General features: G+C 40.0%; 3 protein-coding genes and 1 long non-coding RNA gene across 5 annotated transcripts; all 4 read right to left on the bottom strand.

Annotated features, from left to right (window-relative positions):
* Positions 1 to 28,524: 28,524 nt before the first annotated feature.
* Positions 28,525 to 30,518, bottom strand: LOC117960796 (dickkopf-related protein 1-like). The gene is made up of 4 exons (XM_034898984.1): positions 30,084 to 30,518; positions 29,806 to 29,950; positions 29,486 to 29,620; positions 28,525 to 29,373 (listed from the first exon to the last, which is right to left on the bottom strand). The coding sequence occupies exons 1-4, from the start codon at positions 30,297 to 30,299 to the stop codon at positions 29,108 to 29,110; spliced, it is 762 nt and encodes a 253-aa protein (XP_034754875.1). The 5' UTR covers positions 30,300 to 30,518; the 3' UTR covers positions 28,525 to 29,107.
* Positions 30,519 to 32,955: 2,437 nt separating this feature from the next.
* LOC117960504 (cGMP-dependent protein kinase 1) lies at positions 32,956 to 109,691 on the bottom strand. 2 transcript variants are annotated; one of them, XM_034898446.1, is made up of 18 exons: positions 109,016 to 109,691; positions 98,637 to 98,803; positions 80,671 to 80,784; positions 59,861 to 59,966; positions 56,463 to 56,526; positions 54,246 to 54,323; positions 52,393 to 52,487; positions 44,713 to 44,778; positions 42,184 to 42,258; positions 37,531 to 37,627; positions 37,277 to 37,416; positions 36,633 to 36,722; positions 36,307 to 36,448; positions 35,695 to 35,858; positions 35,388 to 35,510; positions 35,231 to 35,293; positions 35,049 to 35,115; positions 32,956 to 34,920 (listed from the first exon to the last, which is right to left on the bottom strand). In XM_034898446.1, the coding sequence occupies exons 1-18, from the start codon at positions 109,270 to 109,272 to the stop codon at positions 34,822 to 34,824; spliced, it is 2,007 nt and encodes a 668-aa protein (XP_034754337.1). In that variant the 5' UTR covers positions 109,273 to 109,691; the 3' UTR covers positions 32,956 to 34,821. The 2 variants fall into 2 exon arrangements, with proteins under 2 accessions (XP_034754337.1, XP_034754336.1); XM_034898445.1 differs by lacking the exon at positions 109,016 to 109,691 and adding an exon at positions 105,252 to 105,872.
* A 13,947-nt stretch (positions 109,692 to 123,638) lies between these two features.
* On the bottom strand, positions 123,639 to 132,274 carry LOC117960053. The gene is made up of 2 exons (XR_004660060.1): positions 131,931 to 132,274; positions 123,639 to 125,187 (listed from the first exon to the last, which is right to left on the bottom strand). It is a non-coding gene; the product is annotated as an uncharacterized LOC117960053 (long non-coding RNA).
* zgc:91976 (uncharacterized protein LOC492359 homolog) lies at positions 125,560 to 143,920 on the bottom strand. Its single transcript, XM_034897575.1, has 6 exons — positions 143,689 to 143,920; positions 130,940 to 131,825; positions 130,712 to 130,829; positions 129,394 to 129,547; positions 128,556 to 128,722; positions 125,560 to 127,353 (listed from the first exon to the last, which is right to left on the bottom strand). Exons 2-6 carry the CDS (start codon positions 131,548 to 131,550, stop codon positions 127,177 to 127,179), a joined length of 1,227 nt encoding a protein of 408 aa, XP_034753466.1. The 5' UTR covers positions 131,551 to 131,825; positions 143,689 to 143,920; the 3' UTR covers positions 125,560 to 127,176.
* Between the last annotated feature and the right edge of the window lie 259 nt (positions 143,921 to 144,179).

Below are 144,179 nucleotides of genomic sequence, written 5' to 3'. Positions count from 1 at the left end.
TTTCTGAACTAGCAATTGTGTAACAGACCTGTGGATGTAAATCATGACACAGAAATACTGCTGTGATTCACAGAGATTAATGCATTTTGAAAGAGTTTATGGAGGGTTATTATTCATACACTGGGGAGTCTGCAAAGTTAGTAATGCAATGTATGCACCAAACAATGGTACAGAGTCTTGCTCTGTCTCTAAGCTAGTTTGTGACAGTGCCGTAAACTAATCCATGTATTCAGATATGTCTGGCGCCCCTTTAACAAGAGAATAAATTCATTGCCTTGCTCAGGGTGCAGTGTCACTGTAGCATATAGGGCCACATAGTTCCTGATATGTTAACATTCAATTTGACAGGAAGAAGAAGTGGCAGCAACTTTACAGCAAGATTATGCATCAATATTAGATAGATATTGTAATTAGATATCTATAGTGATTGTAAAGTAGAAACATAAGCTCAATAGCAAGGGAGAATCTATTTTTTCTTTTTTCAAATATACAAGTGTCAGTAGTCTGATATATATTCACCTCATGAAGTAATGATTCCCTGCTGGCATTGTATGAAAACGTCGTATTGCATTTGATGTCACACAAATTATGTTCTGTAGAGCATGCCCAAAAAAGGATTATCTTATGTACTCCGGATGCTATTGCAAAGAGTGTAATTCTTTATTATTACCACTAATTTATAAAAACAAAATGCACATTTCAAGAATGTTTTGCACATTGGTTATGATTCCAGTAGTAGCTCAGTCGATGGGGGATTTGGCTTGGGCACCAGAAGGTTATTGGCTCAAGTCACCGTACGCAGCAAGTATGGAGTGTGGACTAGCAGCTGGACTGGTGCCAGTTGGCCTCTGGCATGGGGTGCCATTTGAAAAGCGTCTCATGCTGAAAATAACAGCAACAATTTGTCACATTTAGCTTCAAACAATGTTTAAAAAACTGCTATGAATTTTTAAGGGTCACTTTTTCGTACATTTACAACAGTATTTGGCAAATTAGAGATATTTAAAGTAGTTAAATCCAAATAATAAATGTTACAATTAAATGTTAAATCTAAATGTTCAATTTCAATCTAAATCTAAATGTTAAATCTAAATTTAGACTTTTAGATTTGTGACTTTGCATTCTAGTTAAATTTATAATATTTAACATTTAACATTTGGATTCAACATTTAGATTTAGATTTAACATTTATATTTACCATTTAACATTTGGATTCAACATTTAGATTTAGATTTAACATTTATATTTAACATTTATATTTACATTTACATTTAACATTTAGATTTAGATTCAATATTTGGATTTAAAATTTACATTTAGATTTAAATGTAACATTTAGATTTAGATCTAAATTTAAGATTTAGATTTAACATTTAGGTGTAACATTTAATATTTGGATTTAACTATTTAAAAAATCTCTAAGTTAGCAAAAATTCCTACCAGTTTTTTAAACATTGCTTGAAGCTAAAATGTTGCTGTTATTGTCAGCGGGAGCCGCTTTAAAAACTGCACCCATACTCTGGGCACTGCCACTGTGCCCTTGAGCAAGACACTAAACCCTAAAACAGCTTCAGCAATCTGCTATTTACCTTATTGACAAAAAAGCGAACTTTACAATTTTAAAACGCATGATTCAAAAGACATGTAAACTTCACATATACTGCATATATAGAAATACTGATTGATAATTGTCCAGAATGAATGACCTCATAAAGACTCTCAAAGTTTTTGGATTGTCACAAACAGTGTGGACACAGTCTTAGTAAGTTTAATGTTTTATTTGTGCGCCCGTTTTTGTTAATCTTAGCTCCTGTGTGTGTGTGTGTGTGTGTGTGTGTGTGTGTGTGTTTGTGAGTGAGTGAGAAAAGGAGAGAGGAAAAGAAAATACAGCGGCCACACCAGCTTTAGCTATCAAACATCTCTTTACACATGTGTAAAGAGATGTTTGATATCTAAATCCGTAACATAAGCATGCAGATTTGATTCTCTGTGTGCACAGGAGGAGTGGCTAATGCAGGTAAGCACTGTTCTCATTTCAAGTCCACCGGCAAGCCTCCTGAGTTTCACCTATTAGCATAGCCTATATAGGATATCCTGGCCTACAGCAGGCAATATGGTAATCGACCCATGACTCATTCTAAAGGAGATTATCACAAATCCCTAACGGAGGCAGGAGAAACTCCTCATAATACCTATCCGTCACCATTGCTTATTGCATGCCCAGACCTGAAGGGCAGGACTCTTCGTTTCCTCTAAAATAAAATTATCCAATTCACTATTATAGACTTTCAGGTCACATATTCATTCACTTTTGCAAAATCAGCTGAGGATAGGAAAACAACTGCAAAAAATATCATACATTTTCTAATCCTGAACCCAAATACAGAGGCAAAGAGTTGTGAGTTTTGTGTATACACTCCACAGCTTCTGGTGAAATTGCAGCTCATGTCATGCATCCGATGTGTCATTATTTTTGCTATGCAGTGAACTCTGGCTTTTTACTCATTAAACTAGATCGGATCTGCAGCTGGCAAAGGGGCAGATGGGAATAGTTCAATACTGCAGGGCAGACTGGGGCTGTTTGCAGGTTGGTTATTACAGCGGAGCCACATTAGAGGGTGCTGTGCAATACTGTTTGTTCCAAACACACCATCTGGCATAGAGGTCAGCTATTTGATACACAGCAAAACTGTGAGGTGAAGATCTTTTCTTTTTTAACAAGCTAAAGCCTTGATGATTTTCTTTGAACAGGTGCTTGCTAGTTTTCCTGATTCTGGGGTTCGATGCACACACAGTATGTAAAGGATTCTCTGATTACCATTTAAATGCTAGGTTGCTGTAGCCAAAAGTCATTAATCGGTCTACAATAATGAGCTTATAATGGAATATTAAAATGTGAAATGTAATAAATGTGTATAAAAAGTATGTATGTTGAAATATTATGTTACAGAGCCAAGAGTTTTATGAATTTTAAGACAAATTTGAGTTTTTGCCATTCCAAATATAGAGGAACAATTATCTCTGGTACTCAGGGGTTTCCAAGCTAGGGGATGAGACCCCCACAGCTGGTCACAAGGTAAATCTGCAACCTCAGTGTGATTAACAGGACAGGGGCCAGAAAAGTCACACAAAATTGGCTTTATTTTTTACCTCAAGAGCATTGCTTTTCTTATTTCTGATCTGGCCAACTTTAAAAATGTTTTGTTGGTATGATAGTGTCCACACAGAAACAGATAGAGACAGTGCCAACCAACTCATCAATATGTTAATAACTTTCTAATCAGTTTACAGAGAAGCTTGTAGTTTTAAAACAGACGTGACCCTTTTCCCTTTAAATTGGGCTTCACCTCTCTTTAAATGTAAATTGCAAGTTTAAATATGATTCTACAGGTTGATTTGCACCTTTAATAGAGCCATTATAGATGGTCTGTTTTGATTCCATGTTTTGTGGGACAGGTGATGTACTGGTGTTGAAACTCAAGGATAAGACTTGGATATTAGTGGAGATGAAAGGCAGATTTTATGTTACTATGTAAATGCTATCAACAGTACGGAGTCCCAGAGGTAACATGGAGGGGGGGAAAGAATTAACAAAAATATATATATGTACTGGGGACAAACACCTTTGCGAGATCTTGACTTTGTTTTGCAAGATATCAAGTTTTATTTGCAAGGTCCCAAAAAACAAAGTCAAGATCTCGCAAAAGTGTTTGTCCCCAGTACACGTATTTTTTGTTAATTCAGTTTGTTTGTTTTTGTTTTTGCCCCCCAACCATGTCACCTCCAGGCCTTCGTACAATAGCGATTAGATTGTCAAAGACAAAATTAAGGTTCTGCCTCTACTGTACTATTGTGTGAAAAATACATCTTTAAACATACCTCATTCAAGTAAAACAGATATATCAATTTCTGCCAAAGACCTTTCTTTAATCTGTGAATATGTTTTTTTTTTAATTACAGAGCCTCTGAGATTGCCCCCTGACCTAAACTCAAAACCACTGAAGAAACAAACCCTAGTGGTCTATCCTCCATGCACACAGCTTTAGAATGATCAGTTATCTTATCTCAAGATGAAGAGCAGAGACACAGGTATGTGTTTTTCTTGCTTCATCAGTGCCAAAGGAAGTTACATACTGTGTTGTATTGTTCTTGTGCGCTTACTGAGTTTGGTGTTTTTACTGCTTTTTATAGCTCATTAATCCGGCTGACAATTGATGGTATTGTAAGAGCTTCATTAACCAGAGTCCAGCATATAAACATTCTTCAAATTCTCTCAGGGGCACTCAGAAGCCACTAATTTCAGTGGTGATCAATTTGGCTCGCACCTTTTTAGTTTTGCCCTGAAGCTCAGCCACCTGTTAAGATTACACTTAACCCTGCTTCTTCACATTTTAGCACATCATTGCTTTCTAATTAGATTTTCTAGATAAGAGTGAGATGGAGTCAAAACTCTGAGCGGGGAGATAGCAGAAGAAGCCAACTGAGAATAACTTTTAGGAATCCTTGCATGACCCTGTGGAAGCATCTGAAACTGTTAATCCCAGAGAGAGACACCCTGAGAAATGATAAAAGTCCAGCAAGAACAACATGAGCTAGACTTCCTTTTTTAAAGGAACAAAGTGTTGTTTTACTTGTAGTATTAAATGTCATAGTTATGAAATGTTACAATCTCTCAGTCACTGTGAATTCCTCCCATCAGCCAAACAGAACATTTGATTTTAACATTATGAAAAGGATTGCAGCAGAGATGATAAGGAGTAGTGGTGCCATTTCCTTCCAGACACATTAGTCATTATTACATATACCAGTGCCTAGCTGTCATTTTAGCAATGTTTAACTCTGTGATACATTAGAGAGAAAAAATAATTGCTTTGTGAACACACATGTTGTACAAGACCACAAGATGGCGCCTAAAACTCACAGCTGTGGCTTGACATTTGCCTCTGAGATGAAAAAGCAAATGAAGTGATGACATTTGCTTATAAATAGGTGGCACTGACAGAGTTGAAATTAAAGATTAATCTTTTTGACTTGTACTTGATCCTGCAGTGCTGCTTACTTATCTGATGTGGGTTTATTTCCCCACTAAGTGATGGCATGCTGTAAATAATGACACTGATAAATTATCTTTGACCAAAATAGGAACATGAAAATGGTCAAAGAAGTTATTATTGAATTAAAGTAGGTCATATTTTAGGAGTGTTTCTAAACTAAAACCTTGTTGTTGATGTTGAGCTATTTGTAACTTTTTTAAGCTGCCAATTAAATGTTACTCATTGTAATAAAAATCAAGTGAGATTTTTTTGCTTTTGCTCTATAGAAATATAGCCATTAAGGTACTGTTAACATCAGTCACTTGTTACAGCTCACGCCTGCCTTATTAGTTAACATTTCTTTCAATCTGATTATTTCTTCTTTCTTTCTGGCATGTAGAGGACAACAGATCTCTCTTATTTTCAGAGAGCGGTGCTTAGACAGAGGGTAGATTCAAGTCCATCATCATCTCCTCATTTCCTGTAGCTATTTAAGACTGCGTCTCTCTAAAATAGGCACCCGATGACCGCAGCCAAAGCTATCTGGGGACCTGCTTTCAAACTAATTTAAGGATATTAGGATGTCTCTGAATGTTTTGTTTTGACATTTCTATACCTTCGTCAACCGTCGTGTGTACAAAGCCTGTGCCATCTGACTTAATGCCATTTTAGAAGTCATCTCAGATGCTTTTAGGTTGTCTTAACTATATATTGTACATCTTGAGTGCTTTATAATTTCTATGCTGCACATTGTTATTTTGGAAATGTACTCAAACCCCAAAGTAAGGTTTAACTGACACAGACAGGTCATACACACACACACACACACACACACACACACACACACACACACACACACACATTGCAGCTTAGTGAGCCCAGTCCGTCGACATCCCGCCCAAAGGTTATATTCTATCCGAAATGTTGGGTGTGTAGCAAAATACATGCTCCACACTGTCTGGCTCTCCTAATGAAGGGTTTTTTGACTGGTAGTCCTGTGTTTGTACCATGTATCATGCACCACTCTATCACTGGATACAAGGTCAGATTACATCTCATCCTATATCTGCCAGCAATGCAAGTCTGCAATAACAGCTTAGTCTATTAGAGACAGTTGCGACATCATTCCAGGACATGAAGCCGCTATTTAAAAAAAAAAAAAGATTTTGATAGCTGTTGAGGCATAGAAATATGATTGAATGGTTTTTGGAGGGTTTTTTGGTCTCATTGTTCATAATGTTATAAACAGCACATAATGGGTTATTTCACAAAAAGCCTCTCTTGTGTTATTCTGAATCAGACGCAGCTGTACGTGGCCAGACTTGTCAGACTGCAAGCTTTCAGCACCCACAGTGTTAATGTATAATGTCAACGCAGTAGGGAGCCTTGTTAAAAAGCAATTAAGCCAAAATGATTTAAACATTGTGCGGTTTGGCCATTGGCAAGCCTTGAGGTACACACTGTGTTGTTGTCTTAAAATGAGAATTTCACTGTCTGCTTACACTGAAAACCGCTATTTGAGTGAGTGTAGCTCCAACCACACTTTCCCACACCCACCAAACCATACCAAACCACAGACTTCAGATGAGTATGCGCACCACACTCAAACACAGACACACACAAACACACACACACACACACACACACACACACACACACACACACACACACACATTCACATGAAGAGTAATTGAGGGGTTTGACTAGTTTTTGGTGCATTAAAACAGTAGCTGTTTTAAATGACAGGGGCTGAGACATGCTTGCATTGATGTCTGTGAGTCTGGTAAAGATGGCTGATTACTCAATGAGGACGTGGCATTCAGTAACTCTTATTATATTCCTCTTTATTCAGTGGAGTTGGGCTGAATAACACCATTTAAGCTGTTCCTGACTGTAATACATTCTTAATCCATGGCTTTCTTGCTAGGTACATTCATTTCTTAAGTGATTTCAGGGACAAGCCTTTCTGCAAACAGTTTTATACTTGGTCTTATTTTTGATGATCAAAACATTACTACTGACAATTGAGAGTCTTCAACTGACAACGTAGAGCTATTGAATTGTTCGCCCTGTTTCCAAAGCAACAGCTCATCCCATATTCCATGTGATAATTTGCCATTATGTGTGTGTCTCCCAGTAAGTCTACAAGAGTTACATAAGCAGCTTCAATTTTAGCTCCAGTGGCCGTTGTCTTAGACTAAGATTAGTGCTAGGCCATATAGTCAGACACATTTTAGCTGTTGGCAGATTGTTAGCTAACACTGTGTGCAAATGTGCTCATCACAGCCAGACTGCTTGGATGTGGTTTGGAACATCTGTGTGGTCCCTACTCCAGAAGAAGACAGACAGGGGAGAGACAGAGTGTGAGGAACAGAGAAGGGGAGGAGTGGTGGGACCCCAGGCTGCTCAGAAAGAAGCCCTCAGTTTTTCCATCACTGCTGTCGCCACCACCATGGTGGCGGTGTTGCCTGTGAGCAGAGCCAGGGGACAGTGAGGCAGATGCAGTGTGTCTGTGTGTGTGTGGGGGGGGGGGGGGGGGGGGGGGGGGGGGGGGGGCGAAAGAAGAAGAAAGCAAGACGGGGACAAAGCAACTTGTGGGGAGCCGTCAGTCTAGTCGATGACTGATTAAGTTGAAGGTTAGGTCTGGCAATTCACGGAGCTGCTGGCGGGGGCGGGGAAAGGAACCTTGGTCCAAACCTGCGGTTGGTTCCCCACCACCAGCAGCAGCAGCACCACAGCCCAGCTCCCTGCCTGTATGCGTGTGGTGTTTATTTACGAGCCTGTTTAACCACGGCGCGGTCCCTGTGGTGGACTGACACAAGATGACAGCAGCCTAAATGTCTTGCCCTTTAAATCCAGCATAATGGTCGCTTAGTGCTATGGAGACAGGCACTGGGATAGGCGCCTGGGGTCTTTTCATAGGGGCCCTCTGAGTAACACATCAGCTAACACATCTATGGGCCACCATCCTGAGCCTTATTACTACCTGCTTCTGCGGCTGTGGCGCCACTGATTTAGCCATGGCTATGTGTGGGGGGACAATACGAGCATGGGAATGTAGACACTATCCACCCATTACAGCTGCTCTAACAATGATTTGGGATGTGAATGTATTTTTAATATCTGGGCCTGTGGCGTTTGGGACAGTTTGAATAGCTACTGGATGGCTTGTTATATGTAGAGTTTAAAAAACAGCAATTTAATATAATGTTTGGGATTCCTGCGCTCCACAAGAACAAAATTCTTAATTCTGACTTTACAATTTAACATTTAGAGCACAAAAAATGTGGTCTTTTTTGTTGTAGTTATTGTTGTTTTCAACATTTCGCTGCTGTTCAGACTAGAACACAAAGAGTTAATCCCTTGTGTTTTTGCCTGAAGTAACCATGTGGTAAGTTAATAGTAGACGTAAGTGTTATTGGGCAAATTATATGCAATATGATAGCAAACATCCACTTCACGTTAAAATGGCCGGCGTAAACACACCATTCATAACTGCATACCATTCTGTGTGGGCTTGCCAGCCAATGCAATTAGACGCTTTCTGAGAGGAAGAAAAGATTATCATCCAAAACCTTGTGCCTTGCTCAATTCGTGTGAGAAAATAGATGTTTATTGTGAATCAGATTCTGCTTGTCAATAATCCACTACAGGTCTTAATTAAAGTCATTCTGGTCACACCTCTGGGATCTATGAGAGGAAACAGGCAAAGGAAAAAAAGTTGGCCACAAATCCCATGGGAATCAATCTCTGCCTTAGCGTCTTCTCCTGAATCACCTGTTGGCCTACCTCACTGTTGTTAGCCCAACCTCAACTTGTTGCTCAATGAAGTAGACACACACACACACACACAACCACACACAAAGACTTTGAGCTTCAATCTGCATGCTTCGGTCCTGTGCAAACAAAGATCAGACCATACTCATTGGGCCGTGTTTCTGGCACTCATCAGGCTGTTTGTACTGCAATTTCCTCCCTGCTCTTATCCATGTTTTGTCCACTGTCATTCCAACAGGATTATGGGATGCTTTCATCATGCAGGAGCCCTAACTGAGGCAGTGGGGGAAATGCAAAGGAGGCATGTTGTTTTGCTCCTCTCATCACACGTAGTGTTATCATCACATGCCATAATGAATGCTGCAGTCTGGAGTTATCCCTAGAGCTTATTATTATTTTGTTGCTGCTCTCATGTCCATCTAAACAAATACAGTGTTTAAAGCAAACTCATATTCATTCCACCTCTTCCAATCATTGGCAAATGCTGAAGATATTGTATAGCATGTGTCCTTAGAGGCTTAGAGAAAGAGTAATACTTTAGTGATATTATAATTCACGACCTCATTCACACATACATGCTTTTTTAGCAACAAACTCAAACATATTGGGCCTCATTTGAGAAATGTTTGTACACACAGATTTGATCTTAACTTGTGCATTAATTTTGTAGGATTCAGTTTTCTTAAATTGTTAAAAGAACACAATTTGCAGTAGTAAAAGCAACTGATGTGTGAATGGTAAGCATCTTATAATGGTTTGTGGTTGATCATTGGCCATAAAATAACAAATCGCAAACACAAATTGATGTTTTAATTTACTTTTAGTTATGTTTAGTCATGTTTCCTTAATCAAATGGACAGGTTTATCATTGTGTCTCTTGTTCAGTATTTACAAGCAAAATTTAAAAGAAGAAATAAGAAAACATTTGTGTTTGAGCCCAATTGTCACTGCCTGTCCATCTACGTTCTTATTGCTTTTCCGCACTGAATGTAACAAAAAAAGACAAATAGTAATGCAACCAGTTCCATTAAATTAATGATCCAGCCTGAAGTAGATACTTGTTCCAACCAGTTGACTTTTATGGAGTAATCTTACGGCCAACTCAGTTTAGTATTGATGTAAAGATTTTACTGATCACCTACACAAGGCTTGAATGTCTTTTAAAAGCTTGTTTTTGTAAACATGCTTTTTGTGCAACAACATTAGTTTTTACTGTCAGTTGTCTGTTTATTTCAGTGCTATTTTAAAATGTACAGGTATACATACATACATCACAAGTTTTATTTTAACATCATCTTGTTTGTGCACTTTAATTGTGCTACTTGTAATCTTCCTAAATCAATGATGTCAATATACTGGTCTGCAAGGTCCTTAGAATAAATCATCAGAGTAGATTAAGGCTCTGTCTAGACACAATCTGTGCTTAGTTTTGTATTTTCTCTTTATTTTAACTAAGACTTTGGTGAGGTTAAGATTATCCAAAGACATTGCTTTGAGGCTTTGGCCACTTGTGCCTCTAATCTGCGGGGGGACAGTTTAGTTGATTTAGTCTTTGATGAGGTGACCTCCGTCAATACTGATGAGCTGTTAGTCGTCACCACTGCCCAGCCTTGCTGCTGTGGTCTAGGCCTGCCGCCTCCCTTCTATCCAAGACCCTCATTCATCCCAAGACAAACAGACACAGTCATTACAATTAAGGAGTGCTATTAAAGGGACAGGCAACTGGTAGATTAAGAGAGGAGAAATGAACTGGCTCTTGGTGTTTTTGCAAGCAGTCAGCTAATTGAAGTCTAAATGTACTTATTAGCTTGCATGTGGGTATTGTGCACAAATTCACGCTCCTGGAAAAACAGCTTTGTGAGTAAAAATGTTTTTCTAAGTTAAAAATGCACTGCTTCTGCGGCTTTGTATCTCAAGAGCAAATAAAAACAGGCCAGTCAGAGGAGACACTGAGGGCTCAGACTTCGTTGTTGAGGGGCCTTGAGACTTGAAGGATTAAGATTATGGGGGAGGTTCTTTTGAATGACTGATAGCACAAAGTGAGAGAGGGAGCATGGCAGGGCAGGGCAGGAGTCTGTGTGGCGGACCAGCAGCAGCTTTACTCTTCAATCAGTGAGATGAAAATTGCCACTCCTGTCAAAGTAGAGGTGTTTACTGAAAGGAGGACAAGGGAGAAAAAGACATAGAGAGAGACCTCTTGAGAGGGAGAGTTATGCAACCTGTATGGTCCAAGGTTCCCAGGGAGCAGGGCTTCTACATATGGCCAATGAAGGCTAGAGTTGGTAACTCTTAAAGTCTGAGGCAGACATAGCAGAGGTGTTGAGAAGTAGGATTGGGTTGATGACCCTTCAATGATCTATATTGACAGAAAACAAAATTGCACATGAATGTGGCTGAAATGTGAAAAACAAAAACAAACAGAATGACAATTTTCCGGGAACAAAAGTGGAGCATCATAGTGTTGGACAGCAGTATGATACACTCTATACTATCTCTTAGAGAAGGCTTTCTACAAGATATCACTAAAAGTGAGACAAAAATAGCAGCATTTGAAGCTCCAGAAAAATGTTGAAGGCTAAGAGAGGCTGTCGACATGTAAAATGTCACTCATGACGTCAGCACGTAATCATTCACAGGGGTTCGGGCATAAGTGATTCCCATTGGAAGTAGCCTGAATCTAAGTTTGGTGTGGTTTGTATCATGGTGGTCTCAGTGGTGATTTATGATGCAGTAGGGCCTTGTGGCAATGCTGCCCGCAGTGTATTCTGTGTCTGTGTAGATTTCATTGATTGGTGATGGAGAGCTGCAGCCAGGCCACTTTGTCGAGGCGGGACGTCATTGTTAGGGCACTTGAGCAGTGATGAGGATCCCTAAAGTTTTATGATCTCCGTGGTCCTAGTGAGTTTCCTTTAAATTTAAACTTACTTTTAAACTCTGCCATCATGTTAAAGAACTTTGTGGCCTTCATAATTCAGAGCACCAAGAAAGGCTGCTAGATTAAATGCTCATCCATTTATCTTTTTAGGGAAAGTGGATCATATTTTTTGTGGAGTGCATTCTGACATCTTCATAAATCAACCTAATCATAGGGTTGTGGTACACCCCTGCCTTGTTTGTGTCTTTGTTAATGCCATGCACATGTGACCAATAACATGCTTGCATAGATGAGTGAGCGCCAGTGCGCTCTCTCAGCTGTAGAGGCGGTTAGATGTCTGCTCACACTCAAAAACCTATTGTGGTGGGAACATGCCAGACGTTTGGATGTTTTGCTGTGGGCTTTGGCATAGAAACAGTCCTCTACACCGTAGGTAACCCCTACAGAAGTGTCTATTATCTTTCCAATGTGCCTACATTTTAGCTTCAACTTACCTTTAATCATCTGGCATTGCCAACTTTATTTTTCTTTACATAATGGCTTACTACATTGATCATAATGATGTAATATATAGATCTTGCCCTGTCATCTTATACAGCAGAATATATGAGTTTGCTAACATAGAAGCGCACAAGAAGCACCTTTATTGCAGCCATATATTTTACCAGGAGGAACTTGCTTCAGGCTAAACACAGCTGGGCACCATATGCCTCATATCCTTGGTGCGTTCCATGAACCGTTCAGAGACAAGATAATGCTGCTGTCTTTGTTTTACTTAACTGGATTCTCATCTATATGTGTCTCTTTCTCTTGTCCTAAGATGTAAATAATTTACTGTATCTACAGGCTGCACCCATCATCAGACACTGCATTTAAGTTTTCTTTAAAGAGATACAGGCTATCTAAAGTGGTGGCAGATCTTGTTCAGCTGATGAACGCTGGAATGCTTTTGGTCTTATCCAGTTGTCGTCCCGATCTAGCCACAGTGTGCTGTGCCCGAGCGATGCACAAGTGAGACACAATGTCATCTTGAACTCAAAGGTTTGCACAATGCTGTGAATTCCGCTTTAAACCAACATTTCCTTGTGCTGGTTTTACAGCTTCATGTCACCCATTATCATCTCCAGTGAGAACAAGGGTGCAAAGTTTCAGATTTAGAAGTAGATTTCTGCGGGAGCATCTAATTTATGTTTTTGTGTTAAATAGCTGTGTTTTGGTTCACAATCCAAACTAAATAGCTCTTTGAAACATCTATCTGTCATGTGCTGAAAATGTGCTGCACTAACTGTATTTTTCCTATGAGATCTATTCAGAACATTTGGGAACACTTTACTTGAAGGTGTCTACATAAGAGTGACATGACACTGTCATGACACAAGAACCCTAACCCTAACCATAACCATAACTTGTCATGACAAAACCGAATGACACTTACTAAAGAAGAAGCGTCATTTCATAGACGTGTGTGACTTGTTTATGGCACGTTTGTGACAGTTTCATGTCACTCTTATGTAGATACCTTAAAGTACAGTGTAACTAAACATTTGTATCTTGTCAGGCTTATTATGGACCTGTTTGTTGTACCAAGTGCTCTTCAGTATTTCCTGCCCAACTTGGCAGTTTGTGAAATAGTCACGTTTTTTAATCTATTGATTTGTGTGCAGGTCACGTTAATGTTGTTATTTTCGTTGTCAATGATGAATTTTGACATGATGCATTTCAATGGGAAGCCTCCTTCGTGACCAAAGAACAAGTACGATAGCGAGCAGTATGGAAAAGCCAAAAGTCCGCAAATGTTGGTCAGGTTGGTGGATGGGTCAAACAACACAGGACTTTCACCCCGGAGAGTGGGGATCACGTCCCGTGTGTATTCTCTTCTTAACCACAATCATCTTGTAGTTGTCTGCGTGTCCAGCGTGTGATGTTGTTGACCCGTTGTTGTGGACGGCTTGGGGCGTTTCATTTCCCAGTTGTTGCATCCCCCAGTGTCATGGCAGTTCGTGAAATGGTCACATTCAAAAATTGTGACCTATACATGAAATAAACGGCATTAACGTGACCTGTGTAAGAATCAGTAAATCAAAAAACGTGAAAATTTCACGAACTGGCGTGAGACCGGGTTGCTCAGTTGGATGTCCCAATGTGCTTGCTACATACCTTTATGTTTTCCATAAAGGTATGTACTATAATCACTAATTCTAGTTTCCCACATGAAGAAAACAAAATAAGAAATCCAGTGAGTGAACACATTGTGGTAACCATCAGCCCAATCATTGAAATATAGCTGACATTTCTTTCATACCCAGAGCACTGGTGACACAGGCGACAACAGTATGACTGGCTGTTTCCAGCAGTCGCTTGTAGACTACGGTGAGCACAAATCTGGTTGTGATTACTATAACGGAGACAGTAAATCATGACGCAGCATGAGACTAATTTGTGGTGGGAAAAAAAAAGACCCGGTTCTTTTTTTATGGAGTCGCAATTACCTACAAAAGACACATTAATGTGCGCGGGAGAACGTTTCAGTGGCAGAAAATGGGAGAAGAGGAGCAGCTATGAAAATCGACTATTGTTTTATGCTAATGAAATGATGTACAGACATATTAAGAGAAACACCAACATGTCTTATATGTCTTAGTAAGGTTCTGGGCCACCATGAGCCACAAGAACAGCTTTAATGCTCCTTGGCATAGATCCAAGATCAAGTATGTGAGCTCTGCTAGAGCAATGAACACCACTGTTTTTAAAGATATTCTCTTATTTCATGTTTTGATGATGATGGTGGAGAATGTGAGTTAAAGAGCTGTGCCGTGGCTGCCCCACTTCTTCTCAAATATAACTGCACTTTGGGGCTATGGCGGCTACATGGTGCCACAAGAAATATGATTGGTGAGTTTGGGCTTCTTGTGCTTTCTCATCCAATTTTCTGATGCTGGAAGACAGAATGTGAAAGTAACACACATCTGACAGAGACCCTTTGTGTCCTGTATGGAAGCATCTGTGTTTGTTATGCTTTGCCAATCATTTATGCAGGTTTTCCCCTTGATGTGTGCGTGCGTGTAGGGGTGCGTGCGTGCAGGCGTGCGTGCCGGCATGTGTTCGTGCTTGCTTGCTTGCATGCTTGCTTGCATGTGTGCGTGTGTGTGTAGGAAATTATAAAAAGCCCTGAGACATTACTCAATCTCCTTAATCGCATTACACCCAACAAGAAAAATTGGAAAAATGCAGAATGAGTAATTTTTTTTCGATAGCTCACCTGTAGATGTTGTGCATTCATACAATAGTGCCTCTGTCTCAGATGCAGATCAAACTGCATTTAAGTCTGAATTTTCCACTCTGGTAGGAGGCCTAGTGAGTCAGCATCAATAAAAACTTTAGGGCCATCACGCCTTCTTTGAGCCAAAATCTAGCGTTACAAACAGCATTCAGATAAAAATGCCTTGCATATCATCTTTCTAGGACAACGTAAATGTCTTATTACGACACGTGATCCCTGTCTGTTTGTTTTGGAACAAAAACATGTTTTTTACTGTAAAACCACAAAATATTTAACATAGCCCACAAGAGCATCCTGCCAGAGAGAGGTCTATGGGATAACTAATAGGCGTTTTAAAGACTCCTTAATTTTTCAAGTCTCCAATATAACACAAACAATATTTAGAAGTGCTCAGTCTGCCCCTTAATCTTTGGCTGTTGAGATGTTTTTGTCTCTGCTCTACTTTTCAGTTGTGACTCCTTTGAATCTCACTCTCTGGGTCAAATGATTCCCTGGCTTCACAGCAGTTCTGTGGTGGCTCCACTAATGGCGCTGTAATTTTGCATCTCTTTGAACTTCTCCCCGACCGTTGTGTTACCTGAAGTCTGCTCTTCTCTGAGGTTTTGGGATGGGGCAGGGTAGCTACCCTCTGCAGCCTAATTAAATGTAATTGCTCCATTTTGTAGTGGTGCCCGTGTGGAGAGGGGAAGCCTTGTAATAAGGGAGATTGCGTGAAGGGTCCGAGGATCACAGACGCCAAAGAGGAGCCATGAGGAGACGATCGGAGACGCTTCCCCCTCTGTCGCCTCCTCTGTCCTGAGCAGAACTAGTCATTACCCCTACCACTCTTCTCACTCGGGCTCTGTCTCTCCTTTCCTCTCTGTTTTCATCACTCTGTCTTCCATTCACAGTCATGCACGTGCACATTTCAATATTCCACTCAGACACATGCTTCATATGCAGTTGATTTGTTGTTCTCCTTGATCTTAAATTTTGTCATCTGGACATGAAAGAGATCCATGTTGTTGCTGAAAGATAAAACCCAAGTGTGCACAGGAAGTGTCTGGAATGATGCCTATGGTATTCACTCAGGTGGCGTCACAGTTGTGGGTGAAAAAGCTGGAATTCTTGGAATCCTTCAGGCACCTCTGGGACACCGTCACTGAGTCAGACACCAAAATGGGCTGTTTAGCCTCCTGACACTGACTGGTGGAGCGACAGGAGACACATTCTTTCCGGGAAAGAGGAGAGGAAAAAAAGGAAATTACAGAGTAGAAGAGAGACAACATGACACACAGAGAGAGGCAGCGCCAGTTTGACCGTGACCCTGTGGGATGACAGGCTGATATAGGATGTGTGATGATGTGTGTGCTGTTGGTGCAAAGGTGACTTAGATCGAGGGATAAGCATCATTCTCCCTCTCTGTTGTCTCTTTTTCTGAGGAGGTGCCAGAAACCCCTCCAGTGGGGAAGATGGCATTCCTTCCTGCTGCTTTAGCTCCACATACTCTTCCTGTGTGAGGGTGTCCGGCGATTTGGCAACCTCATCTTCCTTCAAGTCTTCCTCCTCCGCCGCCTGTCTTCTCCGTTCTATGGTGCCAGTGCGTCTGCCACACGGCCCGTTAAGTCTAATGCGACACAGGCTCCGGATCACATTTCAGTCTCACATGAGCACCCCCTACTTCATCTCCCCCCATCTTTGTCCTCCACACCCTTCCCATTTCCTCTCTTTCAAGCTGACCAGACCTGGTGAAGGAAGTATACATTTGAGGGCAGATCAATGAAATCTTAGGATCCCAAAGCCTTTGTGTTTTATGATTCAAGAAAGTGTCAGCTAAATTTGCTTATTAAAATAATTTTGTGAAGCTGGAAAAGGGTGGCAGTAGCCAAACTTCTGCTGAGATGGAGTCGAATCATGGGTAGGGGTGGGGGGAGGGGGGTGTCTCTGTGTGTGTGTGTGTGTCTGCTTTCCTGACAGTGAGAGTAGGGGTCTCTGATAAAAGTTGAGAAAGGAAACATCAAAAGTGTGGTGGGGAACGAGTGTGGTGAGATCGCACACAGTGCCGGGCCTGCTGTCTCTCTCATGACCTCCCTGTCATGTGGCTTCCATGAGAACCAAACATCCAGCCACAGTTGTTTCCACACAAAACCAAGCTGCTTTGGTGATCTGAACGCTTTTTTCTTCTTATTTTTTACTACCACAAAGCTAATTGTTTGGCTGTTTTTCGGTTTATGTGTGTGTGTGTGTGTGTGTGTGTGTGTGTGTTTGTGTGTGTGTGTGTGTGTGTGTGTGTGTTTGTTTGTTAGAAAGTGTCAGTATCACATACGGTGGCAGATTTAATCGTTCTCATTTGGTGTAAAATGTCACAGCGATCTGTGTCAATGCTTTATTGCAAGTCAAATTCTCTGTGCTATGTGGTCAATCGCTTTGTCACACACACACCTATTCTGGTAAACACTGTTGAAAGATACCAAAAAAAGAGCTTCTTAATAATGTGTGCTACTCCTCCATAAATCTGCCAACCAAATCACGCTCCTGTTCTAAACAGGGGGCATAACCAATTAACGATGCCTACACAGTAATTCGCTGTCTGCGTGTTGAATAACTCTTCACTCCCAGTTCCCATTAGTGGCTTATAGCTGCAGAAGTTCATAATTATACCATGAATTGTATATGTGCTTGATTCATAATTATACCATCTGTATAATTATAGATGCATGCTTCCTTTGAAACCTGTTTTGACACATATTTTGTGAACTCTTGTTATCAGAGCTATTGGTGTGTAAATGTTATTGAGTCAGGGATTGCAGTAGATCTTTTGGCAAACACTGGGTAAAAACAAAGGTTTTGGTGTTAAAAAGTGGAAATGCTTCACCTCCTCTTCTCTGAGCATGAGACTATCCATTGCGTTGACAAAGCCGAATGGTTCTCACTTCTAAGGAGGCCAATTTGTATTCCTTTATTTTCTATTTTTGGCAAACATGTTTTTTCTGGGTTGGTACAACTGGAGTCATGCAGTATTCGCAACATGAAAACGCATATTTTCTAATCACGTGTCTGCTTATAATTACTGCCTTTTTCCTCCACAGTCATGGTATAGTCGTTTCCCTGGAATTAATGTAATTGTTTGAAGTGTAAAGTGTAAAATCAGCGTCAGATGGCGTTCACTTGTGAGCTTATCAAACCCAGATGGAGCTATATTTTACTCAGCATGATTCAAATATCCATCTCTTTAAGTCTGTTTGCAATTAAACTATTCAGTGAACGTTCAACAGCCTGAGAAAAAATCCGGACTTTTTGAATCAGTGGGACACAAAGCAGGGTGAGCTGTTAACACCGTGAAAGACCACCCCAGATTCTGACTGTAAATGATATTATACGTCCGTCAGGGCTCCCAGTCCTACATCAAAGCAAAGCAACAATACAACTGTGACTGTTTTTTGCCCTGTGTGAGAAAATCAGGAGTGTTTTGAGTGCTGTATAGGTAATCTCTTCTTTGGATACACAACAGCAATGGCATTGCTCTGGAGGTACATTGTATGAAACACAGCCAATCAGGTGAAAAAGGGAGAGAGAGCCAGAGGACCAATAAAATGTTTTCCCATAGTGCACTATGGGAAAATCCAGATGTTTGGTGAGATTGAGAAAAACAAGAAGAATCCCTGTCAGAAGTTGCCCTCGAGTAACATGGAGTTGTAATTTCAACCCCATTAAGATACATTAGTGTTAATTTGTTTAAAGACAAGGAGCTGTTGTATTGTGAGAAGAAAGCCTATTGTGTTGATAGTGGGGTGTGGACAGAGCCAATTAGATTTATCTGCAATCGTTGGCAAACGTTGTTTTTTAACTAATGGAAAATATTTGTGTGCAGTTTATGAAACAAGAAAACTGAGATTAAACCCACAGATACAATTAATAATTGTGTGTTTTGTGGCTAAAGAGAAGAAAGGCAAAAAAATATGTACACAATTTGACACTAAGTGTAACCAAATGACAGAATGGGGACTGCCTGTGATACAGATCATCTTCCAACCACACAATGAGATGGTATAAACGTGTTGCTTTAAGATGACATGGCTAATCCTAAAGACAGCAAATCTGTTGTGTATGTTTCTCATGAAGTTCAAAAGAATGAGCTCCTGATCAGGTAACAGGTAGCTCAAGGGGTTGAAACTTGCATCAAAGTCTTTCTTTGTTTCCCTTTCACTTTCAAACATGTACTGTCGCTGGAGTGTAAATAAGGTTAACCAAAACGTTGTTGTAATGTCATTTCTTTTTATTTTATTAATTTGAGCAGAAAAAAATTGATAATTTGAGTGCTTTTAGACTGGTAAGCTTCCCACAGGGACTGAGTTGGACTACTGAACACTGAATAAGCCTCCCTGGGGTCAAAGGGGCAAGATCCAAATGAGAGAAAAAATAATATACGTATTTGCCTCTCTCATTATAGTGCAGTACACTGTGGGGACTTCCTGGGCTAATAACTGGGATGGGGTTTGCATTACTTTGTGTCTTAGCAGCAGGAGAGGAACACAACCCTTTAATACAGCAGCTTCAATTACACCACATCAGGAAAACGTTGTCCTCTTAGATCCCATTAACAGAAATAATACCCACAAACTGTGGCGTGTGTGTGTCTGGTGATGTGTGTGTTTGTGTATGCCAGAAGAACTTTGGTGGGTTAAATTAGGCTTCTCAACTCACAGAAATGCATCAGAATTCATACATATGTCAGAGCTGTCCTTTAGTCAGCGTTGGAAAGACTGATGTGTTCAAAAGTGCACCAACATCTGTTCAATTGGGTTCCATTGATAATCATCTCAACTACTGGCAAATTGCTGCATCTTATCGTAGGCAATTAACAAAATACGGAACTTCTAAAACACCCTCTGGCTGTCTTTTCTCTTCCTGAAATTCTCTTTCTTTCTTTCCCTCTCTCTCTCTCTCTCTCTCTCTCTCTCTCGCTATCTCTCTCTCTCTCTCTCTCTCAGCTGCTCAGACATATGTGCCCTCATGTCAGGGGGAAGCCTCTTGTAGTGAATGCCCATTGAAGGAAGCTATTTTGTCAAATGCCAAAGCCATTGAGTTGCTTCATATCCTGTCAGATAAGAGGCCACAAAGAGCTCTCTTTTTTTTTCCCGGATTCCAAACCATTCCTAACATCTCAACATCCTCCCCGCTCCCCTCCTACATCTCTTGTTAGTTGATAAAGAGCGTTGTAATGTCAGGAAGGACACACATTCCTCACAATGTACTCACAGATCTCTGAGGAGCAGGGGTTTGCTTTCTTGCAATGTGTCTGACCGATCAGAAGCAAGAATAGAGAAAAACACAACATTTTAGGGGGACTTGGAAATATATGTTGTAACAGAAGGGGAGAGAAAACTTTAAAACACACACTCAACTTTACCTTAGCTATTCTACTCTGTGGAAAAACTGAAGCTCTGAGGGCCAAACTTGGCACCGTGCTGATCGTAATGTCTCACAGCTCTAAAGTGTACCAAGTTAAAAGATTAAACTTTATGTGATTGCACCGCAGGAGTCAACAGTAGCAAGTTGTCTAAGTCCATCAGTTTGTAAATTACATTCACAGAACAACAAAAAGCCTCTGGGTCTCCAACGAGCCAATGTTTCAAAATCTCCCGTGTGGAAACATTTGGACGTCTCGCAAGTAGAATGCTCAATAAAAAGCAGGCCTGGTACTCAGCCCCAAACCATTAGTAGTGAGCTGAGGCACTCAACGTTCTACACAGGCGTTAATTGTCTCGTTGTCTGTAACTTTTTTTGGAATCCTTTTTTAATGCTGTTGTTTTTGTAAACAAGATTGTTTGAAAAGGGTTGTAAACACCTGTGTGCTGGGAAATATTGCATGTGATCGGGGCTGTTGGACGCTGAATATAAAAGCTGCCGGTGTGTTTGTTCACAGGCTGGTGATCCGTGTCATCTCACAGAAGCTTGTGGCTCTTGCTGTCCAATCAAGGATCTTTATCACTATATTCTCTTTCATCTGTAAGCCATGCTTTGGTTTCTGACTCATTTTCTATTCCAAACCTGAAGCTGATCTCAAAACTGTCTCCAGATGCTCTAGTTGTCTCTGACTCTGTTTGTCTAATCAAGAATACAAGAGAAAACTGCCCAATTTAAATGGTGACGTTATTACCTCCGAGCATCATCATTCTTGAGCTACTGATAATAATGTTTTTAACGTTTTCACGTCATGTGGATTGAAAAATCACTGAGTTTTTTTTTAAACCTTTTGTTCTTTCATTTCTGTTTAAGTCAACGTTGGCTTTTGTTCATTAGATTTACAATCCATAACATTTTACAGTCTATTGCCGTCTTGAATTTTTTACATTTTATTTCAACATTTTCAATTTGTCAACATGAACTGCTATCAATTTAGTTGCTCTGCTGACTCTTCAGAAAAGGCTGCTATATGTAGCGCAAGCAAAAACTTTTACATACGAAGCCTTCCCAGTTTGGCTTCTATCAAAATGGCTGAGATGCTTGTGGCTTCATGATTAAGCTGCTGCAAACCACACAGCCCAAGGAGAGTAAACCCAACATTTAAACCAAAACCCAGATACAGGCAGCCTGGGCAACAACAGTGGCATATTAGTAATTACCCCAAGACAAAATGTCCGTCATTTGTGTGTAACCCACATTCAGGCAATTCGGCTTCTCAGCACATGGAATTAAGTTTAGGAGGCTTTAGGGGGTTTGGAAAGCGTATTATACAGCTATTTGACATCCCTGAATTGTCTGGAGGAATTGAGAAAACTGCCTCAGGTGATTGATGTTGAGATTTTCAGCTTGACTATATTATTGTCCTGACTTTTTTCACATTATTTTTTTCTTGCACATTTTTCATTGTTCTTTTAGTCAAATACAGATCACCTGGTAGTTGGACTTCAAAGGGAGCAACAATTGTATATCAAGAGCACAATTACTTACCAAGTCCCTGTGAATCCCCTTTCTGGCCAGTGGGACCTTTTCTAGAGGGGAAAATAACCCATCTGTCCGGCAAATGCTTCCATATGGACATAAAGAGTGGGGCACATTCCTGTGGAAATGAAAGCAGGTCCTTTAATCTAAGAGACATAATCAATAAATGATAAGGCCTGAAGCCGCTGGGCAAAGCGGTAGTTTGAAGATAACTTAAGGCAAGATTAGTGATGGGACAAAATGGGGTGGTGGGGGGGCGATGTGGAATTAAAACATTATGCATGGAGGACTGGAGTAAGTTGCTTGGTAATCATGGGTTCCTATCAGCTCTTTAGATCACTTCCTGTGAGCTTAGCTCAGTCGTATTCAAGTGACCATTGTTTTATCTGGAAGGAATGCTAATTGGAGTTGTAGTGTAGCCAACCCTTGCCAACATCACCAAAATACACTTTGTGGTCAGTTAAAATGAGACAATAGATGCTTTCACAAGAAGTATTATGCAAAGCAGACATTGGAGTACCAAATCGAAATTTTTCACAGCCAAAGACAGGAAAAGCAGCCTGAAAGACAGCTAGCATGGCTAATGACTCAATATAGAGAAGGGCTGAAATGTACATTTCAGTAAAAGGGGGTTAGACTGAGGCTTTGGAGTGTGATTCAAGCCCCTCGGGAATGTGCTGAGTTGGACATTTGATGTACAAGATAACCAAAGTAGTGAGCATTTTCAATCAACATGTCAACCCAAATTTCAGTAGAGATTCAAAAATAACACCAAAGATGGAGGGATGGTTTTAGGCTTGGCTTTGATTTCATGGTACTATAGGCAGACCAGAATTCTATTTGTGTGCCAGGAGAATTTGTTCATCTCTGGAGCTGTTTCTAATGATATGGAGTGACCCAGACGAGTGCTACTGGTCTAAAAGTCACTAAAATAGAGATGCTTATTTGCAATCCCACATTTGGACCATCCACACAGAGAATTGCAAACTGTGACACCAGGCAGGGAGTCTAATTTTCCCTCTTTTGTAGTTATTGCTGAGAATTCACTCTAACAAGGCTGGCAGCCTTTGAAATAATAAATATGGAAATATGTCCTTTGACATTTGTATTACTGGTGAAGAACAACAGAGACACAAGAGTTGAGGGTTCGTGACATTCATATTGTGATTCAATCCAAAAGCAACTTTTCAATTGTTGCTTTTTTCCCCCAGAATCCTTTTATTTTCTTCAATCCAAACAATATCTTCCTACTCTTTTCTTTAATGTGAGACCTGCGGCTTCAGGGTGATGTTATATTCAACAGTGGCTTTTTCCAACAGATGCATGTGTAGTTTGTGGTTTGTACCAGCAGGGGTATTTGGGAACGGATCCTTTCGATAGCCACAGTTTATAAAATTAGGTAAAAAGATGTCATGCACGATAAACGTAATACTTTGTCTCTGCCGTGTGTCTGTGTGTGTGATTTATACCTTTCTCTAAAATGTCAGCTGTGAGAGTGACAGTAATATAACGTTTCCCACCCACAACGGGGGAACACACACACAGTCAGCAACCTCAACATGGCTGTTTGCTGAGGCTATAGGGTGTTCCCAATCATTTCCTTACCCACAACATAGACAATGAGCATGCTGCACTATTAAGGTTTGGTCCTGTGATTGGAAGAACCAAGTAGTAGTAGATTTCAGTCAGGCTGTAATTTGTGGAAAACTTTCTGTTTGAAATTAACATCAAGACTTTTTAACTTGTCCACTTGGGGTGGGTGTAACAGTCAACATTTGCAGTGATGTGGAGAAGAGCTGTGCAAACGTCTGTAAAAGGAAGTGAACTTGACCACTTCGCTCATTTACATTCACTGGGTGTTGCCTTTTGTCAGTTCATTTAGGGATCCTCAGATGTTGGCGTGAGCAAATCAACATTTAGATAGTGTACTAATGTGTTGCTGAGAAGACCTTCTGAAGATAACTACCTTTGATATGACCCCCTGCGACTCACACTGTCCCCAGCTTAGCCCCACCAGCAGGGGCAAGACAATCCATTTACCCCCAAGAGAGATCAAAGCCCCGGCCTCCTCCTTTTCATTCTATTACTAAGGACTCCACCTTTGCAAAGTCCCTACACAAATGAGATTGTGCATCAGCCATTTTCTTTGGTGGGGTTAAAGACAGTGTTTTTTTGAAAGGACAGAAAACAAGCAGGGACATAAAAGAGTTTGGTTGATGAAAGAAAAGAGATGGATGGGGAGAGGGGGGGGGCAACTTAAAAGGAGGTAGCGAGTGGCGAAAAGGCTCTGATTAAGGCCTGATGACTGTTAATGGGACAATGGTCGGGCCATTACTGTGCCATTGTCTGTTTGGGTGCTTCCCTATTGAGTAAAGGTATGTCATTGCACAACATCCAGAGCTTTTGATGTTCTTGCTTAAGCACAGTGATATTTGTCCATGTCTCAGACAGGCAGGCTCATCTTCTGTGGACAATGTTTTATGAAATTAACCGAGGGGTCGAGAACACCTACTATATTTCCTGCCCCTCATAAAATGTAGCCTGCTTTGAGCATGCTGGATTAGGCATGGTAAACACCAATGGCTACTGATGGTGTACACTCATACTGGGGTTTGCCTCTCATCAGTACCATAACATATTTTTGAAAGTATAAGATTTTTGCGGTCAGCTCTATTCAATCAACTATGCTAATTGACTGTGACTCCAAAAAGCCTGCCCTCTTTGACTCTTATATAACTATATACTTTCATTTTTTTCTATTGAATAGCAACTCAGTTTGTGTTAGTTTTCCATTGACTTTCGTACTCTGCAATATATATTTTCTTTTTCTTTCAAGCATCTACGTGAATAATGAGCAAATTATATGTGAGAAGCAGCTTTGCGCAATGTGGTTGTGGCTCAGGCAGACTTAACATAGCAGCCAGGAGCTGAGCCAGCTCTGGCCCTGGCCCTTGTCCTAGCCCCAGCCCCGGGCCGCCAGCAGCAAGCTTCTGGACCTGCCATAATGAAGAGTAGGCATTTTTTCCCCATCTGTAGTTTTACCCCCCTCCTGATGCATCTGTTCGCTTCCCTGCTCTTCCGGCAAAGCGGGCAGACATAGCATATTGGGATATTATTTGTATAAACAAGGGGCAGATTGTTTGTTTGCACTGAATTGGTCACAGCTGTGTAAGCACTGAGATATGTTGCACATGGAGGGACTGGAGAAAATGAGGGAAACCACCTGAAGGATACAGGTGGTGGAGGATGAACTGAAGTGCCTACATGGTCCTTGAGTCCTGCCACCACTGGCTTTGCTGGAAACAGTACACTCATGTACATTCATGAGTCCAGAAGGCAACAAAAACACAGGGTATTGTGGTCAGGTATCTCCTTACTTGGACTTCCATGCAATGTTACTGTAACATGCAGCTTAGGCAACATAACATGACCACTTGTTTTCATTTTAGCCCAACACACTTACCAGCCAAGCCTGTACAGCTAAAGTCATCACAGAAGCGCTGGGCAACTAGATGAACTGTTCTTTGTTCTCACCTCACTCTGGGAAAGATTGTGCTTTAAATTGGGATCAAATTTATGCAAAGATAGAGAGGTAGATGGGGAGAGAGAAGTGAAATACAATATACAAATACGTAGGAGGTGAGTGAGAACAATTGTCCCTGGCAAATTACCTGGCACGTAACATGAGACCCAATCAAAGTACAATATGTCATCACCTCACTCTGTGAAAAGCCCTTGTTTTCCCTGTTGTGTTGACATCACCCCAAAGTTAAATCAGTGGAGCAAACCTGTTTTCCACCTGCATTCACACACCCAACGTATTGTACTGAATAAGTTATCCTTTGTTTAATTATTATTTCACAAGGACAGGGAGATTTTCCCCCTAGTGCTCAATCAGGCAGATTGTCATCCCACAGAGATGAATAGTGAGCATTGTGCTTCTTTTCTATGTTGTGATCATTGCCAGCACCCAGAAGTTTGACACCTCCCTGTGAAATTGTGTTTACATAAGAGCTTGATTTGGATCCGAATGCTCATTCCAAAAGTATGCCATCTCTTTCATCTGACAAAATAGCATGCATTGCCTCTGTGTACACTGTCTTGTTTCTTTGCCCTTTCATCTCTGATGGTTCACTCATGAGTAACTCAAGGATGTCTGCCATGGGTGTTTGGCAGTGATGTTAGAATAACAATGGCAAATATGCCAGTTACTCCGGCAGAGAAAAGCTTTATTATACCTCTTAGATTGTGATGTAAGATAGTAGATTTTAAGGCAGAAGTATAAACAAATATGTTTGGGGCTTTAATACCCATTAACTGATGTAATAATACACCCCACTTGATGAATATCAATCCAGCTAGGCCAGAACATGGTTTGGTTTAAGTGTGATAACAAAAAACACATAAAATGCAAGTCTTAATCAGTATTTTCACAAATTGTTGCATGCATGCATGTTGTCATGTTGTCTGTGGTTACATGTTACTAGTTTTTGGATGCATACAGTAGCATGAAAATGCATGTCGGTGGAAATGCTGATTCATTTTTGTAGCATGACAACATCAAATGTTGTTGGTTAGGATGCCATCGCTTTGGGGAGTATGTTGTAAACTACACACCTCTCACACCCCAAGATTCGACTCTGCAAGGGTGTGTAAATGTGTGTTTACATGTGTGGACATGTGGCATGTGTTTGTATATGTGTATTCGCTGTGAGGTGGCATGTGGGGACACGGTTGTGTGCGTCTGTTGTCTTGGATGAAGTTGTTGTTGCTGTTGCTTCTCTGGAGTGTGTGTGTGTGTGTGTGTGTGTGTGTGTGTGTGTGTGTGTGTGTGTGTGTCATCATTACACCAACCACAGGCCACAGGCATCTGCCCTAACTCAGGAAGGCCAGTTCTCCCCCCCCCCCCAACAAATACACACACACACACACACAGATTCCAGGACCCCTACAAACATGACTTGGCTGAACCTGCATGGTGTTTTGAACTGCTGACAATGCTCCCAGTACTCTTAATTACCATGACTAATGGACACCAAATTGTTTAAATGGAGCGTGTTCCTGTATGTCTGCGTGCCTTCTCGTCAATGCATCTAACCTCAACAATTATTAAGATCCTTTACGTAAAAGTAGCAATATCACAATGTGAAAAAAAGGTCATGCATTGAAAATGTAAACAACTTCAATGACAAATTGAAAATTACAAGTATCTTACTCATATTGCAACAATTTTATATATTTTAAAATCTTTATCAACAGAGTAACTGGTAAGAGCAACTACCAGATACATGTGGAGTAAAAAGTACAGTGTGGGCCTCTGAAACGTAGTAAAGCAAAAGAACAATGGGAAATACTCGAGTGAAGTACCTTTACAATTATACTTAATTACAGTAGTTGTGTAAATAGTGTTAGTTACTATTCAACACTGATCTTCAATAACAGTTAGAATAAACCTCACCTCGTCTTCCTTTGACAAACATCAAATTTACGTCTATTAAAGCAAACAGATAAAGAGGTCATATGGCTCGGTCAGATATCAAGAGTGTCTTGTGCTCCTTTTGATCAGACATGAGAATCAAGCAGAAAGTACAGTAATTTACTTGCCATCTTCTAATCTAAGCAGGTCTAATTACAGGCACCAACGTGTATTTGCGTGGATTCATAGCCTATACATTAGAGCACATCTATTGCAAAACAGCCAGGAAATGGTGTGTGCAGTGTAATTGGACAGATTGAGAACCAAGATCCTCCTTTTTTTGGAGTTGCATCACAAAACCTGTGGTGCACCTCATTTCATGAATCCTTGTGTAGATTGAGTAAGATGAAGTAATTAGAGGCTTTAGTTTGGATAGCTAGCTATCTGCTCTGCTGCACATGAAGGCAGGGATGTTATAATTAGAAACTAGCCAGCAACACCAAAGGGTTAGGTGGCAAACACTCGCCAGGACACACATACTTTGTTATTACCCCTTTGCAGTTATCATATAAGATGGCAACATCCTGTCCTGTTTTTCATGTTTTTCTGATGACATAGCACCAATAGACCATCATCTGCTTCTATGGCAGGATGTGGCCTGTTAAGGCTCCAGTATTGACTGATGAAAGTTTGTTGCTTCTCGTAAGCATGTTTTGTGTGTGTGTGTGTGTGTGTGTGTGTGTGTGTGTGTGTGTGTGTGTGTGTGTGTGTGTGTGTGTGTGTGTGTGTGTGTGTGCATATTCCAGAACTTGTGTGTAATGAGTTGCATTGAATTGTGTAATGAGATATGAAAAGCATATCTGGGCCAAACATTTAAACCATCCACTCAGCCTTAACCATTGATTTGTGAATACTGGGCTACGGGTTTAAGACCTCCAGGTGAATGTTCAAATAACTCTTGCTTTCCAAAAGGGAATGTTTGTTATTTTGCAAGAGATATTTCCCACTTGTACCAACCGTTAAGTGAATATTTAGACTTAACGGTTTAGACCCTAACTGCTGAAGGATAATTAATAAGTAAGGCATTTTGAGGGAAACCTCACTAAAACCATTTACCAAAAGACTGTGTGTGTTTTTGTAGCACTGTAGCTCAGAAAAGACACTATTGCGAAAAACTGATGGGCAGACAGAAGGACTATGGTTATCAAATGATGTTTAATAAAACAAATATATTCCATTTTTTATATAACATTTCCTTATAAAACAAAATATATAACACATTTACAATGCATGCAGCACCAAGTCTTTATAATACTGGTGTTGACAGAATTCAATAGCTCAATTAAGTGCCACCTTAAGGATAATATTTACAATACAGTAATTTACTGCAATAACTGAGGCTTGAAGTTTCATAAAAAGAGAAACAAAACAGCTCTGCCATTACCGACAACATAAATCAATCTTTCAAGACTTCTGAAATGTCACTTCCTAATTTCCGACTTGTCATCTGTTGATAGGGAATTGGATCCATCTTGCACTGGTGCATCCCTCTGGGTGTATCACTTTTCCAGGAATCACGTCTATCCTTCCGGATGCTGTTTGTGTCAGCAACTTTGGCAGGATTGAATGTCTTAGGTGTTGGGTGTGTGTCAGCATCTCCGGTGTATGCAAGGCTGAAATTGTTTGTCAGTGTCTTTGACTTATTTGTGGGTTTGCTGTGTGTGTGTGTGTGTGAGTGTGTGTGTGTGTGTGTGTGTGTGTGTGTGTGTATTTTTGTCTCTGTGCATGTCCACGCTTTTGAGTCAGCGCCTCTGACAGATGTGTAGGTTCCGGGCTGCAGTCCTGCTGACATTGTGGTCTCGCTCCCCTTTCTCTGGTCGGCAGGCCAGACTGTCGCCACAGTCGCAGCGCTGGAACAGCTCCAAGCCGTGGGTGCCTTTCCTGCGGTGGCGTGTACACACCTGACCCTCTGTCAGCACAGGCTTACAGATGCGAGACCAGAAATGTCTGGCACAGCACAAACTCTCAGAGCAGTCTGCGGATCTCAGGCAAGTATCCCCCTCCTGGCCTGGAGATAGAGGAAAGAGAGAGATGGAAGTATGTTACATGAACCAGACTTTGCTGAAACCTGTTGTTACTGGAACCTCATAAAGATTGATGATTCTTCAGGAGAAACTCACCTTTTGCAGCATTAGGCTGATTGCTGTGCGCAGTGGTAGGCTTTTTGGCGTGATGGTCCATGGTGTTGTTGTGTTTGTGCCATCCTGTGATAATGGCTGCATCTGGACCATCTATGTCATTTGCCTGGCAAACACCTAAAAAGGTAAATAGAAACAACTAGATTTAGGGTCTGTAACACTGGCACAAATTAGACTTGGATATTAGTAAACATGCAGACAGTATGACTACAAGCAAACAATTCCCAGTTATCAGAATATCACCAACAACTTGGTACATCATAAATGTCAGTATTTATTTTAGGTGGGGTGCCTCTGCTCACCATTGCTGCAGCGGTTTCCAGCACAACACATAGAGTCCCGTGCGCAACGCTTCCGGTTCTTACGGCATGGCAGACAGGCGCCTCGGACGTCGTTGCAGAATTCATCTCCTCCGCAGTCTTCATCATCCGTGCAAATACTTGACTGCTATAGTTTGATTAAAAAAAAACAAATGCAGCGTATCATTGAACTGTTGAGATATTACATTCAAAACGTACACACACTGCATCTTTGACGGTGGCGCACAGAACTGACTTTTACGCACGAGAAAGTTCATTACCTGCAAGGTGTCCACGGGTAATTTGTGTCCCATGCTACCGGAGGGAGAGGTGCGCGGACTCGGACTGACGGTATTGGTGCCTTTGCCAACTGAAGCACCGGGCAGGTTTTTGATAGCATTTGAGTTCACCAGGACTGTCCCAGTGTAAACGTCCCCAATGTATCCAAACAGCGTGAGATACACAGCCAATAAGCGATGCGCTGGCGGTATCTGCATGATTTTCCTGTTAAATGATGCTGTGTGGCAAACACACGGAAAAAAAATCCCTTCTCTTTTGCTGAAAAGGATAGCTGTGTGACAAAGTCCAAAGCGGCTTGAATCCTGAATCACAAAGTTTCCAGAGAGTTTCGGCACGATGCTTTCGAAGTCTCCTGACTCACAGTCCTGGGATGATCTCTTTATACATGTGTCTTCCCGCCCCTCGCTGTGCACAACAAAGGCGTAGGGGTGGAATTTCAAAGAGAGCCCCACTGTACGGAAATGGCCATCCATTCTCCACGCACAGGACTGCGTTTCACAATGTTTGTAATGATAATGACATGCAGAGTCGGAATGCCCATCACTACACTAGTAACACATATTGGAAATAAAGTATTCCACACTCAGAACTTTTCTTCAGCTTATATATATGTAGGCCTACATATATATGTGCTGCATTTGTGTAATTTTTTTTGACGTTCATAATTTGGAAAACAAATGTGATATTCTAACCACATGTATACAGTAGTTTATAAAGTTTACTAATTTTAATTTAAAACAGTTACGATGAGAGAACAAATAATTCATTTTTTGGGTTTATAGCTCACTAATTTAAATAAACAGTTTTTTTCCCCAAAATAACATTGATGCCAACAGTTCACCATTTCTTGTGATATATTTTATTTGAATGACTTCGGACTATTACAGCCGTAATCAATCTAAAATAACGCACGTATGCCACATTTATCTGCTAAAAACATTGCAGCATATTTGATCTGTTAACTGATTATCTTTATGACAGAAAGTCACCAGTGTTTCTCCAAATAAGAAATTTAGTGGGTTTCTTTCTTCATGAACTCCGTTATCTTACTTTATAAGAGGTGTTTGGTTATTCCAGTTTCTTTGACATTCAAGTAGGCTAACTGCCCTTTGGCTGTGTGAAGACAGTGATTGAAGTCACTTGCGTCGATTAACTACTTCATTTGATCCTTCTGATTGCAAAGGAGGCAATTATCCTCCAAAGTGTGCTTGATTACACCAGTGGCGGACATCAATGTGTGGTATATGCAGACCATTAAGGGGTGTGAAAAGTTTACCGAATTAATAGACTTCCGTGGCGAGGCCTTTCAGGGTTGGCTGGCACTTTGAGATTAAAGGCAACTCTGATCTGTCCTACTCTCTGACACTTCGGGATCCTCCACTGTAAGAAATGTACGCTCTAAGGGCAGGTGAAATACTTGTTTTACTTTAGTCTATCAACCAAGCCAGGTAATGTCACCCTTATAACAGTAAACAGTTGACTCATGGTGAATTTGTTTTCTTGAATAAAGTCCCAAAGTGCAGTAACATGTTCTATGTTCTAATCAGCCCTTTGAAGTGATTGAAACAGGTGAAAGTGCATTTTGTGACTCGACTTGTTTCCGATAGGCCGAGAAACAAAGCAAACAGGTGCTCAAGTGCGTGATGGAAACGAGCCCTTGAGTTTAAGATATCTTGGCACTTGGACGTCATCTGCTGGTCACGTAGCTTATGTTTGAGTGTGAGGATGTGTGTGTATGTGTGTGTGTGCGTGCATGAGCGTGTGTGTCTGCGAGAGAGAGAGAGAGAGAGAGAGTGAGAGATGCGCCATAGACACCTGACAAACACACTGTAGCACTTTGCGCGTTTGAATTGCTGTATGTCTTTTGAAGTAGCGCTTTTATCTTCACTTTACTAAATGTCAGTGCTGGTAAGGTGAGCTCCTTTGATGCACTTTGATCCTCTTTGATCTCGCAGAGGTGTCACCCTGCTGTTACGGCTGAAGCCATTTCCCTGTCCCAACCAAACAGATTTGTTGTGCGAATAACACTGAGACCAGAGAAGCTGAATCAAGAAAAGCTAAATCATCTGCACTTACCAGTAAAGTGGATGACATTAACTCTAGGACCGATTATTAGATATCAAGCAACCAGTTCATATCAGGCTGAGGCTGCTGGTTTGAGAGAGATCGGTCTTACCTGCAGCTCCCTCTTGTGGCAGGCACAGCAAACTGCAAAATCTCCACAGCACAGGCTTTCAAAGTCATTTCGAATTGTTAAAAAATAACTAAGAGACAAACACAACTCAAAAGTATTGTTTTTACTCTATCATTTTAAAAATCTTACAGGTGGCACTCTGCAAAATGAATTTACAGCAGAATAAACAACATAAAACAAGGCAAATATCAGGAAACATTACAGAAGGCGGTCAATATAAGACTTAAAACCAGTGGTTTGTAAAGTGATGGCATACATAAGGCTTTGTGATAAACATTACCTGCAGCAAAAATACTTATGGTATGCCCACCAAACTAAGATTTATTCTCAGTCAACATCACGATGATTTATATCATTTGAATGTAAGTGTGTCACTCTGTTTGGGATGAAATATGAGTTGGGCTGTGTTAAAATGAGAGTGTGGATAATGATTTTGATAGATGCTATCATACAGTCAAAGATTGTCAACAATGGTGAAGAGGAATATTGTTTTCCAATTTGTAAAATGTTCAAAACTGTAAATCATTCTTGCCATCTCTACATGCTATGATTTATAGTTCACTTAATATCAGGCCAGTTGTGGCTGACTTCATATCAGCATTCACAGAAGAAACGCCATTAGACATTACAGCAGTATCCGGTATGATACTTTTTTAAAAATCATTTTGCTGTTAGTAAATGTTCCTGTGAGACAAATCAGAAGGGGTAAGCAGAAAAAGGATTTCATTTGCAGTTTTGTCAGCCATCAAATGACTTGAAATTCTCTTTCCATGGTGATTAATGTATTTATTAGATATAACAAAGGATGAGAAGCAGCCATCTAAGAGGACAAATAGGTTTTGAGGTGTATATGTGTTCATGCAGCATCAAAAAGGGACTTGTGATGTTAAATTTATATGCCATTGATTTAAGGCACTTACATTTCTTTTGATTTTCTGCTCTGATTGTTGGACATGAGAGTGGGCGATGAGCTGGGTGAGAGATCATGGCGCTAGTGGTCAAAGTTGTGAGTTTCACACAACATAATCTCCTTTGTCGCTGTTGGTCTCTTGGAGACGTTTTCAAATATCCACAAGATGAAGGTAAGTCAAGATTGTCTTAAGATAATGTGAAGGTGGTCAATTTTTCCTCCAAAGAAGAAGATGGTTGGTTTAAATGGATACACTTAATGTGTCTGAAAACCTTGAGACTACAATTTAGCACAATGCAAAATGGTGTCAAGTCATATCAAACAAATCTTCACTCAAGATTACACATTGACACAAGTCTCCAATTTTCTAAATAAGGAAGTCAAGTACGATACAAAGAAAACGAGCACAGAAAGAAATCACTTTACAAAAACAATAACCAGTACCATCATCTCACCACCGCTTATTATAATTTATCTATAACAGCACCAAAGACATTGAAACCATGTTCACAGTTATGTCAGAACTATACAGGGCTAACTGAGGATGAGGCATTTGGGTGATTTAAAAACAAATTTAAGAAGTTTGTAGGTAGAGAATCATTCATATGTGTGATTAAAAGCGTAATAAAGAACAAAAAAAGATCTACTGGAGCTTAAAATGAGCTGTAACTGCTGTTTGTTTTCAGTTCATGGTCTTAAGTACATGAAACATTTGCTTCATGGAATTGCTAGCTGACATTTCATGTGTGTCGGTGGGTGATTTATTACATTGGAAGCAGGGCCCTTTTAAGAGTCACACATCTCTTTCCACTGAATGCAGTGTTTGTGCTTTTCAAGGTAAGTTATTCTTATATAGTCCTAAAGGGTACTAAGTATTTCCTTTTACCCGGGTTGTGTTCATGTGTGAGAATGTAAATTCAAAAACTATGTACTGTACATGCTGTAGGCCATACGGATGTTAAATAAGAAGAAAATCAGTGACATTCAGGTTAGTCTTGAGCACTTGATACCAGTTTTACTTGCAAACTGTAGTGTAGTGTGTAGATCTCTGGAAACTATCGGAGATTGCAGCAAGCAGCTGCATGTCAAATACCAGGGAGCAACTGCAGTAACCTCTTAAACCCTCCCAAAGTCCTCCAAACATTTCACCAAATATTGCGGAGAAAAAAACAGAAATAAAATGAATCATCAGCCTCCTATCATTTTTAACACTCTTACTTATCCCAGAACCAAAACAAACTATAGACGATCAATGGAACACTCATCCGCCCACCAAACGTTCCCTGTTACATGGGAAAACCTGGCTCCATAATTAGCCTCTGTTGTTTTGTGTATGTATGTGTGTATCCCTGCACTTCCCTTGCCTTTGCCTTTAGAGCCAAGTGTAAGACAAGAAGTGCTACAGCAGTCCCATTATAAATGCTTGATCCAGAGCCACAGTGAAATAAAGGCATATCGGTGACCCAGAGGGCTTTGCCATCCATCCGTTTATCTTCTTTTCGTTATCCTCTCTTTCTTTTTTAAGCAGTTTTTTTACAACACAGCCATGTCCTCAAGATGGCCTCCAAGCCAACAAAAGAATAGTTTCTTTTGGTTTTAAGTTGAGAGGAGGACTTCAGAAATCAACGTCCCAGCCGGAGTTGTCATCAGGAGGCGGGTCCTCGTTGTCCTCAGGGAAGCTATCGAAGTTACTCGTGTCAACTGCTGATGTGACCTGGTGGAAAGAGAAGAATCATTCAGAGAAAAACTAAGCAAGCAGACAAAAACTGGATTGTAAGAATGAGATTGACAACAAAAGAGTAAGTAGAAAGAAAATCATGAGTATCAGCAGTGTGTACTTACATTAGGGATAATAGGAGGCGTCAATGTCCCCTTCTTCAAGCCCTCCCAGTTAAAGCCCTCAAACCATCTGAAGAACAAACGGCATTACTTCTTAATTTCATAATCATGTTTTACTACACAGTTATAACCAGGAACCAAATTGTATAAATAAGATGACCATATTTATTTAAAGACATACTTACTTGTGCTTCTGGATGTCTTTGACACCATTTTTCAAGTTTCCCAGTCGTTCAGAAGGATTATCCCTGCAGTAGAATAACAAATATGGTGCTTCAGCATACAGACCACTTCAATTAATGACTAAGAGTTTAAATTATTTCTGGAAACACAGACGCTCACCTGCATAGCTTTTTAATTAGGTTGGCAGCATTTTTGGTAATTTTCTTTGGAAATTCGATCATGTCAATGCCTCTCAGGATGATGTTGTAGGTTTTCATAGGATCAGGGCCAGAGAATGGAGGGCTACATAACAGAGGCAAAGACAGTATTGAGTAAAACAGGTTTATATTAATTTGTAGTATTTTTATATTTAGGTTAGTATTTCATTTGTTGTAGTTTTGGTTGTTGTTGTGTATGATAACAGATATGCTATCACTGGGAACACTTAAAACGTTAGTTTTATGGACATGCCCAGGCTTGTGTGTACCTGCCAGTTAAGAGCTCAAACATGAGGATTCCTAGAGACCAGTAGTCAGCTGAGATGTCGTGGCCCTTGTTCAGAATGATCTCTGGTGCTACATACTCCGGCGTCCCACAGAAGGTCCACGTCTTCTTCCCAAACCCGATCTTTTTGGCAAAGCCAAAGTCAACCTAGGCACAAAAAAAAAGATTTTGAACTATGAAGTTGAATAGGAATTTGAATTTATGTCATATCAACTTGGTCTTTTTTTGTATGAGATCATGTTCAATTTTATGTATAATAATGAACTGGAAATTGTGTAAACATTTCAGTAGTACAGTTTCTTGATGCTTTGGCATGATGGATAGAAAAGCATTGAGCAGCTGGTTGCAGCTCCGCCAAATGCTACAAACTGGTTTCTCCAGCAGGAGAGTAGGGAATGGCGGCACCCCAAAAAAAACATAATCCGACTTAACCTCAATTACACTATAATCATACTTTTGTTTACTGCCAAGATGAACTACCTTAACGTTTCATTTGATCTTTCATTGTAGCATCATAAAAAGATGAGATTTCTCTTGTTTGCAGTATTTCTGACATTCAGTTTCTTTGGTTGGTTATCCCTTACTGATCTCTTACCAGTTTGGCATAGCCCCTGTGGTCCAATATAAGGTTCTCTGGTTTGAGGTCTCTGTAGATGATTCCTTTGGAATGCAGGTAGGCGAAGGCCTCCACCACACAAGCTGTGTAAAACCTGGTGGTTGAGTCCTCAAATGAACCCCTGGAAATACAGCAGGACAACAGATATTTGAGGTGTTAGGAATATTACTGTAACTGAAACTCTCTACATGCTGTAGTACATACTTTTTACATCACTAGCATTGACAGAAATGTGACACAGCTAATACCATTTAGACCAAATGGTATTAGCGGTGTCACATTTAGCTGTGTGAAAAAGAGCTTACCGGTCACGAAGAATGGTCCACAGCTCTCCTCCTAAACAAGCCTCCATCAACATGTAGAGGTACTTGCTGTCCTTGAATGTTCTATAAAGTCTGAAAAGACAACATAGATGTTATCTCAAACTGCTTTTAAATTAAAAAATATATACGCACAGGACATCTAAATTTAAAATGGTATCTGTATGAATGCTTAGAAATAAAATTATTTAACCAACACAAATACAATGCACAGTTGTATTTGAAGCAATTTTACATCAAAGTCCCTATCTTTTAAACATAGTTTATGGTCAGAAATAGAGCCAATTTGATAATAATTCTACACCTTTATATAGACATTTGTATACGTATACATACTGTATAGTGTAGCATAAACATAATAAAGTAATTATGCTCCTTCTTTTTTCTTTCAGAGTCAAAAGAAGTGGAGCATTTTCCAGCACACACAGAGAAGAAAACACCAGAGAATCTTAGGAACATCACAGGTAGACACCCAAGGACTCGCATGTATTCTGCACAATACACTTAATGTGCATGTGTGATAAAAAAAACGTTATTAGCATGACAGAATCAGGTCCTTCTGGTTCTGAGGTAATACAGTGCTGATTCTTAGATTATTTATATTCAGTGAAGTTGTTCATGATATGTACCTAACAATGAAGTCAGAGTGGGCCTCCTGCATAATGAGTTTCTCCGAACGAATGTGCTCCTGCTGTCTTGTGTCGACAATGTGTCTCTTCTTCAGGATCTTCATGGCAAAGGTTTTATTTTCATCGCTCTTGAGCTGAACCTGCAGTGAGAAGAAAAGAGAGAAATTCAAATACAAAGGGCGGCCTGCACTTTAGCCCGCACAGTTTGTTAGACAATTGTGAAGATGTTACTGTCACAGTGCAGTGCCCCCTACCAGCTCAACACGACCAAAGCCACCAACTCCCAGAGTGTCGATGATGTTAAAGTCAGCCAGGTTGAGATTAAAGAAAAACGCATTTTCTGCTTCATACCTGTGGTGCCGGGAAAAGGGGAAAAAAGACAAAATGGGAACAGGATTAGAGATGAGATGAAGGATAAAAGAAGAGATAATCCACCTACAGCAACCTGAGACAAAATATCCGTCTCTCCTTTAGCTCATTTGTTTGCAAATCTTAGAGGATTTAACTCATAGTAATCTATCAAGGGTGTAATGGAGGATGTGGAGAGTATACATGTGGACAGAATAAACAGAATGTGTTGGAATTTTTTCCTCTGGTGAACGATGTTGACCTCTCTTTAAACACATAGTCTGTCCCTATTCTTGATAGGAAAAAACAAAGATGGAACAAGTTTAGTCAGCTGGCTCTGAAGACATGCCTTGACTCTGCCACTGAACACTCCGACATGCCATTGCAGACCGGCACATTTTGGCAGTGCAGATTGTTTCCACATGTCCATCCCTCATCCCAAGATGCCCCGTGTCTTCTCCGGTTATTGTTTGATCCAGACAGACAGAGTTTCATCAACTCACCCTCTGGATCAGTAGGCTTAGGACTGCCTTTTCTGGGTCACTCAGAACAGACAATCAACCTCAAAGGCCTTTTCTCACACAAAAACAGTAATGCTGTAAATGCTAATGACAGACATTTATCAAAAAATACCGCAACACGGAAGATTGGTTTAGATAAATCCAACAGTCTTTCCTCATGATGCAGCAGGGATTAAGTTTATGTACATGAGTTAAACAAAGTTAGTTTTATGAGTATTGTTCCGGGATGGAATTTGATGAATAAACTGTCAAATGAGACTTACTTCACTCTAAGGTTTTTCGGCTATTTGAAATTTGGAAAGAGGATTTTACTCCATCAGATCCACCAGATACAGTGCATCAGTTACACTACGAGCCAGAACAACAGAACATTTTCCCTAAACTGCATACCAGTGGGCACAGTGGGGGCATGTGTTGGCAGGTTACTAAGCCAGGGCGCTTCTCAGAAACACATTAGGTTACTAGGACAATCAGTGTTTTATTTGTGTATAAATAGGCCCTACTACTAGCATTTCTATTCACAGGTAATCCTTTCACAGATTCACAGGTAATCCTTTCACAGATTCACAGGTAATCCTTTCATATTTTTCTCCCCTCCATTCATCTGGAGAGTGGCCCAGAAAACACTACAAATCCCAAAATGCTCTCTGTTTAACAAAAGGATAGAGACATGTAACCAAGAGTACATTCATTCCTGTGTGTGGGAAGGGATTATTAATAAGGCCATGGTGCCAGACACGTGCGCATACACAGACTTCGGAGTGCACATAATGAGGGAGGTCTCAAAAACTCTGTCAGGATCATTTGACATCATGCAGGTCTTAAGAAAAGGTTTTGAAGTAGTATTATCATTTGGCCAACAGATGGCAGCGTTGCTCCATTTGAAGTATGAAGGTAAGGCGCAAACACTTGAAGCTAATGAACAATAACTCCAAGCATTTCAAAGCTGAACCAAAAAATGAAGCTATTGTATAAGGTGACAAGAATCAATCCATATATTATATTTTGTGCAAATCATTAACTCTTCTTGAAGCGAATGAAATAAGACAACCTTGAATCCAGTTGGTGAAGTCATCAGTTCACTGCGATGAATTGTATTGAATAGTTTTGTTACTTAAAAAAACACTTAATGTTGTTCTAACCAAGGACACTTAGGCTTCCTGGGAGTGGATAAATAGAATACTAAAGCGGCAACACAAATACTAGATTGTGTTTTTTAAGATGGGAAGAAAACAACACTTGTTTATGTTCATGGCTGAAGCACTCGTAGGAATATGATACTGACAAGCAGACCAACTGGACTGGAACCATACATACACCTTAAACACATGTCTTAACCTGACCTTGAATAAAAAAGTAACACAGAGCTCAGGTGCATCCAACAATGTAATGGAACCCCAGTTAGTTATTTGAGTTCCCCTAAAAAGTTGAAATTATATCTGAGTTATTACTGTTACATGGCAAATCTGTTACCAAGGAAAAGTGTTCCTATGCTGGTCAAGTAGCACCCCAGTGGGTAATAATCTATATCAGTGAACGAATGAGATCATAAAAAATGATGCAATCCCCATGTGTCCACCTGTGTGTGAGTGTTTATATGTGTGTGTGTGTGCGTCTGTGTGCGCGCTATTGTCTTCATTTCCTTCGGTCTAGCCTGACTCAAGAGAGACTAAGGAGGAGAAGACAGCATCTCTGACCTTAAAGCTGACTCATTAAATGTCACTTTTATTTATCAGTAATTCTGGCTTTTTGAACTCCTATACCGGCTCAGACAGGGGATGTGCTGGGTCATACTGGGTTCCTATTTTCTCATAATTCTTTGTTATGCTTAATGAGCCATGAGTGGAAAGTAAAGTATTTATCCTCAATACAGGACATCTGCAAGTTTCATAAACATAGACTTTCTTCGACTTTATTGAAAGGAAAATTAAATTAAATTCCTCACAAAAAAAAGTAGAAAACAATAGCAGCTGTTGATCTATCAGAGGATAGTTTAATGACTTATTGAATTGAAACACCAGGAAACAGAAGGTTTTCTAAACAATTCTTTGCAAGGAATTTTAGGCCTTTATAAGACCACTGTTAGGGCATGAGGGGTGAGAGACTTTAGGAATGATATGCAACAATGTCTCTGACCAGACGTAAACTAGGGACATTGCAGTTTATGGTCACTGCTGTAACCCCCAGGCCACCAAGACACCCCAACAGAGCTTTAAAGACTTCTGCAACTGTACTTAGGATATGGGAGTTTAGATAAATTAGCAAACATATGGACTCTCACCTCGCATTCCACTAGCCTCACTCAGGTTGTCGTTTTTACCTATGCTACGAAATAGACGTGCCAGGGATTCCTTTATTCATGTGGCTATTAGGAACCTGAATTCACCTGAATGACATCTTATGAAATTTTTATATAGTATATGTTTATTTATTAATGTATTTGAGTCATTGTTCCTTATGACATACTGACCTGGGGAGTGTCAGATTGGATTCAATCAGCATCTAACATTAACATGAATGTGTTGATGTGTGTCCTGTGTTGTGTTTACAATGTTGTTGACATATGGCGGTGCTTTTTTCCTGTGTATGTGTTTTTTAGATATCCTGCTGCACGCTAAATTTCCTTTTCGAGGGATAAATAAAGTGGAATTTGAACTAAACAAAATACTTAAATACGTTTTATGCATACAAAAATACAAGTAAATCATTTCAACAGAGACAAATGTATTGGCTTTACTTTGTGCATAAAGCTGCTCCTGCAGAGAGAAAAAGAAATGTGCACATATAGCACATAGCAGGGAGGTTGTCTTTGAAGAAAAGACCTGTCAACCTCAGACAGAGCAGCTGTAGTTTGCTGTATAGTTACAGTACTCCTGCATAGTGCTTATCCGCTGTGACCAATTAGAGATAGTTTCACCATGGGATCCTGACTCAAGCTTTCCTCACCCAGAAACAAATGTGCTCTGCTGGGCGGGGAGTGCCAGCAACAAACGACGCACACAGCATGCAGGCAGGGAAAGCTACCTTAATCAGGGTGGAAAAGGCTTTGCTGCGAGAGATTTGAGGGAGCAGAGAAAGAGTCGCTTTATTTTAAGAAAAACTTCTGTAGAGAACAGGGTAGATAATGAGGTTACAATGATGGCCATGATTTATTGCTCATGTGCATGAAATCAACCTTTCTAGCTTTCCAACAGAGTGCAAAGAGAATGCACACTACAGGTGTCATTCTATCACAGACGTTTGCTGGCAATCACTAGCGGTAGTGAGCCATCAAGGGGTACCTGGCCAGCGCTGAATGTAAGCCAATGCACTCCATCCCATAACACCCTGCATTGTTTCTTGCAAAAGATGACTGACACGCTCAGCGGTCAAAGAATCCAAATACAAAGCATCCGACAGAAGTCCAGTCTGATTTATCACCCGTCTTGTTCTCTCTCTGTCTCTGTTCACTCAGTCCATCTATCTACATCTTTTTTCCCTTTCTGGTGCGATAAGCTTCCTTCTTTCTCACTCTCTGTAATCTGTCATAAACGGGTTCTTGTTTCTCCTCACCTTGACTCGCAACATAGCACAGAGTGAGCGAGGTATCAGATTATGCCAATGTGTAGCTGCCTGTACCCCAAGATGCCCACTTTAATGCCAAGGTCCCTTCAATAGTGCTTCTATTGTTTCCATAGTGATGATAAATAGAGTACGTATTAATTCCTCCAGAAATAGAGGCAGAGGTCCTATCTTCTGCTGGCCTGCCACAGCGGTATTGCCTTGTTATATAACAGACCTAAAGGCACAATGCACAATGCAACAGTTGGTCTCGAGCAAGTTTACCCAAGAAAATGTTCCAGCTGTTGGGCAGTCAGGATATGGTACAACATTTTACAGATTTATTGAATGTGGAAATTAATTTGCAGAATTAATGAATGGATTAAAACAAAAGATAAACAAAACGGAAAGCAAGCACACAAAAAAAGCAAAAAGATATACATGAACAGTGTGTGTTTTAATTCATTTGTACATGTCAATGCATTATAATAGTCTTACTTGGCTTTGGCATCGGCATCCTCATGGCCTTTACTGGACACATCCTCCAAACCTCCAATCAGGTGCTTGAATGAACTGCAAACGTAAAACAGCAAATGTTTCTGTGACCAATTTGTTTGTTCAATCAATAATCTACAATTCAGCCCAAAGCAATGCACATGTTCTCCACTTACAGTATGTAACGAATGCAGGTGATCTACATAAGAAGCTGGTGCAATATATGGCCAGACCGTCGTAAGAAAACACTGCCAGTTACTATTAAATATTCATCAGTCTGCTTTCAGAGACAAGCCTGTAAAAATCACTGTAGGACAGATGAGATGACAGAGCTACCCTGATACGGTGTAAAATAGTATGATAGCAGATGGGGGAATTTTAGAGACAAAGGGAGGTTGTCCACAATTTTTTTAATGAATACATTATCGAATAAAAAACATACTGTGCTAAGTGACAAAAAGTCACTAAGTATTTTGACAGTTATCATTTTGACATAAAATTCTCTTGACAATATTTCTGTTATTGTAGTACTCAAAGCCAGTAAAGTCATGTTCTTTTCAGGCAACTGTTAATTCATCAATTTTTGCAGTGGATATACCAGAACTTATTAAGTATCAGTCTGATTACAGAGGATATGAAAATGAAAGACAAATTACAATGTGATGTTGCAGAATAATAAGCTACATACTATGCTAGTAAAATTGCACTCATGGGGAGATCTGGTACATGAAAAATAACAACTCATTTCTTCTTTAAAGTATGGTTGCCAAAGCAGAATATATCCTGAAAGAACAACACTGAGACGGTTTTCATGCGAGGCTCATCAAGCTGTCAGCCAGACGATGTAATACATCTGGTGTTTTCTCTCGTTGAGAGCATAATGCCTGTAAGCTGCGGCTGTTTCAAAGCTGAGCTTTTCTTTAAATGTTTGGCTCCTTACAGTGTCTGTTGCCCTGAGTCTGTGACTCCCTGCCATTAGTTTTTGTTCTCCATCTTTCCTTCATTTTCCTCCTGCACAGCTCTTGCAATTAACCTTATTTGGCGCTGTTTTGTTTTTAAGCATTACACATGCAGAAAACGAATAAATGCAAGCAAAAGGTTCAAATGCTAATAACCTGGAATCTGCGCTAATACTTGCATGGTTGACACAATGACTTATACTTTTGTGGGCTGTGACAGCATTAGCTGCTTGTATGACAGCAGGGTGAAAGGCAGTGATAATCACCTGTGCTGGATGACTCACTCACTATCCTCTCTGCTAGCTTTGAGGATGGCCCATTTGTGCTTGCTGTGTTCCCTGAGGCTAGAGTGAGGCCCTGGGTAAGCTGATACCGTCTCCTCCCTACGCCCAATCCATCTGTCTCTCTATTCTCAGCACACAGCTTGATGTTAGAGACAGAGACGTTCAATGACTAACCATCCTTAGATAGAGACCTGATATAAACTTCTTTGCATCTTCATTTTTAAGTACCAGAAAAAAACATGAAAAAGTTTGCGTGAAAATGTCAAACCATGTCACTGCAAAGTGAAGTGAATCTCCTGGCAAACATTAGTGAAAAATTGTGAAGTTGATTTAAGATAAGACACAGTCTTTCATGACATCACTTAACAAGCACAAGTTTAGTTGTTTGTCTTTAGAAAACTTTAGAAACTAAAAATTTACATGAGAATTAGGTGAGTCCTGAACAAATACACTGAATTAAAAAGGAAACTTTAGGTGATGATTGGATTGCCTTTTATGTAGTCTCGCATTGCCAGACCTATCTATCCTATTTATGATTTCTTGTATATTCTGTATGTGTGCAGTGTGACTGATATTTTGCTAATGTAGCACTAAAATTTCCCAATATGGGATCAATACAAGTCTTTCTTATCTAATCTCCACAGCTAGTCCACACAGCATTCCAGGATAGGACAAAAACGAGCTCTGGTTTATTGGCATTTCTATAAACCAATCACACTTGTGCGGCACCACATACAATGTTAGTGCTTCTGCAAATAGCCTTGATAAGAAATTTGATTTGGTGGAACATAGTCTAGCTAGCTGTCTGGATTTACCCTGCAGAGATTTGAGGAGCAGTTAACCATAGTCCCCATAAACCAATCAGAGTTTAGAATCCCAACACAAAAAAAGCGGAAGGTGTGAGACATCTGGTCTTTATCAGAGACATCCGGCGGATGTTCTGGCGGCGCCGGAACAATCCCTTAAATGAATCATGGTCAAATCAGACTATCTTTTTACGTCTCCCAAACTTTGTGAGCAGACATCCAAACAAGACACTGTGAGGAAATGAGGTGAAAGAGAAGCATTATCCTGCAAATGCACTCCATTTCTCTCCTCAATTTCCATTCAATTAATTTATTGGATTATTTAGGATAAAACTGACATTTCCATGAGAACTTGAATGTTTTTTTTTTTTAAGTAATGACAACTGACCTCTTGTACCACTTTAATGCGAGAAAAAAAAAGAAGTAATTAACAATGTAGAACAGTAATTATGTTATTTGGGTAATAACTTTATTGATACTCACTCTCTATCGATGACTAGACAGGTGACTGCCTCTGCTGCAATGACGTTGGCCGTCCTGATGTCCTCCCTGGACAAAAGATCATACAACACAATCAGGCACAATAGCAAAATTGGCACATTTGATCCAAGGTTCACAACCTGTGGCCATTATTAAATCACAATATTATTTATGTTAAATAATCTAGAGTGGTAATGATGGAAACAGTCTAAACATAACACCTGCACATCAGTTATGTCTTATTTAACATTCAATCCTTAAATGCCACTGCCACACAATGAAAACATTACTCTAAACAGGCAACACACAACACTTGGCATTACTCTTTATTATAGTTGACATCATGATCTGATGAGGATGCTTCTTCTGAGGAGTCGCCCCAACTGCATGAGTCCTCTGAGTCTGTATCCCAAGAATCCATCCTTCACTGTGAAAGATTTCTGCACAGCGATAAGCGATAAGCTCTAACTCTGAACCAGTGCACCGCCCAGGACAGCCCTCCAACAAAGACACCTCTGTTGTACTTTTATATAAATCTCCAATCCAAGTGTCGTTTATCCACTTTGACGCAGAGTCAAATATTACAAAGAAAGTATACTCTTCAAGGGATGTTCCATTAGCAGATTATATTGTGCCCATTTTTTTGAAAAGAAAAAAGATCATACTCTGGATTAATTTAACATTACAACATTACAAAAATTGAGCAAAAAAGAAAGCTTAAACAAATTTTGCTCTTGAATTGAAAAGAGTGATTCAATTCAATTTAAGTGCTGACAGTAGCTGGCAATCTGTGTCTGATCTGAACTCACATATGGCAACCTATTTCAATGAGCTGAGGTGACAATTCCTCCTCGTGCTATGTCAACTGCCTTTCCCTCTTCCAAACACACCCCTCCTTGTGCACAAACTCACACACACACACACATTCACGCACACGCACGCACACACACACACACACACACACACACACACTGCTTCACTCTTTCTGCTGACCCCTTACAATAAAGGTCACAGCTGGTAGGGGAACAACCCATTTTGAAAGATGAGGACAACAGAGGAACTGGGAGCAGCGGAGAGGTTTGTCAGGGGCAAAGGATATATTAACAGATGACTATTGGGGCTCATTGCTCATACCGTATTTCCTTTACCACTGATAAGCTCCTGTGGCCTGCATCCCTGCTCTTAACGCAATACTCTGGCAAACACTGCTCCACCTGTTCTTCTGTTTACCCACAACAGCATTCAATGCCATGTACATAAGTACATTTACAGTATTAATAACCAGATTAATGGGTGAAAGAACATCAAATCTCCCAGTTTGGATGAAGACACTTTGTTACACCGGGGTTGTTCCTATTGATTATGTAATAATTTATTTGGGGAACAAGAGTTGAGATTAGAGACAGTCCGTGGGAATGATTCCTCAATGATCACAGGACTGAGGTGGGAAAAGAAGAGAATAGAAGGGACGTTTTGGGATTTGTGTAAGTTCTAAAGGGAAGCACAAGAGACCCTCATAACATAGGTATAATTTGATGATTATTCAAATATTCAAAACCTGAATAGGGGGTCAACTTGCTCTGTTAAGGGCTGTTGAGGGAAACATGCTTGTGCAGTAATGTCCCAGCTGTGAATGTGCAGTGACAATCCGCCAGCTGTAGATCACAAATTTACACACACACACACAGACACACACACACACCAGTTTCCTTATTAATTATGATGAGCTACAACTACAGCAACACCCACAATCTGTTAATTTCTCTTGCAAAAGGAAGTGAACAGTGTTTGTGTCATTTACTAACCATGGTGATACAACAAAACCAGGCAACACTATGGGCTATATTAAATAGTGGTTACGTAAGCATGAATCATCCTAAAGAGATCTCAAGGGTTTCATATTAGAGAGCAGCTTGTTACACCTGGCCCCGGCTGCTTGACTCGGGGAAAACAACTTACTGTGACATTGCGTTGATACTAGCGATGTTCTATGTGAAACACAACCGCTAAACAATATCTGTCAGAATGATTCCTTTGCATGCTGCGGAGCCTAAGACATTCGTTATGCCAAGATGGCTCTGCATTTGTTAATTGCTGCACAGAAAAGAGACACTCACAAGCAAAGACACACTAAAAACAGCTGCATGCTGTGTCTGAAATGTCCTTTGGGATTACACAGGAGGGAGCCTGTGGTGTTGATTTCCAGTAGATATCTGAAATGAACCTGGTAATTAGATGGTTATCTGGTATCCCGGGAAGGGGGGGTTATGAAAATAACGTACATGCTTGGAGGCTGAGAATTGGACAGCAGCTATTATCTGTATTGAGAAAAGTAAAGCCGGAGTAAAGCCTCGGGCAAGAACAAGAGGTGGCTGTGGGATGCACAGCCATTGATTTGTGCTTTAATTCTGTGACCGAGAGGTATTCAGGTGGGCTTAGATAGCTGTGTCACAGGTTGGTCTTAAGGTACTTTATTTCCCATTAACTGCAAAATGTATGAGTGTGACCAATTTTCTAAAGTATACCAGATATTTTAACATTTATTAATACATTTTCCCTACGCTTTGAGGCAACCACTTTAGATACACTTCTTGATCGGTGCATTTGTGTGTTTTTTTCTTTTCCAAGCCCAAACATCCAAGTCTTCCTGCTAAACATTGTTTTAGTCACAAGCTATGTCGTAAGAAGAACCAAACACAGTATGGAAAAGATAATGTGGAAAGGTTACTCTCAAGTCTCAGATGCCACAAACATATTAAAACACTAACTGGGTGGCCGGGTTGGCTCAGTGGGTGGAGCAGGTGAACATGTACTTCGATGCAGAGGTCCAGGTTTGAATTCAACCTGTGAAAATTTCCCGCATGTCCCCCTTTCGCACCTGTCCGGAAAAGCCCCCCAAAAAATTAAAACACTGACTGGAAACCCCTGTTTAGCATGTATGAAAATTATTTTAGTGGCCTTTATTGGCAGTGTTTGTATTCATTATTATTCAGTCTGCAATTGACAGATCATACCGCCAGACTGGTACATACTTGTGAAATTGTTAGTTATTTTGTGCATTCTGCTGCAGCTCACTCGCAATGCTTAATGCTGTTTCCAGCTTTAACACCCCTCAATCCCCCTTGTGTTCCAACACCTAAAATAAAATGTTGGCCGTAGGGGTATGTCTGAAGAAACAGTCCTGCATCACAACACAACAATTGTGTTACCAAAATAAAAAAGGCAACATGGGATTCACTTTGAGAAAGTGTTTTTTAAACAGTCTAAAAAAAGATTCAAATCTTTGGTTGCTGATTGTCATGCTGTGAAAGTATGAACTGAGAGCAGTAGCTGTATAAAATAAGCCATGTCTTTGTCTTTCTTCTAGAAACGTATGATGATAGAGCAAAATAAAATGTACAGAGGATGCACACAGGAACATCCAACAGCAATGTAAAATATACAGATTTGTAGTTAATAGCAGATGGCAGCCAATGCTTTGACTCATGGGGGATGAGCTATTAAAAGACTGAGGTATGAAGTGAAGGGAGATGGGTGATTCTACAAATCATTCGGACTGAAGAGCACTTCAAAAAATGTGGAAAATGAGCAAAATGTTTTGTGCAAGCGCACCGACCAGGTAACAAGACTCTACAGTCATGCTATTGCCTCTTTTAGCCTGAGATAACTGTCAACGTAAGCAACATGCTAACATGCTTAAAATGACAATATTACAATATTACCATGCTAATGTTTAACAGGTATACTGTTTATCATGTTTTTCATCGTAGTTTAGCGTGTGACGTTAGCATTTTCTTATTAGCACAAAACAGCAAGTACAGCCGAGGCTCGTGGGAATTTCATATTTTGTGTGTAGTCATGAAAGTTTTGGGCAAATTAAATGAGATGAAAAGTTAACAATCCGAAGATTGTTTTTCTGTGACTGAGGTGGCCCAGTGGCTGGCACTGTAGCTCACAATGCTAGCCGCTGGGCCACCATGCTGCCATGTGAAATGTATTAGGATACTTTGTCATGGGACCATGAATGTCTTTCCAATATTTCAGGGTAATCCATCCAATTGTTGGATATTTCAGTCTGGGTCAAAGTTATGGACCGACTTACACTGTCATCCCTTGAGCCATGCTACTGGCATGGCTAAAGCCTTGCAGCATGTTCCTTGTAGCTGTGTGCTAATTCTACTGTTTCTGTCACTGTTTGAACCTGACTAGCTTTGTTGTTGTGTTAACTCTCCAGATTTGCTGAAAACCCTTCCACAAATGAGTAAAACATCATGTGCACATTTGATATTTTATAAACCTTCAAAGTGGACTTCCTGGTTGGTTTAATCGTCTCACCGATACCTATGGCAACACACCCACACAGCCATTCACTGAGATTTATCAGAGGATCTGAGAGTAGTCACTGACACCAATCACATTTCTGTCAGTGACATCACACCTTTTTCTTTATAATAGTCGCTCATCCTCTACTGGAACCCACATACACACGAACTAGACCAAGGAGAGGAGGTAAGGACACACGCCGTCTGTTATTTTGATGGATCTACATCTCAACTGAAAGTTTACACTTCACCAGTACAGGAAGAATGTAACATGAGAACTATTCCTGAAACATCCACCAACTGTACTTGAGTATTGATTAAGGACTAACCCCTTAAAGAAAACATGTAATCGGATATTTCTTCGGCTGCTTTAATTTACACATATCACACACCAGCATTCACTAAAGCTCGAACAAAACCATTATGGCTAGCAGGAAAGAACAGACTTTGATTTGTAAATATGTTCTCACGGATCAAAGGCAACCTCTTCAGATGGAAAGAGTAGCCTTTAAGTAGGGGCTATTGAGTTTCATGAGCAAGGACACAAGCAGTTAACTTCTAATTAGAAAGATGGCCCTGCAGAAGAGCCCTCTGATCAAAAGCCTAGTTCGAAGATTGCCAGCATCTCAATCATTTAAATTTGTGAGACATGCTTGACCATCAAAGGTGTTGTTGAATAGGCTTCTTCAACTCACGACACTCCAAGACAAAAGACGTTTGTGACAACAGAGGATGAACAGCAGATGCCAAGGTGGGAAAAGCACTTTGTTTTAGTGGGATGTAGAAAAAATAAGATTTTCTTGATTAAAAGAAGCTTGGGGTGTTCTTATTAAAGAGCATTACTCCAAATTAAAGAGCATCACTCTAAGTGCTAATGCTATCAATGCGTTAGCTGAACTTATAATGCCTGTTTACTGTCGCCTGTTTCGTATGGTGCTTTTACGTAATGTCGTTTTTTTTTTTTTTTAAATGTGCAACACCAATAGAGCCACAGTGAAATTTTGTCTTGTGTATAGTTGAAATGCAAATTAAACACATTTGAGTTGACTTGACTGCCTCACTGTCTATGTCAGTAACCACAAGGTGTGGCTTGGTAGTGGACTCGTAGGGAAGCAAAGCAAGTGCATTCTGGGAGTCGTTTTCTTTCATCCACATGAGCCAAAAATAAATTTTCTGCCTTTTCTCTGTCTAGAAGGCTTCAATAAAAACATTTCACATTGTGTGTGTGTATGTGTGTGTGTGTGTGTGTGTGTGTGTGTGTAAATAGGTAATCTTCAGCATGACACATCAATATTTTTGCAGTTTTCCTTTTAGGGAACAAATACAAAAAAATCACTGAATTACTGGATAATTTGACCCAAAAGTAGCCCATGTGCTCCTCAAACCATTATGAATGAATACTTTGTCTCATGCTCTCTTTCATCAAACAACATGTTTTCTACTTATCATTAGTATAAAAGGATCAAATTTAAATTTGGAATAACCTTCTCCTCCCACTGCCAAGAGATCAAGCTTTCCATGCCTCACATGTTTTGCATGCATATTAATACTTTGTCATCTTTCATATCCTATGGTCATTAGCTTTAAGATATGGGAAAAGCCAAACCATCTGTGCAATTCCAGCTGTTGCCTGAACATCCCATCTAGCATCTGGAGTGTTCCTTTTGAAAATAAAAAGAATGACTTATAGTGTGTTTTTACAACACATACGCTGCCATTTATTTTTAACAAGATACTGCTTTGATTCAGTCTGATATAATAATATATTATACAGTATGCTTTGAAGGTGTGAATTATGTAGCTATTTAGGGCTTGACAGCTAATTTATGGCGGCTTTCACATTTGGTGGCCACAAGATGGCGACATCTCCATTTTCTTTCATGTTGACAGTGTTGGATATGTGCTTGCACACCTTTAAATGTTCTTTCAGAGCATATGGTCTCTGTTTCTACCTGACCCCTCACAGACATAACACACTCCAGACTATTTTCTTTATCTCTCCCCTCCCTCTGTTAAAATAATACATTGTGCACTGAGGCTCACAGTCATGACAAGACAGGACAAACAGCAGGGTAAAAATAAAACCTCTGGGCCCTGGGCTTTGGTGCCAGAAGCCATAGAAAATATTTTTATTACACTGAAGTGTTCTTTCAGTGAAAGTAATTCAGGGGATCAAAAGTTAGCAGTAGCTGTGAATCATTAGATCCCTAAAGTATATACAACCTGGTAAAACTTGTCTCTTGAACATATTCACACCTAGAAATTCCTGGCACAGGCGTACATAAATGTTTTTACTATTCATGCTTGGCTTATGTCTGTGTGTTACATGTTTATCTCTATTGACATGTGATGTGATGTCTTAGTCACAGCTACTATGCTCACATACATAACACAAATTTTTCATAAAAGTCAGTGATAATACATGTAGAGGACAGCATTAAGATGTCCTTGATATCAGGATGCCCTGGGAACCAAGACAGGAAGTGAAAAGTAAAGACAAATGAATCTAAAGAGGTATAAAGATAGTATTGTCTCACTAAAAGGAGTCTTCAGCTGAGAGCATATACCACTGTCATACATTGGTAACATAAAAGTGCACACAAAAGAAGTACTTCTTACGTCCTCTGTGTTTTGTGGGACATAGCTGTGTGCAAAAGATAGCACTGATAGATTGTTGCTTGGAGTTGTGAGGAATCTACACTGTCAGTTGAACATAAGTTTTTTTTCTTTTGATCGGGGCACAAATAGAGCTTGACGAAGAGCAGCACGCCAGAGCAAATGTGTGCGCCTTTATTTGTAGAATCTGCAAAGGGAGTTGGAGGTAAAATAGCTTGCATATTTAGATACTCCTGCTGTCTAAATCATTTTGGCTAGGAATACAATATGTAACCAATCATTTAAAAATGTTTGCTGAGAAAACCTGATCTCAGCATATTATTTCAGTTGCAGAAAAAATCCTATCAGATAAAAAACATTTGGATTTCTATGACAGTCAAGACTTTTTCTTTATGATTAGTTCAAGTGTTTTTTGGTTCAGAGATGGAATATTTGTGCCTAATCTCAAAAGCGTGCCTGGAACAGCTGCCGTAAATCAGGCCTGAAGTTGAACAATGTGCAAAGCTAAACATTTAGCAAGTTATCATGCCTCTCAGAAGAAGTGAGTGATGAAAAAAATAAGGACAGATAGGAGCTGGAGGCTGATTGATAGCAAATTAGAAAGGATAGATGCATGCTAAGTATAAGACAGAGGGTAATAAAAGGTTGAGAGTGAAAATTAGAAGAGAAGTGGGTGAGAGTGAAGGAGAAACAGAGAACAGAAGATTTAAATTGGAAGAGGCAGTGTTATTAGAAATAATCTTACCCTTGCAGTGCTTTCTCTCCAAACCAGTCCCCTTTTCCGAGGCTGCGCAAGTAGACAGGCTCTCCGTTGGGCAAATCTTCCCTGGTCACATTAACCTAGTGAAAGGACAGAAACCAGGCCAGGCAGAGGAGAGTTAGAGAAGAGAAGAGTGGTGTGACAGGGAGGAAGATGGGATAAAAAGTGAAAAAGAACGGGTGATTCATCATAGTAAAAAGATGTGTGGCGAGTAAATGAAAGTACATTTCATTTACACATAATTCCAAAAGAAGGTGGCATATTTAATCTCCTAAAATGGCAAGTTAATCAAACTACATTATAAACAGTGGAGAAGACCCGGTGCCGGGGGGCCAGATAGCTCAGTTGGTAGAGCGGACGTCCATACATAGAGGTTTAGTCCTCGACGCAGTGGACAAGGGTTGACTCCAACCTGTGGCCCTTTGCTGCATGTCATTCTCCCTCTCTCTCCCCTTTCATATCTTCGGCTGTCCTGTCAAAAAAATAAAGGCTTAAAATGCCCCCAAAAAATATATATTAAAAAAATGGGGTATGGGTAATCTGTCAAAAGAGATGACAGGATCTTGGAGGTGACACTGGCCACTTATCAGCCAGAAACCATGTGATTGATGGCGCTGTGCTGGTAGACTTTACAAATCAAAGTATTGGCACTTGAGTAGATTTTAAAGGAAGTGAATGGAGATGGTCGTTTTTGCCTAATGAAGGATCTTGTTTTCATCCATTACTCAGTTCTGGGCAGTGGTTTCAGTTTATCCAACACCAGCACAATGTAATGCTCCCAACACCTGAGTGACAGCATAATTATTAAAGATCTATTATTATCACGTGAGAGCAGTAAAAAGGAAAGAGAAGAAGATGAGGGATTTAGAGAAGGTAAAAGGTGTAGGCCAATGGCAGATTATGTATGTGTTGTGAGATGCTAAAATTTGGTGGGATTTCTTCTAGACAAAGTGCATCCTCAGTGGTCTAGATGGAGACAAAGTGAGAGATGTGGGAATAGCCATGCGAAAAGCATTGATAAGGTCAGGAACGTGTGTGTGTGTGAGAGAGAGTGTGGGAGTGTGTGCGCGTGGGTGTGTGTGTTCATGCCTGAGTCCCTGTGTTTATTTGTTTGTAATGTAGTTGTGCCAACCTTGTGAAGTGGGTTGCAACTGTTCGGGGTGAATGGAGGGTAAAAAATCTATCTTTACAATGACATCCTTGACGTATGAACTGTTAAAAAATTTGCTTTACTCACTTTGTCTTGAGGGGATATTTTATGGATATATTTAGTAAGTTCAAATCTTACCATTTGTGGATTTAAAAGACTTAAATCTTTTTATCATTATGTTGTCCATAATGATGATGAGGAGGATGAGGGCTAGTGGAGGGGTGGAGGCGGAACATGAACAGTAAACGAAGCATCAGGACAAAGGATAAAGAAGAAATGGATGACGAGCAGGGAGCAAATTAGGAGGAAGAGTACCGGAACAAACGTGTTAAACACGTTCAACAAAACATGTTAACATTACAAGCACATGAAAGCCCACCAACACTTTTGATGTCAGGCGGGACAGTGCGTCATCTGCACTCAGTGTAAAAGCCGGTGTTGATGACAGAAAGGTGAAATAAAAGTGACTCCATTCACCTTCCTAGATGCTCCCAGAGCATCTGCAAGAGATGATGACAGAGGCGGCATCTACCTTATCTCAAGATGATTGATGACAGCCAACTTTCACCAAAAATACGTCCATTTTGCTTCAAAGATAGGTGTCTTTTTTCGCATGTGTGGCACGATGCTCTGTGTTGTTGATGTTTTGATGATTATTTAGGTGGTAAGCTAGAGGCACTGTTCTCACCTTTCCCTTACTGATGATGAAGAAAGTGTCTCCTCTAGCCCCCTGTCTGATGATGTACTCTCCATCTCCGTAATGTGTCTGTTAGAAGAGAAGACCACAGACGAGAAGTGTTACTCAAGCACACTATGGTTATTTTGTCTTCTTTCTCACATTGGGATTGAGACCTCGCTAATCAGAGACAACAACTGCAGAAAAATGAATGATAAATAAGGTGCAGTGAGAGCAATAACAAAGTTTCTCTGCCTTCCTCCCACTGCTTGCTTGGACATGTCTCGTGACCTTAAACATGAATGAACAGGTAAAATAGAGTGAATAAATGACAACTACTGCATCAGATTTGAAAGAAAATAACAGCTACTGTCCAAGAGTAAAATTAGTACAAACATTCATCAATTTTCTATACCAAGTAATCCTGTTCAGGGTTATGGATGCCAGGGCCTATCCCAGCATGCATTGGGCAAGCACAACCTCCGGACTGGTCATTATGCACAAGGCCAACACACATAATTGGAAAGAAACTTTCACACACATTCACTCTTGGCATCAATAAATACAATTTAGTACCAGATAAGGAATACATTTTCAAGGATAAGACATAAAGCACAAGGAGTCACTGTTTTTTTGTTTTCATAATGGAAGTTCTGGTGGAATCTTCACTTTCTCAGCAGAATACACAGTATACTACAACAAGCCTGGACTGAAGACATAGCTCAATATTTCCTGTTAGCTCATGAGCAGATTCCACACTACAGTTGACATTTGCAAGGTTTTTATTCTCACACCATTTCATCTAGGAAATGTACCTTACGTCTAAATTCACATTTCAAGTTCACGCTGAGCTGTGTGTGTGTGTGTGTGTGTGTGTGTGTGTGTGTGTGTCCGAGTGATTCATATCTCCTGTGCATCACATAAAAAACTTTTTAATAGTTGCAGTTCAGATTCTTTTATTTATTAGTGTTATTTCTCAAGCATGTTCTAAGGAGAGGAAAACTGAAAAAGAATAGTTGTTCCATCTAATCAAAAATCAATCACAGACTAAAAGACAAGACACAGGACAGCATTATGAATTTAGCCATTATGTGACCCAGCACAACAATACTATAGGACCTTGGATGGGCCATGTCTAATTTCATAGACCACTGATTGGTTAATTGGGGTGGGGTGATGGCAATCAACAATCTATGAAGCTGATAAATATAAATAGAAAAAAACTTCTCAACACTAATATCTCCCTCAGCCAACAGTACAAACGCATTAATCAGAGTACAAGTATAGGCTTGTTAAAAAGTGCATTCACTTAACATTTTATAATTTTGTGATTCGCCTCGGTGCAATGTAGCTGTTGCTACATAATCTTTTCCATCTAAAATGCCACTGGATAGGCTATATGTATAAATCAAATGTTATTGCTCAAGTAGAACTATGAAGATATGTGTTGCAAAGATAAAATTACATTACATTGCCTGGTTAGTCAATGATATGTTCACTAATGAAGTGAAACAACTTAAAAAATAGCACACTTCTTTTTTTTCTGTAGTTTCAAAGTTTGGGAAGTAGGCTAATTGCATACAAATGTGTCATTGTGCAAGTTCTTTAGAGTAACGATAGTCACCCTTGCAGGGATTTATACTGAACAGCTAATAGATATGTCATATTACAACAAAGCTTTCCTTTGCTTGTTTTTGTAGGCTACACAACTAGAAACTCCTACCCAAACCAGCGTAATGTCAGGGTAAGTCTTAAAATTCAAAAGATCTGCAAAGAGTTTTCATAATTAATGTCCGTTCTAATCCCTTAAAAGCAAAATAATCTGGAAACAGTTTATTTTAGATACAAATGATTGCACACATACACTTAGTGTCAAAAGGCCATATTTTAATGCAATTCAACATGTTGGAAATCTCAATGTTAGCGGCACACATCAAAAGTGTAACTGAGAATGAGTTTGCATAACTAAATTATGCTGGGAAAAAAACATCAAACGAAGTGGTGTGCAGATGGGTAGAAAATGTGAATTTGGAAAACATCTCAAAAAGAAAACATCCCGTAGTTTAAAGGGCATCCAATGATTTTTCATGTCTTAATCACTTACAACATTCTCTCCATTTTAACCCTAACACTATCTCTATTATGTCTTCTTTTGGGAGATAAATGCATGGAAATCTAGTAAAATGTTTGGAGGTATCTGCTTTGTTTTGCTGTGAAAGAGGCACTTACCTCCTCAAGGACATCGGCAAGCTTGCTCAGAATATCTTCCTGCAGGTCGTGGAATGTGGGAACGCTGCAAGAAAAGGGAAAAAAAGGCTTATGCACGGGCATATGCATGATTGTGATCCTGATGCTTTTAGCGATCTAAGTCTAGGTATGAGATTTACCGTCCAGTTTTCTTTGCACAAGTACAATGACTTGTGATTGGCCAAAGTTTACTTAATCCTGTAAACAGAGCCAAGAGGAGTTGCAGAAGTCTCTCCAGCCACTTTACAATATGCTAAAAGGTTATGGAATGTTTGCCCAATGATGCCAAAGACAAACTTCCTGCCTAACCAAGCTTTAAGTCTTTTGTTTTCGGATAAAAAAAAACTTTGAAAGAGTTGACTAGAGTAGAAGCAGACCTCTCATCTGAAGTGAGCAACATAAGTAGAGGCCACAGAAACACATAAAATCAATATTTTGCTATGCAAGTTGGCCTGTATATGCGCAATATAAATATTTCAGTTTGTACAGGACAGCGTGTCGAGTTAAACAGCAGGGAATCAGATCCTAAGGCTGAATACACCAACATGAAGCTCTGCTGTTTGTTCCGTTTGCTTCCCGGCAGCATCAATGAATGCTATTTGCCTGTTATCAAGCCTACTGAATAAAACTGGCCTAATGTTTATCAAGGGGGAGAGAAAATAACCCCTGTTAGTGAACAAAGGACTTATCGCCCATGAAGCATCTTGTCTTGGACCCCGACCCAGGCCATAGCCACTGTGTTGATCCTTATGTTGTTGCTTTTTCGGCAGAGGCACTAGTTAACCAGCTAGGCAGTAAACGAAGGACCCTACTTGAAACATATGGAGTTGCAATCCCCTAAGCTGCAGAGCTGTCAACATAAACAAATATACTCTATTGTAGTCAATTTATAATTCAACAACTTAATTGTGTTACAGGAAATTAATCAATTATACAAGGCCACCGGGGAATTGCATTTTCACTAATGTGGTGTTTTTGATCATTTGAAACATTCTAACATCATTACACTCATGGCACTATACGACAGTGAGTAAAGACAACAAATCATTTCTGTTGTGATCTCAGAAAAACCAACACTTCTTTGATGAAGGGGTTTGATTACTGCTTTCCCATGCTCATTTTCCATGTCTTTTCATTTATTGTTGGGCAGATGGCTTCTTTTTTCACGCCGGGCAGACTTTTATCTAAAGTAGAGTCAGAGGGAGAGGGCAGAGTCAAAGCCCACCTGCCTTTAAAAATATCAATTCACATTTACATTTTGTAAACTTACTAGAAAGGATAATAAAAAAGGTGTTCTCGAGCAAACTCACTTCCTGTATGTTATACCATGTGGGATTTCTCTGTTAGTTTTGTATCTGTTTTTTCGCCTCCACAACTTGTAACAGCAAATATATAATTTCACAGCAGTTTAACTGTGGGTGGAAGACTCAGGGGCCAGCCTGTGTTTGTTCTTATACACTAAACTCCCTACTGCTCTTTCATTAGATTTTGCTAGTTGAAATCCCCCCTGATACCCTTTCATCAACCCAACACACAGAGTGAGCCCAAACCAAGCGATACGTGTGTACATCTATTAAATATTGACTTATCTGTTGGACTGTTATATAAGAACCGCTGAGAGGCAAGAACTGCTACATGCTCAAATATTCAGTAAAGAGACAGACAATGTCTTTTTTTAGTTAAAGCCATCCCTAAAATAGCTTCAGTCTCAGGACATGAAAGTAAGAGCAATAGATTATTCTTTTATGGTGAAAGGGTTCTGTAGAAACAGCAGAGATTGAAGTGGCTTTATTGAAACTATCCAGGGAGACTGTTGTCGCCCACATTTGTCATTATGGTCAAACACTTAAAGCTTTTTTTATGTTTCCCAAACCGGCAATGTCATGCATTACTGTGAAAAGTTACAGTCCACTCTCAGAAGCAAAGGGAGAAATAGTATATTGGTTACCGTAAATAGTTATACTGCTGTAACCTAGTTCTGATTGAGTGTACCCCAGCCCTCAGGTCTAAGTGAAGCGGTGAAAGTGACAATTAACTATGTAGCCTGGTCCACATTGACTAATACTACCTAGATTTGTGACCACTACAAAAAAAAGGGACACTCCGAATCTCTAGATTAGCTGCAGCCGGGTCCCTTTACCCACATGGTTAAACCGCCTGTGACAACACAGTACAAGTTCTGCTTTTAAATGGTTTTTTAAAGTAACATTAGAGGCAATATCAGCTAAATGTACTTCAAGGTGGACATTTCAATTATTATATAATGCTGGATAGTTTAATGAATAATGATGTCTCATATATTAAATGTGATATTTTCTGAGTAGAATCTAAATCTGCAACGTTCTCTCTCAGGTAAATGTAGTAGTAACATGTTTTAGTATGAAGCCAAGTACACAATAGGTCAGTAGTATACAGTTAAGTTGCATATTAAGTGCGTCTGTAAATTATTTGGAAAGCTACAAGCAGCAATACAGGAGGCCAAGCAATTAGCCCGTTCCAAATAGGCATTTTTTTGTTGTTGTTTTTTTCTATTATTTTTTTGTCATTTTAGGTCTTTATTTATCTAGAACAGCTTAAGACATGAAAGGGGGGAGAGAGGGGGAAGTGCATTTAGCAATGGGCCGCAGGGCGGAGTCAAACCTGCGGCCGCTGCGTGTCTGGTTATCTCACCTGGCAAAGCAGGCACACATTTATAGAGGTTTAACCCTCATATAGGCATGTTTTGAATGGCCACTGCAAAAGTAGGAGTAATTTTTGGAGTAGTCAGGACTCGTTTTGGAAGATGTTGACACACAACGCAATACAGTGGTCTGCATATATGAGAGGAAGTTAAAAAATAATACAACAGGATCTTATGAGAAAATTAAGTGGTAAATGAAATTTAGGAGAGATGTGATATCATTTTCATAAGTGGCGTGATGAAGACCAAAGTGGATACGGAAAAAATGGAAAGTCAAACATAGATAGGGAGCGAGAGAAAAATATACTGAATGAGATGTAAATCTCATTCATCTTGATCACTACACACTGCCCTCTCTATTTCTTTTGATGAGTCTTTCTTTTATCCTATACTCCATGTAAGCCTTTTAAGTGATACAATGGTTGTGGTTGTTAGGGTGTATGGCTCTCTGATAGAGATAGGGATATTAAAGAAAGATGTTACAGTTACAAGGTATTTTTCCAGTGGGATGGATGCCACCAGGATTTCATCGTGAGTTATATCATTTATAGGCCACAGTGAGGAGTAAGGAATCTTCTGAGGAACAGCTCACATATAGTCTCCTGAATTCATTTAGTTAATTCATTCATTGCATTTTAGATCAAAGCCCCATCCTGGACGATATTTCTGTCATTGTAGGACAGCTAACAGGCTTCCTCACCTTTTCAGAAACTCCATATACTCTGTGTGCTTGATGAGACCCGTCCTCATCATGATCGTCTGAAAACATTGTCGGTCAATGGCCCACAGCTTCACATTTGTTAGAGCTAGAAAGAAAAAATACACATAGGCAATGTCATGAAAGACAGTTAATACCCTCAAGCAATCAGAATAATAAAAACAACACATTATATGCATTTTACATGCTCAGCAACATCTTTATACTTTGTGAAGTAGGATGCGCAGTATGGATACAGTGAATATCATATACACTTCAAAGCATTTAATATGGAACTTGATATGAAAGAAGAATCATAGTTGTATCATGGTATGTAGCATGTAGCATGTGTGAGTGCATTTAAAGAAAGGTAAACCCTACTGCAATCGCTTTTCAGCGAGTAGGGTGGAGAAATCTGTAGTCCTTTTTTATGTTTAGTTACTTTTTCTTGGCAATATTATCACAATTACTTGGATGAACATGTTTCTTTAGCTGCTCATCAGGCCCTCAAAACAATTAGGAGGCATTCTGAACAAGCAGTCTTCATTCTGCAGTTGAAGTTAATTGGTATTTTTGGAATACCTTGCATGGATGGCTAGCTTCAAGTCATGCTACAGCGTTTTAATTGGTTTAAGGTCAGGAGTCTGACTTGACTATGCCCAGTTTTTTTTAGTTTTTTTATTAGTTGAACCCCTTGAGTTACTGATTGCTGTTTGAGGCCAATTATCAACTGTGATAAAAGAAAAGATATACCCCTGATATTCTTCTGTCTAACATTTTGTCTTGTTTGTCCACAGAGGTATTGTTCCATGCAGCGTCTATGTTATGTAAGATAAACATTAAACCATACATACAGCCATTCATTTCCTCTGTAGGATCTTTCCATGGACAAATTCATGTTTTGCCAGTTTTCACCTCACATATATTATGCAACTGCGTCAGAATTTTATGAAATGTCATGAGGTAGCAATGACATGACTCTCTGAAGCTATCTGCTCCACTGAACTCAAACGAATAGTTGTCCGCGCTCTCTACACATGCAAGGAAATTACTTTGAGGATGAGCATTTTAACAGTGACAGGACATCAATCACTCACAAAGTCATGACAACGAAACAAGTACAGCCATACGAACACAGCTTTTTCTTCTCGTGCAGATATGTAGGGAGGAAAGCCTTGACGACTGCGTTCCCATGGAAACTGCTCTCACGTGGGTTCCGCAAAATATTACAGCTACAGTAGCTTGGCAAATAGCAATGTGGGGCACTTAGTTAACTATTGCACACCCCCCAATCCCATTGCCTCACTCCTCGCTGTTAGAAGTCTACTTTGCAGGGAAAAAAGCAAGCTTCTGTTAACCCTCACACTAACCATTTTAACCCACTGCTCAAAAGAATCCTCCAGGAGACACTGCAACAATTTTCCTATTGAAGCTAGATAACATTTAATAGAGTTAGGGAAAAGATGCCCAGAATGCATCACTGTTAAGCTACACTTCTTTGACACCTCCTTAAATTATGTAGGCTACAGTTCTCTTGCCGCAATCCTGACAGAATACCCAGTCCTTTAGGGAACAGAAACAATGCTAAACCTTTTGAATTTATTTTCAATTTTGCTGCTGGGTTGGTGATTGATGGAGGACTGGCTCTTTCAAAATTCCTTTTCTTGCCATGTTCTGTGATTTGAGCATCAACAGCTCTGTAGTCTCTTTCAATCAGAATGTCTCACCTTGACAGATCTCTTTTGGAACCATGGTTTTGATCTGAGCAATGGACCTCTAATCCACACCTGAATGTCATGATATTTCCTTTCTTTTTTAGATGAAATTGTTTTTTCAAAACATGTCAAAATCCCATATTTCATCTAGCTGAGCCACATAGTGATTTTCAGAGTTCAGTGCTTCACTTTGTTGACAGCAGTTTATGGTAATCATTTCAGAATGATGTTGGGGTTTCTCAAGGTATCATAATCTTTTGCAACAAATGCTCTCATTTCCACTTCACTACTTAAATTGTGTTATACAGTAAGGGGTGATAAAAATAAGATCTGACCCCAAAATAAATCTGGAGAGTCGCATTTAGTGCTGTGGCCCCAGGGACATGTAGTAATATTACGAGAAAATAAATTATATAAATCACACTGCTTGCTTATTTGTTTGAGTGTGTGTGTCTGTTGCCAGAGCTTTTCATCTCATCATCCCAATGTGACATTTTTCACACAGATTTAGATAAAGCAAACCTAAGCTATCCTTGTGAGTACAGCAGTTTATGAGAGTGCGGATATTTTTGTGGTAATTCTGGCTAGGGAAATATTTTTTTTAAATGTCTTTAGGTAAGGATAGCTGTGATAACCTGGCAAATACTAGCAATGTAAATATTGCTCCATTAACACACATACACACATAAAATGTGCTAATGCACGAACTCATATACTCCAGGTATTTATATATACACACATGAGTGACTGAACACACTCCCACGGACACCACAATTATTTCTTGGCAGACCAAGTGTTTGGCAGCACTTTAAAATAGGGCAAAACCTCAGGAGAAATGTCCTCATTACAAAGCCTGACATTGTTTTTAGTTCAAGACACTTTCTTGGTGCTGGAACCCCAAACACAGCACGACACACAAATGTATACAGACACAGATGTGTGGATACATAGACATGATGCAGACATATTGTACAAGTACACACAGCTATCAGATACAGATAAGATATAGATAAGATGCACTTGTGTGTATGTGCCACATACACACAAGTATACTGTTGATATAAACACACATGCTGCTGTGTGGACATACACATAAACATGCACTGATGAGAGTTCAAACACAATTTCCACACGTTATATAAACATATATGTATAAATTTCTCCTCTTATTATTTTTTCCTCCTTATTGCAAGCTTTCCATAGGAATGTTTTTGTTTTTGTTTTAAACAACCTACACCCTATCCCAGTCCTGTCTTACTTAATCGAAAAGGTTTTCTCTGCAGGAGGGATGTTGGCAAATTACTCCAAGGTAGACTGAGGGCCCAATAAACCTGGAATATGGAAATAGGTCTAGAGAGAAATTATTAGAGTAGCCTTCAAATTTGACCCCTAAGCAACAAGAGTGGGAGGTTAGACATCATTGCCTACTATACAGCGTGCAATAGTGTTTTCGCGTGTGGGAGTGTGAGGCACTGGGAAATCAGATATGTAGGGAGCCTGCAGCGCACCGCAGCAGGTAAACGTATTATTTGGAGGCTTGACTAAATTGCGGTGAGACTCAGGGATCTAGTTATCCTGAAGTGAGGGCGCAGATGAATGTCCTAACGCTCATGGGTCGCTGACCATTAGCTTCACAGTTTTCTGGATGCACACATAAACCCAGGCAGTGCTGTAGAGATGCAATGATGTTGTCTGTGAAAGGTTTTGAAAAATTGGGCAGTGTGTTGTTCGACTGGGATGACCATTGGAGCTTTAACAGTCATGCTATGGTAGACTGGAAATGCATGCAACATGAAACCCACATGTGCATACTGTATATACTGTACAGAGGGTAGACAAAAGATATAATGCAATTCAACAGAGGCCTAACAGAAAGTACTAATTTATTTTGAAGAAAATTGTTATTGAGCAATTGACACTTGTAGCACACATCCCATCATGCAGAAAGTATACAGTACACACTGTAGCCAGGATGTGTCAGCTCGGTGAACAAACGTGATAAAATTGCTGTTTTTGTAAAAAATGTCCTTCCATTGCCGGCGCGAATGTTGCCTCTTGACGTGCATAAACCTGCAATTCAGCAGTGTGTGGACGTACATAGAAAGTAGTGGTTGCAATTGGTGTTTTGATGCATGTAATATGCAGCAGACGTGTGTTGCAATTTGTTACATCTTAAATATAACATTATGCTAGCTCAAACAATGTTTTTTGTATATGCGTGTAAAGTTTGAAACTGACAACATATTTTATTATATATTTTGCTCCCTAAATTAAAATCACTATAACCTCAATACACACCCTGTTGATTATTGTTTAACACCTATCTTGCCCCTGAAAGCTCCTCTAAATTGAATGTTATCCCACCTCAGTAAAGGATGGCTATTCATAGACATGCTGCCCACATCTGAACACTGTCATTCTCGTTTGTTCATGCTTCTCCTTGTCTTCCCTTTTCTTGATCAGCGCAGTGAGGATGTTGCCACAAGATAGAGTACAAAACGCATCATTAATTCGGCTCAGCCATTTTTCATGTAACTGAATTTAAGGCAGGCAGTATGCAAATGCTCCATGTGTGTTCTTATAATCTAATTATTGCTCATCTAATTATATAAATATGAGCACAATACAATTTATTCTCTGTATTCTGGTCATGACAGTTTACATGCAGAGTGTGGGGGGGTTTTGGAAACATCAAAACTTGGTATGATACTGTGACTGTAATCTTGAGTTTTTTTGGGGGTGCCATGAGTTTTAAAATGACACAAAACTGTCAACATCTGGCCCATGATGACTCTACATATATAAAGTACACTGCAGAAAATCCACCTTCCTTTCCAAAAGCCCCACAGGGCTATTTGAAAGTCTTGAAATAAAGATTAGACCAGAGTCTAAAGCAGTACAGTATGCAAGGGAAAGGGGAAACTCTGACAAGTAATGTATTTGTTAGTAACCCATTACCACAGTGTAATGCATGTTAATAATGTTACTAACTAAATCACTATGCATTATTTTACAGAAAATAGGTTCTAAAATAAGCTCCTCTCCATGTTCATCTGTCTAATCTGTCAACAAAAGCCCTGCCACATTAAGGTCATGACAGATGAGGATATGCATTTTGACACAATTGTGATTCCTGTTCATCTTCCTCTCCCACTTTGACAATAACAATTCATTATCACACATTGTCAACCTTGGAAATATTAATCAACATGTCCATTAGGTCCATTAGGATGTGCACATTGTCAACCTTGGAAATATTAATCAACATGTCCATTAGGTCCATTAGGATGTGCTAAATGATCATTTAAGCCCTTGTGATTAACCTGGGTCTACACAGCTTTGTGAAAAGGAGTTGCATCTTCAAACTTATTAGTGGGAACTTCCTCTATAAGAATTGTTCCCCTGGGCTACTGTTTGAAATTGTTGGCTCATTGGTTTGCAAATCTGTGACATGTAACTCAACTTCTGTCTCCTAAATTCAGACCCCTCTGTCCATTCCTTGTAATGTCTGAGAAAATGAAAAAATCAACCATCCTCTTCTCACTGACTCTGAGACACGCACATACCCACACACACACACGCACGCACGCACGCGCGCTCACACACCCACACACACACACAGACACACACAATCACATACACACTTAAAATTACATTGCCACGTGAACTCAACTCCTTCGAGACCTCCCACATGTCTTGTTTTGGAAAGGGTTAAGAGAGTGATGCTGTGAGGGCTGCAGGGTGGCAGAGTGTAACCTCCTTTCCCCCGAAGTCATTAATAATATCATAGCCTAATCAGATTACATCTGGATGAGCTCTTTAGAGCGTGAGAAAGCAGGATGGGTCATTTACGCCAGACAGTGTCACAGAGCCTGAAGTAAAAATAAAGAAACGGCGGAATCCTCTTCATGATTATGGATCTAATTATTATTTTTAGCAATGCTTCAAGAAATAAACGAGAATGTGAGAAAAACAGAAAGGCTGAACGTTTCTAACAATCCTACACCAAAGAAACACAGCCTTTGATTGACATGATTTGTTTTCTTGTCTTTAGTCAGGGTGGCAGCGAGTGCTCTTATGACAGCTTTCTCACCTCGGTGAATCCCACCATAGAAAAGTAGCTGGCTTAATCAGCTGCCATCTCCAGCTGCTAGTTCTGCCAATGTTCACCCCATGTGGGAGACAGGCAGCTGAACATCATGCCACCCGCTATCCACCCACCCTGCTCACCCACGCTATGTTGTACAGAGCATAGTGGAAAAATGTCTTTTGTTGCTTGAGAGTAACATATTTTATTGTTGTTGTATTAGATATTTATATTTCCATGGCTTGATATAACAAGAGTTTAATATTAAAACAATCTATCATCCGACAATATCTACCAAAAGACACCAAGACGTGTGGGAGTCATAATATTGAAATGCATTAATCTAACACTGAGCACACAGGATACTATTGTTACATTTTGGTCGGAAACTTCCTGTCAGAGGCTGATTGAATAGGAGTATTCCTTAAAGCGTGCTTTTAGCCTTCTCTGCCTTAGAGAAGATAAAAACACCATTTAGCACTCATCTCTGGAACATTAACAAACCTCACTCCCAACCTTCATTCATCAATTATAGCCGAACTTGTTTGTAAGTTCATCATAAACATGCACACATTTAGAAGTGGAGTTTGGTTGTTTTAAATTTGTATCCCATTTCATCCATCTACAGTTAGCTCTTTGATTGCAGATTTTTTTAACAGGTGGCCGGAAATTTTATATACAAAATAATTCTTATATAAAAGTCATAATCAGTTGACCTCATACTCTCTGAGTGCATTTAAAGTCATTGAAGGAGTTGCATCTCTGGGATGTTCTGCCTTGGTGGAAAATAAGTTATAAGGGTTGACATTGTCAACACAAAAAGATCAATTGCATTTGCCATTACCTAACACGACATTAAAAACAGCGTTGCCTTGTTGTTCAGGTTTTAATTGTAAGTTTGAACAAAGGAGAAGGAAGAAAAGTGAACTTTCTCTTTGAGTAGGTGTTGATAAATGGTGGACAAGAAAAGACAGAAAAGAACAGGAACAGGAAAAAAAAAAAAATAAAGCAAATTGTAACATATTGTTTTTTTTCAAAAGGTCTTTAATCATTCCAATTAATTCTCAACAGGTTTCCTGTCTTTGGTTTAAAAAAAATTCAAAGGAATTCATCTCTTCTTTTCTACACAGATTTAATTTCATGATTGAAGTATTGCTACCAGCTGATAACATCAATGCTTAGCAAAACTGCTCCCATGAAGGGAGAACGAGGAAAACTAGCTGGTATCTACTGCATCTAACGCCAATAAAAAATTACCTTTCAGCATGAATTGCTTTTGCTCATCGGTTTGTGAGATGCATTTTAATTGTTTGTTGTCCTCATCATTATATACCACCAACCAGAAACTATTTGCCACAGAGGAAATCAATTTGAATAACCTGATAAATTTTGGTCTGCCAGGCTGCAGAAAATCACATGGAGGAAATGAAGGGTGTTTGCTATTCATCAGCAATTAGGTTATTTTTAGGCTCTAGTCCAGGTTGTATCAGATGACACATTTCTCTATATAGCTGATTTGGTGGAGTACTCAAACTGCACACTGAAATCTGTCAAATTACTAATTTGTAAGACAGTCAAATACCCTGGGAGACACACTGTCACATATTGACATGATTGGGTCATAAGTTATCTCAACATAATAAATTAATGAATGAGAATAGTGTCTCCATTAAAATCACAACAAAGTATGAGTTTTTTTGTTTTGTTATGATGGTGGCATTGGACGCAGTCTATAAATGTATACATTTCATTTACCCTCACTATTTGAAAGTTTAAGATACCTTTCTCCTTTAATTATCAATTAAGACACTCTATACAATCAATAGCTCAGAAAGCCTTTATATTTAACGCTCCTTCTGATTGAAATTAATCTACTGGTAAATATTTGATCCATACCTTATATGCCAAACCTTATATTTTGTCCTAATCTTTTGCACACTACTTCCAACCTACTGATTAATATAAAGTGTTTTCTATTCCACCACCAGCAGATATTTTCAGTTTAACAGTCTGTTGCTAGTAGCAACTGCCATTCCCATAGCAGTTTAATATTGGTACATCCACCATTTTCTCAGATCTGTGACCAAGCAAATATTGACAGGTATCTTCTATCCAATCTCTAACTGCCGTTGATGGACCACTATATGTACACTTCATTTAGCTACTTGGTAGTTATCTTAGTGACTTAGTAAATTACATTTATAAATGTGTTTTCAGAGACATGTTATGCCACCTGAACTATGTTTTTAGCAAAATAATGAGGAAACATTTTTATAAACGTTTTATGAACGCAAAATGTTTTGGCAAAAAAATTGTAGTGTTTAAGTGTCTATCTGTGCGCTAGTTTCCTTCTCACCGCAAAGGCATGGAGGACACCCACCACACCACTGGGCGGTCGGGGAATTGTTGCCTGTTGCAGGAGGCGAGGAAGGCGGGGTTGAAGGCTGTCTGCCTGGCTAAGGAATCTGCCACACAGAAGCCCCCAACTCACCACCACAAGATAAATCACGCACAAAATGGATGAGCTACAAATACACACAGAACTGCTGCGTTATGATTTTCACAAAAGCCTGGCTCAACACACTTATCAATAGCAGCTAACAGCTAGCAGCCAACAGCTAGCTCTAGCAGCTAACAGCTAGCCCTAGCAGCTAACCAGGCAAGCAAGCTACCCACCGGCAAGAACAAGACAGGGTAGGTGAATTTAATGTCTGACTTGAAAACGCATCTTGATGTTACACAAGGGCACTGTTCATGTTGTACATACATATAAATTCCATTGTGTGTATGTTAAGAGGCACAAAGGCATTCTAAAACTTGTCCCATTAACTGCCATTTAAGCTTGTACACGTAGCTGCAGCTACTCCATGTTGCTTGCACCGATTGAGGTCAGGGTTTTTTCAATCAAAAGTACTTGCATATTTATATCAATCAAGATTAACATAAACATTGGCTGGTATTCTCCTTTAAGTGTATTGCTGTGGTACCAAACATCAGGGCTTCTTCACTGTCTCAGACCAGAATAGGCATGACAAAATGTACTTATTGAACCTGGGATGATATATATCAAGCCCTGTATTTTGCTTTTCTAACCCTTCCCTTGCACTCTTTGCCAGCTATAAAGCATGTTCAGGTACTTGTATTTTTCCCCCATTCAGGTAATAAACAACAATCAGTCTTTCTTGACGAAAGGTTGGTTGCACATTCTCTCTCAGATTTGCTCTTATTGTAGAAAATGCTGCTGCTGAAATAAGGACATTTCCCCGCTGTGGGATGAATAAAGTAAAATCTAATCTAATCTGATCTAATCTAAACATTAATGAGTATAGCATTTCAGCTACGAGTAGTTACATTGTATTTGTTCTAGACCACTGGACCCCACCTATCTGATCTTTGCACTAAAAAAATCTAACTAAATTCCACATTTAAATCAGTAACATGCATCTTTTTCCACACTCATTGACTTTGATTCTCAAGGTGACATTTTCTACACTATGTGAGAAACAGCTTGCTTACTATAGATAAATCATCAAGTTCATAAGATCAATAAGTCAAAAAACAAAAACGCCTGCTAAAGAGCCATAACGTGAGATACAAGGTAATTGAGCATTTTATACACTTTGTGTTTCTTTATAAATAAACAATGGACAAATAGAGTCTTTAAACACTTCAGATGTAAAGTTATTCACTGTCAAAGTGGCGCCAAATTGAATGACAGTCAATGGAATGCTAACGGTGGGTAATGGCTTGTTAGCAACAAAATGGCTCCATAGGAGGTACGCCTGTCCTCCATGCAGCTGCTCGTAGCCAAGGAGCGCACAGAGGATTAAAAAGCATGATGAATCTTCAGAAAAGGTAATTAGCTTCACTTGAGGTGCCAGATGACACAATCTTCTGAGAAATACAGACTGAGTTGTGTGGAGCTGATGTCTTAATTAGCTTTGTAGCAACTCACTGGCGATGGCTTGAATGTAACAGACGTTCATTAAAATCGAAAAGTTACGCACTAAAGCTTTAAGTCTCTTGCATCCCGAACAAATACAAATTACATTTAAAGCATTTTCATATCAAGTAGACACCTATGTGCTTCTGTTGGCCACATTACAAATCTGATTGAAATCTTTTCCCAAAAATGCGCTTGCAAATCTGGGTCTGCCATACTCCAGTTCAGAGGGTGATGTTGATGCATCTGAAACTGCTACAATCACAAGAAGACAAATAGCCTCTGCACTTCAGCAGGTGAGTTACAACAATTAGCAGTTAGCAACAACAGCTGGCGAACTAATAACTGACCATTAACTAACATCAACAAATAGATCGACATACAGATGTATAGGTATTTAGGAATAACAAGTGTAATAAAAGTTATTTTTTCTTAGACTCTTTTTCTCAAGTGACAGGGAGAACGACACCTACAATATTTTCAGTGTAACTTTCCATTAACACCCTCAGACCCTGTAGAGGCTACTTCTACAGAGCATGTAGTGACGTTACATGTGGACAGACGGCTGCATTTATGCCATTTTAACATCTGGATTGATTTTGTCTCGGAAGGCGATTTGAGCAACCAAATTATTTTTTGATGCCTTTACATTTAGTAAGTTAAGTGTAAATGGGGTAGGCCTATAATATTCCAGACAAGTTGCACCTGATTCACAGTATTTTTAAGGGAACAGCTCCACAAAGTCTATGGAGCCATGTAATCCAGCAATGCTGGGGATATAACTTCACCAGCAAATATAATTTTGTAAAAAACAAGAAAATCATTTGTTCAACGCTATACCTGTTGGCCTGTTGTCTGACTGACTGACTGAAAAACTGATTGGATATTGCTGCTGTTAGAGGTTGCCTCTCTCTGGGTGTTTTAACCTTTCAAGCCGTCTAGAGCCCCAAAAGAGCATCTAGCTCTGGGCTCACACCTGCTCTCCAACTGAGAATCATGACAACAGCAGCAGCAGGGGGCCTCAATTCCAGACCCACACGCACGCACGCATGCACACACGCACTCACTCACGCATGCACGCTTGCACGCACGCACACACACACACACACACACACACATATAACACAGGCACTAAGACATTAAAACACATACAAACTCAAATACCTTCATGCAACTAAAATAAGCCGCACTGTCAAGTTATATGCACAAGATAAAAACAAAGGCAGGAACAACCTTGACTTCAAACAGCTAGGTAGGGGCTTCCCTGCCACCATCAACATTCTACCATCAGATTTTTTGCTGCACTCTGGCAACACTGTTACCATGGCAGCCATGAAAAGAGATTTTACCCCGCTCTGTCCCACTGGAATTCTATCTACCGACGCCATTCTTTCAGTCTTCTTCTGTCTTCTGTCTTTTGTTATTCCCTTATCCAATGAAAACCTTTATCCTATGGCTTTATAGTTCTCCTGTATCTCTGCACACATCAGCACAAGGTGTTGGAAAGAGAATGAATGAATGTTTTTTTATCATTACAATCTTTAATGATTAAAAAGATTTTCACTTTATTTTTCATCAGTAATTCCTATAGCCTTCTGTAGTGCAATTGAATATGTCATTTCTGTGTTATCGCTAATTCTCTGTTCATTGCTTTTGAAATTTCGATGTGTAATGCCTGTGTGTACATTTAAATGTTTATTATTTGATGCATTTGCATGCACGTCAGTCTCTTATTTCCCTTCTCACAGTTGCACTTCTAATTGTGGTGAGTAGCCTACAATTGAAAAAGACACAGCAGCACAGTATAGGGTGCCTCTGTGCTTCTCATTAAGAGTGCACTCGCACTCACTAGCTTTCCTCTCAACTCTTTACAGCCCAGCTTTGGCTAATGATAGTGTTCTATTCTGCACACAACCACACTAGGTTCACAACATAGAGTATAATTTCTTGTTTTTCTTAAAAGTTGCAGTGGTTTTAATCCTCTATGGCATACATTATATACTGCTAATACTCTAAACATACTTACATCTACTCTCTAAGGGCATCTCTCCATTTACGTAAAAGCGCACTGTGTTCCCTCTTCAGCAAATGTGTCTCTTCTCTCCTTTAGTACCTACTGTGTGAATTGGACCTGCAACTACTTTAGATATTACAGCTGCTAATGATTCATTGACACAACAATTACGGAGAAGCAGTCCCCTGTCCAGCCAGCATCATAATTGTACTTTTGGGGTGTATGGTTAACATGCTTTCATGTTAAAAAAAAAAAAAACTATTCTATTTCTCATACTTCCCATTGCTGCAGTGCCTCCATCTGAAACACTCTGTCTGAGCTCTTGGCCCACTTTTCCAAAAAGCTTAGTCTGCTATGACTGGTCAGCTGGCCCACTCTGTTGTAATTGGCTCTTAATAGGGACACATGTTATGTGTCTTCTGTAATCTAATCATAAGTGAACAGCTAATGGTGTTCTAAAATTCAGCTGAATTTATAGAAACTTGCCATATTTGAAGTGCAAAGTGAGGGTGCTCACTCTGGTTTTCAAAAAGCACAGAAGGAGAGTGCTTTTACATGCTGCACTAACTTGATTTAATTACACTGAAAACAAATTGTACAATATTATCATTCATATCTGCTGGCAAGGAAAATAGCTGTTGCTCGGTATTCTGCGTGAGATCCAACATGAGAACAGTCCCCAAGAATGAGAAAAGGCCCCGACTAGGTACTGGTGTTGTGGAACCATATTGCTGGGTCAAAGAAAGGCTGAAGGTGATCTCAGTCCCTCATCAAGTCATATGAAAAATGTTAAAGTGCAGAAAGTTTTTTAGGTAGTCTGCTCTTCTTAATAAGAGTTTAAGAGTAAGGCACACTGACAATCAACATGTTATATTATTTAAACACAACAGACCCCCGCAAAAACCACCATTGTCCACCAGTCATAATGTTTAACTTGTTGCCTAGTTCTCCACAGAGTCAAACCTGTGACTTATCCAACTCACCATGGGCAGGGTGATTCCTGGTCTGAGCAGAAGTACTACTACACACACACCCTCGCTCATTTACACACACTCGCATGCACATTTTCCTTTCTTTGATTGATTAGAAAGACAACTGTTTGCTTACTCCCCAGCGGAAGGAAGGGATTTTAAACAGCTGAGCCATAACTCCATCACGAGGGCCATTCTCAGAAGTCTCCAGAACAATGATGCTGCTGGGGCTTAATTTTCTTTCTGTGATGCCATGATATGATGTGTTATTTTTAGTGTGTGTGTGTGTGTGTGTGTGTGTGTGTGTGTGTGTGTGTGTGTGTGTGTGTGTGTGTGTACACGCCTGCTGCTGGCAGATACCCAACATATACTTGATGGGTAGAGCTAAATAAGATGTCTCTCCACCTCATGCTAATCTCCCTTTAAATGCTCAGTAATTGTCAATATGAATTATAATGACATTACATTTTTAAAGTATAATCTAGTCATATAAAGCATTAGTGTGCATTAGATATGATCAGACTGAGAGCACAGCTGAGTTTCTGCAACAACGTCTGATACCGTTTTTTTCATCACTATCATTAAGATGGAGCACCCAGATAGTCAGCCTCACTGATTATGTTACTAGTGACTGGCAGTGACCTCTCTCTCTGTGGATGAACTGCTCCAAAAGATTGTCAGGTTTCCCACCAGTCGTTTACAGTCAAAACGCTAATTTGTGTGAGTGCCACAAACTGGTCTCATATTTGTTAGAGCCATAATTTGGTTTCCTAATTTTCTATTACATTTGCTTGTGATAAAAAGTTGAATGCAAAAATTCATACTTAAGCTAGGGAACAGAAATCTTGACTTTTCCAGGTTTAAGCTATGGTAAAGGGTGCTTTAGACAACCTACCAAACAATGTGCTTGTGACTAATGTGTGTTGATATTTAGAGCAAGTAGAACAGGTGACGGCTTTTAAGTAATTTTAAATTAAACAATGAAAGCTAATGTTTGAACGTGTCTACTATGTAGTGTAGTGTTGAAATCATTTATTAATTGTTAAAATTGATCGACAGGAAAATGATCTGCAGCTATTATGGTTAATCATTTCAATCTTTTTTCAAACAAAAAAACCAGACAGTACCTATTGTTAAGGTAGTCACTTCTCTAATGTGAGGATTGTATTTTATTTTATTTTTTATATCATTGTAAACTGATTATCTTCAGTGTTTTTGACTGGCGGTTGAACAAAATAAGACATTCATGTGGGCTGTAAGAAATTGTTACAGGCATTTTGGGCTGTTTTCTAGAAATTTAAAAAATCGAAAAATGAATCAAGAAAATAATTACCAGATTAATCGATGGAAAACATTGCTAGTTGCAGAGTTAACCCTTTTATCGTGATTTAGAAATTTGCAAATATATTAGTGCTGTTGAATAATTAAAATATTTAATTGTGATTATTCACATTAATGTCATAGTAATAAATTGCAACTCATCACACATTTTTATCTATTCTAAATCTCCCTTCATTTCTTTTTGTCCCATCATTTTTTCTCATTTTAAAGCGCCCATATTATGCTCATTTTCAGGTTCATAATTGTATTTTCCGGTTGTACCAGAATAGGTTTACATGGTTTCATTTTCAAAAAACACCATATTTTTGCTGTACCGCCCATGGCTGTAGATTAGCTTTCCACCCTGGGTGTTTAGGTCTGTGTTTTAGCTACAGAGTGACAAATCTCACTTGTTTTAGCTACAGAGTGAGACATCCCAATTTCTATGCTATCTATATTGGGAGTGGCACATGCGCAGTAGCTAGATAAGGTTTATATCAGCTAGCTACTGTTTCTCCAACTTTGGCCAGTACAAGACTTCTTCTAAATAAGGGCGCACTTTTGGAATACCTGCAGAATAGGGACATGTAAGCAGTTCTTTTGGAGTGTGTGTTGTAGCAGTGTTTTGCCATTGAGAATGAGCTAGCATGCTAGCGCTAGCATGTGCTACAGTACACCTCATCCCAGTTAGTTACGTAGAAAGCCGTGCAGATTTTGAACAGCTCACCCAGAGCCTGAAGGCAGACACCAGAAATCTCACTCAAAACAGTAGGGATAGTTTTTTTCCAAGTTTGTATGTGTGTGATGCACCAGAGATACAAAATAACACCCCAAATCCCAGAAAAAAGTGTTTTTTTTTCATAATAAGGGCACTTTAATGCTCTTATCAACATAGAAAAGTGGATTGGCTTGCTTTGTGCAAGTGTTTTTTTATTAAAAACAACATTTGTATATAGCCTAGTGTTTCACACGTAACATCCTCACTAAAAGCAGTCATTCACATTCAGAGCTAATAATCTCTCACTCAATGTTACACTGTCCATCAATAAAAGGGTGAAAAAAATACTTTCACGAGGGGGCAGAGAATTTGCTGTGAAATTAGCTGTGCTTGGCCATCAAGTGGTATTTCAGACTGGACGTGCTGCAATGATAGTTTGGTTCACAATGACAAAACACACAGATCAGCTAACAAAACCATTTGGCAACATTTAAAAAGTATATTTTCCATCCAGACTGTTATTGGCATCCATTTTGTCGTCTCACGCTCACCATCCAATCAAAACGTAACGTTACTACTCTTTGGTTTCGTTTTCGGCCTAGCTAGATCCGGTGTGGTGTTGTCGTTTTTCTAACGTTACTAATTGTTGCAACAGAGAGTGAAAAAAACTACAAAGTTTGCTAGGCCAAAGAGAACGTTAATTTCACAATAAAAAAATGTACGCTGTTAAAATAGGTTGGTGTTAACGCCGTTAATAACACATTTAACTGAAAGACACTAAATTCTATGCTTGGATTCCACAGCTTCCACACGTTTTCATCTTCAAGAAACAAACTAAGCCACAACAATATTGCTTTAAATTATTTCTTTCCTGCTGTTTAACCATGGTCAACTTTGTGCCCCCACCATGCTGAATTGCAGCCTGTCATGCTGTCCAAGTCTTCATAAAGCAGTGGCATTTTCATGCTATAAATAGATATTTTTTAGCAAAAGGCCACCGTTACTCTCTCTTGTCTGTCTGCAGACAAAAAAATACCAATTTTGTCCTGCTTCCCTTGAGTTGAATCCCCTATTTTACTGTCACTGCTGTCCTGTATTTATCACCTCTCTCTTTTGTCTCTCGCTTCTAACCCTTTCTTCTTCTTTTCTCTTCAGCCAACATCTTCCCAGTTGTTGTCATGTGAAAATGATCTGATTTGGATTTGATGGAAAGGGGAAGTCTCAGGCAACATTTTTCTCTCAGGCTACACGTAAAATTCCACCTAATTTGCAAAGACTAGCAGAGCGTAACCCCAAATCTACACTTGTACACAAGGGTCTGTTACCTGAACTTAACAATTGATTGGTTGAACTTGTTGGGGACACTACGCAACCTAGGAGTAAGTGCTGCTTAAAATGTTGAAGTCAGGGCAGACTTACTTTACAGGATCCATTTCTCTTGGGAGAGTCCAAGCAAGAGCTCACCTAAAGGTTGAAAAGGATGGGGATTGAAAGAAAACGAATATTCTTGTCAGTCCCTCCAGGAATTTGCCTAGAAATACAAGTTTAACCAATCCTCGTGTTATTTTCTAGAGCTATTAATCTCGTCTCATCCCTGAAATACATTGGCTTAGTGTAAATGAACAAATACTTTATTCATAAAACACATTTGTACTACAATAATACATTTTGCTACATAAAACACAAGTAATTTCATTTTCTTATGTACGTTTCTTTAGAGGTTTCTTTTGTTTATTTCTACTATTTCCACACAGATTTGTTGTTCACAGTAATAAGTAACACAGAAAAAATTAGATGCATCCCCGGACGCATGGGTAGTGAGTTTACTGCTTCCTTTTGTAAGGTCCGCACCATGTGTCTGAGACACATGGTGCGGACCTTGCAACTTTACTGGGTTTTACAAACGGCTTGCAAAGAACTGAAAATTAATTGTGTGATAAAAAATCTACAGTATCACAGTGAACATTGAGTCTGATTTTTTTGGTTTCTGAGTCATGTTATCCCTTTGCTGTAGGTGCAGATTGATTTGGAAAGCCAGCAGATGGACACGCTGTGACAAATTTTCTGAAATCCAGCCAATTTCAAGACAGTGATTTTTATTATTTTCTGAAATGAATATAAACCAAATGATGCCTGGATGATAGGAAAGACACAATCAAAAATCAAAAACTCTGTACTATGTTTGTAAATGGTTGGCACTAATTTAAAGGAACATGCCAGTTTGTTGACATAGGTCTTATTACGGTCTACCCTAGCTGGAGATAGATGGGCCAATACATTTTTTGACTTATTGCATGCATTGTTTTATTCTGGTGCAACACCGCCAGCACCGCCACTAGTTAGCTTAGTTTAGTGAATGGAGACCTAAATGGCCGCTTAGCATGTTGTGAGTAAGAGTGAGCCAACAAATAGCAAAGCCCAGCTTTGGCTCGTCTTCCACCCAATATAGTCCCAAATTTTCATTTCTCTAGCTTACCCCTTCCCCTTCCCCTTAGTTTTGCGCATTCACGTGAGAGTAAGGGCTGTCCCAATAGTCATTTTGATCGAGGGGTAGGGCTAAGACAAAGGGGTAGATACCCCTTAGTTTTAAGGTAATCTGTGACCTTACTTGAAAGTTAGGGGTACCCAGAACACTGTGCAGCCATGCAACAATGGTGACCAGATCAACCAGAGAGACTCATAAATATAAGTATTTTCAACTTAAATAATAGATTTTTTTGTTTGTGCTATATACAGTCCTGTATATATATATATTTGCAATCATGTTCTAATTGAAATGTTGTTAAAAATCGCTAGCTTGCTATGCTAATGCTAACTGCTAATAACAACTGCTTACACGTTACATTGCTGATTTGCACAACAGTCCCGCATTTCTCTGCCTTGAATGGACTCCATGCAGGTCTACAGTTTTAACTAAACTCCATTAGCAGCAAATTTTGTTTGATATCAGTGCATAACACAACTACTTACTTTGGAGATTTTGATACATGCTTTATATATACCATCCTGTATCGCACAGGAACGCAGGAGGACACCTGGCAGCTAATCCACTTTCAGGCTGAAAATGAGCAGAAGTTTCTTAAAACAAAAAATGCTGCAAAGCAACTATGGGAGTGAGTCATGTGTTCATGTTGTAGCCATTCATTGTTGTATTGGTACTGTATATTAGTAATCATTTGTAATTAATTCCTGTTCATGCAGCTGTGTATTGTTGTTGGTTATGATACAGGACATCAGACTGGTCTGGAATATCAGACTGGCTGTAGTTTTTTTGTTTGCTTGTGGTCTTGTGTCTTTTTTGAGTTTTAGACATTTGAGTGCCTTTTTAATATGTATGTGACATGAGAATTATGGATCTACTAGTAACGGTTCTGTAATATAATTTATTTTTATATAATGTATTTGCCTGTTATGTTTACTTTATTGGGCAATAAAGACATATTTTTGTCAACAAAGGAAAGTTTCTGAACATCAATGACATTTAAAACAGTGGTAACTTAAACAGATAAACACACCATTCAGTGTGTATGAAAATATTTACTGCAAGCAGACCCTTAGTACTGTAGTAGCCTTCACAGATAAGAACATCTGCCTCTGCACCACCACCACCACCAAACTGAACATGAAAGAAATATAAAATATATACATGCATGTGACACTGTTGCCAAAACCCACGCAATCGACATACACACACTTGCAGATGGCATCTTGGAAGTTTGTTTAACCAAGGGGTGTACCATTTCATAGCATGTTTTCCCCCCTAGCCCTTGCCGCTTGTTTTTGAGGGCCAAGGGCTAGGGGGAAGGGGAAGGGGTAAGATAGAGAAATGAGATTCAGCCTTAATCTGCAATGCTATTTGTACTTATTGTAAATAGGCAGGCCACAAGAAGTAATTAGGGTGCTGTTGTTTTTTTGTTGGCTCACTTTTGTTCACAACATGCTAACTGGCAACATACGATTCCATTCAATACGCTAAGCTAACAAGCTAACGGTGTTGACCGGACTAAAACAATACATGCACTGAGACAAAAAAATGCGTTGGCCCATCTATCTACAGCTAGGGGAGACCAGGATAAGCCCTATTTCAACAAACGGTGGCGTGTTTCTTTAAGTTCATGGGCTAAAATATGCTGTGTCATCGTTACAGTACTTTAAGACTAAAAGCAGCTGGACTACAACACATCAAGCTCCTTTTACGGCTGCTTGAAGAAATTGAAATGTTGCACACTGACCACAATTGAAACAAACACTTCAATTGTAATCATTATGTCAGCTACCTAAACACTCTGTGGTGAAAAAGCCTTGAGTTGTTCTTGATTGCATTGAGTGTGTTCAAATCATACCTGCAAACAATTTCTCTATATTTGATTATTGCACATAAATGGCTCTGGTTTTCTCAATAAGCAACAGACTCCAATAATGTCTTAATTATCACTGTTAGAAATACTGTCATTATATTTTGAGTTACCTTGGCAGTTAAAGGATGGAGGGGGGATACTGTACACATTTTTGTGGAGTCCACATTCTCATCATTTAAATACAGAGATGTAGATGTAGCATTCAATGTGGCATTCAATGTCAATTGAAATTACACTGAGAATATATCCTCCTCTAGGGTTCCATTTGCAGATAAAAGTAAATGTGTTAATTGTAAGCTGAAGCCCAATCCACATTCATCAGGTAGTTGCATGATTTCCATCGGATGCCGTCACCTCTAATACCCTGGGGCACAATCCTTCAGTACGTTCTTCTAGAGACATGCATTAAAACAAAGACAACCACCCTCTGAGACCCATTGCCAGTGACCCTGTTAGACAGTAAACACACTTCTGCCAATATAGACAATTACATCATTTGTTCCATGCAGAGTTTTTATAAAGCAGCCACCTCACCAGCTATGCACTGACGTACATTTCCAAAGATTGTTGCAGGAAGTACGTGCTGGTGTGCTGGTGGTAGGCAAAAGAACATACAAAAGAAAAAAACAGACACTCTGTAGCCTCTGGGAGGGGGAATATTTCATCCCATAAAAGTTGGTTCATCTCCCTGTGAGCATTTGTTGTCATAGCAACAGGAGTTGGGAGTTTATGTTAGGTTGGCTGGTTACTGGTAGGGGATCATGGGACATGAAAGGGGTCAATGAGGGGACTGCAACCTCGCTGACATCATCAACAACCCTGGTTTCCTCCACACTAACTCATGCCTCCTTGCCCTTGTCTACAGGCCCAAATGACCCCATGCCCGCATTTATTCATACTCTTTATTCATTCATTCATACGTGGGTCACAAATAAAAATCTACCAGGCCAGAATATATTGAATGAGTATTCTTTATGGTTATTCTTTATTAAGTGCCAGCTGGAGCAATCAGACACTGATCTACGTTCATTTATTACAATTTGAACTGCAAAACAAAAACTAAAAAAACTTTCACCACCCAGACCTTATCTCATCCTCACCTTGTCTATTTATTATTCTATTCAAAGACACACTTTCCAGCTATTTCCCATTTCCTGCTTTACATAAACACACATTTTTCATCCTGACACACACTCTTCTAACACACTTTGTCTCAAATGTGCATAGACCACCATCTGTCCTATCCTTTCTCAGTCTCCTCTCCTTACTCTGTTAGGCAGACTATTCAAATCCCCAGCCTGATAGACCCCGTATTCACCCACTGTACATTCAAAATAGATGGAGCTTTGACACATAAAGATAGCAGACCTTGAGATTCAGCTCACGGGGGGTCTCACAAGATACTTAACTAGAGTGTTGTGTAAACACATACCGGTAGTGGTGATAGCTGTTTCATCATGACTGAGGAACAATGATTTCTGTGCTAAACAGTGACTGTGTGAGCCGCCTCTCTGTGTCAATGTAGGACTGATATACTACAGGCAGAAAGAAGGGAACGGATTTCAGTGAGTGTGTGTTTGTGTGTGTGAACAGGTGACATTATCTGTCAACTGAGGAAAATGGGGACATTCAACACAGACTGATGTGAACACTTTGGATGTTTTTCCAGGTGTCTGTGGAGACTCACTCTTGACAGTGGCAGTCCTGGTGCAGTTGTAGAGAATAGCCAGCTCTCCAAACACTTTTCCTGGCCCCATGGTGCAGAGCTTCAGGCTCTCCTTCGTCACCTCCACCTTCCCGTCTGAAACATGCAAAGAAATACAGGTACGCCATTAAGCATAATACTATTTAAATTACACGTCCTTTTAAGTCAAGTGTGTGAGTCCTCTGCTAAGTTCAATATTTGCAGCAAACAAAGTTTCAGCAATGAAATGGAGTTCATGATAGGTGTCTGAGGGCTTTTGCTTCATTTTGGGGCCACCCAGCCAAGGTGGTCTTAAATCACTGGGCTGGAAAAAATGAGATAATTTTGCAATGTGGAGTTTTCAAGGGCTACTGGCCTCCTACCAAGCCTGTGCCTGGCCCTGTTAAATAGAAATGCGGCAAGAAAGAAATTCTACTTAAAGCTTAACACTCTATAACTCACAGCCTAAAGGTACATTCGACCATTCACAAAGAATGCTTTAAAACAGCAGCAACAGCGGTAAGGTTGGAATCACATTTCACTTTTCACTTCTGTCTCCAGCATGAATACATTGAGGGGATGGTGGTGGTGCAGTGGATATGATTCATTCCTTTGGTATGGGAGACCTGGGTTCAAATCCCACTGAGATACATCAGATATGTGCAACCTCTGACATATATAGCAATTGTAAGTCTCTTTGGATAAAAGTGTCAGCTAAATGACGTGAAACGTGTCATAAAACAACATTATCTACCATTTCTGATGTATGAAGAGCACTATTTAAGGAAAACTAGCTTCTTTTGACTCTATTAATCTAATAGATTTCAATAACAACACTATTTTGCCAACACAACCACATGCTAAACTAGGGCACTCAAAGATCGCAGACCTCCGCCAATACATGCCCTATCTTAAAATGTCTGCACCACAGTGCAGCACAAACGCTCTATTTTGCAATGTAAAAAACTATTAGATTTTTTATTTTATTATAAATGAAATAATTTGTGTATCCATCTTGCGATTTGGATCCTCTCCAAAATGAAACAGGTTCCTCCTTGGCCCATGCTACGCCCTTCAACCAAGCCTTATGAAAATCGGGCCAGTAGATTTTCTGTATTCCTACAGACAGACAGACATAATTAAACTGAAAGCATAACGTCCTTGGCAGAGGTAAATACGCTACAGCTGCCATCATGCGGCTGCAGAAATGCACGTTAACGTCTTAGCAAACGTCTTGCTGCCACTGTGTTAAGACAAGCCTCTTTAAACATGTACACTTTCCTAGAAACTAAGCATTCCAGCGGGACCTTAACTCTGATTCACAGAGAGCAAAATCCCAAAGAAAAGTCAGCTCCGGGCTACTGATAAAATATGGTAAGATGATAAGAGCAGGCAAGTCATCCACAGAGAAAACAGTTTGACACATTATCTTGTTAAAGAGGGCCGGAAACTCCTTTGACAAAAAGCTTCCAAAACGCTTGCCACGTGTCATGACTTTGTATTTTTCCACTTTGAACTTTAGTGTAACTTTTTCACAATGGTAAACAGTAAATCATCCATTAACACCCAGCATGAAACTATAAAGAGAAAATCTTCAACCATGTGTGTCACCATCTTAATGTCTGCATGTACTACCCTGCTGTTTTAACTGCTCATGTTGTGTCTGAACTTCCTGTAACACTCTCATCTTTTTCCACTCGAATAGAGAAACAGCTGGAGATCAAAATAACTAACTGGGATTCCTTGGCATTTAAGCATTTTAACAATGCAGTGCCTATGCAACTTTCATTATTATCAGCTTACAGTAATTATTTATAATCCCTGTCTTAGATTCAGAAGAGAAAAGGTCTGTAGTCCTCGGAAATTCAACCAAATAATGGAGGTGATCTTTGGTAGGGAACACAAATGTTCAAAAAAACTAAGGGTCCAAGGCATTCTTCTGGCAAAACATTAAAAAAGACTTTATTTGGATGATTATTTCATGTTGAAATTACTATCACATGTTAAAATAGATAGATACATAGCGGCACAATCATCCTTCTTTTTGACTGATTGACTGAAAAGCCAACGCGATAAATATCTTTCACATCTCTCACTTAATTGCTTCTTTCAGTTTAATAATAATTGCACATAATCACGGGGCTGCTTACTTTCAGAAACATTTGCACTTGGGTTCTTAACGCACATGGAAAAAAAATGTAAAAATACTCATTGTAGATTGCAATTTCTTGTATTTTGCATTCTATTTTCTACTCCTTCACATTTAATAACATAAAAAAGACAACTTACTGTAGATTTCTCTCAGAAAAGAGGAAACCCTTGCTGCTTGAAGAGCAACTATAAAAACGTTTCATTATGAGTATAGCTGAAATCATTTTTGTAGCATTAATCTAGCCTTCCAAAGTCTATGAAGACTATAATTATGGAGCTCAATTTGCTGCAAGAATTAAGTCTGGAGAACAGCCATTGAGGATCAATTGAGCCCAACAAATGTGTGCCATTCTAATCAGTGAACTGTGAGGGGTGATGTGATGCTGATGTGACTAGCTTTTATTGCAAACAACTGTAAGTCTGTGACTTTTGATTTCTTTTGTCTCTGTTTTTTTTAACGAGCTGATTAAGCGGCCCACAGAGTGGCGCTCTCCGTAGCCAGTCCGACTGATTTGCAGGGGGAGGCTAGTATGGTCTTTACCCATAGGCCTACGGTGCTCCTAAATTATTTTTTCCAGTTTGCGCACTTATCTATTTTTAGACTTAACGTTATATGATCCACTAGTCTCTATACCAGTATCAATAAGCTCTGTCTTTATTTATTTTTGTGTTTTGAGAAATTTGGAACCGGGCCCTAACAGAACTGGGTCTCAAAACCCATCCTTACATGTGACCTCTCAAAACCCCTGAGCTCTTATTACATCTGGGTGTATAACAATGGATGATGAACAGTTTAGAAGAAAATTGACGATGGTTTCCAATTCAAGAAATGTAGGCGAAGACCAAAGTGTGTTTCTTGCCTTCATCTAATCAGGTGTAGAAAGGGTTCATGTTGATGTGCGTGAAGGAGACTGTCTATCATCAATTGTACACCCAATTGGAAGTGCCTCTAATAAGCAAAGCATAAATAGGTTGCTTGGATCCATCAGCAAAAGAGCACCAACATGGCCTTTTGGTTTCAGGATGAAGAATCAAAGAAAGTCTTTCAGTGATAAATAACCCAATTAATCAGTTATTTGAATTCCCTTCATTCAGAAGTTCACAACAATCCATCCGCACAAGCCAACACATGGGCCAGTTCATTTCCTGTTTTCCTGTCTAATAAAATCTGCTTTATCAAAATACTTTATTACAGTAGCTCCAAATTAACTTGTAATTCACCTCACATATGCAAGTTTATTTAAATTGTATTCAAATAGAAATACCACAGGCAAATACACAGCTCTCTCATTGGCCAGTCAATCTGATATCAAAGTACAGTACATTTACATCTCACTGAGCCATTTACAACAGCTGTTTGTTGCCCTGTCTAAAGGCAAATTAAAAATGGAAAAGAGGAAGAACTAAAACATTCATGATGCTAAAAATACCAATTGTATGGGGGTAACATGCTGTTGAGGTTTTCCCTGTCAATGTATAACAGCATGTCTTCTCCCCCTAAGGCGGTGTATTGTGTTAATGGATGATCATTTGAATGCACACAGTGGTGAGCTCCACACTGCTGGGCATCAGGACAGACCTCGGAGCAGACTTTCCTCTGGCTCAAGATCAGAGGTAATTCTGGCAGCATTCCAAATCAAAACGCTGCCGTCTTTTGGGTTGACTTTATCTCACACTGGTGCTGACACTGATAAAAAGTTGACGCAAATGAGCTCCTCCTAGCCATATAACAAGAGTAATTTGAATAATCCTCTATGATCTGAAGGATGTATAACTAAAAAAAAGTTATTTTTGTATTTAGATTTCTGTCTTTTAGACTAAATCTAATGAAACAACATGGTTAAATTAAGGATACAGGCATATTTGTAATAATTTACTCAATTGTGCCCCGGCATGTTGCATGTGACACAAGGTTCTCTAACCCCCAAATAAATTTGGATAAAAGGACATCTGCTGATTTCCAAATGGTGTCTTTCACACTGAAGCCATTAGGCTGTGTCTATAAATAATGAGTTTTAAGGGTCAGGTGCAGAACACTGTTTAATTCTTCTTCCTCTTCTTTCATTGATAGTTTATGTTTTTTCAATCAACACAAAATGGACATCAAGAAACAGGATGTGGGGGAGTCTGAAATCCCTAGAGGATAACATATAACCACCATCCCATCTTGATGGGCCTTTTTCTTCCGCCACTGCTCAGGGATCCGATTACCCGATCCTATCCATTAAAGCAGTGGAGGAACACTGACAGTAGATTAAGCAGAACATTGTTGCATCCTGCTCCGACTGGTAGTGGTGGCCTAAAGATTAAAAAATCAAGCTTGAAACTGGAATGTCTGGACCAGCAGAATAATCTGGGTGGGGAAAGAAATAAAACAGTGCTTGCCACTCCTTCATTACCACCACTGAGGTGCGCAACACATACAGCTCCAGTAGAGCTCAGAGCTCAATGCTCAGTGGCCAGCAGATCAGACTGGGGTTATATTGCAAGCTTCCATGTGTCAATGTGTAACTGTGTCAATGTGATCAGCGGCGTTCCTGAAAAAGAGAGCATTGCTCTCAGTGACCTGAATAAATACAAGTGGAAAAAATGGGGTTGATCATGACCACTAAAGGTTTTAGGTGGTTCAACACTATTGTTGGCAATTCACTAAAGTGACTTCAGGTCAGCAATGATATGTTTGTGAAAATAACAGTCGCATTCTGTCTGAAAGTTTGAATGTTTTTTTAAAGGAGAAAGCCATGGGAGAAACAAGACTGAAAGCTCTTTTTGGTCAAGCGTGGGATCAATTCATCAGGGACTGAAATGTGTCCAGAAACTCCCAGGGTTTCAAATTCACCATCTGCTCTATATTTTTTTTTTAAAGGAAAAAAAGTGGGTTAAAAGATCTTAAGAAAACTATAATTGGTTAAAAAATGTAAATAGTGGCCATAAGTGTCCTTTGATTCATCAGCTCTGAGCAGTTATTTGTGTTTTTACCTTGATTTAAAAAAAAGGACAAAAAAAACAATGTGACCTCTCAAAATGTTGATATGTTGATATGTTCATACTGTAGCTGCCCAGTCACGGAAAATGAGACACATGAATCAACACATTGGGCAGACATCAGAAAATGAAAAATAAAATAAGATAGATGCATCTCAAGATGAATGCAGCCACTCTGCTTTACATTCATTGAAAAGAAATTGAAAGGACCGGATGTCAAAACAATTGTGTTTGGGTTTGAGGCTAAATAATGGCTTAGTAAATGATCAAAATCTAAATTAAAAGAATTGGTAATTTCTCCCGATCACAGAACTGTGACCATGGTTCACTAATGAAGACTTGCTTTTCAAGCACAAAGAATGTATGATTTTTCGCTCCAGTAAGAAAACAAAACAAGCCCAAAGAGTTTAAGAAAATACGGATTTAAACTTGAGCCAACAGCAAGAACAAACACAAAGACAGAGAGTAAGAGCACTGTTACGTTATTAATCAGGGAGTGTGGCTCAGAATGGGAGAATCCTACATGAAATGTAATGAAAATGTGAAACACTCAGTGTTGTTGTTTCAGAGAATCCCTGTTTGTATGAGTGCAGACTGAAAAAATTCAAGCAGCCGGATGATGCATGACTGGTGACTGCCAAAACAGGGATAGAGTGTGGGTGTGTAGAGGTGTGTTGTCTTTGACTTGTGGAATGCAAATGTTAAGATATTTTTAGTAGGCGAGTGGTTACCTCTGCACATGTCACCCTGAAAAGTTGTTGTTCTGCATCTTGGGTGGGCAGCAGGGTGAAACTCTGCTGTCATGTCTAACAGCTACGTCTGATCCTAGTAAAAACCTCTACCATACGCTGCAGGCGGCTGCTGTCCCTCTCCTCTAATTGTATCATCGCTTAGCTTAAGTTGTAGCTTAAATTAAAGAGAATAGTTAGCAGTATGACACAAATATAGCCGTTTTAGCTAATAAATATCATACTATAGGCCCTGACCGAATAGTACAACTTTGAAGCCCATGATGCTCTTAAACCCTTTTAGTTGATATACATAGTACACTCAGTTGCTAGTTTGTAAGGCACACCTAGCTAAAACTAATGCAGTTCAATACAACGGTCCTGCATGAATCCTACCTTCATGAAGGTTATAATGTTGCAGTTTGGTGGAAACAGATTTAGAGAAAAGATGATTTAACTTTAAGATCATTTTGGTGGGCTGACTGCAATTCTTGACGCTGCAGCTTATAATGCTGACAGGTGTTTCCATTACTTTGTCCACCCCATTAATATAAGGGCTAAATAGCAAAATATTTTAGCTATCTGTCTGTATAATGCTATCTGTCTGTATAATGCAATACAGTCCAACAGCACTACAATCTACAGCCTTCAAAATGACCATACCCTTGAAGGAAAAAGTATTATTATCAAGTCTGGGCCAATAGTATATTAGTTAGCTAAAATTGCTATAGTCATTGAATTATACTGCTAACCACTGTCTAAACTTTAAGCTATAACATGCTCTATTTAGCTATGTGGTTAGATTAGGTGGATAGCTGCAGCATGTAAACATATAGGCTGGTCAATGTTTGCCCTGAGTAGTCCATCAATGCTCCACAGAGAGGCACGTCTGCATCATCTCCAAAAAAATACATGTGTTGACTTTCATCAACTTTCAGTCAACAAACTTGAGGAGAAGTCTGCATAGCCTTCTGCAGCTTCAGAAATCTGATGATGGAGTATGAAGATTGCAGTTCCTGCACCGTTCAGGGGAAATCCAGTAATGTTGTAAGAAGTGGTATCAAATAATTCCAACATCAGCATGCGAGTGATCAAGATGCTTTGGTAATCTTTGTTGCAGTCGTGTCAGCTGTTTTCACTCAAAACCTACTTTCAACTCCTAATTCAATAAAATTCAGTGAAGTGATTAGCGTCAGACAACTTAAATCTGTTATGGCTGCAGTGCACTCAGTTCACTTTCATTTTTTTGTGTTCCACCATTCCTTCTAACTTGACGTAAGCAGAGAGTTGTGTTTATGTGGACTGCTCTACATGTTGGCTCTTAACACGAACTAATTGACGTCAAACACTCTTAAATGTATGCCATTTTTTATTACAAGAGTAACAAAAGGAAATAAAAAAGCTGTGAGAAGGCAAGTGGAAGAGAAACAGAAGGACAGCACGGGAGGAAGATGAGGACGGACACCTGATGCTGTGGGTGAGCACTGTTGAACATCATATCATTTGAGACGATAGCACTTCACATCCTTTTTCAGTTCAACTCAGGCACCCTCACACAGGGCTCCCTGCCGTCGGCACGGTGAGAAATTGCACTGCAATTTTTGTACAAGTGGTCTGTGAGACCTAAAGACACAAAAAGCAAGTTGAAAGGATATGAGGGACTGCTGGTTTCATCCTTTTTACATCATTTTACCTGGGAGACAGGGGTACAGCAAGAACACAATGCAGTGCCACATGTCTACATTTAGAGCCTTTCAGCCTCACACTGAAGGTTACTTTCATTCAGTGGCAGTAATAGGACATTATGATATTCTACTGCTTCTCTCCTAGTCATAAAACTCAGATTATGGCTTTTGTGTTGACAAGCTGATTGATAGCCTGAGCAGGAGGCAGTAAAAATGATCATTTTGCATTCCCAGACCAAATCACAGCGTTTTAATTAGCCGTTAGCGTACATGCCATGTGCACATACTGTAGCTTTTCTTTTTTGCAGACAGACTTAATTAGACAACGTCAACATCAGAATACAGATTATTATGGCATCTGAAGTGCTACAATAATGGAACTCTTTCATTTCCGCAGCCTGCTCTCAACTCATTTTAGTACCTGACTGTGTTATTACAAACATGAGAAGGCATTTACAGGGAAATTGGAATTCTGTGTCAGTGTTGTCAGAGTGTAGGGAACACAAATAGTTATACAAACACACACATTGAGTATTTTCATACATAAAAGTATGCATATACATATGATATAACGCTTATTATAATGATCTAATGCCCAGCGTGAAGCGCATGGTGCAGGTACGTTTAGGGTGTGTCAAAGTCCACTTTTGCTAGTTTGACAGTGGAAAGAAGGGTCCGTGCGACAAGCGCATGGTTCAAAAAGGTTGTACTTAGTGTCTTCATTAATTCATAAGTGTGATTTGGGCGCAGTATGCAATAAACCAATCAGAGTGTCATCTCCCATTCCCTTTTTTTTGAGGCTATATTTTGGGCATCTTAGGCCTTTATCATATAGGACAACGGAAGATGTGAAAGGGGGGAGAGAGGGGGAAGGACATGCAGCAAAGGGCCACAGGTCCGAATCAAACCTGCGGCCATTGCGAAAAGCGCTGGGCCTTAGTACATGAGGCACACGCTTTGTCAGGTGATCTATCCAGGATCCCCATCTTTTGCATGTCTACTGTATGTGCTGCTGTGCTGCCCTTTGTGTGTTTAACAAGCATAGTGTGTGTGCTGGGCATAAGCCCAGGTGCAGTTTATAACAATGCTGTGCTATTGACTTTAGACCAGGTTTTTGTTGGTCAATGACACAATCACTTTCTGTGGCCTCAAGATAGCAATACGCCAAGAGTTCACCTGAATGCACCTCCCTGTGAGACCAGCACGCCCATGGGCGCAAAGATGGGCACAGGTGTATTTTCTATTTAAATATTGACATCTGCGTTGGTCTTAAACTAGCAAAGACACTTGCGTCGGGCTTTGTGCTGCATAGGACCCATATATTTAAGATACATTAGCAATGTGCTGCATTTGCGTACGCGTGCACCAACACTACGTAACACACATTTACACACACACAAAGTCAGCTTTGTGATTTGTACTTTGTAAAATTTATATGGAAATGTAAGAATTCCCATGCTGGGGTGGAGAGCATTTGACAAAGTTCAAAAAGCGATCAAAGAGATTAACTTTAGCACAGGAGACTCAATAAAAAGGTGGTAAGAAACCCCTTATCTTAAGGTCTCCAGTAAACCTTGACTCCAGTGACATTGATTGATGAAACCTTTCCAAGCTTGCTGTATTCAGCCTTCATCAATAAAAGTCACTAACACTAACCAACCTCCAAGACTTTGTCACACTGTCCTCAGGCAACATTGAGTAAGTTTACATGCACACAATATTTCATTATTATTCAAAATATGACAATATTCCAAATTTGATACAGGTCATGTAAACAGCATATTCCAGTTGGATATTCTGAATAAGGCTATTTTCTGAAAATAGCATTTTCTGATTAAGACGTGGGAAATTTCGGTATTATTAGAGAAACACAGCTACTAACATTATCCAAGACTTGGAACAGATTTTTTTTATATGTGAACACATTGCTACGCCAACCTTTTCAAGAGGGATGCTGTGTTTGCACGGTACAAGTCTGCCACCCCTGGTAAACTTAGAAAAAAAATCGTATATTTCACAGCTACATGTAATATTTGTATTAGTGGAATATTAACTTTCATTAGCCATGGAAACAGCTTAGTCAGAATATTGCTTTTTATCATAATTAGGGCAAAAAACAGAATATTGTGGATGTAAACAGTCAACGTTGAACGCTTGAATGTGAACATTTTTCTTGTTGTTTTTATATTTTTATAATTTATTATTTTTTGACATGCACATATGTGGTACGTGTGTGAACAAGCACACAAGTGTGTGTGTGGGGGGGGGGTAATCTGGTCTGCTACATCACTGTAGCAGAGCAGATTACTCGTCCCCTATCGTGTATCCTCAGTGTGAACCTCAACAATACACAGCTTATCCACTTAAAGCAGACTCAGCATCCAAGTCTATGGCCATCACCTCCCTATGCACTCTCTCTCTCTCTCTCTCACACACAAAAACACACACACACATAGAAAAGAAAAATGTACTCAATACAGTTGATGTACAAAATAAATTGAGTTTTAAATATAACATTTGGTAAATACTCCCCTCGTGCGATGCTCGTGAGCTCTTTTTGTCTGTCTGCCTTTCTTCCACTTCTCTTATGTCACATACACACACATACACACATACACACACACACACACACACACACACACACACAAACACTCCGCTTTCATATATTCCAGATGAGGAACTTTCAAAAGAGGGATGAAGGCTCAGGGATCATAGACAAATTGCTCATTAATTGTTGCTCTGTGGTGTATTCATTGCTCCTCCGTGGAGTAAAAATAGGGATCAATTTGTATTCTAGAGTTCAGAGGTAAACAATAAAGGCAATCTCACACTAATTCGAGAAGAGGAAATGAATATTAAAGAAAGGTAGAGAATATAAAGAGAAAAGCAGATTGAATATGAGATAAGATGGACAGGTGGGTAAACAGAAACAAAGAAGGATAAGACAGCTGTGTAAAGGCAAAAATGATAAGCAGGTGGAGAAAGATGGGTGAAAAGAGGACAGATTGGGGTCAAAGCTGGTAAAATGTGGAGAGTGGTGAAGGGAAACTGGTTTTGTATTTAAGCATTTCAAATTGATTACTTAAACCTGTGTGTGTGTGGGGGGGGGGGGGGGGGGGGGGGGGGGGGGGGCGTGTGCGTTTGTGTGAAAATGTGAGAATGAAAGAGAGAAAGTGACAAAGGGAACAACTTACAGGGAGAGGGGGCAAATGAGAAAGGACACTTGCCGGGGAGAGAATATTTTCACTTGGTGTTCAGGGCAGATGGTGCACTGCTCAGCGTAGGTAAGGTTATTAGTCTGCAACACACGCATGCACACCATTTGCACATAAATGGTGCATTAGCTGACGTTTTATTCTTCTTGATAGAGGTATTTCAGATCACTAGGCTATCGTATGTCAGCAAAACCAGCAAGCCACACGAATTTGGTGCATTGTGTAGAAAACAGTTATTTCCTGCTGCTTTGCTCATGTTTTCCACTGAGATTTCTGCTATTCTTAAATAAACAATGTATTTATGATGCAGCTCTGAACTGTACAGGCTGTGCATCTGTTTAAATTTCAGCTTTGAATTAGAAATCAAATTGTGAATCACCAGAAAGTAAAAAAATGTTTTTTTTCATAGTAATCGTTTTTTCATGCTTGATGGATCAACAGTTGCCATCAGTCAAGTAAATAAAAAGAATTGAGCGCACACATACACCTACTGCAGGTATATACAATTCTAAAGGTGTAAGTGAATTAATTTATATCTCTGTAACATTTGAGGCGGGTCAAATGTTGATTTATTAATGTGCAACTTTGTCAATCTTTTTTCTCTGCACTTGCCTCTATTTCTTTATAAAGGGGAGCTACCACCTAACCTGTCAGCCACCTTTGATATGTGTGTGTGTGTGTGTGTGTGTGTGTGTTTGGGGGGGTGAGAGAGAGAGACAAAGAGAACTAAGAAGAGGGTTTACATGTCATTCCAGTTACAGACCCCTCACCTTTTCCCCAGAGGACGTCCTAATAAACCCCAACCGACAGCCTCACTAGAGTTATGAGAGCCAATAGCCTTGAAGAGTGCGAGCTAGACTCAATCTAGTGGTCATAATAGTATTGCACGTCCTTTTACTAAGGACACACACAAATTTTCTTTTTAGGCCCAGGTAGTTGAAATAGAGTTGCCCTAAGAAGAAGCGGGCAGGATGAGTCTCACTGAGCCTCGCAGTGAGTTAAAATTCATTCATTTACAATTGGCTGCTGTACAGTGCTGTTAGGATACAATATGTGCAGCAGTAGTTGTATTGAATGTTGGCTACATGCTGTATTCTCTAGGGCCAATCAAACCAAAATATGTAAGCCTCAACATTTTATTTTCCTGCATTAGTTAAGTTGCCAGGCAACAAAGCGGTGCAGTGAGTTTGTGCACTCCCGTTTCTGTAACCAAATGTATTCTATTTTAACATCAGCTTATTAATGTGAATATATCATAATAATTAGCGGATAATTTATTAACAGCAGTAGCTGCAGTAGTTGTAGCAAATAATACTAGAAATTGCTTCTAATTTGCTTTACGTATGGTGTACCACTCTACTGTATAACACTGAATCTCACTCAGTTGATTATATCTCTATACTCTGCTCAAGATGAGAGAGGAGCCCATCTCCCTTTGCTCTGCCTCGCTGGCCAGTGAGCACAGAGGACATCTCCCTGAAGACTCCAGTCTATAGCAGAGTAAGAGGACAAGTCCTGCTGTCAGAGTCTCAGGCAGAGACATTCCTTCATTTGGTCTCTTATCGATTTTTTTAGGAGATTGATCAGCTTGTCAAGTGGTCACCTGCAAAACTGCTTTGTCTTTTGGCTGGTGTCAATTAAGTTGACATGAGCTTTAGGATGACAAGCTGATATATTTTATACCAATCCCTTTTTTTCGAGTACAAAACAAATATGTTGAGGAGCTCTGGAGATCTGTTTTCATGTCAGGTTTTAATAACTCTGCCTGTAAGGTAGAGTACAAGGTGACAGAGTCGAGATAAGGTTTTTTGCAGAAGCTAAGGAACATTATCACAGGTTAAAATTTGCCTGGAAATGAAATGCAAACAGACACATGTGCCTCTTAATTAACAGTTTTGCTTACATTTGATTAAAGATGCATGCAGATCAGTCGATGCTCACACACACAATTATACCTACCAAGCATCTTGACTGTCATATTAAGGAGTAAAAACTATTAAATACTCCCCTTACAGAGAGAAACTAGGATCGGACCACAGTGGATAAACATTGCTATTCATTGGTATTCAGAGATATATCTCAGTCAAAGCAGCAGGAAAGGAAAATGACTGTCAGGACTGGTTCAGCATAAGCTTCAAAACAGCACGTTGTTTAATTCTGAAATATTCTATTTAAGCCTCACTTAAACCTGGCGTTTTCTTCAAGAAATCTGTCAAAATATTGGATGTACCTTGCCTAAATGAGGTCAAATTAAATACTTGGGATTCTATCCAATTTGTGTTAAGAAATTGTCAAATCCCAGACATATTCTCAAATCCCCTGAACACCTCCACCTGAATGAAATGGTCTTCAGTGCATCAATGGTTGCATTGAATATGGTAACCTGTCAAAGAACCTGTCAATGTAATGTGAACACTTGGGGTTTTAAGCTGAATCTTTTTCCTTACTTTTCAGTCTGCCCTCCCTGTACACGTTGTAAAAAGAAAATATACACATGAGGGCAGAGAGCTTGTTCTCCCTAAAAGATAACAAATAGAAGAAAATACACAGTTAAAAGTCAATATCAAGTATGTCTGCATCCCGAAGCTAAGCCTTTTTCCTTTGAAAACAAGTGCTTCTCTTAAAATAGATGAAATTCATAAAGAAAATCCTAAATGGAAATTCAAAATATTCATATATGAATGCAAAGTTGGCTCCAGGAAACCAGGTTAGGAGAGACCTCAAACATCTTGTTAACACAATAAAGTTGTCAAACAGAAGAAACCTGTTCAGTTTCTTCTACAAACTGTAGATACAGAAATACAGCACAGATTCTCTTACCCTTATCTTAACAACACCAAACTATTAAAAATCTTAAAATAACTAGCTGTTTTTTGTTGTAAAAATTTGTTTTCTATGATTTTACATTGAATGTCCTTTCATTTTGGATAGTGTGACAACACATGCAATTTAAATTTGTCAACCTGGGCAGTGTAATAGATATTTTTTACGACTGTCTTGCATTTTAACGTAATTCTTGTTACAAGTTGGACCAAATGTTCTCTTCATAGGTTTGCATTTTGGCCGAAGCCCAATATTTAGTTTGATTATGCCATCCAAACTAATGAACAATTCTCTATTGTGAAAACTAAGGTTTCAGCTCTGTTTCACCTTTTAACAAGTTTACTCGTAACACTGTCAACAACATTTCATGACTGTTGAATGATTCCTATCAAGTAAAGCAAGGGGGTTTAATGTCAAGGAAATACTTGAAAATAATTGGATACGATTACAATAGTTATTATCATCATTAGCCACCTGTAAGGGTCTTTGCAGGTGACATATCCAATCAAAAACCTCTCTCATCTCCATGGAAACATGAGCTTTTGTCTCAGTTGCAATCAGTATTTTAAAGAGGACTGTCAGTTACAGCCCAGTGGATGTGACCAAAATACAACCAACCGCTACAGCTGCCTCATCATGGCTGCGAGCCAGTTCCAGGATGCATTCTTTTTTATCAGCTCCTGTTTTGTCTGATCTTCAATTATCAGGTGCATCTGTAACAAAAGCTAGCTGCTCTGAGGTTTAAACAGGGAGGCTGTGATATTCTCTGAAACATCAGTCTAGGCTCTTATTGGAGATGAGATATGCATATGCTCTCATATTAAAAAGAAAAGAAAAAGAAATGTAATAATGTGAAGCTAAATTATTCTATTTTTGTATTGGTGTAGTTTACTTGTGCCTTATATGGTTACAGGGTGCGTGATTTCGCTGTCAGCCCCATGGAAAAATGTCAATGATTAGCTTGCCAAGTTGCAACAAGAAATGACACTACTGCCTGAGCACTGAACACTTCATTTGCTAGGAAAATTATGTACAATGTTGGGCAGACCCAGCTGTGTGTTTGACATGACATGGCACACTCAGACATCCTGTCAGTGTGCATGAAAAAGTCCCATCCTATCACAGGCTTCCACAGACCTTGGGCTAATGCTTAATTTGTTTTATATGCAAAACAAGTCAGGCCAGGGACGGTTATGGTGGAAACTGCTGCCAAGGGACGACAAAGAAAGAGAGCGAGAGAGAGAGAGAGAGAGAGAGAGAGAGAGAGAGAGAGAGAGAGAGAGAGAGAGAGAGAGACAGACAGACAAACAGAAATTGGAGTAGAGGGCAGCAAGAGAGAGATGGCAATGTTCATTGAATATAATATGGTAAGCCTACCCTAAGGATTTGAAAATAGGAAATACTTAGCCGAACATTTGATATTAGTGGCATATAACCACTCTACTTCAGAGAGGAAATCACAAAGCCCCTCAACAATTATTTTTCTTTCAGATTTTTATCTTTTGTTTCTCTTTCTGTTGCGCTCAAGAGCAACCTATTCATCATGTCAGCATAACGCTGGCTCATTTGTGACCTACTTTAGCATGACGAGTCACCATTGGTTCAATTGACTTCCCCCAGCCTCCCCTACAGGGAGAGATTCAAATCTGCTCAATACCTTCAGAATGGGTGACTGGCGTTGAAAGGCCACCGGCTCACCACCTCAAGGTTTATGTTCTCGCTTTCTGAATTTTCCTGTTTTCATCCACAACTACCCTAACAGAACACAGCGGAGCAATACTGAGGATATGGTTTCTAATTTCTTTAATTTGTTGTCAGTGAATTGAAAAAACAATTCCCTGACTTCCCTAAATTCTCTGTCAGTTGGCTGTTGTACAGCCCACAGTTGTGTTTTGCATACACTTTGCATTAAGCCAATTACACATTCGACTTCTCTCTGCAGTCTACAGATAAGGGCAATGAGTCACGTCCTTCTTGCAACAGCCAACAGAAGTACTCAGATCATTTCCTTAACTAAACGGGCCAATACCACGATGTAAAAGCACAGAGGTATGATCAGCAAAAAGTCCCCAGCCATACCAGCATTTCTGTTAAAAAGAAATATGAGCATGCTAACATGGTCACAATTTCAATGTTAACATGTTGATGTTTAGCAAGTGTAATATTTACCATGTTCACCATTCAATTTTGGTTGAGATATGTTAGCCTGGACCAAAGGGGTGGAGTGATCTGTATGCCATCCCTAGAGCCACACTTATGTATTTCTCTAAGATGACAGGACTCATTTCAGTCATAGTTGCCAAAACAAGTTAAAAGAGCTCTGCTGGTCTACTGGTCTATATCATCCCCAAGGGTCATCTGGTCATCTCCCTAACACAATAACCCTTAAGGGCGTTTTCAAACCAACAGCCTGGTGCTGTTTGTTTGGGCAGGCAAGAACGCAGTAATCAAACTAGAATAGAATGCCTTTATTGTCATTAAACACAAGTACACGGTATTTGTGCAACAAGATTGAAGTTGCACAAAATCTGGAGCGGTGTGATTTTGGTGAGAACGTGATCCGTACTCGAACCGCACCAACTATACAAACGCTGCCAGTCTGAGCTAATGTCTCCTGTAGTCAGGTGTGATTAGCAGTCTGCAATGCAGCAGAGTCGCAAACTGTAGCAGCTTGCTGTGTTTCTATCACAGAAATAAAGTGCGGTCAAGCTTGTCCCTCACTCGTATCTCCGTGATCAAACCAGCCGCCGCTAAAATTGGAGGCAGAACATTGTCTCGGTGACTAGAGCAGACATCGTAACGTCTCTCATAAAACAATGTCTGATCATTTTAATGAAATGCTGGTTTGACCATAAAGATGCAAGAAATATGCACTAGTCCAGGTCCAGAACACACAATCTTGTTCCTGTGTTTACTTTCTTGCTCTCACCCACAGAAATATTTGACCAATAAGAGTAGTGGACGTTCTTGCGTGATTTGTAATTATGCATTTTGGTACGCTTGGATTTTTCCTAGTGTGTAACCAAACCGAACCAAACCAACCAAGGGCAAACCGCTCCAAGTTTACAAACTCACCATCTGATTTGTACCAAAGCAAACAAACTAAAGGTGTAAAAACTCCCTAAAGTTAATGTTCTTAGTTGCGGAACAAAAGGTTTTCGAATTCCAACCCACTGACTCATAGTAGACCAGATGAAGACAGAAAGCAGCCATAACACCTCTGCTAGCATCCCAACACAAGAGAAACACAAGTCTAGAGTATGCTTTTAGATTGATTGGATTTGTAGTAAAATTAAACTAAAAAGTGGTCTATCTTAGTTTAGAAAAATTGTTTTGTTGGTATTTTAGTTGTACCTTCCCACAAATCCATTTTTAACAATGTTTGGTCGAATGGGGCATCCAGGAATTGTATTTCTAACCCAATAATCAACATGGTGGCCGACATGAAATAATAGCAACAATCAATATCATATTTTCTTGTAGAAATATTAACCTTTAAATGCCACTGTAAACTCACTAACAAGATTCTAGCTTATCACGTCCCAGTTTCTTTATTCTCCTTCTCTCTCCTGCTCTTCTGCTATGTTGTTTAGGCTTTGAGAGAACTATTTTCACCAAACATTTTGAATCCATATTTAAACAGTTACACCAAGCTAGTTACACTAGCCAACTGCAAGTTATAGAAGTTTGAGAGTGAGCAATAATAGTGATCTATATGTGCTATATTTCTATATTTGAATCTGTATAATGTCTGTGAATGTCCATGTTCACCTCTATTTATTGATCAGTTACATTGTGCAGACACTGACTGAGGCAATTTTCCCTGAGGTCAAATCGATTGTTAGGGACGACGGCTTCCTAAACGTTTTATAGCGGTTTTGACCAATCATGTGGCAAAAATGCCTTTTCACAAATCCCTTAACAGCGGCAGCGTGAACTGTTGCGTGCTGCTGTTCCTGTCATCAGAGGTCACACTCTGTATCATCAACGCTCATTTTAGAAAAATAAAAAAAATAAAAAAATAAACATACTGAATGAATACTGCTGAAAAAGAATGAAAGAAAAAGAACTGTGCAGGCACACAGCATCACACAAAATGAAATCAACAGGACATTATTGACTCATACAGCAACAAAAAGTGTAGTTTTGAATTTTAGTTCATTGGGCTGCAGAAACCTATCAATAAGGTTTTTTCAATTCTTTTCTATCATTGTCAGGCTGGCCCCTTCAAATCGTACCAGACACAGCCCTACAGATCCACTTCATTATGTTAAAAAAAGAGTAATTATTTACATCTATTTAGGGTAATTGCACTCTTTGTGCTTGTGGTTTTCATTTCATTGCTGAATAGACATTTTACCTCTGTTCATGTGTGCTTTTACCTTCCATGACATAAACCAGTGAGCCCACATCGCCTTCCTTAATGATACAGCTGTCCTTTCCATACTCCACAGGGTACATGCAGTCCACGATCTCTTGGATCTGCGACAGCTCAAGGTTCTTCATGAAGTCATTGTCCAAGATGGCCTCCTTGATTAGATCCTTGGACCTGGAAACGAGGAATAACAAGATCATCACTTTGCAAACAGCACTGGTAGAAAGACATAATTAGATAGAATTAGAGAGAAAAAGTAGTACTAGGAGTCTAAATGTACCATACACACGCCTCGAGCAAAAAACTTGGCTGAGATTAAAATATTTCTCTAAAATCCAGTGAAGGATCTTCACCAGTTCAACAGGCAGGCATGTTGGTTACTTCAAAGGCGATTAAAATCAAACTAAAACTGTACAGTGGCTTTTCAAAAACATATCATCAATTCAAAGACATTAGGGTAAAACCTTTTCTCCAAATGCTGTAACAAGTCAATAAATAGCTTAATCTATTGTAATGGACTGTTTCCATTCATGGGTGCACTTCTGAAAGCCAAATAGGCCTTAAAGACTGCGGAGTCATCAGCGCGTTCCACAGGTAAATACGTTTCGCAATGACTATGCAAGGAAAGGAGAAAATGTAATTAAGTGTAAAAGCTGATGTGCAGTCTTAAAGATGCAGCTCAGTGCACAGAGCACTTTGTCAGGTGGGTCAAATTATTTTTGGGATTGAGGATAACACTGATGCTATTTAAGTACCATTCACAGAGGAGAGACATTTGTTCTTGAGAGGTTTCAGCATGTTGACAACAAGTGAATGAGAGCCAGGAGCAGCGAAGATTGAAACCGTCAAAGCAAGAGTCAAAGAAGTGTTGAGAGACGGGAGAGGAATATGAAGCTAACTCTAAACAGTGACTTAAGATCAATCCTTCATGGAAGCATGTCACCACCAGAGTCAGAGTTGCTCGGCTGAGTGCTGCATTGTTGGTTTTGACAGTGTGAGCTGGATGAGTGAGGTTAAAATGTGTCAGGGTTAATCCTACATGGAGTCCCCTCCTGAGAAGCTGAAGTTGTATTCCCTAAAATTGTCCTGGTAGGACGCAAAGGCCCTGGTGAACTTCCTCTTGCCTTTCTGTGCTCTGTGCCCTTTTCAGAAATAGATTTCTGGGTGCATTGTTGACGCTGATCACCTGAAGAGCTTAAAGCTAAAAGGGCAAATAACCTGGAAGGCATTTATGAAGCAGTGCTCCCTCAACACACAGGCTTCTCTGCCCTGCTGCCAGCCTCACCGCAAAGTCCTACACAAACCACACAGCTACACAAAACTTCAAGCTCTAAAACATCAACATCTGCCATGATACAATATCAGCAGTGCCCAATTTTTTGTTTTCCTATTTATGTACGGAGCATTATGTGTACATCTGTGTTTAGAAAACAGCCACTATAAACCCCTCTGCACCTTCATTTGTAAGGTGAGGTCACGTTTTAAATTCAGTGTCTTACTGAGCTTCCATTCATTGTTTAAGGTCACACGGATGCTTTTGAATCCATTCAATCTTGAGACACATGATTGAATCTGTGAAAAAAACACCGTCGCTCCTTCAATTGAAAAACTGTGGGTGATGCCATGAGAAGCAGCTATCATAGCCGGCACGTAAATCTTCAACCTTGGCCTACATTTACATACCGTCATTTTGAGACCATCAGCTGAGTGATTAGTTTTAGTTCAATTCTCAAACTAGCATGCATTCAACACTGATGAATTTTCCATTAGTCCTGTGGATCCCCAAACAGCTCTGCTTTTAATCTCTCACAGCAGTGATTCTTGGGGGTGAAAGCACGGAACTAAACTAAAGACCAACATAGTATTGGATCTTAGTTGTCACAATATTTTAGGAAAACAAAGACTACTTTCTTAAGTTATTTAAATAAAGCACAAACACTGGATTTATTTACTAATCTCAGTGACAAATCAGACATCAGAGTATGTTGAATCTTTGCCATGTAAATGCCACTGTACAAACGTCTGATTTTCAGACTGTCTTCCTACTGCATGTAGCAGCATCATTATTATCCCAGACTCCCTCTCATTGGTGGACATTCATTTTCAGCATTTTACTTTAGGGAAATCCTTTTTTATACCATTTAAAAATATGAGAAAGATGAAAGAGACAGTGTGGTAACAAGTTTCCAGAGTCTCAGGATTTTCATTTATTTGAACCAGGGTTTTTTATTTTAATTTTTAATTTAGTAGTTTATTTGTCAGGGACAATGCAGCACACATTATTACATACATAATTATAACAGTCAAGGCCATGACAATATGTGTAGATGTGTTGCAAAAGGTTTCTAGCCAATAGGCTGATTTGCAACCTCAGTCCCTGGGCAAGCCTTCCTAAAAAGATAATCCAGTCATGCAGCGGATACATTGTATACTAATATATTACCACAACAATTTTACAGAGTTATGACCACATTACACAAAACAGCACATCACGTAACAACACAAACCCCAAGCACCCAGACACCCGCACCTGCTCACCTATACCCACCCCAACAGTGAGATGCCTGGGCCGCTACTTGTTTATCTCCCATACCCAGACCCCGCCCCGTGGGGTGAACACTGGCAGGCATGCGCAAACAGCTGCACAGACAATGCATTACAACAACACAACTGACTCAGTGGTAACATGTTTGGTTGTCTTTCTTCCAGTATGTCACCATTGTATTAAATGTTTTCAGTTTGGTTTGTGTTTTTAATTCAGTTGGTTAATCATCCCAAAAATAGGTCCCTATCACTGAAAGACATGACTGTCTGAAAGTGGTTTTGCGCCCCTCTGCCACGCAGTTGCCACCCACTGCTCCCCTAGTGGCCACTCTCCTTGTATTTGTTTTTGTCAATAAAGGACAGAGTACGATTGGAGCTAGATTATTTGCACATTTAAAAGTCATTTTGAGAAAAGAGAACTGTGTTTCTGTACAATCAAACAGTGGTGCCACATTGTTGGTTTCTGATCCTTTATTTGCAGTGCCATTCTTGTTAGATTGTTGTTTTGTTCTGCCCTTGAGTGTCAGAACAAGTCACTCCTGGGAATTAAGTTAAGAAGACTCAGGTGTTGCACCTATTTTTCAATTGTGTACCGCACAACCCATTCTCACTCCGAACTTGTAAAATTCAGACAATTGGGCAGTGGCTGTCAGCTTCAGATACAACGCAAAAAGCACCCTTTAGTGTGTGTATAGAACACACTGGAGAGAGCAGCAGCTACACGGCACGTGAAGATGATGTAGCACTAAAAGTGACAACGGTAGCGAGTTGTATGTGTCAGTATGAAAGCCGAAAAGCCGCATTGAGAGGTTGGTTGGGGTGGTGGATGGGTCAAACAACAAAGGACTTTTACCCAGTAGACCGGGGTTTGTGTCTCGCATCTGAATTTTTTAGAAAACAGGTCTCAATTTGTTAAGTTAAACTCAAAAGTTAAGTCAGAAAATATTATGTCAAACACAGGGTCACCTCAGGGAACTGTTTTATCACCTTTTCTTTTTACCATTTACACGGCAGACTGCCGTCCACAGCAGGCAAGCTGTCAGGTTGTTAAATTTGCTGACGACACAGCGCTCATTGCGTTAATCGAAAATGATGACTATAGTTACTATCAAAATGAGATAAAAGCCTTTGTTGATTACTGTGATATGCATTTCCTGGAACTCAACGTTAGGAAAACTAAAGAATTGGTTATAGATTACAGGAGAAATAAGATCACAGCTGAGGCAGTGGAAATCAAAGGTGTAGAAATAGAAAGAGTGAATACATACAAGTATTTGGGCATTGTTTTAAACGACAGGCTAACATGGTCTGATCATGTTGACTCATTGATGAAAAATTGAAGTCCACGGGTCTACTGTATGAGGAAGTTGCAGTCCTTTAAGGTGAATGTGGATGTGGTGAGAAGGTTTTTTATGTCAGTCACATGTATTGTTTGGAGTTACTGTGTGGTCGCCGTGTCATGTAAACATGCCTTTTAATAAGCCCACCCACAACATTTGCATCAAAAGTAACGCCAATAATCCAGAGCAAGCACATGTAGATGAAGCATTTTTAGATGTGATCCTTAAGGAGACTTTTAGCGTCAATAACAACACCAAAGGCATCTGACCAAGCGTCCATATTTTATGCAGTGGGAGTGAGAATGTGTTGTCCCGCAATAGTTGTTCCTCCCAAACTTACTTTCTTTTTTCAGCAGAGTCTGCACATGGAGGAGACAATGACAATGCTCACACTAGGTTTTAGAGAGTATTTCTTAGTAAAGTTGTTAAATGCCAGTCTGGAATGTGATAATCCCTATAATGCTTACTGAGTTAATGATGCTTTAAAATAGGCCTGCATTTTACGCTAGCACAACTCTGCATTTTTCTGCATATTGTTAACTTAACAAACAGAAACAAAATGGAATTTATTTATTTTCCGGGTTGAATTTCAGACCACTGAAAATATGCCTCATTGACCCTCTTTTTGTTACTTTAATCCCAGGAGATTTCTAGCCTTCTCAACCCTGATCTGGACCCTCCGACTTGAGCCTCTGATAGGAAACAACGTCTTCTAACCAGACCCTTGTAAAAACATCTGCCTTCCTCTCTTTTGTGAGGATGATATATTTGCCTTCATCCACTAGTGAAGTTTAGCGCTGAGCATGTTCAGCCTTCCTTAAAAGGAGAAAATATGCTCTTTTAGGAGGAAAAAAGAAGAGGGGTGGCAGAAAAGTGGGAGGGTCTAACAGAAAAAGGAGGCAGACAGAGGGAGAGGGATGGATAGCGTATGTGCAAGGAACGTTGTGTGGGTCTCATAAAGATAAAGTGAGTGAGAATGAAAGAAAAATCTAAACATGTAGCCAAATCCAACAGGCATTATCGCTACACTTCAATAACCAAAACACAATAGAAATGTAACTGAGCTGTCTTTGACCCATGATGGCACTTGCGTTTATTAAGAAAAAGCCCCAACAAAAACTCTATTCCCAATCAAGCAATAACAAAAGTTAGAAGAGTCTCACAAAAACAAAATGATTTGGATATAAATGAATTTCTCTTGAACTTTTGCAAGTTGCTCAAGCAGAGATGTACCAACAAACTGAATAAACCATAATGATAACGCTGAACCGATGATAGAACAGTGCTTAAGCACACCCAAGTCATTTGCATTCAACAGTCTGCTGGTTTCCAATCATTATCTTTTTCCATGTATACTTATTAGAAGTCATAACATGAACAAAATGTAATTCTGTGTGAAAAGGAACGACAGACACTCGGCAGAACATTTAAGCTATAGTTGACTCTTTGATGGAAGTTCAGGACAAAGTGCAGGACAAAGTCGATGTTTTGGAGTTTTTTTTTGCAAAAGCCTCTTCCCTTCAAGGTCTCCCTAAAAGACTCTTTGGGAAATCTTTAAATGGAACAATACCTTTACAGTAAAAGCTTACTATGATTATGAAATGATGATCAGAGTATTCCCTTCTCCTCGTCTGCCATTCCAATTCAGTGTCCAGTGTCTCACGCTTGTTTTTGACAAGGAGACAAAGATCACTAAAGAATACCACACAAGGAAACAAGGCGTTTAGGTAACGCACAGAGCTGACCACGAATGACCTTACCTTGCTCAGATAAATAATCCCCTTTATTTTTAATTTTCTTTAATGAAATACCTCAAGCCTTGTGTGTTTGCGTGTCGAGAAAAAAACGGCACATCTTATCTCTATGCAATGTCTGAAAACACCAACTTGAGTATGGAAACAATGGAAATAATAAACTGATTTTATAGAAGATCAATCATTTGAACAGTTATTCTGCTCATTATAAGTGATATGCCATATCCCGAGATGCATTCTAAATCTGGATTTAGTTTTGAAAATGTACTGATTTTGTTCAATATGTCTATTTTTTAATGTGTTTTCAGAATGAAGATATCCGCCCTGTCCTGTGGTAAGTGTTTGATTTATAATAATACAGCCTAGGTTTAAAGCTGGAGACAGAGTTTCCGTTTGACAACCAGACCTCGTGTTGCAGACCAAGCTGAGCAGAAGAGAGAGGTTTAGTGAGAGAGAGAGAGTGAGAGAGAGAGAGAGAGAGAGAGAGACACTCTAAACACATCACAAATCAAAGGGTAAACACGCACAGAGAGCCTGTTAGGCCTGCCTGTCGCAGAATCACAGCTTGTATAAAAATGGGCACTGGTACATTGCACAGAGCCAACATCACATCTCTAAACCAATAAATCCCATCACAGTAAGACAGTTCATTTCTCTCTAATGTTGAGCTGTGATCAGGCGAATTGATATTCAGCCCTGTATCATTGAGTTGATGAAAATCCTATTGATAACTATTGGTAACTGGACAGCCACCGTCTCCGTCTGTGTGTGTGTGTGTGTGAGAGAGAGAGAGTGTGTGAGAGAGAGAGAGAGAAAGAGAGAGCTCACCATATCATCCATGTGTGCTACAGGTGCCGTACCTGCTGCGCCATACTTAACATTAGTGAATCAGAAAGGTGAAATAACACTGGAGCTGATTTAAAATCGTATTGTAATTTTCGTTATTAAAGGTGAATATTATGCGTTCATAATTTGGACACCTACTGTGGGCTTTTAGGGTAGAACGGTAGGGTGACATGGCTAAGATCCTGGATGTCGAAGGCAGTGGGTTCGGCTGAGATCGCCTGCCTCTTCGTCCGCTGCTGCTCATGCAGCTCACTCTGCTTGTGGACCTGCTGGGTTGCCGGTTTGATAACGGAGCGGTATTTGTCCAGCTCGGTCTGTAGTCTCTGTATAAGCTCGTCTTTCTGGTCGAGCTCTAGTTCCAGTTCGTCGATGAGCGCGTCCCTCTGGCGCAGCTCCTCAATCTTCTCCTGGAGCGCGTACTGGAGGTCGCGCAAGGTGCCCATTTCAGTTGGCGACGAGAGACTTCCCCTGTAAGTTTATCAAAAGGTTTGCGGTCTAGTCTTTATCACCTCTCCTCTGCCACGCTGCTCGTAAACTTTATCCGTCATGAACAGCTTCAGAGGATGCAGCCCCTGTCTCTCCTGGGAGGGGGGGAATCCTCGCCGTTGTCCGTCAAGAGCGGATGTTAGGAAATTTGAGCGAAGGTATGTTCGGTGGCTGCTGCGATAGCCAAGGTGAGCCAGTAAAGCGACTCAACCGCTATCACGCAAAGTTTGCGCTCTCTCTCTCTCTCTCTCTCTCTCTCTCTCTCTCTAGCTCTCTTTCTCGCTCTCTCTCCCTCGTTGGTGTGACAGCGGAGGACCGTCCTCCCCGGGTGCGTCAGGCTGCGACCTGGAGAGATCCCACGGCGAGGAGGGCGCCTACAGGAACCTGTGACACAGTGCAGTTTGCCACTCAAAAGACAGTCGTCTCACATGAATAATGGACTCAGTGAGAAAGCCACTGATGTGAGAACTATGTCATCATACCTCAGCAGATCGCCCTGAGGCAGCTGAGTTACAAATAGATGAGCACCGGAGCCTTAATGGAAGTTGAAGGTGATGGAAACTTAATGAACCTCAGTGTAAAAAACAACAACAACAACGCGGATTTTGTTTTAATCTATTGCTTGTATTGTCACTGATATGAATTATGAGTTATTCATTTTTATGACCGGTTCCACAGAGGAGCAAGTTCAAAATGCTGAAGGCAAAAAAAACAATATTGTAATCTTAGAGATTGCCAAACAACGGCAGCAGCGGATATGAAAAACTGAGGCCGGCACCTCTCTACAGCAACTCCACATTCCTCATTTAATCTGTTGACTCTAAGCGCTGCTGGTTACTGTCCACATTACCCCGATGAGTCATCTGAAGCTCGGGAACCGCATTTGGCCTCCTGTACTCCTGGGGGTGGCACTAGCTCAGTCTGTAGGGAGTTATAATATCTGTGTAATAACAACAGAGAGTAAATTCCCCCTTGTGGGATTCATGGAGTAAGCTATACATTATTATCATTACATTGTTAATATACTCGGGACAAATTCAGAGAAGGATAAACTGCGAGAGCCTGTGCTGAGAGGATGGTGAGTCACATGTTGACAGCCAGGACAAAAAGCGAGGTGAAGGATGGGTGAGGTCTGAGGATAGGTGGTTTTGGTGTGTTAGTACAAAGCATCTTCTACCTGACAATAACCGCCAAACAACCCTGAAGACAGCCAGGTGGTCTAACAATAGATCGCAGCTGCCCTCGTGTGGTGGGATAAAGTATCAACTCAGCCAAACAACAACAAGGTGGCATGAGCATGGCTCTGCAGGCAAACATTCCCATCACTTAATGATCCCACTGGATGACTGAAGTACAGTAGGTAATCATTGCAAATGCTGACATGTGTAGTAGTCCTTTGTGCAATAAGTAAAACAAACACACATCAGAAGCTTTGCGAGCAATGCTGAACCCGTTTTCAGACATCACAGAAATAAAAAGTATAAAATGTAAGCTTTCTTTGAGACATTATACAAGATAAAGTAACTGTGAGGAACACCTGTTCAAAAAAAAGAGAAAAATAATAGTTTTATATACACCTTCCCCCCAAAAAGGATTTCTTTGATTGTGCTCCTAAAGTCGAGGCAGTATTTCTCTTCAAGCTAACTAAAAATCATCATCTTTTCTTGTATGTCTGTCAAGGGAAGGAGGGTGCAGGGCACAAAGCCTGAGCAGCAGCAATGTCTCCTTCACATCAGGAAACTGCAGGTGACTGGAGCCTTCAGGCTCTCACCAGTCCAGTGTTGCATACCCACATCCTCCAATCATCAAAAGGCCCTCCCACTGTCCTTCAAAGCACCTCTGCGCTTTAAATTTCACCTCTCTAACCATCCAGCTCAGCCCTTTTCCTATGCAGATCAATAGAAACAGGATCCGTTTCTCCATGCTGCGGTAATCCGATGAGCGGGGCGGTACCCCGGCTGGTGCCACGTCCCAACTCTAATGGGGGTCACACCGTCTCTGACCCCGAGGCAGCCCAGCGGGCACAGCGGTGCAGGTGGAGCCACTCCTCACAGTTGGCACACAGAACATCTCACCCGTGTTTTTTTTCTCTTCTTCTTTTTTTTTTTTTTTTTTACAAATGCAGGTTTAATTAAGTTTTACTGTACAGAGTTCATGGCCTTGTGCAATTAGCCAAGTTGTCCCCTGAAAGACCATTCAAGCACATATTGTGCCTCATCAGCTGAGTATACCCATCATTTGACTATTTCAGAATGAACCCTGGTCCTATTGAAAGGCTGAGAAGTAGGCTATACTTTATTTTCTCAATGATTTCTCAATGAACCTTGTCCATTCATGACCTCCATCCTTCATTCTCAAGTTTTGTTATTTCATTTTTCTTGTCTCAGGAATCTTTCTGTGGACTTCTGTGTTAGTTGGAAGTCACACTGATTATCAGTTAATGCAAACGATGATCTGCTCTGTCTGCAGTTGAAAGGAAGACTGGAAATTGTCTAGTAATCTTAATAAAATTAACCTTATTGTCTATTGCAATAATTGAGTCAGCAGGTTGGTGTCTGCTTGTGTGTGTGATATCAATATAGCAAATAATTTATCCTGATTGGATAATAGAAATGTATAACAGAAATGAAGACAAAAAATAAAGTAAAAGATGAAGACGAACAATGTCAAACTTTTTGCTGGAAGTAGCCTAATTACAGCCAAATAAAACGGAATAGACTGAGACAACGTGGAAAGTATGGGCTACTAATTGATTACTATTTAGGTTCAGGTCTCCTTTGAAACCCTCAAAATCAGGACAACCATACCCTGAAGCTAAAACGGGCACCCAAAGGTGATGAAGGAAGCATATGGTAAAACAAAGCGTTTTCTAATGGAGTATTAAATATCCTCAGACATGCACTTCGGGTCCTCAGCGTCCAGCTACTAAAAGCCAATAATGCATCGCACTTCCTCCTGTCTGTGTCCTGTGGGACTGCCATGATGGATCTGATCAATTAGGAGCTCTTTCTGAAGCTCGCATTGGAGCTGCGTCATCGGCCCCCAAGAATGAAAGTGCTCGTCCATTCATGGCAAACGTCTCCACCTCCCATTTAGAAAAAAAGAAAAGGTAGAACAGACAGAAAGAAAAGCTTCGTGTAGATAGAACACTGAAGTGTCCACAGGAAGTGTGTGTGTGTGTGTGTGTGTGTGTGTGTGTGTGTGTGTAGAGTTGCTATCAACACATGCACATTCATGTCTTCATCACATTTATGTTGAGAGAGAGTTGTTCTTCCTTCTGAATAACAGATTCACAACCACCCATGGCAAGCATTCTGACTCTGTTAGTGAAGGGAAAACACTCCGAAAGATAAAGATGGCATAGATAGGGGCGTAATGGAGCAATAAAGTACAAATGCCTGCTCAAAGAGTCTTACCAGTCGGACTTGGCATATTTCCGAAACGCCTGCCTTGCCAGGTCCTGGTGCGTCTGGGGCTCCGCGGAGATGCCCTGTGCCCTGCGGGTTCTCGGTCCAATAAGTTGAGCGCTGGGCAAAACAGACTGACATTTGTGTAATTTTCTCTTGAGTTCTTGAATCTCGTCTTCCCTGTCCGCCAAACGCCTCTCCAAGTCCCGTATCCTCTCCTCCTTTAGCAGTAGGATCTTGGCAAAGTCGTCCTCCAGGTCACTCATGTTTAAATCTGCGTTAAACTTTGCCGCGATTCTCCGCGACACGGACAAAAACAATGAACTCCCAGGACTCGCACAGGTTGGGAAAACGGACACAAATCCCCCTCTGAATACGCGCAGTGTGATGATGCTCCAAGAATCCTCTGTGCACGCGTTTATGTTGCAGAAGAAAGGTGCAAAGCGGTGTTTAAAGCCGGGGAGTCAACGGCTGATCGAGCAACGCTACGCTACAGTCCGCCAAGCCTTCGGGGAGCTGCTGATGATCCTTCATTGAGAAACCAATTACAGCAGCTCTTTCTCTCCGAGGACACACGCAGACCGTCAAACTGGGTACTAACAGATCCGAGACTACTCCTGTAGTTCACCGGCTCACACTGCAAACACATCACAGAGACAGCCCAGTGCTACTACTGTCAAATACTTGTTTACCATCTATCTGCACAATCCCGAGCCCCCTTTGAGCTCCCCTTCCTGTCCTATTGCAAAAGAAATCAATTGTCCTGCACTCCCTCGATAGGACAGTGGACTGGATTATGTTTGCAGCGCTCACATTTTATATATATTGTGTAAGCACAATTTAAAGTAACCAGGCAAATGGCCTTTATAGGCCACAGGTTGCACTAAAGTATTAATGTTATTATCTGAACTCAGATGATTTAAATAAGTGTGGCTAATTTGTGTGGCCCCTTTGACAAACAACAAAGTTTATACATTAAAAATAGAAAGTCAGACTTGAACAACTAAATGGATAATTCAGATGTGTCTGTATGCATACAGTAGAGTTAATGTACACAACAGATTAGTAGGCTGTTATCCTCCTGATAAGAGTAATTACTAATTACATACTTTGGCGACAGTGCTCATCACTTTCATCCAGTTCAGTGAGAGATCATCGCTTCGCCTGCTGGAATATTAATCTCCAAACCCAGCCAGTCATTTCTACGTACCATTTTTCATTCTGCTGCCTAAATCTGTTTCAACTCAATGCATTCATTGAGGGGGGGAAAGGGAGCTCATGGGCACTATGGGGATGTTTCATTAAGATTCCGAGTTAAAAATAGAGGGAACAGTTCTACCCTTTGCTGGTGTCATTACATATCTCACCCTTGTCTACTGCTTGCATCTTATTCCCCCACTTTTTCTTGGGTCAGAGATAGATGCTTGTTGCTGGAAAATGTGGCTGTATGGGTCTTTTTGCATTCCATAACTGGTCCTCACCCTCATTTCCCATCATGTGAAACGTGTGATAACCAGCCTAAGTGTGGAGACATATCAGGTGCAGATTGCCACGGTTCTCATCATGGTGCACATATGATCAGCTTCTATCCTGTTTCCCTCTGTGAGGGTTTCTCCCAGTAACGGTGAGCAGCAAAGTGAATGCAATCAGCACTCAAAGACAAAGTGAGGACCCGGGTTGTGCTGTTATCAACGTGGAAAACAGTGATCGATTAATTATGTATGCGGCAGACAATGTGCTCATAACGACAGTGGTAAATTAAGCGTCACCTTCTGTGACCTTCACCATATCCGAGGAAATACGCTGAAAAAGCACTACTGACATCGCCATGGCTATATCTGCCTCACTGGCCCAAAAGGTGTAGCAGTGTTGCCTCCATACTCGACTATTCCCGTGTTTACACAGAGTGAGTAATGCTGCACTACGAGTTTCAGCATGTGTTGTCTTAGCACTACATGGGTCACATCCCTTGGATGTTGTAGGTTAGGTAATGGACTCCAGGTTAACCTCACGGCACCCAGAGGTAGATGCTCTTGACTCTGCGCGCGGGTGTGGATGTTCACAGGCGCCATTGAGTTCACGATTGCGGAGTCTGGCCGCGCTGTCCTGAAGGCTCCATGTGCTTGTCTTTGCAGTGTTTCTAAAGCATCTCTGGGCAGAGAAAAACAGTGCCCTCTCGTTCACCTCTGGGACAGATCAGCTTACGGAAGAGAAGAGGGCAGACATTAGTCACTGTTTTCCTGTAATACACTCACACACACACGCACGCACACGCACAAACACACAGAGATGAAATAGAGAGAGGTATCTTGGGTATACCCAGACATATGCTTGCACATCACTATCACCCACGCACACAATTGCACTCAAAGATTTATGTAACCATTCATAAAGCTACAATCCTTGCATACACACACAAACACACGCACACACGCACACACACACACACACACACACACACACACACACACACGATCATGCCATTATGAAAAACTTAGGAGGGATTAATTTAAGTGCAACAATAGGAGAGGTATGCTGCTGCGTCTCTGTAGAATTGAGTCTTTGATACTACATCTTACTGTGGTCTTTGTGTCTGGCCTTCTGTCCCAATGAGACACCACCAGCTGGCCGCCTGCCTGGGCCTGCCATCTCAGGAGAGGTGATATGAACCCTGGGAGACAGTAAAAGACGGAGAGAGATGCCCTGAGACGAGGACGGGAGAGACGCTGTGGCCCTGGGCAATGTATTTTGAAGCCTCACCAGTCCCGTAAAATACTGTAGCCAATCTTGCACTTTAGTAACATTATCATACACCAACTTCACATCACATCAACGTAGTCTCACATTGGGATATCATATCCAGAGCTGCAGATTGCTCACACTGAATAGAACCACAACTCAGGAAATTGACTTAGCAAACCCAATGATGATACTTCCTTCCTGCCTTCATTTAGTAGTTTTATCAAAATCAGATAAGGCAGCGATAAAGAAGATAAGGTGTTTTTCAGTTCATTTGGAATGCAACTATTACATATTTTCACTATTAATTAATGAATCTATCAATGAATTTCGGAAGATTCAAAAGAATACCAAAGGCAACTGGACTTGCAATCGATTATTTAAGAGGAGACTAATCATCTTTAAAGTGGTTATATTAGATATTTTAGCATTTATGTCGTTTTGGTTTTACTGTCTGAAACTTTACTGTTTTGGTTCACTCATTGCTGTCAGCGCTATCGCAACATTAGCAACTTAGAGAATGATGTAAATAGAGTGAATATTGGACTTACATTAATCAGATGGACAAAAACACAACTACAAGTGAATGCTGATGTTGCTCCGTATCTTTTGGAAGTGTAATTTGGGGCAGTGGTGACCTAAAGGATACAAAAGTGAGCTTGTGATCGGTAGGTTGTCGATTCAATCCCCAGACTGACAGGATCAAATCTGGTTGGGCAAAGAGAAAGAGCAGCGGTTGTCCCTCTCTCGTTACTACCGCTGAGGTGCCCTTGAGCAAGGCCCCAACCGCTCAGTGGCCAGCAGATCAGACCAGCTCTCAGATATGAATGTGACAGGTTGTCATCGCAAAAGAGATTTTGTTCTCAATCGACTTGCATGGATAAATAAAAGGTTAAAAAAAAAGAGGCCAAAAAAATGAAGGTGAACAATTTAAGAGCATGATCCCTAAAATAAAGACAAATGGCCATCACTATTTTTCAAGTCAATATCTTCAAATTTCTTGTTTTTTTCCAGCCAACAGTATAAAACCCAAAGATATTCCCTAAATTAAAGAAATATTCACATTTGAGAAGAAAATTGTTGGGTAGCTTTCTGTTAGTCGGCGAATCAATTCATGTAATTGTTTCATCACTAGACGTTGCTTGAAAAGTAAAGTCTAATGAGTAAAAGATCCTGTACTATGATCCATTGATGACATGTGAGAATCAGCTGTAGTTGTAGTGTTGCAGAGAGAGAAAATGTCTTTTCTGTGAGGGGAACACGAGGTCAGGGGTCACTGGTTGGAATGCTGCATTCCACTCATCTTCCAGGTGTGCTGGGTGACTAACGTTGGTAATGACCTCATCATGTGCGCAGAGGCCCTGAGGGCTCACACAAGCAATCCCCAATTTGGCAATCCAAAAAGCAAAAAACCCAAAGTAATAAATCACAGGGCACTATGGAAACACATTCACCAATTTGACAACATGTGCAGCATAAAGAAACACACTCCAAACTTAAGTTCATTGAAGAACGATTTAAGATTAGTTAAGTCTAGTTGCATGACTTCGATCTTATTGCAGAATGTATGCTTACTGGGACTATATGTTAGAATCCTTCGATATTCAGATATTCAGCACAAGCACTGTTGTTGGAGATGTCCTCTTGGGAGGGGATGGATTGGGGGATGACCGCCTGGTGCCTCCAATACAACACATCATCAGTTGTTCACCCCGGCCTCATTGGGTGTTTAGGCTTTTTATCACAACATCGTAGGCTGATCCGGGCTGCCTACAGTGGGCACAATTCTGGAGGCAATTGGTTAGTGGACCGTTTCTCCCCTTCCCGGACAAAGGATGTTGGTTACCTGGGCTTCTAGGGGCACGGCATCAACAGTTACCCTCTTACTCTCCAGTGTAGCAGCTAGGCACTTCAGCAATTGGTTGTGGCACCAAGTGTATTTGCCTTGCGTAAGGGTGTTCTTGCAACAGGGTTGCTAGGACAAAGCACCGGAGACAGGGTGGATCCTCTCCAAACCAGAGATGTAGGTTGGTCGGAGAGGGAAGGAAGTCGTGTGTAGTATATGTGGTGTCTGATAGTAAATCTCAGCATATTGGACTCCATGTTCCACAGCTCGCGCTAAGTGATCTTCCTCCTCTCCACACCGTCGCACCTCATCCAGCGGCCTTGCTCGGTTTGGGACACAGCTCTGGCACACCTGTTCACTTCCTTCTGGTGGCGCAATCCTCAACCACCAGGCGCCAGCGTTCAGCTGGAGTAGCCTTCGGCCATGTGGGTGTTGTTGCTCCCAGCTCTAGGCCCCCCTTGCCATGTTGGACTTGGCACACATTGTCTCGCTGTCTCAGAGCAAACTTTGCCTGTGCCACTACTGCACCTGAAATGTGGTATCTATCTGTCTGTCTATTTGCTAAACATTTACACACAATGTATGTGTTGTCAAATTGAAGATATTCTTTATTTAGTTTAGGAACTTTTTGGAAAAAAATGTCAATTGCAAATAACAGTTAAGGGTAAAAATGTTATTTTCTTGCACACAATAGATATTTCATTTATACGCCCTTTTGTTTTGGTGATGTAAAATAAAGTGGCATCAGTAAATGAAAAAAGGACACACTTTGAATTTTTTACACTCTGCTGATGTTTTGGTGATATTGTAAATGGCTCTGAAAGGGCTTGCTTTATGGATAAAAAAGAAAAGAAATCAGACACATGGTAAAAGGAGAAGACATACAAACAGCCAGATCATCATCAGCTCCCTCTGCCTGGTTTCACATAAAATCCACTCCAGATCGCTTTTATGTCAGCTCATCTTTCTGGAGAAAATGGAGGTTGTGCCACTCTCCACTTGTTCAAAACACGATTATTTTTTGCTCCTCTGACAACTCTTGGTTGTAACAGAGGTGTCTATTTTCACGCCTGTCCCAAACTGTCTGACACTTTACCATTAAGGAACAGCGATGAAAAGAGGGGCTGTGTGGGGGACTGTGGTGGTATCATTACAGAAATGTTGTCATTTTACATCTGGATTGGAATCCGCACTCATCACACTATTGTTCCTCGAATAATGGACAAAGCCCTGGATGTACTGAATGTAAAGACACGTTACATAAGCGGTGGAGAATCCCTTTCATCCCTCAGGCTGCAAGACTACAAACACACACGGATGCTGTTTCCCTCTCTCCACCTCTGCCTCTCTTTCTGTGTTTGTGTTGGCGAAAGCACGTGTTTGAAAAGGTCGTTACCTGAGACACATTTGCGATGAATGAGCTGCTTTGATGGTTTCCTGGAGCTCAAAACTTACATTTCGAGCTCTGTCTCCAAAGAAGCTTCTTTTTTCTTTTCTTTTTTTTTAGGGTTACAAGCTCTAAACACACCTGAGGGATGAGTCACATCACAGGAGAGCTGGGATCTAGCATGCCATTGTCAGGCTTTTACCAAGGAATGCGTTTAATGGAAGCTAGCCTGAGAGAGCACGTTCCTCCCCTGGTGTAAACCCTACCATATGGAGGATATATGCTCAACACAAGAAGGTTAGGAGATAAATCTTGCACGTATTTTCTTTTTCCACAGTGCCTACGACAAGTTTTTACTTGTAAAAGTTTAATGTTTTCTAAGTCCTATAAAGATCTTCTCAACCAGATGGTAGAGCATATATTGACCTGTGAATTATGTAAATGAATACCTCCTAACAAGTTTGATGACTTAATAAATATTCACAAACATGCTTTACAGAAAGAAATGCCCTTTAATGGCAAAGGTGCTGTTGCTAATGATTATAAAATGAATAGAACTGAATAATTTTCTGGTTTTAAACTGTTAGTCACTATCATGGATTTAATGTCATTTCATATTTGTTGAAGTTATTAAATCAGTATGTTTTTAGACAATACAGTCACTAATCATTCAGTCACTAATGATTTAAAAGATCCAACTTACAGTACAAATTCACTGAGGTCACTACTTCTGTCCAAAATGTGTGTCTAGATGAAGTGTAAAGGAAAACTAGTCAGCTCCAGCGTCTACGTTCACCGTAATTTTTGTCTGCATGTGTGGTCAGTTGGAAAAAAGGATGTTTGTTGTTAGGGCCCAAAAGATCAGTGAAATGCAAGAAAATGTTTTTCTCCAGGTCAGAAGTTGCTCCTCTTGTCTCTTAAAGTCAAATCCTTGTAAAGCCTTTACAAGTCACCTATATGCCCGTTAGTCAGCTTCAGGCGACTGCCTGTTGTGAAAAAGGAAAGATGTTTGATGTAACTTAGAAGGTTCATTTAGTAGAAATGAAGAAGAGATTTGCTACAAGAAGCGGGGTAAAGACAAATAGTCCGCCAAAACGCAGGGTTATTGTTGACCTCATTCATTTTCCTACTTACCAACATTTATAGTAGACAGTAAACCTCATCAGCATAAAAGCTTTAAAATGAAGAACATGCACAGGGCTTCTCAGACCATACAATTAGAAGTAAAATAATAAAAATATACAAAAAAACATATAGACAGCAGGAATGTGAAAGAATATTGCGCAGACACCATAAATACTACATTATGAATAAAAAAGATCTTAAAACAAGCATCTAATGCAGGCTTGTTCAACAATTTGCCTCTGAGGAGGTTTCTTTTACAGTTTGCGTCAGAGTTTGGGGCAGAGCTTAGACTTTACTAAATACACTACTTAACAATAATACAACTGTATCCATATTTAGACATGAACGTGAAAAATGACGATTTAAAAATAGCCTTGAAACGTGGATTTAAAAAAAATTTTAAACTATAATTCAATCTCACTTGAACAGTTACGGGTTATATTTTCCTCCATCAGACTGTGTTCATTATGAATGAATATATTAATAAATGAATAAAAGGAGGCTTCCTGAGATTCTTGTGACCAATGGCAGCACTTGAAAGCGAGCGTCATACCTCTTCGGTGAGATCAAAGGTTCTGTTTGCTCCTATAGCTCCATAAAGCTTTCTGAGCAGACATAGTGTATTCCCAGAATATGTATTAATCCAGCCCTGACCTAACCTGATTTTAAAAGCAGGCATCATCTCCTCTTATTAGAAGAGGATTGCATCATTAACCGTTAGTAACTCCCTGCATTACGGTGCGATCAGCATGTGGATAAGCTCAGGTAGCAGTGGTGGAGGAAGTATTCCTATCCTCACATAAAAGTTACAATACCAAATTGTGAGAAAAACAAAATTACTAGTAAAAGTCCTGCATTATTGATGTAACTTAATATTATTGCATCAAAATTTCATTTTTAATGAATCTACTGCTTTCCTTAATTCATTGTTTTGTCTGTAGAATGTCAACAAATGCCCGTCACAATTCCCTAGAGCCCCAAGTGATTTTGTCCAACTAAAAGTCCAAACTACAAAATGTTTCAGGAAAAGCAGCAAATCCTTATTTGAGAACTGGAACCATAACATATTGGGCATTTTGCATGAAAGAAATTAGCAAGAAATATTCACTTGCTTATTTTCTGTTGAACCACAAACTGTTTGAGCTCTAATTTTAAATACAGTCAGGTTGTTTAATGTATAATAATGCAACAGATTAGAAATTGATCATATGTTTTGTGTGTAAAATCGTAATCTGGAAAGTTACTTTTGCCAAAGCCTGAATAAAAAACTAATGCAGTGGAGTAAAAAGTGCAATGAAATGGAATCAGTCAAGTTAAGTGACAGCACATACTATTTGCACTTAAGTACAACACTTTAGTAAATGTATTGAGTTACATTCTACCACTGTGTAGATAGAAGACAGTAGCAGCTGTGAGTCATATAATTTTAAAATCACAGCTATTGGATCCCTGAATTCCTCGGCACATGCCTGTCTCTGCAGGGTTCCCAGCAAAGTAAACTAGCTTTGCACAACCTATGGAAGTCACAGCAGAGGAAGGTCCAAGCATTTGGAGCAAGCTCTGACAACAGTGCCACAGCACGCTTTCCCTTCAAAAAGCTCATAAAAGTCTGCCTAGCTAAAGATAGACTGGCAGTTAGGAGGGACTGCAATAAATCAGTAGGAGACCCCCAGGGCCCTAATGGGAAAGGGTCTGAGGATCATTATGATGATCCTCAGCATGTTACTGAACTAAACTCCTCTCAATGTGTGACCTACATACCTAGCAGTAAAGTATGCTCCGATGCCTACTAAAGGGCTTTAATGTTCCAAACAATGACTTGAACATTTATCATACCATTTCATATACTAATAGTAGCTCGAGGAGAACTCTCTCCTGCCTGCATGGTTGATCCTTACACCTAAGGGCCTCCACATTCCTGGCTCAGCTGGACATTCACCAGGCCACCACCTGCAGCATGTCAACAGACTGCACGGAGTTAACAATCGCCACTCCTCACTGTGAAACATTTTACCGTCACCCTGACTGGTAAGTGCTGTAAAAATAGTGTCTAAAAGCACTTACAGGACCTGTTAATGAACACTGTCCAGTAATAACAAAATCTGAGGCAAAGAGGAGAAATCATAATTGAAAAAGTAATTTTAAAATATACACTCAAACACAAAGCAAAGAACTGAGATCCTACTGTATACACAATATAGAGATTACGGTTAAAAACGACAGTTGGTGCAGCTCAAACCAAAAGGCTCCCATCTTTGACTGACATTTTCCCACCCTTGCTGAGTGCTAACACTGGGTAAAAGCAAAGACAAGCCATCTTGTCTCAGCTGTCACTTCAGAGCCCATGGTGGGGGGGGGAGACATATTCTTAATCACATCCACAAAGCCGAGATCCCCCCAACCACCAAAATAACACTGGAACATCTTTTGTTCTTCTCCATCTCTTTGTCCTGCTCTTATTATTGTCTTGTTCAGATTCATGTGAGTCAGCCATTAAGAGTTTGAGCATTTGAGTTAATGTAATAAAAATAAATACATCAATGATTTTCTTTTGGCAGCTAAATGCGCCAATCTGCTTTGATGTCTTATTCAAGAAAGCATCCTTCAGCAAGACAGACCTGGCTCACTGGATTACGTGCAAATGTAATTCCATATTTGAATAACAAAGACAAGAGTGATTGTTATTAAGAGAGATTGAGATCTTATCTGTGGCTCCTCCTGATTTAAGCTTTGTTGTAGTTGCCTAGTAGCCAGCAACGCCCGCTTCATTTTCAATCAACATCACATGGCGCCAGAGCAGCTCACCCAGAATAACTGAACAGGCCTCCAGAGGCAACTGCTCACTAATGTATTATGTACGAGCTGAGTGGCCATCTCTTTGTTGGATATCACGGCAGAGAGTAAGTGTGAGAGATATTACCAGAAACAGTGGGACATTCTTCATAGATGCTTGGATAAATCTCTGCCTATATTACATACCAGCGCACAGTACACGTAGACCTCTAGTAAAAATCGGACCATGTTTTCTAGATGAGCGCAAATCACTGTTCTCCACTGTGAAAAAGAATTTGTGGATGACTCAGCCTGAAGAAACGCTTGAAGATGGCTTCAAGGCTTCTGGCTTAAAGTCAAACAGGGCAACCTGTGCTGCAGTAAATCAGCCATGCAGGCCTCCATTATCCTTGACCTCATACATGATCATCAAGACAAACAGCATTACTCAGTGGATACGTTCATCCAATACAGATTCAGATTTCAGCTGCAGTCTTTTTCTAATTTCCAACATCATTGCCTCCTAAACTACCTCAATATACATATCTTTCTTTTTAATGGACCTCTAGCATTTGACTCACATACCCATTTTTATTTATTATAGCAAAGCAAAAGATATGTTCCAACAGCCCCAAAAAAATATGATTATTTAACAGAGTGGACTTGAGAGGGTCAGGCACATACATTAGCTTGTAATACATACATTAAAGATGAGCCGGTGAATAAATCTGCTTTTAAAGGCTTTAGATCTAAGTTTTTTTTTTAATCCCTAATAGAGCAGATACAGGACATCAGAACAGATGAATATCTTATATGAATATCAAAGGTTACAGATTCAAAGTAGGACATTTAAAATAACAGTTGTCTTGAAGATTGTTTGATGGGTTGAGACCTCTTCAGAATTGTGCTTTGGCGCTCTGAGGAACTTTAAAAGGGTATCCTTTGTGCTCCAGTAGTTTGCACGGGGACACTCATGCTCTCTGGCTTTAAGAGCTTCATCACTCTCTATATGTGGTCATTATTTTATCCCTGGTCGTGTTGTAACTTTCTGAATTAACATGACAGTCACATAGAGTGTTACATAAAACGGTTACACTTTACTTGAAGGTATCTACATAAGAGTGACATAAACACTGTCATCAACATGTTATAAACATCATGAGTGAGTCAAACATTTATGAAACACCGCATCTGTTAGGATGTGTCATTCGGTTTTGTCATGACAAGTTATGGTTAGGGTTAGGTTAGGGTAGAGAAACACCACCCATGATGGGTACTGCAAGGGGCAATGGTGTGATAAAAACACTTCCTTAAAAAACCTCCTTAAAATGTCCCATCACATGGTGCTCTGTGGATGCTTTTATGTAGACATTGGAGGTCCCCTAATACTGTATTTGAAGTCTCTTTTATGTTGACCTTAGTGGTCCCTTAGTGCCATATCTGAAGTCTCTTTCCCAAAATTCCGCCTTGGTGCAGAATTACAGCCACTAGAGCCAGTCCCACAATGAGCTTTCCTTAGTATGTGCCATTTCTGAGTCTGTAGCTTTTGAAGAGAGAGGGCAAAGCAGAGAAAGGGCAGGTAACCTTGCCTCTTATTACCTCACGAGGGGCAAGATACCAGATTGGCCCATCTGAGCTTTCATTTTCTCAAAGGCAGAGCAGGATACCTAAGACTTGGTTTTCACCTATTGCCATTTCTAGCCACTGGGGGATCATAGGCTGGCAGGAGAAGTGTTTAAAAAAACATGATAAAGTGAACTTTTCATGCCAAGGGACCTTTAAAAAACAATTTGGTCAGGGTTATGGTTCATGTTTTCATGACTGTCATGTCATTCTTATGTAGATACCATCAATTAAAGTGTTACCTATTAAACTTCACAGTCTGAACTTATCACTGGCCTTTCTCCATTTCCCCATCTGCTGACCAAAGCTTTGTTTTTCTTTTCAAATGCCATACCAAAGCTAAAAGGTCACAATGACATTGTGGATCAAAGGCCGCTCTTGGCTTTTTGAGGCTTTTGGTGTTTGAAAATAATTCACGTGCAGTAGTCAGTCAGACAGCGGGACTAGATACAAAGCACAGGAACACCAGAATTATCATCAGTGATACTCCACAACCCACTGAGAATAATCAAAGGAGAAAATAGGAGGGCGACTCGCTTTCAGTCGACATTGCAGTTGGCTGCCATATTTCGAAATCATTCTCCGTTGATTGATTCCTTGCTGATGGGCCTTTCAACGCCTTTTCAGGTCTGGATACTGTCTCAATGTATACTGGAAAGGAACATTTTCTGATTTGACACATTCTTTTTGTTATCATTGTGGGCTTTTACACAAAGTTGTGAAATGGTCTAATAACCAGCAAGAAGAAGGCCAATCTCAGTCTCACATAATCCCTTGAGAGCCATGTTCTCTACTACGAGGCCATGCTGGAAATGATTATTTCCTGTGTGAGTTTATGTGACAGGACTAGACCCCACAGCAGAACAGGCCCCACACTGCTGCTGTGGTTACTTTGAGCTACGCACAAAGGTGCAGCCTTTATCCCAAACTCATAAGCAAGTCAGCCATTAAACATTTACATTTTGGTGAATTTTTTCGTCATTTCCAAGCGTCGGAAAAAACTCCTCCTGCAGAATTAACCCGTTCAACTTGAAGAAAAAAAAATTGTGCAACGTGCATCGTCTCTCCATAGAAGCCCTGGGTTGAAATATAAATATAGCACTTCTCTGCCCATTCTCTGCTGGCTTCCATGGAAGCCTCACCCCCCTAACCCAGCCATGCTGTCCTCTGTTAAGCGCTGATCAGCTGATCAGCCTCAGCTGTTGGCCTGTCGTCAGCAACACACACCTACAGAGAATCACACACTAGCAGATTATACACATAATACCACACAGCACGTGACAGATGTGAAAAGGGGTCACTCATAGTGATAAACCCAGAGTTGTAGTTTCCCTAGGCTTCACAAAGCTTTTTAGCATCTCTGAGCTGGTTGTTCTGGTAGTTTCCAAACACACAAAGCAGCTGTTATCAGCAAGAACATTCTGATTCACCCACCCAGCACCAAAGTGCCATCTTCCCCCCCAAACATGACATGAAGACAACACAACATATGGAACATTGAAGTGGGCTATGTTCAAATGGGCTACAGAAGCAGAACGCCACACCACGGGCCTCTCCTGTCAGCTCAGAACAGGAAACTGAGGCAAGAAGAAGAAAACTGGACACAAGATTGGAAAACCGTTGCCTCGTCTGATGAGTCTCGAGTTCTATTGCAACATGCAGATGTTTTATTAGCCTTTTTTCTCATCCCACCCCCTTTCCGAGCCATCCATTAATGACAAACCTCCATTTGCACACCAACATTATCTTCCCAGACTAAGTATGGTATTACGGTGAAAGACTGCAGCATTGCTGGGAATAGAATAGAATTTGCTTGTGAACCCATGAATTAGACTGTTGTTTCTCTTGGCTCCACAGCCTTAAGGGAGGGTGGGTTACTCTACAGCAGCAGACAATGTATTGTGATGCAGTCGTGTAACTGTAAAAAAGTTTTAATATTTACATATTGAGTCACAGAAAGTAGAAAATGACTGATAGACAGCCTAGAAAATAGACAGATTGGAAAACAGGCTGCTGCAGTATAGACAACGTCAGAGCAACATGCTTACCCATTATTCATGTTGTATAATAATTTACAGAACAAGATTTGGATAACACCTAACTACCAGTCAAAAGACAGCATTTTACCACCCCAAACTCTCAAATGAAATGCAAAGTGACAGTAAGAACACCGCCTGTTTCTGTCCACAGTACAGACTGGTACACCTGCATATTTAAAATATGTTCAGCCACATTAAGCTGCAAACTATCTTGAGAGCATCACTCTGGCCTATTTAATGAAGTCAGCTGAAACTAGAAGATCTTTAGAGCACAGACTCACTCCCTCTTCCTCATTTGTGTAGAGTAGTAGTGTGTGGGAGTTTGGTTTGGCTGGCCAGCACAATCTGTCCAGGGTGGCAGCAAATTCTCATGCTGGCCAAGGAGCCAGCTCGAGGTAATTATGTGTCCCTGGTGGATGACTCATGCAAGGAATTATGAGGATCTCTTACCATTTTAGTATGCAAATTTTCCTACCTGTGTGATTTCCTATCCCCGCCCTAATGTGTTGCACCTGTGTCTCATTGTCTCACCTGTCTTGTGTATTTAAGTGCTGTCTTCCCTTTACCCCAGTGCAAAATGGTCTGCTTCCTTGTGTCCTGTTGTTTTCCCTGTTTTTCTGGATTTCCCTTTGCCTGCTGTTTTGGACACTGTTGCCTCCAAGTTTATAAGCATTGAGTCATGAATCTTCTGCTCCATGTTCCTGTGTGCGTTATAACATGTTTAGGCATTTTACGTTATTGCTGTAAAGATGGTAACAGGGGCTACTTGGAACTAGAAAGTGTGTAAGTAGAGTTCTACTTTCAAAAACCTCGTTCTCAGCTGACTATTAAACACTGGGTGAATAAGAGGAGTAAAAGAAGGCTTATGTTGAAACAAGTGTGATATATATGAAATACTAGCTAAAAAGGCCCAGAATGAGCAAGAAACTATGTCAGACATAGAGCACAAATACATACACATTTAAGGAGCGGTCATCCCCCTCACTGTACTGGTCCTACTGATGCACCTCAACGTGTCCATCTGCTGGCGGTTAGGGGATCTGCCATGATGTCATCTTTTGGCACACTAAAGATACCAACAGTAAATATACCAACAGTAAATACATTTTAGTAAAAGGTTTTATTCAATAGCGTCCCAAGTACAATCCCGTATCATATCTTACAAACATCTGAAAAAAAGAGACAAGGGGTGAGAAGTTTACAGAGGAACACACAGGAAAGAAAAAAAAATCCAACTCGATTGGCAAACTGGAAGACAAACTTAAACTTCAATTTTCATCCTCAAACATTATTATAGAGCCATGTTTGTATCGTTACTTCAAACATTATCTCCTATCAAATTATGACCAAATGTGAGGAACCTGCTGTGCTCTTCAAAACTGCGAAACGGTTCTCAAACGTAAAATGACTGGACAGGGAGGAGGGCAAGCCTGGACTCACATTTGTCTCAAACATTAAGACTTGTGTTGGCATTGAAAGGTATTTGCTTCATAAGTCTTCATAATGTCTTTTTCTCACCCTGTCCTCTTGACAGTGTTTAAAGAAATCCATCACTTCATTATTTATTTGGGATATGTATAATCTAGTTTAGTGCAGTTTCTCTTCAAAGCTTTCAGTTTTAATTCACAAAATCTTTCCCTATTGATGAGTTGTGCAATACTTCTTCTTTACATTTCAGTCATAGTTACACAAAGAAAAGCAAAACATAAAACAGACATTGAACATTTTTTCCTGTAGCTCTTATTACCATCACAGAAGTTAACCAGACCATACAGTAATGAGGATAATTCTGATTTCAAAATGGGACTCAATGTGGGAAAAAAAATGGAGGGTCTTGTTATCTCCTGAGCAAGAGATGACATTTCATGCTCCAGAATAACATAACTCTGCACCTTATACCTCTTTCACACGAAGGACCAGGGTCATACCAGGGTTATTTGACCCATGTCTAACCCTTCTTTAGTCAATTCAAATCAAGCCAGTCAACAACAGGTTTATCCATGGTCATAAATATTCAGATACGACTGACCCATACCAATTAGGTCCACCTCATGTGCTTGAACTGGGCACATATTCAGTAAAAAGCCAAAGTCACATACAGTTCAGCTGAACACCACCAGGACTGGTGTTTAGTATTTGAATTCCTTATTGTACAGTAGGCCTGCAGTTTGATGTGATGTGATGTTATGTGATATGAGTTGGGCGAGCAGACCGAGAAAAATTAAAGCTTATTTTATGATTGTTTCACAGCAATAACATTCTAATGCACATACGACCAACAAACACTCAATGGTAGCAGTAAGAAGGGAAGTAGGCTGGCTAGTTAAATGACTATTTTTAAACAAAGTTTCAAAACAATAAGAGTAATGTTAGATTTGCTGTCAGCTTGCCAACTTTTCTTACAAAAGAGATTTGCGCCGGCTGCAGACCTGTGTCTTAGGCGACCGGAAAGAGCATGGCGATGTTGTGGATGAGAGAATTATACAAAACACTTACTTTCATTGATTTTACGTTCTAAAGCTGAGTTTTCAGAGGGAGATTATATCAACTGCAACACCAGTGAGCAGAGGGACAATAGCCAGCTGTGGCTTGCTTGCTAATTCCACTCAACATGCCTTCATGCTGCGCTGGTTAAAGAAAATGAGCCAAACTAAGTTGTCACTCATCTGGCAATGGCAATGTGCTTTCCTACGATGTGAAAAAAGTGCGTGAATGAAACAAGTTGTTACAGTTGATTTAGTGGCCGGGCAGCTGGCTTGCAGTTCTCAGTCTAGCACCAACCACTGTGCACAGGGAGTCTTAAGTCTTACAGTATAGGCCATTATTATATATTAGTTGATTATGAAAGTTTGTTTGTTGAAATAAATATACATACACAGGTAGTTATGTTTCTTACATTTGCCCTCTTATTGACATACTTTGCAAAAGTATGTTCCAATTGGTTGAATCAATAGACTGTATACAGATGGATAATGTACACATCATGTGCAGCCCTCACAGTAATGAACACAGCTCTGCCTTGAACGCTGTATCCAGGTTTAATTATACATCAAAAGGAGTACAGCAGGCCTCCAGGATGTGCCTTTGGAACATTGGCCAAACAGTGGAATTACAACTCCCAGTCTGTCACATGATGCTGGAAAATAACGCTTGTACAAACAAACGATAAGTGTGACAAGAACTACCTAAAACTTTGAGAAATCTTTGGGAAAATGTATTGCTATAGTGTATTTATATATATATTTTTTAAGCTTGGCCCATGTCCTATCTGCTAACACTGAGGTGGCAGCCACCAGGGGGCAATCAAGAGGTTTTAGCTTTATGTTTTTTGTAGTTCATGCATCAACCCGTTGAGCGCTGCTCACCCATGTTTATAGAAGAACAATTCTAACGGCTTTTTGATCAGATTAGACGGCAACTACAATTTGCGTCGCCGGGATTGTTAGCAACACTGGTTGTGTGCAGTTTAGACTGAAATCAGCCCGTGTCCAACTGACCTCTAGACCTGGGTCGTGAAGCCTAGTCGATCAACCTAGGATAACCCTTTTAAAACAAGTCAACCCTGGTTGAGCCAACAAAGTGAAAGTGGTATTAGACATGTCTTCTACAATTTTACCAGGCAGTGATGTAAGATGCAGATAATGTGGAGGAGGAAAGTAAAACAAGCAGACAATTGAGGATCAGTGATCGGGCTATGAACATGACTTGGGTTGGTAAAAGACAGATTGGTAAAAATATCATTTTAAATGAAAATACAATTAACAGTCATTATTTTTTCTATTAGAATAGCATTAACAAACTAAGCACAAACTGACATCATAAAGCATTAATAAATAAACAGGACATTTCACTGCACTTCATTTTGGGAACACCAATTTTCTGGTAAGGCTGGCGTAGTTGTTTTTACATTCATGGGAACGAGACTGTTAACTATGTACCAACCTGTAACATAGCGTGGTCACAGCCGCGGCAAGGAGACACAAGACACATTGTACTTGAACTGTTTTACAATCAAGCTAAGAAAGGCACTGTAATAATGTTTTACCACATTCGATTCTTATGCTCTCAATTATTCACGTTGAAAAAGGTAAAAATCTAAAAATATTTTGTTGGACATCATTAGTTTTTGAAAAATAAAGTTTGACATACTTAAAAAAAATATTTTTTGCACCTTTGTCTCATTTTAGCAAGGACAGTTTAAAAAAAGTAATTTGCTATTAAAGAAAAAAAAAATGTAAAAAGAAAAAGAAGAAATACTTGTTGGACAAGAACATTACTTATGGTTTTGTGCAGAAAGGGAAAAAAAAAGTATTTGAGTCCTTGCGGCCAAAAAAAAAATCTTTGAGTTTTAGTTTGTCAAAATGTTTCATGAACTGTTGTGGCCCAACAAAGCGAAAATACACAAAACATATATAAATTAGTGCTCTGTGTCGGCAAAACCTAGGAGAAAGAGGAAAAGAGAAAATGTAAAAAAGAGTAAAAAAAAAATACTAGGTGGGTCACAGTGCTACCCATTTGGACAGGGATGTGTCTGTTACTAGAGGTGACAGGACAGCGCTACATTTAAGAGTGCTCCATGTTCCATGGGTAAAAACAGCACTTATGGAAGTCATAGTCCTATGCTGCTGTGACATTAGGGTCACTGGATTTCCAGTTTGCTGTACTTCACACCCCGGTTCCACTGCAACGATCGCCATGACAATGGCTGCTGATAGTTGCGAGGGACCATGCCGTTGACGTTCTCTTCAAAGTATTTGAACAGTCTGTACCACCAAACCCGGGAGAATGGGTTACCCTGCGACGTCTCCTTCAGCGACTGAAACAAAAAGACAACAATACCGTACGTGTGAACATTAAATATTAAACGCAAATGTCCTTACCAGTACCTTTGCTTTGAGGAATTTATTTCACTTCATTGAGAAACTCCTGTCATTTCACATTGTGTCAGCTGTCCTTTTTTTATTCTGGGCGTACGCACACTTGGCCCAGTTGACCTGAGCTGTGCCTGAGCACAATTGTCCCCCCCCAACCCAATCCCATGCTGGCCTGCAATCACATGGCAATTAAACATTCAGGGCCAGAGCACGCTTAAAGGAGAATACCGGCCATTTTTTTTTGGAGTTAATCTTGATCGCTATAAATATGCGTGTACTTTTGATTGAAAAAAACAGACTTGAATCGGTGCAGGGAACACGAAGTATCCGCAGTTACGTGTACGAGATTCCACTTAACTAAAACAGCAGCTTGCGGGGCAAGTTTTAGAGTGCCTTTCTGCCTCGTAACGGACACAAAATGCAATTAAAATGTCTGTGCAACCTGAACACTAGGACTGTAACGATATGGAAAATAAAACCGCAAATCACTCAGAAGACACTCGGCTCCACAAACCCCAAAGTTAATGAATCACTGAAATAATTCTGGAAACATTATTGTAAGGCACAAAAGAATCTATGGTGTTTATCAATCAATACTGAAATCAATCACTATCAATAAATAAGGTCTCTGGTAGGTGAAATTAAACAATGTCTGAGTTGAAATCACATGGTTAAGATTATATTTCATCATTGCACTACAATGTGCTATGCCACATTTGATAAGTATCTGCCAATAGGGGGCTATGATCAACTGTAGATCAGTTTTGGATTTTTTTTTATGCAATCAAAGGTGCTCTAAGCAATGTTGGGTGATGTCAGTTCTTGTTGATGTTTGAAGTTTTGTTAAACAATACGAAAGCCAGCTCGCCCTTCCCTCCTTTTCATCTGGTCTCCTCTCCCTCCCTTCCTAGCACTAACCCCCAAAATCCTTTGTCTATATAAGGCCTTTGCAAGCAGCAAGCAGCTGAGAACACAAGAAGTCACATGACGTGTTTTCCAGCTAGACCCTCCTACATAGTGCATTACTGTGTAACGTAGGTATCCAGTTAATATACCTGTGTGCCCATTTACTTGACTTACTTCACTTTTACTTTAATTCAAATTCCATCAGAGTAACATATTTTGAGCCACATGTTGCACTCACCTGCTGGTTAGCCATAGTGTGGTACCACCAAAAGAGGCGTGTAGTGATAAAGTATGCAACCACCACATCCACAGTGTAGTGGTCGTGGGCAAGAAGGATGCAAAAAATCCCTACAGCGCTCAATGTCCAACAAAACCACAGGTACCACCAGAACCGCTTGGGGGAATCTGCCAATCAAACATAAAAAAGAGCAGGGTTAATACACCAGACACACCAAGAAAACCAAACAGGCTGAGTTCTCCTAACCAGCTAAATGGACTAGTGAGCGTAAGCTATGTAGTGGGAAAAAAAGCTGCGTTTGGCCACTGTAAGTCAGTGCGGCACTGTGGCTCTTTTGCAGAGATATTAACCAAACTGTTCTCCATTTTACAACTAGATGTCACTGCTGTGGTGGTAAAGCATTTCAACAGGATGTAACAGGGAGAAGAACAGTTTACTCGAAGCATGAGAAACGTTATGCTTTCAGCCTGACCCAACAGTTAAAATACTTCTGACTCTCGTGCTTAGCGGGGAACCAAGTAAGTGTGCAAACCAAATACGTTGCATAACGTAAATACCAGCTAAGGAACAGGAAATGCGGTTATGTTACAGAGCAAGGTTTTAACACATTGATACTAGCTAAAATATGTGGTAAGTGAAACATCTCTACACTTCCTGACACAATAAAGAGAAGTGTTGCAACATTCAAGCATTGGCCCACTTTGAGAGTCAGATGGTGGTTAAAACAGTAGTTTGTGTGTGAACGTATCAGCTATGAAATTGAACATATGCTGTAACAAATAAGCACGCCTTAATGCTAATTCATGAATCAATAGGCGTGAGAGCCTGTAAAACTTACACTCTTTGATGAAGAGGTACGTTAGCGTTAACATGACTGTGTGGCCACTGTACAGATAATCTCCACACATGTTGTGAGAACCTGTGATGGATAGGCCCCCACCAGCAATCATCTTCATTATTCTCCTTGCCTGTGCCTCCCAGTTCCCGAGAAGCTGAAAGAAACACTTAAATTAATACAAGTATAATAACTGACAAAATAACTGGTAGCTGCTAAAGAAACACCATGTGTAAAGGTGGGATGCAGAAGAGAAAGAGCAGCAGCACAACACAAGTTACTCCAGACGGGCGTACATGTCTGCATGGCATAGGTGAGAACTATAGAGTATGGAATAATTTGGGATGCCACGTCTCATCTCTAAATTACTATCCCCATCATAAAAAAAAAAAAAAAAAAAAAAAAAAAAGGTAATTATATAGACAATTTGCCATTTGTCTTGCACCTTTTTTAACAACAAATCAATTTACCTCATTCTGCAGAGATAATGTCATTGCATAGGAATATGGCATACACTTTAGTAGAGTAAAAAAGATTTTTTTCAGCCAATATTTTTCTAAAATATTAGAAGTAAGTTTTAAAATAAAAAGTAGCAGATAGTGCTAAGTAAAAGTTGTATTTACAGTAAATACAGTACTAAAGGATGAGAGTGGTGGAAGGGTGCATGACATGTTTGACCTCTACACTGGAGATCATTACATTTGACGACATAACCTTAACCCCACCCCTAATTACTTAAGCAATTTTAGTTGCCTAAACCCACATTTCACTAAGCGTACTCAGTGTTTTACATGTGGTTGTTTTGATCAGTGTGCACCAATATTAATGGTATTTTTTTGTTCTAGAAGCACGTGCATAAAGGAAACTTATGAACACCATAAGCATGCAAATGTTTTACAAGCTATGAGATGCACTGAGAAAAGAGAGACTTCCTCTATTGTATAATCTATTCTCACCAGGATTTTTTCCCATTTCAAAGATGTCAGTTAAGCAACAGAAACGTTGCACACATTGGCTTTAAGTAAAAGGAAATGAAAATGCTTTCCTGGTAGACCATTTGCAATATCACGATAACAGGAACTACAAAGAAGTGAAGCGAATCTCCTCTTACTCACAGAATAATGAACCAGCACACGCCTTACAATGAGTGTTCAATGGAGAGCACTCCGAGGCTTCCAACTTACAAAAAAGATATTTCGTTTTGTTTTCAGAATTCTTACATTCAGCACATTTGTGCCAAAAGCAGTTAAGTAAGAAATAAGCCTTTCATGCTCAACAAAACCTACAATTGTGAGAGAAATATAATGTGTGTCTATATTACCTTTGGAGAGCATTTGAAGTGCATCCCAGGAACAGGCAGAGTGGTGATGTACATTGTAATACACCGGTACAGATAGAGTGTGCCCACAATGAAAAAGAATCGCCTGCCTATAATTGACCTGCAAAAAAACACAAGAAAATAAATGACATGTTCATTTAGTTGCAAATCAGAGTTCAACTAAAAAAATATATATATTAAAAGTATTCTACTGAGTAAACCAGACTGTACCTGTGCTTGAGTAGAATCCACTGTATAAGCCAGAGTCCCACCAGCAGCATGCCGTTAATCTCACAGATGGAGAAGGCCCACTCCACCCTGTCAAACAGGTCAAAGAACTTATCAGGCAGTGGTGGGGTGTGCTCCTTTGGCGGTACTCTTTCATGGACCACTGAAATGACAACAGTGGTGGTAACAAAGCACACCACCGCATAGACAAACGCTATGCCCGTCTTTCCCCACTCTGCAGGGAATGAGGTGCGCGTAGTTTCTATTGAAGGAATGGAGATTTTGACCATCTCTCTCCTGTCCTTCATTCCCAATGTGCCATTCCTCTGAGGCTTGCTAGTTCCGTTAGGTAGCCCACCAGCATGCCCGTTTGCATGCCCGTTTTTGTGATCCTCAATATGAGTCTCTATCCGCAACGTCTCCAGTCGGTCCAACAGCTGCTGCCCGCAATCAGACGACACCAGCGAGAGGGGAGGCATCTGAAAATCTGCCTCGTTGAGGTTGAGCAGAGCAGGGCCGTCCATCTGACGCAGGGCATCCATGTACTCCAGCATCCCCTCTTTGCTGAGCCAGTCGGAGACATCCTCTGCTGACCATACTGCCACCTTCTTCATCTTGGTCAGTGGGCAATGTGGAGAATTAGGAGGGTCCTCAGACTAGAGGGAAAGGTTCACAAGAGGTTTGGCGGTCTATGGGACAGTTGTAAGTCCTCTCCAGTTTTGGCACATGGTGTTTCTTGCACCCAGAGGGAGCCAAGCCTCCTCTTGAAGTGATGTGGGGATGTAGGCAGCAGGGTCACTCTGTGTGAGGGCCAATAGATAGTAGGTGAAGCACAGTTGCCTTGTGTGGCTTTCTTCACCTCATCAGCTCTTCCCGACACACTGCACCCCTGTAAGGAAAAAATACATTGCTGTGAATAAGGTTGGCTGGCTAGTTAGCTAGCTTGCACCACCTGTGTTTTCATGCTATACTGGTTACATAAATTGAGCCAAACAAAGTTGTCACTCATCTGGCGATAGCAATGTGCTTTCCTACACATGAGTATGTATGTGATTAAGACATTAAGTTGACACATTTTATTTATTTAGTGGCCATTCACCTGGCCAATTAGATAGCTTGCTTGCCAGATGACTCAGTCTATAGTCTAGCACCAACCGTGGTGCAGAGTGAGGGAGTAAGAGGTCTACAATCTTTAAATTAGGTTTTTACAATCCGGGACAAAATTCTATGTTTATTTTGTATTGTGTTGTAATGTAATGTGTAGGCATGTAGATATTTTACATACATTTTTATGTTGAAATAAATATACAGTACCTACACAAGTAATTATGTATCTCGTTGTACATTTGTCCTATAATGAACATGGCTGCGCTGAGTCAACATGTTGAATCGGCCAGAAAAAGGCCAACGGGTGGCACATTGGACACTGCACAAGCTTGGGCTTAGCAGACATCAAACATTAAATTACTTATTGTTAACATCATTCTACAGCTTTTACTTTTACTCAAATCGATCAGCAGACCTGTATGCAGTGGTACTTTGGAACTTTCCAATCCACTTGTCTTAGAACACAGTGTGTTAACAGATCCAAGGTGAACTGAGAGCAAGAGCAAGTAATGGATGGGACAATAAAAGACTAAGACAGTGAATAGTCATTTGTCATCTGATGAGCGAGAACACCGGGACCAAACACAGGTACATATTGTTTCTACAGTTTGATGGAGTAACCAAGTCCATAAACCATGTAATTCAGTTTAACTAACCTGTTTGTCTCTCAAGACAAAAAGGTCACTGTGTTTCGCATTCAGGCTTCAGTCAACAGCCAAGGTTTAGCATTAAGAAGGAGATGAACTCACATCTGCTGCATATCATGTGTAAATGTAAATGTAAATGTGCTGTATTTATATAGCGCTTTTCCAGTCTTAACAACTGCTCAAAGCGCTTTTACATCTACAGGGAACATTCACCGTTCACACACATTCATACACTGTAGCCGGGGCTGCCGTACAAGGTGCCACCTGCTCATCAGATAAACATTCACACACATTCACACTCCGATGCGCAGCACCGGGGGCAACTCGGGGTTCAGTGCCTTGCCCAAGGACACTTCGACAATGACTGCAGGGGCAGGGATCGAACCACCAACCTTCCGATTGGCAGGCAACCACTCTACCACTGAGCCACAGCCGCCCCTGTGTGCACACATGTGTTTGTTTAAAGACCGCGATGTCAGGGGGAGGGGGAGACGACTGGGTGGCCCTGCTAGTGTTCAGGGGAGTGCGAGTTACAGCTGGAAGCAAGTCCTGATCTACTGCATGGATACCAGGAAAGAGGGAGGATGGGAAGGGAACCGGACTACAAGAAGAAACTTATAAATCAGAGTGAAGGTCAGCGCTGACACTGTGACAGCCCCTCCGCGGTAGAGAGGGCAACCAGCCAGCAGTCAGGCCCCAGCACAGTCAGCTCGGCTACAGCCAACGGCAGCTAAATACACAGGCAGGTTGGCTGATTGGCACGACAACAAACTGTACATCAGTACCTCATCTCACCTCAGCGGAGAGGCCTGTCCATTTAGGCCAGCAAAACAGGGCAAAATAAATGGGCTGGCGTCCGATTTATTTCTGCTGAGGTCTGGATGACAACCTGACCTAATAACCCCATGATTCTAACGTAACATACACACACTAAAAAGCAAGTGTGAAAATAAACATATGGACATCATCATGCAAACAAAACAGCAGGAGAGTCCTCATGTCAACAGTTTAGCTACGTGACAACCCAGCTGTGTGCCTTTATATAGTGTGAAGAGTGCAAAGGAGAGCAGTATTGAGTGGAAATAAAAGAAACAGAGACAAAGAGCACTTGCATTAGTCTGTTAAAAGTATATGAGACAGATCAGAGATTAGCTGCCATTGCGTCAGCTGTATGCTGAAGACCTTTGGTCTATGAATCAGCTTACAGCGTGCTCAGTGAAGAAATAATCTCAGTCAAAAAGGGAAAAACAAACTAATCCTGAAGCTAATAAACTAACCTGTATGTACCCACGTCTGAGACTGAATACAGTGGTCTCCCAGAATTCTGAATAGGAGGGTTAAAATAATATAAAATTTGTAGTTTCTATGCTAAAAGTGCGTGAGAATATGCCTTTTGGTAGTGGAAATATGCTGGAGAAAATATGTATGCACTGGATTACTTTTCATTGTCTGTCGCTTGACACTGCAGGAACAAAAGGTTGTAATACATACTACTCCCAAGCAAATCTGTGTGTGCTAAAGATAGCCAACACCTATGGCCACGTAGCAGGCATTGATAAAAAGGTTTCTGCTAGAATCAAAACAGATGGAAATATTCAGGACAATATTCTTTGAGGGCAGAAGTCTGGAAATGCTTCAGATTTTGATACACGAAGTAGGCCTACTCCCTAAACCTTTTGACCCTGAAAGCCTTTTGGTTCCCTTCAGAACTTTAGTAAATGCAAGAGAAAGACAACACAGGATTGTTTTCAGCGATAGTGTGCTTACGGAAAAGGGAGGTTTCTATGGCCATGTTTACTTGATGTAGACCTAATCATTTGAGAATGTTTAAGGTGTGGAAGGAAGTGACTTGTTTATCCAACCACCACTAGAGACACAGAAAGACACACACACACACACACACACAAAAGTGGGGTTTTTAGAGTGACATAAGCTTTTTAACTGAACTTTGAATCTTAACCCTGCTCATAAACCTGCACAGAGTTCACACTTACTGAAGTGATGAATCAGGCAACCAGGTGTCCCTATAGATCAATAAAGAGGCATGAGCTGACTTGATGCAGGGAGCACACAATAGAGCTAGATTTAGCCAGGTTTGTGTTGCTTTAAATCTCAAATGCTGATTCCCCATGCAAAGCAAAGCCAATTCTTGCTTTGAATTGTGCAATATGACTTCTAGAAACGGTTTCAGCACAGTACCAAATGCATATGAAAAACAAATGAAAAATCCCTACCTCTGTGCATGGGTGTGTGTTATAGCTCACCTGAGCTAATCTCAAAACCAACCATTAACTATTGGTTTAACTTATTTTTCTCCAAGTGGTACGTTGCTTTTATTGTCCTTGTGTAAACGTTCAGTTCAGTTGCCGACAGTTCTCAACAGTGTTGCATGACTCCATCTTGGCCTAAGTCAAATGGCTTGTCTGTTATGCAACCATCACCTGACCATCAAATCACATTATTAAATCAGGTCAAATTCAGCACTAATACCACTTGCACTTTTTGCATCAGGGGCCATAGACTGTCTACAACACCTCCGGGGTCCGGGATTCAACGGTGTGAGGGTTGTCCATTGGTCAGAAGCAAGTAAACGCATGTTCGGGCATCACAGCATAATCTTTTGATTACAAATATATTCACTGTACATTTATCTTTTAATGGTTTTAACCCTGTGTTTGTAGTGTCTCTGTGTAACTCTTGCAGCAATATCTCTATGTCCAAAACAAATTTCTCCTTGGTGAGACTAAAATATGCTTTGACTTTACATTTGATCTTTTTTTGAATGCTTTTAAGACACATTTTTAAAACTTTTTCAACTTTTTTCGAGAAAAAACTAAATAAACATATTGTATAGGGGTAAGTTGTGCGGCCAGACAAGTCTAAGCGTTGAACGCTGCTTGTCCAAAGCCAGCCGGTTTACAACTATCATTTGAGCGTCAATCAACTTTCTTAAAATCCTTATTTACCCAGTGTAGGTTCACTGAGCACATTTCTTTTTCAGCAAATCCCCTACTACATATTCACACAGCCTGGTCTGGTGAGCAGCTGAGTAGTTCAGTTCAAATTAATACTTTACTTAAAATATTTTTAGCACTCAACAATAACCTCCTGAATACTGGAAAGGTCGTTTGCTCCGTCAGAGAAAACAGGCTGTGATCCTATGTATGAAGGGATTTGTAGATTAGTGACAAATACATACTCATGGCACCAAAGTAAATAATAAGTAAGTTGACAGAATTCACTTTAAATCTCCCTTGAAACTTCTTAGTCAAATTTCTCTGTTTAGTTCAGAGGAAGTGAAGCATCAGTTTTGCATAAAGTATCACTAATGGGCTTGCCCTAGGGCGCCTTAGAGGTGGAGATGCTGGGGGCAAACACTGGGCTACTAAAATGGGCCCTGTAGCGTTTTCTTTTACTTTCATTGTTGCTCATCAAAACACTGCAGTGTATCCTGAGGTCTAACGTTCAGCAGTTTACATGCATGTTTACGTTTACTAGATCGCAGTCTTCCTCTTCCCGGTCTTTGCTGGACCACTGTAACATATCTGGGCATGTTACGGTCACCTGTTGATCACTAGAATAGTGTGAAACAACAGGTAGGACAGTTTCATGTCGTTTCTATGTAGTGTCCGTGTGTGTGCACAAAATAAACAAATCGGGGAGGAGCCAGGGTTTGGACCTCTCTCTCCTGCTCACTATTTTCATTTTATACACAACTCAGTGGTTTCCCTCGGTGTGTGGAAGACTTGCCGAGTGGTAAGTGTATTTGACAGGGCGTCCTTTCTCAAAAAAATGTTACATTTAAAAAAAAAATATATATATATATATATATATATATATATATATATAAAAAATAAAACATGTTTCTCTTTTTAGTAATTGTTTTTTTTGGGGTTGTTTTGCATCTCTTTTTGGACGGTTATTATAACCATAGCTGTGTCTAAAACATTAAAAAGCAGATAAGCAGAGTAGATAAATCAAAAAAATTATTCTGAGTTTGTTAGACATATTCAATATTTGTCACAGTAATCTACCACGTCAGAGGCTCGGTCATGTGTAAAGGTGGAGAATTGACTTCTTAGAACATGAAACATGAGATGGTCAGCTGTAATGTGATAAAGCAGATCTATAGACATATAAAAACAGCCTGTGTGTGTTTCGCCTTATTATTTTTTTAGTTAGTTTTATTAGATCATGTCTTAGGAACCTCGCACACACACACACACACGCGCACGCACACGCACAAAGCTACGGTTGGGTTTAGAAAAAGAAGAACGGGGTTGGCTTTGGTAAAAGACAGCGAGTTTAGGGACCCGGCCTGACAGACCCCCTTAAGCTGAATTGCATACTTGCTACGGCGTGAATTCAAACGCCATCGCAAGGTAATGTATCTCAATGGAGGTAAAACGGTGTTGATATACACGCTAAAAAGAGAGCACGCGTCTTGATAACAAACCAATAATGGCATATGAATTGGCATGTCATACATATGTCATTTAATGAGTTCAGTCTGATATCTCAGAAAAGTTACATTCATTTGGCCTAGGTGCTGCCCAAAACCGCTTGGGTACTGCACCTAAACCTTATGATGGGAGTGAAAACCCTGCAACTATTTATGTCCCTTTTAAGAGTGCAACCCTATGAATCGCTGCATAGTGGGACTTTGAAAATGTGCACCTTTATCTCCATATTTAAAAACACTGTCATACAACTAATCTGAAGTCAAACAATTTAACCCTAAACTAGTTGAAGCTGATTAAGGATTGCTCCAATCAGAGAAATGATGACAGAAAAATCAATATCAGGAAAGACAGAGCTCCAAAAACAGCATTCAAAGACACAGCTTAGTTGAAACATCAGGCAGAGATAAAAGGTTTTAGTGGGTTTCATGTCAACACATCCTCTTGCTCCCAAAGATGTGAAAACTGTTGACAAAACAAAAGTATCAAAAGTAAAAGTGGCAACAAAAAAAGCTTAACTAGCTCTGTTCATTCAAAAAAAGTGAGGGATTTAAAACTGCATCATACTCAAAAACATTATTGCAACTTCCTCCATGTGGTAAGTCTTTCCACTCCAAATGTCTGGAGAGGAAGCTCAACAGCATGGCCTCAGGGAAGGAAAATTGTTTCTCTGACCTGTTGCCACCTTGTGTCTTTTAGTTTCCACCTCTTCCTTCCTTCTCCTCCCTGCCTGCATGATCGGTAGCCAGCAACTATTGGTTGCATCTCCCACTCTCTATTGCAGCATTTTTGTTTCTTGTCCTTAATTTCACTGTTGTTGTTTTGGCTTTTTAAATCCTGGTGTATAAGAATGGCTTTCGTAGGTGAACACAAATGAGACGTGAGCACACACACACACAAATGTGTGCACTGCTGGTCTTGGCAGTGATCCTTACGAATAATTTAAATACCAAAACGTCAAAAAACTATTTATCCAGCAAAGGTGCAGCAAATTAAAGAAAATACAGTCATTACAACTGAACAAAAAAAAAAAAGCTGCCGACAGCATAAAGATAAGAGTGATATGCATTTCGTCCCTACAAACTGGACAAATACTGTATACTGGGCATGCAACCATGTGTGATATGAGTTGCCGTCAACCACCACAGTAGATCCTGAGTTCTCCTCAAATTACAGTCAAACAGGAAAAAAAGTAGAAAAAGCAGTTTTTTGAAAAGGAATTCTTTGTTTACCCTTTCCCTGTGTCTGAAGGGTGTTTCCTCTTATTTGGACAGTTATTGAAAGAGAAGTTCCCTTTTATCTTGTGAGGCAAACTGACAATAGCCGCAATGCCACACTCTCACCTGTATTTCTTTACACAACTTTACAAACCCACAGGTAGACAATGCAAGGCCAATATTTACACAACTGGGCCCGCCTGGTTAAAGGGATTATGGTTAAAAATTAACAGTATGTTCCTGCTTCCACAGTAGTCCAGTCCTTTTGCATTATTAAAATAAGTTGATATACTTACACCAAGCCTTATACAGTAGTGTGCTGTAACCCCAGCTATTTTTAAGAAACTAAGTTCATAATCAGAAGGGGAAAAACATTTGGGGAAAATCACTCACACACCTTCAACTTTGGTAATGCATGGTAAACATCTATTTTTTTTAATTTCTTTTATCTTCTATATTTTACCACATATTAGGCCTAACCACTCAGATAGCAAAACAAAAAAAGTATTAAAAAAAAAGATTCATTTGCAAGCACTTAATGGCCTAGATAAACTTGATTTGGTAACTTACTAAACAAACAAACCTTTTTCGGTTTCCTGTTTTTCATGTGCTCTTCTGCTTCTAACTTATATGAATTTGCTTAGAATTGAAATCACAATTCTCTGCTACAATTTTTTTAGAACATGACAAAACAACACAAACTGGCAGTACCAAACCTATTTTTGGCACATATAGCACATGGGCATCATCTCAAGCCTGTAAACATAGATGCTTTAATGAAGAGAAGGGAGAGTGTTAAGGTGCTTAAAACTTATTTTATACAGTCTGTTTAAAAGGGGCTCTAAGCGATGTTGGGTGACGTTACTTCTTGTTGACGTTTGAAGTATTTTCAGACAAAACTAGACTGCCCGCGGATATGGATAGTTAGGAGATGTTTGCTGTATGTGACAACAATTCTTCTAGTCTAAAACACGCGTAACATTACTTAGAGCGCCTTTAGAACTCACAGAAGAAAGCTCAGAAATCGGCTCTCTTAAATTAAAATGAGAATCAAAGTCATTTAAAAATTAAATCGTGAACAGGGCGAAAATAGGTTACAATTTTATAACAATTAATTATTATTATTATTAATTATAATAATAATTATTATTATTATTATGAAGGAGCTATTTCAATTCCTTTGCGATGTCAGCTTATTTTTTTATTTCAAACAAGGGACTAAATACCTGAACCCCCCTTGTCATGTATCCCTAAAGAACTACATTTAAAGTTGATGAAACAGGGCATAAAAGCCTGGATGGCTCCTGCAGAGGTTTGGGGTTAGTTGAGTAATAACCACTGTACTGGTAGGTCATATCTGTTAAAGGAAAAAAAACACCTGTGACAAAGTTTATAAGTCACTTATTAGGATTGTTATTCCCTCACAGCCACAGAGGACTGGAACAAGACTGAACTAACTGTTTTTAAATGGCTGACCTTAAAAAGTGTATTTCTTAATTACAATGTTAAAGCGTCAATAAAACCCAGAAACGAGAGCAAAGTTAAAGCGGGTGGAGCTAGCACATCAATAAGTGCTGTGGTTTACAGCCTTTCACACAACTCACAAAATCATTGTCTTTCTTGGATTTTAAGGTAAACTGAATGTGAACCATACTATTTAAAGACAACCCAACATAACCTGACGACTGTCCACTAGCCTACGTTAGGACGTTTGAGACAGATATGTTGTATTTTACGAGCAATAACTCACACCAAGTTCTGACCTGGGATTTCTGGGTTTCCCTGACCTGCACAGTCTTCCATGGAGAGAACATCCATCGCATTCTTTTAATGACCATGTTCGAGAAAGATTCCATGGGGAAAATCATACAAGAAAATCCTTATCTCAAGGAAAGAATGAAAACAGAACTCCTCCAATGAGCAGTGGTTCATTCAATCCTTTTTATTTCACTTTTAGTAATATCTGCTGTTGCATTCTTTAACCATGAAGCATTAAACCAAGATTGAAGAAAAGGGTAACCCAAGTGAAGCCGAGTCAACAGCCACGACCTCAGAGGGAGAAAGCTGTCATATGCTGTGCATTATCTTGAACAGTCACCTATAGTCGCACGTCTGTAGTGTTCCTGTAGGCTGGAACTGTGTAGCTTCCAATCTAGTGAACAGTTCATTAATCCAAGTATCTTCCTAATCACTGTGATTATTACGAAGAAAAAGAAGAAATAAGATTATTCTACTATACATTATTCGAGAAATGTTTTTCTACACAAATTAGATCATTAACATATATTAAGATAGGTGGAATTTCAAGTTGCTGAGGAGGCAGCAAGTAAAGGAGGATAAACAAACAAACCAACCATCTCTTATGGTACTCTTTTTGGCCCCGCTTTGTTAGAGTCTGTTATGCATTCACCCTTTGTACATAGCCTAAATAAATTTGATTTAAACATTGGTTTAATCTTGTTTTGGTTTCATCTTTAAGGACAGTTGTGAGCACAAAATGACACAGCGGTCTGCACACCAGCTATGCTCAATATAGCATCACATTGCAATTTGCCTTTAAAAATAGGGCAAAATATGTACAAACTAGGGCATGAACAGGTCTACATAAATTGGGCTACAGTACTTGGGGGCTAACTGATGAAATATAGGCATTATTTATACCTAACACCCTGAGAAACTTAAGTAAGTGGAATGCAGGAGGATGTACGAAACATGTCCAGACAGCAGGGTACCTGGCTCAGGTGTAAGCATGCTAGACAATGAAAAAAACAACTGGCCTTCAGGGTACTAACCATTCCTAACTCCCCACTCTTGTCCACATGAAATTGGCATGTATCTGCATCATCTAGTATGTAGAACCTTATATACACATCGTTCCTAATTGTCCAACTGGGCCAACTTCATTTGAAGTTTGGCTTCATCATTTAGACAATTCAAACAAAGCCCAGTTAGGAGATAGACTACTTAAACACTGCCCTCTGTCTTGCAAGGATTATTCAAATTTCATCTCATATTTCTTGTCTTAAATAGGCCTACACAAAAATAGGCGACATAAAAGTGCTACCAGCCTACATTTCCAAGGCCATTGAATGCCACAGGAAACTGGGACATCATGTGAGTGGCAGTTAAACTCCATGTGTTCCTAATTATGACAAAAACAAGATTAAAGCAATTACATATTAGTTCTCTGGAGGCAAACATATGAAGGAAATCAAATGATCAATGGCAATTGGCTGGCACTAATACCACCATAAGCTAGAACAACAACCAGGTCAAGGCCATTAGGTAATAGGGAGTATTATATATGGGATATCAGGAGTATGGAGGCTTGCTGGAGAGGAGCAGATACACACATTTGTGAAAGTGAAATTATTTCAGAAGAGGCAGGGACTTTCAAGTGCCAAATGTGTATCAGTTTAAGAAGGTCAGACCCACACAGCGTTTTACCTAAGTATCTGAAGCTGTGTTGTGACCAATTCAAAAACAAACTGATAAGTGATACAATAAAATACATTTTGGAGTTATTTCATCAGATATCTACACACTTTATTAATTAACATTCAATGGTTTGAAGAGATCTACTTCATGGTTTGTTAGGCAAACAGACTTTGTATCGGCAGTGGCGTTTAAAATCTATCAATAGGAGAGACAACAAATTAGAAACACATCTTAATATGTAGTTTTGTACAACAACACTGACCTCAGTAATAAGCGTATTGAATTTACACCTGCCAATGTCACCCAAAAAACTTCACATTATAAACTTTGCGAAGATAGATGTGACGGCACTGCTGATTTGTTAGATAGCATTATATTACACAGGTGTACCCAATAAAGTATTGAAGTCAGTGAATAAAGTCTATTTAGGTCAACAGGATGGAGGGAGATACAGCCTTGACGCCGAGAAACGGGGCTTTTACAAGATCATTTTAACTATGGTGTTTACTCTAGTGTTAAAAGAAAAAGATATACACTAAAGCAGCTTTAAACTGCTGAGCATATAACATCAGCAGATCATCTCAATTATATTGCAAAGTTTTGAATTAAGAATCTTATTTTAATATATAATACATTGACTCATATTCATTTAAGTTTAGTAAGTTTATGGTGAATTGGTGTCTTCTAAACTGAGAGACCAATCTAGGGCACATCGCCCAACCCTAGTGTGTGTTACATACTGAGTTGTTGAGTTCCAAATTAAAAATAGAAAACTTTATAATAAAAAAAGTAATCAATTTTAAGACAAAAACGAGTTTACTTACTCTCTTAAAACAACAGTAACATTAAAGCGTTTTTTTCTAGAGGAGGTTTATGATCTTAGACTGAATCATAGCTGTGCCTACAGAAAACTCATCGTTTCCAGTTGTTGACAGTCTGACAGTCTTTGCTTTGGCAACAATAAATCCCATTGACTTATTTCAACATTTGCCTCCTCCCCCGCCCCGCCCTGTTCTTAGACGAGGCAAACTCATTTCATACAGTCACATCTGGCAAAAATACATCTGAATAACCATCACCCTGACAAGAGTTGAAGAGCAAAAACACGTTTGGCTAGGTTCAAATTTACAAAGAAAGAGAGCAGCTGAGAATATATTCAGCGATTCACTGCAACAGTAGTAACGCCAGGCACACCTGTGAGCTAGCGTTACATTAAAATCATGCTGAAAACATTGATTTGATTCACATAAGGGCCTCGGCCACCACTGTGTAGTGTGGCTTAAGAGCTTAAGGTCTGATCACCTAAAATAGATAGGCAAACTGGAGTCTTCAGTATTTTTAGCTAACGTTAGCTAGCTCGCTAGCTCAAACAGCCTACATTGGGCTCCTAAAACGTTAGCTACATGATTGTGGATTACAAAATTGAAAATGTGTATTTGTAACTAGCTGTATAGCAACCAATTCTAAATTTTACTCGGCGTAAAAATCAATTTAGCGCGAATTGAGATTAACGTCACGTTAAATCGGGATTAACGCTACCCGAATATGTACTTGTGTTTTTTTTAACACAAGGCCAGCTTGTTAACGCTAGCTAACATTACATTTGGTGATAAACATTACGTTTAATAGATGCTCTGTCAAAAGAGCATACCGAGCGCAAGGCAGTGTGACAGTAGCCTAACATACAACGGCGTTAAACTCAGTTTATGCCAAAGCAGAACACATTAACCAACAGCTTATGTTACCTTCCCACGATTTTGAGCCACTGTGTTAGAATAGCTAACTGGCCAACCACACACAGGGCTGAGAACTCAGCGGATAGCTAGTTCCTCTTTCGAAAAAAAGAATAACTTAGTAAACTAACATAAGTGTATGATAATTACCTTGCCGTCGAAATGCTGTAGGACCTAACTTCAAATGGTGGTTGCTGGTTATCACCGCAATGTGGTATCAATCCCTCTGCGATGTTTCATGGGTAGGAGGTTTGTGACCGGAGAAGCTGGGAGTTCCCTTCATAGCGTCACCAGTGTTGCCTTCACGCCCCATAAGATAAATTGAGTTTTCCCTTATAATTACCACAATGGGGAAATTCCTGTGCTACTGCAGCTCAGTAGAAAAAAAAGTTATATTTAATTGTATTTTTAGTTTTAAATGAATCCTAACCTACTCAGAAGTTATCTCAAAGGCTCTGATACACCAACCCGATGGCCGACCGTCACCAGAAAAGGCAGATTATTTGGCTCTGTCGGTCCAAAAGCGCCTAGGAACACCCAGTCAGTCTTAACCCCAATTTCCACTAGATGCGTAAGGCTGCGGATCAGCTCCAGAACGGCGGCAGAGCTGACACCCCACCCACGTCAAAAAATTCAGCAAA

Source organism: Etheostoma cragini, chromosome 17 (assembly GCF_013103735.1).
Source record: "Etheostoma cragini isolate CJK2018 chromosome 17, CSU_Ecrag_1.0, whole genome shotgun sequence".
Classification (NCBI taxonomy): domain Eukaryota; kingdom Metazoa; phylum Chordata; class Actinopteri; order Perciformes; family Percidae; genus Etheostoma; species Etheostoma cragini.
Note: the sequence above shows the minus strand (reverse complement) of the source record. Positions and strands in the feature narration are given on the sequence as shown.

Bases quoted from the DNA above. Each gene is read 5' to 3' on its own strand.
- LOC117960796 (XM_034898984.1), bottom strand. From the start codon at position 30,299: ATGCAGATACCGCCAGCGCATCGCTTATTGGCTGTGTATCTCACGCTG. The intron at 29,951-30,083 runs GTAATGAACTTT...ATCAAACTATAG, and splicing joins TACCCGTGGACACCTTGCAG to CAGTCAAGTATTTGCACGGA. The intron at 29,374-29,485 runs GTGAGTTTCTCC...CTCTATCTCCAG, and splicing joins TCAGCCTAATGCTGCAAAAG to GCCAGGAGGGGGATACTTGC.
- zgc:91976 (XM_034897575.1), bottom strand. From the start codon at position 131,550: ATGAAGAAGGTGGCAGTATGGTCAGCAGAGGATGTCTCCGACTGGCTC. The intron at 129,548-130,711 runs GTAATATAGACA...TGTTTCTTTCAG, and splicing joins ACTTCAAATGCTCTCCAAAG to CTTCTCGGGAACTGGGAGGC. The intron at 127,354-128,555 runs GTGAGTGCAACA...TTTTTGTTTCAG, and splicing joins ACACTATGGCTAACCAGCAG to TCGCTGAAGGAGACGTCGCA.
- LOC117960504 (XM_034898445.1), bottom strand. From the start codon at position 105,556: ATGGGCACCTTGCGCGACCTCCAGTACGCGCTCCAGGAGAAGATTGAG. The intron at 59,967-80,670 runs GTGAGTCTCCAC...TTTTCTTTCTAG, and splicing joins CAGGACTGCCACTGTCAAGA to CTCTAACAAATGTGAAGCTG. The intron at 56,527-59,860 runs GTGAGGAAGCCT...CTTTTCTTGCAG, and splicing joins TATATGGAGTTTCTGAAAAG to CGTTCCCACATTCCACGACC.